At 34.5% G+C, this 144,179-nt stretch overlaps 6 protein-coding genes across 6 annotated transcripts; 4 read left to right on the plus strand and 2 right to left on the minus strand.

The window, feature by feature from the left end:
- Positions 1-16,128: 16,128 nt before the first annotated feature.
- LOC144343684 (zinc finger MYM-type protein 2-like) lies at positions 16,129-17,855 on the plus strand. The gene is made up of 2 exons (XM_085506284.1): positions 16,129-17,172; positions 17,513-17,855. Exons 1-2 carry the CDS (start codon positions 16,129-16,131, stop codon positions 17,807-17,809), a joined length of 1,341 nt encoding a protein of 446 aa, XP_085362410.1. The 3' UTR covers positions 17,810-17,855.
- A 1,510-nt stretch (positions 17,856-19,365) lies between these two features.
- LOC100372389 (galactose-3-O-sulfotransferase 2-like) lies at positions 19,366-20,346 on the plus strand. The gene has a single exon (XM_002738938.2). The coding sequence runs from the start codon at positions 19,366-19,368 to the stop codon at positions 20,344-20,346; it is 981 nt and encodes a 326-aa protein (XP_002738984.2).
- A 4,640-nt stretch (positions 20,347-24,986) lies between these two features.
- Positions 24,987-44,680, plus strand: LOC102809499 (putative methyltransferase-like protein 25). The gene is made up of 8 exons (XM_006821726.2): positions 24,987-25,076; positions 29,925-30,407; positions 31,427-31,885; positions 32,299-32,571; positions 34,038-34,141; positions 34,613-34,706; positions 35,237-35,383; positions 43,294-44,680. Exons 2-8 carry the CDS (start codon positions 29,946-29,948, stop codon positions 43,378-43,380), a joined length of 1,626 nt encoding a protein of 541 aa, XP_006821789.1. The 5' UTR covers positions 24,987-25,076; positions 29,925-29,945; the 3' UTR covers positions 43,381-44,680.
- LOC100372539 (exostosin-2-like) lies at positions 44,454-110,253 on the minus strand. The gene is made up of 10 exons (XM_085506339.1): positions 110,136-110,253; positions 104,682-105,282; positions 103,412-103,618; positions 101,936-102,131; positions 53,409-53,548; positions 52,490-52,715; positions 51,193-51,376; positions 49,973-50,139; positions 48,105-48,248; positions 44,454-45,989 (listed from the first exon to the last, which is right to left on the minus strand). Exons 2-10 carry the CDS (start codon positions 105,212-105,214, stop codon positions 45,639-45,641), a joined length of 2,148 nt encoding a protein of 715 aa, XP_085362465.1. The 5' UTR covers positions 105,215-105,282; positions 110,136-110,253; the 3' UTR covers positions 44,454-45,638.
- Positions 97,837-99,484, plus strand: LOC144359483 (E3 SUMO-protein ligase KIAA1586-like). The gene is made up of 2 exons (XM_078012677.1): positions 97,837-98,130; positions 98,561-99,484. Exons 1-2 carry the CDS (start codon positions 97,837-97,839, stop codon positions 99,482-99,484), a joined length of 1,218 nt encoding a protein of 405 aa, XP_077868803.1.
- An 18,583-nt stretch (positions 110,254-128,836) lies between the features above and the next one.
- LOC146735419 (uncharacterized) lies at positions 128,837-133,182 on the minus strand. The gene is made up of 3 exons (XM_085506285.1): positions 133,080-133,182; positions 130,813-132,357; positions 128,837-129,981 (listed from the first exon to the last, which is right to left on the minus strand). Exons 1-3 carry the CDS (start codon positions 133,180-133,182, stop codon positions 128,837-128,839), a joined length of 2,793 nt encoding a protein of 930 aa, XP_085362411.1.
- Positions 133,183-144,179: the final 10,997 nt, after the last annotated feature.

The following is a 144,179-nucleotide window of genomic DNA, read 5'->3' on the forward strand; positions in this document are numbered from 1 at the left end:
ATTTGTATCCATAGCATCTATTGTATAATGAAGGAAATAATATTACATTATAATTGCTCTTAACGATATATTGTGTGTAATCTTCTATTTTATGGTTATCATATTTTTTCCAAATATCAAAATAATTAAATACCGGGTACTGTTCTATGTCCATACAATCGCTTGTATACGCCTTTCTACTGTCTATTCCGGAATAAGTTTTTTGTACAAAATCTTTAAAATAGCCGCTTGTAGGTCCGATCGTATATTTTTTCTCTATTTCTTTGACTTGTTCATTGTAATATGACATATTTTCAGGACAAACCAAACCGTTATAAAATTCATCATCAGCTTTGTGAAATACACTATATTCATCTTCTGTCAGTTCAATATGACCCTCACATGGTGTTTTAATATCACTTTTAATTATTATACCTACTATATTTTTTATTTTGATTGTCAAAGATTGTATTTCCCCTGATTCAAAATGTATATCAGGGGTGTATGATGGTTTACCGTTTATCATCTGAAACACTAAATCTTTCAAGTTATCATTATATACAAATGTTATGAACTCTTTTTTTGGCTATCATCAATGTTTTTAATGCAGTTTACTATGTCGTCTATTGTATTAATATACACTGGTTTATTATTATGTATTGTTGAATCTCTTATTTTATATTTGTTTGACACGGAAAGTGTTTTTATTTCATAATCTAAATTTTCATCACCTTTGAAGTATGTTTGTGCGAACGATTTTGTATCAGTTATTCTGTATGCGTGATTGTTATGTACGTAGATATACAGGGATCTAGGGTTTGAATAACTTTATGATATTACCAAATGGTCCATATGCACAAAATCCAAGTTGGTATTTTTCAAAGAACCTCATTGCTTTATTGATTGACAAACCAATGTTATCTTTTTTATAATCTATATTGCAAATATCACACAACTTTTCATGTGTAAGGTCTATTTTATAATGTTTGCTTTTTTCGAATGCTGGTTGATATGTGTTTACAATGATATTTATAAAACAGCTATTTATATACTCTGTCACACTTTTTACATTGTCACGTAGTTTGAACATATTCTCAAATGTTTTTGCATTCTTATTCATGTCATAGTTTATATATCTGTTATATATATTAAAGTCTACTCGATCATTGAATAAATCATCGTCTAAATGATCTATTTTGTTCATATCTTCTGACAAAATCTTCATAACTGACCTTATACAATGTATATAATCTTCGTAATTATCAAATTCCTAGGCAAAATCAGGTGATTCATTGAGAATGTTTGTTAAATGTGTGAAGTTATTTTTCTGATAATCATATGTTCTTTTACCTACGAAATTGTTTATTTGATTGTCTGATATGATATATAAACGTTTTGTTTTTAATTTGTAGTAATCACCTTTCGTATCTTTTATTAGTTTGTTTTTCTTTTCTGGTAAGTCATCGTCAAGACGTTTAAAAATTAATGCGTCTACAGTAGCCTTCTTTTTATCTGCTTGTAATATTTTTTTTACACATTTTTTTATTAAATCATCTTCTTTGGTTTGTTCTTTGCCTTTTATATCAAGGTCTGCTATTGACTGCTTAAGAACCCCATCATTTAATTCATATCCCTGTATTATAAGTTTTGTATAAGTAGGTCCACTCATTTTTATTTGCCGATTAGTTAGTGGGTTTCTAACATATGTTAGTGCATGTTTGTCGGCTACCAGCTTTGTCAACTCATCAACTGTAAATAATGTTGATAATTTTTTCAATAATATTTTTTTCGTAATCATTCTTATAATAATTCTTTAAGCTGTTGATATTAAAAAAATAATAGAAGTCTAATATGATTATTAGAACTCTAATATAAGAATGAAAAACGCGAGCAAAGTCAGCCCAATGGTATTTAATTATCACGTAAAAAGAGGTTATTGGTATGTTTTTTTGTCTTAAGATGTCTTGATTTACATGCCATATGATAAGTAATATCACAAACCGAACAATGAAATGGATTACGTTCCATGCATTCTTTTACCTGTTTTTTATTAGCTGTCTCTCTATCCTCCTTATTAAAATATTTTCGAGGTCTACCAACTGAATTTTTAGACATTTTTATATATAATTAGTATTATACTTTATTTCCTTAAGTGACATTTAATTCATTCCATAATTTGTTAAACATTTTTTGATGTGCGATTCTAGTTTTTTTTTTCTTCAGATTAGGTATCTTATTTACTTCTTCATGTTCTTGGAATTCAATTAATATTTGCCTTATGATGACATTATAGCTGATAAAATTTTTACGATCTGTATTTTTCTTTTCAAATATTCGTTCCAGTTTAACAAAATAGTATTCTATTTGTCTCCAAAGCGACTGTTTTACCTTATATTTTAATAATAGGTTTTTCAAGTGTGTTCTCCTCTTGTATATGCTCTTTTGTTTTATGGTACATCGTTTATATATATTATATTCCGAGATAATATCATAATTATAAAAAATACCACATTTTTGACATATATTTGTACCATTATCATTTATAAGATATATTTTGCATTCATCACACATGTTTTCTTGTGTCTTATCATTGACAGGAGAAGATGAGAATTCATCCAACAATTTATAAAAAAGCTTCATAATCCATTTCTATATGTATTATAAGAGTGTTATTAATTTATATACTTTTTAATCAGATAAACACTCAAACCCATCCCTCCAATAATATACACGTATTGGTATTTCTTCATTTGGTTGGTAGTATTTAGAAAACACTGGTTCCTCAGTATCAATAGCTTCATCTGGATGATATTCTTTATACATTTCCAAATTTTCGTCTGTAATTTCAAAATCTGTTTGTGCTATATTTTGAGCTAGTTTTTGTTTTTGCATGAAATCATACATATTAGATCTATACTCGCTCCATGCATTATGGTCTCTATTGAATTTTTCAATAGCTAAATCATGTCCTTTTCTTCTTCTTCTAAATTAGCTGCAGTTGGGTCTAACATTTTAGCAAGTTGATTACCCCCAATGAATGCTGTGGCGTTAAGAATAGCACCAGCGATCATTATTCCAGCAGTTGCCATTATATATAATTACAACATATTTTACATTCCTTTATATGGATAATCAACTGGGATCATATTCTTCTGTTCCAATATATCTTTTTCAAATACTGCTCCGGATACAGCTAAAGCCATTGTACCAAACTTTTTTATTGATGTACTAGATTTGGGGCTATCTGGGGCCATTTTGAGAGCTTTATCTAAAACATAGCTATTTGCAATTGTTAATACACTTAAAACAGCTCCATCATAAAGAGCATTCATTAGTTTATTATAATCAGTCATATATTATTAGATTACATTTTATTCCATCATATTAATAATGTTTTCAGTTTTTTTTACTGTTGTTTGCGGCGATTCTTCAATCTTGGTGTCATGTATGTATGTTTTTCTCTGATAATACAATGCTGCTCCACCAACTAATAAGCCAACCACAGTAAGAGCTATTAAATAGTTATTAGATGATCTATCAATATATAAATCCTCCTCTGTGGTCTCTTTTATTGTTGTTAGTTTATTATTCATCTGTTTACCTTCTTTCTTTCTCTTTTTTGCCTCAGAAGATAATTTGGTTAATTTTCTCCCCCATTCAACCCTATTCGGATGTTTTTTCTTTTCTGTTGTGACTTTTTCGGGTTCACTCTTATCTGTAGTATCTGGTTCTACTTTTGGTTTAGTTTCTGATTCACTCATTATATAATATGAATATAAAATAATTTGAACACACTTGAACTGACTTGAAAAGTGTATTGAACCATTTGAATCAATACACTTGAAACGACTTGAAAACAAACTTGAACGACTTGAATCAATACACTTGAAATTGTATTGAATATATTTATAACTGTATTGAACTAATGAACCAATTTATGAATCCATTTATTATGATTTTTTAATGTTTTTTTGTTTTTAAACTTTCTTTTACAGTATCTACATTTAATTCGCACACATTGGAAATATAATGTTATCTCCTTTATTATAAGATCATAATCAGCAGAAACAAGTATTTTATAACCGCTACTTTCATAATCTTTTAATAACTCTTTTTGTGCATCATAATTCAATAATTATATCTGGTTGACCTTTTTGATAACCCATCATTTTGCTTTTTATTCTTAATTTTTTAGTTGTTTGATTCTCCCCAAGACCTGCTGTTATTATGCAATTAGGATAGAAGCGTTGAATATGTGCTACTACTCGTGTGTGGAGATCATATTCATCCTCTATTTTGAAACATAATGTTTTTTGGTTATTGAAGTTTCTATAGTACCCGTACTTTCGTATAGCTGGTAATACTTCACTCATAACCCATCTTTTAAACACCTTCGCAGTAGACAGTTTCGACCCAAAAATCAACGAGTATAGGCCAGATTCGTTGATAAATATGGTGCTTTTATTACATTTATCCAACCATCTAGTTTCTAGACCCTTAATATATTGTAATATTTCTTTATCATCATCATCAACATGTATTAAAACAGCTTGGTTAGTGTTTACATATCCTAACGCTTCCGCAACATCTTTAGCTTTAAAATATATCACTTGTTTATTATCAACAATCGTATCCACTCTAACATTTAACTCACTGTTTGAAAATAACATTCTTTATATAATATTATATATATATATATAATCTCTTTAAACTTTTTCAACAGTCTCTACTACTGTTTCCTTCTTTGTAGTGGGGAGTTTCAGCTCAATATGTTTAATAATAGTCAAACCACCACTTAGAAAGGCTAACATTGGACCGAAAATATAGGATAATGATCCAGTTAATTTCTTCAACTCTGTAGTTTGTAAAAAGTTAGCTTTCAAATCATCAGATAGATTATATACATTATCGATTGGTAACACAAAACTAAATATTTTACTAGATCCATTTAAAAACCCATCTACAATATTATCAGAAACAAGAGTTGAATAAGTGCTCTCATATAGTTTGTAATATTTATTAATATCAGTATCTGACATATTATTAATATCATGTAATGTAAATGTTTTTCCTAAGAAAGAATGTGATTGCCCAGACGCTATTATACAGCCTAATTTACTTCTATATTGTTCAAATTTTTCATCAACTATTGGCTCTTTTTTTTTTTTTTTTTTGGTCTACCTCTACTAATTTTTTTTGAACAGGTTTTTCATCAATAATACCTGCATCAATTAATATATCATTTATTTCTGTCATTATATAACTATATATATATTTTATTTTATAAATCCAATAAATGATAATTAAATTAATTAATATTGACAATAATACATTAATTATCAATAACAATTCCATTTACTATTATAATATAAACTTTATTTCATATGGATGCCTTAATCTAAATATTAATTTACTAAATGGTTTTGATTTTAACTGATTAATATATTCATTAATTTGATCTTTATTTAATTCCATACCGTAATCTTCTATAATTGTTTTCATATCATTTTTAGAAGGTGTATAAAATAAAATCAACATCTTTATATTTTCTCTAAACGTTTTTACTATACTTGTATATTGCTGACTTAATACCCAAACAGATACCTGATCATGTCTTGCAGAAAATGCTAATTTTGTTAGTTCGTCTGATCTTTTTTTCATATCTTTATGATGCACAATCATCTAATATAATTAACGTATTTGTATTTTTATATGTTTCATGTATATATATTAATAATTCATCTATATAATCAATATCTGAAATAATAATTATTATATCATTATCTTTATAAATAAATTCTTGATTATAAGTTTTGTTATTTTCATAGGTTGGACATATTATTATTATATATTCAAATTTATTCTTATAAATAGTTTTTAATAGATTTAATGTAAACTTTGTTTTACCTCCATCAGTTGGAGCACATACCAACATATTAAAAGGAGGTTCTAACCAAATCATTTATATATTATTAATACATAATACTTTTTAATTTAGACCCCTCAATAGTTAACATAGCATCCGATAGAACATAAATATGAGCATAAATGTTTTCATCTGTATCACCTACATGTGTATCTTTTCTTTTTATTTGAAGCTGAACTCCGTCTTTTGTATTAATCACTCTTAAACCGTTACCATGGTACCTTATATCCTGGAAACTTCTTAAATCGATAAATAAACAGAATTTATCTTTAAGAAATTTTATTTCGTTCATATCCATATCATGATCATTAATCATTTGAGCAAAATATCTTCGAACTTCCTTCCAATGGTGACGATTAGAATAACCTTGTGCATATATCTTATTTGATACCCCCTCGATGGTAATTTCTACTGATTCTATTTTGGGATTTATAAATTTTTCGCTATCAAATATCTCTTGCAACAACACTAATATAGCTTTGAACGACCTCCGAGGTACATTTCTATTTTCATTAATGATTGTGGATGATTCGTTCCAGCTTGATGTTCTGAAATGTAATACATGCTCGTATAGAAAACTTTTACCACAATTGTATAAACCAGTTATTTTCCTACTCAATTCATTATCCTGAATAGTTTCATATTCAAGTTGGATATTCGACAAACCATATGACATATCTCCGTCCGGGCTCTTTATAAGAAATTTTGGATCAGATAACGTCAACTCCCATTCAATATTGGATCCCAGAGCGGAGGGGTATATTGAACCATGCTGAGAGACAATAGGATGTAATAATTTATAAGCATACTGTTTACCATAAACGTTATATAACAATTGTTCATCACTACCCTCATCTGCTTCAATGATTGTATAGCTCTAAAATTATCATTTGATATGCCTTACAATGTACTATTATTTCTATCTTTACGATGTTTATAAAGATCTCGGTATGTCTCAATCAATTGACAATCTGAGAGGTCATAAAGTATTTCCCCTTGAAATTTTAAAACAATTCTGGAGAATAAATTTTTTGAGACATTCTGTACTAACACATTTCCATTATTCCCCGAAACTGTTAAATCAAATAATAGATCTAGACTATCAGATACTAAATTCATTCCAGATGATAATTTTGGACATCTTACATATAATACTTCGTTTGGTGATGCGATGTTGGGATTATGTGTAACTCTATGCACTGTTCTTTCTGATTTTGTAGCCAGAGGGATCTTATTTGTGAAACTAGGTTCTATTTGTATATTATACACCATTATATATTATAATTACATTTTATTTCTTCAAAATTTCAAAAACATAAATTGTTATCCCAACTAATGCAATAAAAAGATATTCAGCTACATATCCAACTACCTCTGATTTTAGAATAGAAGAAACAATAATACCGGGGATAGCAGCTGATGATTTTCGAGCAAGAGATTTTAGCCATTCAGATACACGTTTTATAGCGGATTTAACTATCTTATTTGGGATATTAGACTTTTTTCCACTAGCTGCTTTTGATGAACTACTAGACCCTCCTCCTAATGCAGTGCCAATTGATGTTAGTACTATACCTAAAGCTGTAGCTAATGATATTATAGTCACACCGTGTCTCTTGAACAATGTTTTCAACTTTGTTTTTAAATTTAATTGTGGATCCTTTAATACTTCCTTCAATAATTTTGTGTCAGCTAATTTACCATTTAATTCAATTATCTCGTTTTGATACTTATATATCTGGTTTTCAATTTTAGCTTTCTCTTTTATTATTTCATTTGGTAATTCTTCTATTTTTTCTCTAGTGTTAATTTCATCATGTTTTTTGTATAAATTTGTTAAGGATTTATTTGCAAATTCTAATTCTTCTTTTATTTTTCTATATTCCGGATTTAAATTGTTCCTTTGCTCAATTTTATCATCTATAACTTTTGATCCATCTATGTCATTTTCAGATCTGAGAGCATTTTGATAATCTTGTAATATACCAATATCAGGTGGTGATAAATCTGTTATAGGCTTTTCTAGGGCTTCAATTGTTTCTCTCGAGCATAACCCGACATTGTTACCCTTCTATATTTATTTTCAGCCTGTGTTCTCTCTAATACGTCTAATAAATCAGGATCTGTATTTATATTCTCAGACTGTATTGGTTTGAAGGTGGTTAGATCTAATTTTAATACTTCTTTGACATAAAATCTACCATCTAGTGTCCGTGATAATGTTTTCAGTGATGTTGGTTTTCCGTCGCTAGGATTTGTAATTTTCAAATGTCTACCATTATATGGTTGATGTTTTGGTAATTTATAATACATTTGTTTTTTACCTTTTTCATGTCTTACTATTAGATCTGTTTTAGCAAGACTCTTTATTATAGGATCAACATCATAATTCAAATTTTCAAAATATTTATTTATATATTGATTATTAATTTCTATCCTCGGTGTTTCAGCTGTAGTTGGTATCATTTCACTATCATCATCTTCTGCTGGTAATTCTGAAAATGATGTGTTTGCATAATCAACAACATTATCACCAACAACGTTATCATCTTCAAAAGCTTCATCTATTTTTTTATTTATAATTTCCATTTCAATACCATCTATTGGTTCCATTTTATATATTATATAATTAGAAAATCACATATGACAATAATACTGTTCCAACTAATAAACCAATCACTGTATAATCATGTATTGGATCAGTTTGTATATTAGAATTATCTACAATTGCTGGTTCCTTTGTTATTTTAGGTGGTTCAACAACATCTCTCTCTATAGGATCATCATGTCCTTCCATTGTTAGCATAGCTGACTGTTTAACATCATTGTTTATATTATTATATCCAAATTTCATATCATATGTGGCTTGTTGTAAAAAATTATTATACTAAGCTATGTTCATTTGTGTATTTATAATCATATTTGAGGGGAGTAACCATAAAGACGGTGATATAGCTAAATCTAATTTAACATTTGTTGCATCTATCACTTCTTGAAATCGTCGTATTCCGTCTATAATATCTCGATTGATAATCACACCTGAAGTTTTGTCTTCTAATAAATTCAAAAATTCTCTTCTCGTTTCCTGAACACCACCAGAACTCCCTAAAATTGAAACTCTAGTATTTGCTTGAGCTCCAAGGACACAATAAACATAAGCTTCAATGCTTTGATTCAATCTAGTCAATCCTGCTTGTGTTAACCCTTTAGAAATCTCAGGTATAAAATAATTATATTGTTTATAGTCATTATTCTGGAAATGATGCCAATGAGCTCTGGCTGTATCTGGTAAAGTATTTGCAACAGGTCCAAAAGTTGATAAAAATGTAAAGGTTGGGTCTGTGTTATAAAATTTACTACCTGTGTATTTACCGTTTTTAGGAGAAACCATTCTTAAACCTAGGTTAGTATAGTATTGATACATATTACCGATGCCATGATTTTTTGATAAGTCATATGTAAATCTAAAATCTGTATTATAATCTATATCAAATTCGTCACATATTGAATGGTATGCTGCTTCATCATATGGATTATCAAACTTGTTGAAAACACTATCTGAAGGTAAAGCGTGAATAGCTTGTATGCCTCCCATTTCATACAAAATTCTACGAGCTGTATAATATACATGGAATCTACAAAACGATCTTATTTGTGGTGGAATTTTATTATTAAATAAATGGTCTCGTATTGATACACCACATCGAGCTGTTGCTATATGAATAGCAAAATTTCATTTTTGGAGAACTTAACCAATCGTCCATGATATCTGTTTTTGTATATTTATAAATATAATCTACAAATATATCTCGTAATTTTATGTTGAAATGTTCTGTCCTACTTGTATATACATCCATATTCACTAATATATCTCTAATATCATAGTCTATTTTTTCATTAAAAGGTTTGTTGAGATCATATTTTACACGTTCATTTAATGTAAATGATAATGGAAAATTACTATCCTTTTCTTTTATAATTTTTGGTTCTTTTACAATTTCTTTTCTTCTTCTTTTTCTTTTACAATTTCTTTTTCTTTTGGTTTTATGTAAGGTTCTCTTTTTGGTTGATGTAAAGGTTCTCTGTAATTTGTTAAAAAAGTGTTGATATGCTTTTCACCAAACATTATATATATATATTATACCTATAAAAAACCAACAACTAAACTACCATATTTATCTTGAAAAATATTTCTGTTTCGTGTATCTTGTATTAGTTTTAAGACCCAAAATTCATTTAAATATCTAACCTCTTGGTTATCCTGTGCATCTGGAAATAAATTTAAAAATTCAACTCGCTTAAAAAAGTTCTGTTTCTCACATTCTTTTGTGAAACTTAAAATAATTTGATATAATGTTTCATCCTTTAATTAAGATCCAGGATTTGCTATCAAAATATGTCTGTTCTTTCTTCTTATAGAACACCATTCTAATTCAATATTGAAACCAAAAAGTTCTCTGTATTTGGTTAAAAACTTGTTGATATTATTTTCACCAAACATCTATATTATAGAGTATGAATATTTTCCATGGGTTCCCATGAATTAAATTTAGCATCGTAACCTTTCCATTTTACTAGACCATATTGTTTACCCTTTATTCTCTTCTTTCTTAATATTTTTTCTACTTTATACTCTTCAGATTTATCTGTGTAGGCTGATAATTCCTGCTCATATAATGTCCCTTCTATTATTTCTCCAGATAGATCCTCTAACTTGTAGACTATAACCGGTCCATATATAATTTGTTTTATTTTAAACAACTCTTGTGTATAATTTGGTAAATATCCTTTTGCAAAAATATTCTTATATTTACTTATTCTAACTGTATCAGAAACATTAAACTTTGAAGTTCCATATTCAGATGTTAAATATGCTCCATATAGATTATACCAAACAATACCTTCATTTTCTTCTTTCGATGCTTCTATTGGTGTCATATGAATGCTACTATGATATGTATTGTTATATGAATTTACAAGCTCATCAATCATATCAATCCATGTTCTTGTTTGTTTTTCTGTAAAATATTTGTACATTCTACCTTTCAATGTTCTATTGAATCTTTCCACAATACTAGCTTTCTTATCTGATATCAATACCATTCACAATAACCTTTCTGTATGGAAATTTCTTAAATACCGGTTTATGTAAAGAATATACCTCTTGTTCCTGTAACCATTCTTTTAATTCATCATATTTTATATTTTTCTTATCTTCTTTGATTTTATACCATAATGATTGTATCCCTGTATATGAAACATCACTATTATAGTACAATTCTCTCAGATATTGGTCTGTCATATATATATTATACTTACAATAATTCTAACTGATAGCTAATTGGAAACTTATTAAAATCAATTGGATTATTATACTGATCTGTAATCCGTATTCTGATGCTATTTATCGGTCTATGTGTTATCTGAACTTGAACTGGATTAGGAAACCTATATGTCACTTGTTTGTTTATTTCTGATGTATCCTGAAGTGTTAAAATTTGTAAATAATCACATCTTTGTCCATTAATATAATTTTGAGTATCAATAATATCACAATGAACTACATATTCTGAAACAGTTAAAAAGTTGGCTCGATTTGGGCTTACTGTAGATGAAGTATATATTTTTTCTTCAAAACCTAAAATTTTGCTAAAATTTTTTTGTCCTCTAAAATCAATTTTATACGTATCGTCTAATAATAAAAACGTTTTTCCAGTCGCATGTATTCTTTTAAAATTAATAAATTTGCTTCTACCTATAGCTTGAGATAAATTATCCACGTTGTAATTTCCAGGATCTAGAACTTTTATAATAGATGGTTTTCCAGGTGCACTAAATTTCAATCTATTGTTGTTTTCAGTAATATTATACCAACTATTATATAATTTACATTCTAGAAGTCTTATAGATGTATATCCTATCAATGTTTCATGAAATTGGATTGTCACATCATTAGTATTTTGATTAAGATATGCTGTATTTACATATAGTTTCATTATTATAATATATATATATTATATAATGGCAAGTAATTATGGTTTAGGGCAAATAGTAGTGCAAAATCTTGAATTATCTGATATGGCAGATGTTGTTGTTAGACAAATAAAAAAGAACTCAAACAATAATAAAATATTCGGCCTTCAATATAATCATCAATCAAAAACATTTAATCTAGTAAAAACTGATGTTACTGAACATAATCATCCGCATGAACACCATCCTATTGGTTTATCAGAGCTATTTGATATAGTTGAAACTGTAGCTGAGATAAAGGGTACAAATACACTAACACCTTTTGGATTTGAATTAAATCCACTAACTAAAGATTTCAAAGCGTATCCAATAATAAATAAAAAATTACTTGAAATATTACAAGAACGGGTTATAGTAGACGATGGTATCAAAAATATCCCTCCCTTGATATACATATCAAGGTGTCGCCCATTGAAACTATAACAAAGAGTAATAACATAGTTAAAAGATTAATTAATTCAGGAAACTTATATTTAAGTTATCAAGCAGATGAAAATTGCAGGTTCCAATATGATAATACCTTTGGATGTTTAGGTATTTATAATGAAAATGGGGTGTTATCACTATCTACCTTTAATCAGTATATGCATGATAATATAAAAACACCAAATCATGGTACTTTGATTATCGATTGTATTGTAAATAATACAAATGGTTTAGAAGTAAAATTGATTGATGATATAAAATTCACTTCTGAAAGAAGAATGCGTGTATATATAATTATTCATATCCAAAAACGTGATAATTATATAGATATGGAAACAAAGAGTCATGGAAGTGATAAAGTGGTTAAACCTATAACTCCATTGTTAGAAACGGTAGATGAAACAGATATTGATGGGTTTAATCTAGTTAAACAAAACATTAATACTACTAAACTAAATATCGAAAAAATATAGCTCAATAATGTTGCCTTAATTGATATGAAATTTCTACAGAGATCTTTAAATAGTATTGAAGTAGATTTGTTAACACCATAATATATATATGGAAGTAGGACAAAATATCTCTATAAATGATATTAAGGATATAAATAATATAGACAGAGCAAAAAAGGGTAAACATAAAACACCGTATTTGCTAGAATTGAATAAAAATGATCAGATATTCAATTTAAAACCAATAGTTCCATTAAAAAGGGGAAGGAAATTTGCTATTCTTGAAAGAAAACACACTTTTGATCGTGTCACAAGACGTCGTATACCAGGCCTACATGTACATCCAAGCAGTACTCTTAACGTGACAGTTAATAACTTGGAGTATGTTGTGAATGAGGTGGGAGAATTTCTTTTACAGTATAATTTTCATGCTATAGACGAGTATGGGGACACTAATTCTGACAGTAAACATTTCCTTATAGAGATAACTATGAAAGAACAAGTAACAACTAATTACTCTTTCATTATATATCCAACTCTAACTGTAAAAAACCATGTTAACGAGACATTAATCGTACCATCTTCGTATACAATTGTTATCACCAAAGACAAAAAATTACTATTGTAGATAAGGTTATAGACGATCATCGAGTAATATTCACAGAATTCAACACAACTATCATTCTTACTAAGTTATAAAAATATATGTTTATTATATAATGATCAGTGAAAAAATTGTTTCAATAGAAGCATTAATAACTTATTTAGAAAGAGTTTGTAGTGCATACAGAAAATCTTACAAATTACTTTCAAGAGTTAATAAAGCAATTTTAATTAGTTCAGGTATTCTAACAAGTACAACAGTTTTAGTATTAGTACCTGCTATACCTGTTTTCATTGCTGGAATAGGAGCAATACCAGTCATTCTAACAATAATAAACCAGAACTTAAAACTTTCTGAGAAAAAAGAGAAACTTAAACTACAGCATAAAAACTACAAACAGTTGTTGACATATGTAAGAAGAAAAATATTTGAAGAGAATCCAACTGAAGTGGTGAAAGATATATTCACCAAATCTCTTGAGTTTCAAAAAAATGATAATTTTGTAACTCCATTAGAAATTCATATAAAAAAGTTTCAATTAAATGGATATTATCAATCAAATGAATAAATTATATATATATATTAAATATGGATCAACATGTAAAACTCACTTCATATAAGAATGTGTCAAATACGTATAACATATCAATTGATAAAGATAAATTTATAGAAACATTGCAAAAAGAATATGAAGCCTATAGAAAGAGCTTTAAATTATCTAGAAAATTAAAAGGTGGTGTATATGTGATACAGGGAATAGTAGCTATAAGTGTTCTTGGGATCCTTATACCAATTGTGGCATTAACCCCTGTGATGTTTATGGTGCTTACAGCAACACCTTCGTGTGCATTATTATTATCACCTCTGAAATCATTACCAAGAAAAGATAAATTACGTATGTGTATGACTTATTTAATGTATTTAATCGACGAAGCTGAAAAAGCGGAATGTATCGACGCTAAATTCATAGCTCTTTATCATAAAAGTCGTGACATATTTGAAAAAAGTACTATGTATTGTAAACCTTATACAATTTATACGGTTAGATCAAAAAACATTAAAAAAAACATCAAAAACAAACATTAAACAAAAAAATATACATAAGAATCTCGAAATTTGATATTAAATCTCGAAATTTAATTTGAGAAAGCTAGCATAAAAACAGGACGGACAAATATAATAATCTCGAAATTTATTATTTAATCTCGAAATTTATTTTGAAAATATAATAACCCTTTTTTAAACGCACTTGGAAAATACGAGGGGTTTGTCTTGTGGTCCTTCTGAACTTTACAATAAGACGACGAAAAGACTGACCTATATCCGATTATTTAAATTTATGCCCTTATATGGTGTTGTCTATTGTTATGTAAATCTATATAACAAAAGAAACCATGGCAATTATCATGTATGATGTAAAACGGGATTACCTTGGGTATTTCCAACTCTCTCTAAGGGCACTGACCCTAAGAGATATGTGTGAAAACCAACCATGTATGACGCTATTCCCAACTTTGCCGTTATGTTTTTCTCCTATTTTTGAAAGTATAAGATAAAAGTAATAATGGAGGTTTCGAACGCACTACTAAAAAATATATATATAAGAATCTCGAAATTTGATATTAAATCTCGAAATTTAATTTGAGAAAGCTAGCATAAAAACAGGACGGAAAAATATAATAATACTTTTTGTTTTATATATAGATATAATAATGACCGTTACAATGTAAGTTCTGTACCCTGCTAGCTTCCAGAAGAATTGAAAAGTGATGACCAGATATTTAAATATATTATGAGTTCAAGAGAAGACGTACTAATAAGACAAGTTGGTAAATACTTATACAAAATATTTGAAATCAGAAATAACAATAACTGACATTTTACTTTTACTTTAGTTTCTTTAGTATTGTACTTTATTACTAACATTTTATTGCTGTCAACCAATGGAAATTATTTCTAAGGATGCAATAAATTCATTATTATTATTATTATTATTATTATTATTATTATTATTATTATTATTATTATTATTATTATATACTACTGTACATACAGTTATATAATTGTTCATTTCAACAGACTCACAAAGTTCCAAATGTCGTGTATAATAGCAGTTTGCTCAGAATCTCTTCAGAATTGAGATCATATTCACAATTCTAACAAAATAACACTTTATACACTGTCTAGGCATAATTGCACAATAAATTTCAGAGGTAACATATACACTCGCATTACTGATAGTTATACTACCCCTCCTCGTAGATTATGCGCGCCTCGGACTTTTACCAGACCGAGGCTCCAAAAGGAGCCGCTATTTCCCGTTAATCTACGAGGAGGGGTAGTATAACGAAGTTATACTGCGAATTTGACGAGTTTTGCACGGCGTATTTTAAATCCTGTGGTCATTGCGGATGTTTACAGCGCTATTGTGTAAATCGCAATTCTAAACCAGGTGTAGTCAACCGCAATTATCAGCCGTGCTCATTGGCTATAACAGATGTGTTGAAAAGCCAATCGGCATTTACTCAGCAGAGTTTGTTTTGTTTAACAATAGAATCTACCAACAGTGGACTTTATTGTATTACCATAACCAACACTGATTGGACCACGTAGAATTGCATAAAAAACATTCGATCACGTGAATTTGGTGCTCATTTGTGAGAACAGTGTAGCACGTTGTGGGTGAACTCCGGAGATCCGCCAGAATCATGTCCGCTCAAGAATTTGCTGCTCCGGAAATTGACTGGGATTTGGAAAACTGGTTGTTCCAAATTGATGTGGACGACGCCGAGGACTTTAAACTGAGCGATATTCAGAAAGAATTCCGTTTTTTGCCTCCAGATGACAGCAAACAAGTCGCCGAATACCAGCAGTCACGCATACCCAAGACAACTCGCAGCGCTACAAAATGGGGCGTCAAAACATGGAATGAGTGGAAAGAGCAACGTAATGTTAAAGTTGAGTATGATAAATCTGATGAAGAAGTGTATCATTTGATTCCGTCTCTGGATGAAAATTTAGTCCAGAAGGAATTTGATTTCTGGCTATGTAAATTTGCCATTGAATGTCGGAGACAAGATGGTCAACAGTATCCGCCAGACTCATTAAGACAAATGTTCTGTGCCATTTACCGCTATCTGCGCGATGATTGTAACCGCCCTGACCTAAATTTTATGGACCAGGGCAACCACGACTTCTTAGGTTTCAGAAATATGCTGGATGGTGTCATGAAGACACTCTCTCACTCTGGTATTGGTATCCGAAAAAAACAAGCCGAGCCATTTTCGCTAAATGATGAAGAAAAGCTATGGGCACACGCGTTTGGTACAAATACCGCATTAGGCATGAGTTATGCAACCTACTTTTACATGTGTAAAGTATTTGGACTGCGTGCCGCTGATGAACATTCAACACTAACGGTAGACCAACTCACCATGCACAGCGACGATATGGGGGAGTACATGGTATTCCAGGGAAAACCATCGAAAACTGACCAAGGAGGATTCTACCGCAAACCAGGGCAAAAACACTACGCGCAACCAGAAAACTCGCGCTGTGTTGTAAACTTGTTTCGGACATATCTGTCATATATCCCAAACAGCGGGCCATTCTATAGAAGACCACTGAAGTCAAAGAATGACGAAATAAAGTTCTCTGCACAAAAGCTTGGTGTTCATACATTGCAGGGATACAGTAAGCAGATGACTGATCTCGCTGGGATAAAAGGTTATCATACTGGGCATTCAGGAAAGGTACATATTAGAATTTGCACTTTAGTAATGCAATGTTCGATTTCCCCGCTGACGAGAAAGTCATAACTTTATGTCAAAAATAATCACTACTCGTTAACTCCATTTTTTCATGCAAACTGTTTGGTGGAAAACCATTTAAATATTGTATTCACTGGCACGATATGTCGGATTCATTTCACGCGATAAAGATTTAATGCAAACGGCTTTGGCGTGTTTTAAAAAAGCTGAACGATTGAACGTACTATAACAATATATTGATATTTTAAATTGCTATGAGGTGGACTGTTACAAGCTATTGTACTTTCATATTAATACATTGTATTTTATTTTAATTAAACAGGTTACACAGGCAACCACGCTGTTCCGGCAAAATTTCGACGAGCAGCTAATCGCAGAAAGAACGGGTCACTCCAGTCTAGCAATTAGAAGCTACAAGCGGACGAGCAACGAGCAGACGAAAGCGGTGTCAGACGCATTGCAGCCACCCAAACAGAAAACGGCGAAAGAAGCGCAAACGCATGACATATCCACCACCCCAACAGACGAGGACAAATCTAATACCACTGTCATAACCGATTCTTCCCAAGTGTCCGTGAATTTTGTAAAAGGAAATATGAAACTTGAAATACGTTTTTAAAATGTATCGTATAATCATCATTGCGTATTAAATAATTAAATGAAAATTCCACCTTGTTCTTTGTTTTCATTCAGTGGCCACCTGTTATGTTAATTAGCTTTCCACTCCTGTTGTGCTCATGAATATTTAAATTAACCCATTCATTATTAACAGTCCCGGCTTGTTAATCCATTGATAAAACAGTACCGTTAACAGGAATGCATAATTAATTAGGTTGAAACTGTCCGCTAACGAAAGTAAGAAACATAGTTAGAACAATGGGGACGAGACAAAAAGTAGTATAACTATTTTTAATAAAATACGGACACAGTTCTGATAACAAAGACACTGTTTTGCATCAGTGGAACATGCTCTGAACAATAATGAAAGTCTAGAGCTTATGGTAACAATGAAACAAAATACGTCCAGGTTGTCAGTGCATACGAGATCACCATGTGAATGAAAACGTGGTGATGTGACATTTTAGGGCAACCATTTTAAAGGGTCAAAGGTCGATACTGAAATGCGGCGATTTTATTAGATATAGTCAACTTCAATCGGATTCGCATCGCCTGTGGTTGACTGTTCGTTCATATCGTCTGCTGTCCTGTCATTCCGTCCGTGTCACCGCTGTATTCTGCTGTAGTTTCGGTTTTGTCATTATGCATCTGTCGTGTTTGATCGGTCACATCGCCTGCTATAGTTTCGGTTACCTTGAGTTATTGGTCTTGCCACTATTTTGTTTTTAAAGAATAAGTTATACTTTCACGCACGTTCATCATGAGAGAACAAGTTTGGTCTGAAACTGACCGAATAACCAGTAAACACTGAAAGAAACTGACAGATTATGTAGAAAAGTGTTGGTTAGCGGATAAAAAGGACACGGTTAGAACATTAGCAACGAGTTAAAAAGTGGTATACCGGATATAAACTTACAGTTTACACGACTGTAACTAAAACCGTGGGTTTTATGTCGATAGACTCAATGATCTATTTTGCTCGATGTTCAGTATTTGTTTGCAGTCCTTCGTGGCTCATTGCTTTGTGTTGTGCATATAATAATGTAAATTATATACCGAGAAACGATCGCGTTGTCCTCGTTTTCTCCATGTATGCATATATCTTTCCATGTATGCATATATTAAAACTAATAATCAATTATCAGACATTCCAGTCGTCTGTAGTGAATCAATGCTCCACCGATAAAATATGAAAAGTTCGAACCTTTGACGTATGGTACTATTAGTCTAATTGCATGCAATGTTGTTTATTCACAGATACATCGTTGTAGTTATTAACCACCGTGACGTCATCCACCATCGACAACCCCACGTGACGCCAGCTGCACAATGATGAAATGTACACGTATAGTAATAACAGTTCTACTAGTGCTGATTGTATGTGAAGTGATCTTCCTTACTCAATACTCGTCTATTATCAAAACATACGGCGAACAAAAGCATGTCACGGGTAACGATTCTCTGTTGGGTTATATCAGCCATCAAAAGAATAATGTAACGCATCAATTATTTGCTCCAAAACTATGCAAACCGAAAATGAATATTGCTTTCATCAAAATGCACAAATGTGGGAGCAGCACGATTTTGAATATATTACTCAGATATGCCGATAAGTACAATTTAACGGTTGCTATGCCACCTAAAGGAAACTATCTAGGGTGGCCACATCACTTTAAAAAGGAAATGGTAATTCAAGTACCTTGGAATGAGTATAATATTTTTACACACCATTCACGATTTGAGTACGAATCTATTAAAGCAATGATGCCTAATGACACAGTATTTGTGGCAGCACTCCGTGAACCGGTCACCATGTTTGAATCTGTCTTCACATACTATAATCTTGGTACACAATTTGGATTAAATGGTTCAGACAGTCTAGATAGATTCATTTCTAATCCACACACATACCATAAAACAACGAACGCTCGTGCGTGGAATCCTATGTTGTTTGATCTTGGTATATCGTCTATGCTGATGAAAAATACGACGTTTATTGAAAGCCAAATTGACTGGCTCACTAATGTATTTGATCTTGTCCTAATATCCGAATATATGGACGAGTCGTTAATTTTATTGAAAGATTTGATGTGTTGGGATATAGACGATATTGTTGCCTTATCTATGAACGCACGAGTTGAAGACTCGAAGCGGAACATATCTGAAGATATCGCTGAAAAGATACGTCAGTGGAATTCAGGGGACGTTTCTCTGTACAGAACTTTCAATCAAACATTCTGGAAGCGAATCGAAGACTTTGGTTCTGCTCGTCTACAAATTGAACTTGATAAATTAAAAGTTCGACGCCAGGAATTATTCGATGAATGCATCGATAACGTTGTAAGCAACGATTCCAGGGTCTGGCATCCCTCACATGTTAATGTGAAAAGCTTTAGATTGAAACCAGGTGCTACGATTAATACAATATGTCTTGGTTTAACGCGAACTGAATTGCCATTCACAATTTATATGAGAGATAACTTGTTGACACGAATACGTACATTTAATTCTGATAATTTAAATCTTATCAATGACTAAATACTTAAAGCAGGAGGGTCGTCACCTGCGCACGCGCGGGAATTAAGACCTAAGCGACGATAACAATACCCGCTAGAAACAGAAAGGCTCGTGGGTAGACGCTTGTTTGTAAACAATGACACGCTATAGCCATCTGACGCATGCGCAGGTGACGACTCCCCCGCTTTAATGTCTTGCCAGTGTTACCAGTCTTTAACGCAATGGTTAATTTCTACGTCACATTCTCACATCGAATATTTCTCCAATTAAAGAGAGGTGGTCGTCGCGCCACGCATGCGCGAGATGTGAGACTCGTATGAACAAAGATGGCAACTTTGACTGTTGCGCATACCAACCAAAGAGTACATACAAACTGTGACGTGTGTGACGTTCCTAAGTTTAAACTATGTAATTTCTTTGGTGATTGGAATGTATCTAAGGAGTCGTCGGCTGTAATTAATTGGACAAAACACATACTCGTGATTTCCATTAGAAAAGCGCATTGGATTGTGGGAAATCAATGTTTATCAAATGTCGCACATGCGCGGCGCGACGACCACCGAATTACCTATGCTTCTAATTTCATGGTAATACGTTTTATAGAATGTATTAAGATTTATCGAAGGGATGAATATAATATCAGAATTTTGAAATTCATTTCCAATTATATGGCATCACATAATCAAACAAATACTCGGAATCAGGCAAGATGTTCAAAATTCTGTGAATAAATATGGTCACAGGACTACGTTTTCCACGAATCAACCTCGATATAGATATTAAATAGTATTGCGATTAGTTTTTTGGCAGAAACATTTTATTATATATGGAAATTGTGCGACATATAGAGAATTTTGAATATTAGTATAAGTTATTCATGGAATATATATTTATGTTATCCTATGGAAAATCTCTCAAAACGGCTGCTTTTTAGAATATTTTGGATATTTTTTCTTGGAAACACATTCTTCTTTCTCCGTAAAGAAATTAAATATGCATGACGTGCATGTATGAGAATCACCACACACCAATTTCTGAATAATTTACTGTGATTATTGTCCATGTTCTAATGGTAGCGAACTATTATATTAAAATACAATCTAGCTCTAGTTGTCGTTTATTAAACCGAGTCAGTGAGTGAATATTATTATAGCATCATTAAACTATTTAACTGTGTTTTTTTTGTCTGGCAAATTTCTATCTGTACTGTCTCAATTTGACTAGCGGGTACAATGTTTACTGATCAAATTTGTCATGATCAAACGAGGTATACTGTCCCACTTTGCTGAGTAATAGGTCTATTATCCCATATTGTCTAGGAGGACAGGGTATACTGTTCCGACAAATACGATACTACATATATAACTTCTAATTTATTCTGACTAGGACTAGGTGACAGCCTGTGGATGTGCTTATGTATGTTTTGATGTATTTATTTGAAATCCAATACTAATTCGCAAAAATTAGTCTGACTATGTACATATGCACATAATATGTATATCGAACTCACTAAGTTTACCAGTTTGCGAAATGTGAAAGATCAGAACTAGGTGATAACCTGTCTAATATAATTTGTTTCCGTCTAAGACTATAGGGAAGACTTATACGGCAAAGTTTGATACATAGAATTAAACCAAAATAATAAGTACGATTATCACAATAATTTGGTTATTATAAATGATGTCCCAATCTGAACATGCTGCAAACAATAACTATGAAAAGTTAGCGAAAGGTTTGTAATAACTAATCTGGAAAAAGGTCAGTCTTTTTAGATTTGGTATGCCTAGTTTTTCAACCCAAGAAATATACACGGAACATTAATGGTCGGATGTTTGCACTGGTGAAACCAATAAAACAAGTGTCTGTTTAAAAATCGGATTAAAAAACCTATGTAGGTATAGGCTCAATTTGTTAATGTTGTATATAAAAACGTTAAAAAGGCAATATTCATAAATAAACAAAAATAACAATATCAAAATTATACCAATTTGTTGCACAATACGTTTTCTTCAAAAGATTGCTGTATAAGGATGGTAAATGCCTTTGTACGCATTGTCTATAGACACACTTTTAAAATCACAAAATCTAATTTGTCGATATTTCATATTTGCGCATTTTGTAGATTTTCATAAGTTTTATTTAGCATGTAACTGACAGGAAGAGAAAGTTCCGGAAACATACTCCAAAAAATACTCCAGAAAAAAACAAAAAAACGTAATTTCGTAGACATGGGCAAGGCGTAAAATGTAATCAGCTATTTTATTCGTTCGTAATTTGTGCAAAGATTTTATTTTTTTTGTAAGCGTATAAGGCTTTTTCCACATTAAATGTCGTAATTCGTACACAATTTCCAAATATATTATAAAAATGTAAAATCTAATTAGAATTTGCTTTATCTGTAAAGTGTAAAAACTTATTTTTTTTACTGTAAATGGAACTTTCATTTTATTTTCTGTTAAAACGTAACAAGGCTTTTTTTTATTTCCTGTAACCTATACCAGCTACCCCCCTACCCCAACATACGCTCGTACATTCAAGCTCAGACTAGTAATACTAGTCTGAGATTCAAGCAACGTAATAGTGCGTTGTGTACACAACGCCTTCCAAAAATAAAGCTGTGTATCTGACAGTGCCACAGAAAATAGGGTTGGATGGTTGCTTCTCATCTCGAGTGCCATGACGAACCAAATCACAATTGGTTGCTATAACTAGTAAGGGTTCCGGCCTTCTGAATGTTTTCACATTACGTCACAAAATTTACTAGTTACTAGAGTCAGCGAATATGGTTGGTAGCACAACTGGTAACCTGCTGCTTTGATTTGAACTTAACGAATGTAGTGAAATTCAAGACATTTATTCGAGTCAAATGTGTATGTAATGCTGACATACAATGCACGAGTTTCTCAATCACTGGTTGCTAGGTTACTATGTGCAGCCTTAAAGGGGTTTTCCAGGCTAACAGTATGATACTCCCAGATAAATAAGCCCCATAAATTCAGGAAAATGCAATTCATATTTTTTTCATATCATCTATCATTTTATGAATTTTCAGATATGCGGATGAGCCTATAGGAAGGTATATTTAGAAAAGTTGATTTCTGTCTTAATACTCAACATATGTGATTGATTGACATACTCCAGACTGCAACACTTGCATACCAGTTTCCGAGACGCTTTGAAACAATTTATTTGAAAGTGATTTAAAAAAATAAACTTTTTTCAGAGATAGCAAAATTGCCAAATTTATGGGTAATGATTTAAGATAATTTTGAAGAGAGTACTATGGTCCACCGCAATATGGATATTTATATACTTAGGTCTTTCTCGATGGGCATATAAGTTTTAAATTATGTAAACAGAATGTAATGTTTAGCTTATAAATATTACTGTTTTTTTTAGTAAACATCGTTATAAATTGGAGATGGCAAACAAGCTTGTGAAAACTCGTCAAAATTTTTAAAATGAGCAAAATTCTGGTAAACTTGCATCAGCGGATTGTGATTCGATCTGATAAACTTGGTGTTAACTTCTGAACATTTATTGGCCGCAAATTCATATTTAATTCAGCGGACTGCCTAAGTTGAAAAGTAAAGGTGCACCGGGCGTGTCTGGTACTTGCGTTGAGGAAACTAACTTTCGCAGTTGATTTTATTTTGAGTTTCGTCACACTCAATGAAATTAAACAAGTCTTGGGTCACGGGCTATTTTCGAATATTCGAAATTACAGGCACACATACGAACAAATAAACATAAAACTCAAATGTGCCTCGATGTTCTAAACCGACGCGCTTTCCATGACGCCACGTCGCACCCAACGGTATCAGATTATATGTGAGATATGTTCTCTTGTATAGTTAACAATGCTAGCGTTTTGGTAAATCTCTCCAACAAACAGATTTCAAAAAAGGAAATAATATTCTAATTTACTGATATCACATGTATGTAATAAAATTCTGTACAAAAATGCAAATGTTGCCCAGCTCCAACTCCTACAAAATGGATATTTTTAAAACACACACAGATTTGTCAGCTTTTCAACTACCTTTGGGTTTCTCATAAACAACATACAGTTTCTGTCTATTGATGTGACCCGTACTTGTCAATAAACAGATTTTACGCACCAGTTCAACAGGTGATGTAAATGAGGTGCACTCTCAAAAAAACCTATTGGCTAACAACAACTGTATGATTCGGGAACTGATTGCTGATTGGTCAATTGATTGTAAGTTACTTAGAATCACCCAGTATGACATTTGTACAAATTAGTATAACAATTCACCATCAGTGGCATGGAGTCCACACAAAAGATTTTAGACTTATCACAGTGTTTGCTGTTTACACCTTTTTTTTTCCTTAATACGAACATTTTACTTTATTTTTTATCTAATTTATGTTACATGTGATTTGTAATTTATGTAGCTCCTATTTATTTATTCAATTAGTAAGCCTCCGATTCAAACGGGCTGCAACAAATATAGAAAATAAGATAAATAATAGAGTTCAACTTTCAACTTCAAGTTCAACTTGTCTTCGAAAATACTTTTCGGATTATATTAACCTATACAAAGAGATGATCTATCCTTTGAAAATACATGTACACCTTTTTCTCATGCGCTTAATAGCACGCCCTCTTGCGCCAAATAATAATAATTGTATGAGGGCGCTAAATTGTAAAATCAGCTGGGATCACTTGGATGTAAACAGCATGTTTCAAAATTACTCGGTCTTCTGGCGTGTTTAGTTCACAATAGGTGAGTACTATTATACTAATATACTTTTTTTATAGATCTACTCAGAATGTCACAAATCACGCACCTGGTTGTCCATGATCTGTGACAGTGACGTCGACTCACTGAGAATGTTGTATGGAAAAGACATATTACGTACATACGTTGTTACAGTTGTATACAGGAACTGTAATCTAGTCAGACTACAAATATATCAGTCGGAAGTCCGTGACATGTGTGGATGAGAGAGTACAGTATCTGTTGCCCGGTACCTGTCAGGCTGTGTTATATCAATCTCTGTTAATGCTTCGCTGTTATGCTGTCTAGGTAAATTTCTACCCAAAATGTGGTAATTTCTACCCAAAATGTGGTAATTTCTACACAAAATGTGGTAATTGCTACTCAAAATGTGGTAATTTCTACCCAAAATGTGGTAATTTCTACCCAAAATGTGGTAATTTCTACCCAAAATGTGGTAATTTCTACTCAAAATGTGGTAATTCCTACTCAACATGTGGTAATTTCTACCCAAAACGTGGTAATTTCTACTCAAAATGTGGTAATTTCTACTCAAAATGTGGTAATTTCTACCCAAAATGTGGTAATTTCTACTCAAAATGTGGTAATTTCTACTCAAAATGTGGTAATTTCTACTCAAAATGTGGTAATTTCTACCCAAAATGTGGTAATTTCTACTCAAAATGTGGTAATTTCTACTCAAAATGTGGTAATTTCAACCAAAATGTGGTAATTTCTACTCAAAATGTGGTAATTTCTACCCAAAAAGTGGTAATTTCGACTCAAAATGTGGTAATTTCTAGTCAACATGTGGTAATTTCTACTCAACATGTGGTAATTTCTACTCAAAACTTGGTAATTTCTACTCAAAATGTGGTAATTTCTACTCAACATGTGGTAATTTCTACTCAAAATGTGGTAATTTCTACCCAAAACGTGGTAATTTCTACTCAAAATGGGGTAATTTCTACCCAAAATGTGGTAATTTCTACTCAAAATGTGGTAATTTCTACCCAAAACGTGGTAATTTCTACTCAAAATGTGGTAATTTCTACCCAAAACGTGGTAATTTCTACTAAAAATGTGGTAATTTCTACTCAAAATGTGGTAATTTCTACTCAACATGTGGTAATTTCTACTCAAAATGTGGTAATTTCTACCCAAAATGTGGTAATTTCTACTCAAAATGTGGTAATTTCTACTCAAAATGTGGTAATTTCAACCAAAATGTGGTAATTTCTACTCAACATGTGGTAATTTCTACCCAAAAAGTGGTAATTTCGACTCAAAATGTGGTAATTTCTAGTCAACATGTGGTAATTTCTACTCAACATGTGGTAATTTCTACTCAAAACTTGGTAATTTCTACTCAAAATGTGGTAATTTCTACTCAACATGTGGTAATTTCTACTCAAAATGTGGTAATTTCTACCCAAAACGTGGTAATTTCTACTCAAAATGGGGTAATTTCTACCCAAAATGTGGTAATTTCTACTCAAAATGTGGTAATTTCTACCCAAAACGTGGTAATTTCTACTCAAAATGTGGTAATTTCTACCCAAAACGTGGTAATTTCTACTAAAAATGTGGTAATTTCTACTCAAAATGTGGTAATTTCTACTCAAAATGTGGTAATTTCTACTCAAAATGTGGTAATTTCAACCAAAATGTGGTAATTTCTACTCAAAATGTGGTAATTTCTACCCAAAAAGTGGTAATTTCGACTCAAAATGTGGTAATTTCTAGTCAACATGTGGTAATTTCTACTCAACATGTGGTAATTTCTACTCAAAACTTGGTAATTTCTACTCAAAATGTGGTAATTTCTACTCAACATGTGGTAATTTCTACTCAAAATGTGGTAATTTCTACCCAAAACGTGGTAATTTCTACTCAAAATGGGGTAATTTCTACCCAAAATGTGGTAATTTCTACTCAAAATGTGGTAATTTCTACCCAAAACGTGGTAATTTCTACTCAAAATGTGGTAATTTCTACCCAAAACGTGGTAATTTCTACTAAAAATGTGGTAATTTCTACTCAAAATGTGGTAATTTCTACTCAACATGTGGTAATTTCTACTCAAAATGTGGTAATTTCTACCCAAAATGTGGTAATTTCTACTCAAAATGTGGTAATTTCTACTCAAAATGTGGTAATTTCAACCAAAATGTGGTAATTTCTACTCAACATGTGGTAATTTCTACCCAAAAAGTGGTAATTTCGACTCAAAATGTGGTAATTTCTAGTCAACATGTGGTAATTTCTACTCAACATGTGGTAATTTCTACTCAAAACTTGGTAATTTCTACTCAAAATGTGGTAATTTCTACTCAACATGTGGTAATTTCTACTCAAAATGTGGTAATTTCTACCCAAAACGTGGTAATTTCTACTCAAAATGGGGTAATTTCTACCCAAAATGTGGTAATTTCTACTCAAAATGTGGTAATTTCTACCCAAAACGTGGTAATTTCTACTCAAAATGTGGTAATTTCTACCCAAAACGTGGTAATTTCTACTAAAAATGTGGTAATTTCTACTCAAAATGTGGTAATTTCTACTCAACATGTGGTAATTTCTACTCAAAATGTGGTAATTTCTAGTCAACATGTGGTAATTTCTACTCAAAATGTGGTAATTTCTACCCAAAACGTGGTAATTTCTACTCAAAATGTGGTAATTTCTACCCAAAACGTGGTAATTTCTACTAAAAATGTGGTAATTTCTACTCAAAATGTGGTAATTTCTACTCAACATGTGGTAATTTCTACTCAAAATGTGGTAATTTCTACCCAAAATGTGGTAATTTCTACTCAAAATGTGGTAATTTCTACTCAAAATGTGGTAATTTCAACCAAAATGTGGTAATTTCTACTCAACATGTGGTAATTTCTACCCAAAAAGTGGTAATTTCGACTCAAAATGTGGTAATTTCTAGTCAACATGTGGTAATTTCTACTCAACATGTGGTAATTTCTACTCAAAACTTGGTAATTTCTACTCAAAATGTGGTAATTTCTACCCAAAACGTGGTAATTTCTACTCAAAATGGGGTAATTTCTACCCAAAATGTGGTAATTTCTACTCAAAATGTGGTAATTTCTACCCAAAACGTGGTAATTTCTACTCAAAATGTGGTAATTTCTACCCAAAACGTGGTAATTTCTACTAAAAATGTGGTAATTTCTACTCAAAATGTGGTAATTTCTACTCAACATGTGGTAATTTCTACTCAAAATGTGGTAATTTCTACCCAAAACGTGGTAATTTCTACTCAAAATGTGGTAATTTCTACTCAAAATGTGGTAATTTCAACCAAAATGTGGTAATTTCTACTCAACATGTGGTAATTTCTACCCAAAAAGTGGTAATTTCGACTCAAAATGTGGTAATTTCTAGTCAACATGTGGTAATTTCTACTCAACATGTGGTAATTTCTACTCAAAACTTGGTAATTTCTACTCAAAATGTGGTAATTTCTACCCAAAACGTGGTAATTTCTACTCAAAATGTGGTAATTTCTACTCAACATGTGGTAATTTCTACTCAAAATGTGGTAATTTCTACCCAAAATGTGGTAATTTCTACTCAAAATGTGGTAATTTCTACTCAAAATGTGGTAATTTCAACCAAAATGTGGTAATTTCTACTCAACATGTGGTAATTTCTACCCAAAAAGTGGTAATTTCGACTCAAAATGTGGTAATTTCTAGTCAACATGTGGTAATTTCTACTCAACATGTGGTAATTTCTACTCAAAACTTGGTAATTTCTACTCAAAATGTGGTAATTTCTACCCAAAACGTGGTAATTTCTACTCAAAATGGGGTAATTTCTACCCAAAATGTGGTAATTTCTACTCAAAATGTGGTAATTTCTACCCAAAACGTGGTAATTTCTACTCAAAATGTGGTAATTTCTACCCAAAACGTGGTAATTTCTACTAAAAATGTGGTAATTTCTACTCAAAATGTGGTAATTTCTACTCAACATGTGGTAATTTCTACTCAAAATGTGGTAATTTCTACCCAAAACGTGGTAATTTCTACTCAAAATGGGGTAATTTCTACTCAAAATGTGGTAATTTCTACTCAAAATGTGATAATTTCTACTCAAAATGTGGTAGTTTCTACTCAAAATGTGGTAATTTCTACTCAAAATGTGGTAATTTCTGAATTGATTTATATTCAGTTACGTCTAGTTTCCGAATTGCCTTAAAAATTTACATGGTCTTCGATATTCAAATAAATATATTATGCAATTTACAGACTTTCTAGGACTGTGCAGCACACACGAAAAAGGTAACCCGCCATGCAGTGTGCCTCTGCTAAGAATATTCACTGTTTTCTTCAGAATTAGAACAGCAAAGTGTCTGTGTTCTATGTATAATATAGTAGATAATATTCGGTAAGCGTTATGTTCTATGTATAATATAGTAGATAATATTCGGTAAGCGTTATGTTTTATGTAGATTCGCACTTTAAAAATAAACTATGTAGCTTCCAAAAACATCAAAAATCCGGATCAAATGCACAGGGTTCAGATTTCAATAAAAGTTGTATATATCTTATGATATCAATGTCAAAAATATGTATAAAAGAAGCCATGTTTTACAATAATGTCCATGTGATATATTGAATTGATTTTATTTTAAAAAACTTTTGTTCCTTTTTGCTGAATTTGCCACTTGGCATGCACGTCACTATACGGAATGACAAACACTGCAAATCTGCCTGCATTTGCATATGAATATAATGGAATTCCAGATTAACTACTGTAAAATACTGAATGAATGATTCAGTGAAAATAAAATCACGTGAATATACAGCATTCATTCTGTTTTTCTCCAAGGTTGCTAGGTAATCAACCACAATGTCTACATTAAATCATGCTGCATCCAGAGAGACGACTAACATCAAACCTGAAGTTGAAAAACAAATGGAAAATATTTACATGTTCCTGGAACCTCATCTTACTATAGCAAATGTGAATACAGTTGGATTCTTCACAGAACAGCAATGGTTGCTATTATCGGATGATATAAGACATGAATTGCTTTCAATGAACGATCAGCAACTAGCATTGCTGCCGACTGCTGGACATATTAAAGATGATACACTTTCCTGTCCTCAGTTACAAAAGTTAGTCGAATCAAGTCAGAATTTTCAAATTGAGCAATTAGGTTTTGTGGATAATATTGATGATATTGTGGGTGGTTGTGATACAGATGATGTGTTGAAACCTGGACAGTTTATGAGTCTTAAGAAATTACATGAAGTATCTCTGATGTCTAATGTTGTTAACAGACTAGCTACATCACATGGTGTAAAACAAGTAAGTTTTAAAAGGTCATACTTACTGTCTGTCTGTCTGTCTGTCTGTCTGTCTGTCTGTCTGTCTGTCTGTCTGTCTGTCTGTCTGTCTGTCTGTCAGGGTGCTGTTCATTTTTTGTATACTTCATTTAGAAAATTTTTGGATATAAATATATGGATATAAATACGGTATATGGACATATTACACATAGCATATTTTTTAGTCAAATTTCACATGTAAATGTAGTTTTTACATAAATTCTGTCAGATGTTCTAGCTCAATTTGGGCTACAAATCAATTTAAAGCTTGCAACTTAGTGTGGCTGCACATTTTGATATTTTTGCCACCATCAATTATCTCAATTCATGGGGCACAACAATTTACAGAATGATTTGAATACACATACTGTAAAATCTGTATTAGAAACCGCAGTTTCTATTAAAATGGTACAACAATGCAATAGAGGGGATGCGGTTCTATTGTCATATTTTTCATATTCACAGAGATTTAATTTACTTATCAATGAAGGTGTGGATATTGAAAACAGTGAATAATTAATGTGATCATGATATTTGATTTGGACATTAAACAGCAAATACAAATTATGTTGCTCATAACTCTATGTTTGGTTAACTGTTAATTGAACATTGAGTTATAATTTAGGCGTGATTTTGCAAATGTGGGCATTGTTTGTAAAATATTATCATGGTCATTTTTGTAATTTGATGTTTTCTTACCAGCATGTTACCAACTCAGTGTTCGTAACTCCAACAATTCAGCTTCCTAGGCCACCCATAATTCAGCTTCCTAGGCCACCCATAATTCAGCTTCCTAGGCCACCCATAATTCAGCTTCCTAGGCCACCCATAATTCAGCTTCCTAGGCCACCCATAATTCAGCTTCCTAGGCCACCCATAATTCAGCTTCCTAGGCCACCCATAATTCAGCTTCCTAGGCCACCCATAATTCAGCTTCCTAGGCCACCCATAATTCAGCTTCCTAGGCCACCCATAATTCAGTTACAAATTATTTAATTTCAGGTTATTGATATAGGCAGTGGTAAAGGATATCTCAGTCAGCATTTGTCACTGCAATATGGACTCAATGTGATAGGTATTGACTCAGCAAATATCAACACCACTGGAGCCTTGGAAAGAAACAGAAAAATTAAAAAGTTTTGGCCAGGATTACATCGAAAGGCTAATGTTCAGAAATCACCTCTGAAAACTGATGAGAGTATGGTTAATAAACTTGGCAATGATGTCATGCAGATAGGATTAATAGATTCCACTGTTAGTAAAATGGTGGATTGTCAGGTTGAAGCTGGTAACCTAGCAACCATAGGTGATGCTGATGGCAGGGGAAAAACAGTTGATTTGAAACATGCTGTAGTTTCTGCAGAAATTAAAGACAAGATGTGTTCTTTCAGACCAGTGACTGCTTATGTGGATACACAAACTCAGATCACCAGTATGTTTGAAGATGGTGACAACATTGAGGTATGTTGATTGACTTGTCATTGTTGTCATGCTTGCGGTAGAGGTGTGAATGACTATATACGTATAATGTGAGGTCTAATATGAATCTAAAAAAATCATCATCCTCCAAAACTTCTGGTCTCATGTAAAACTGAGAAACAAATCAAGCAAACCTGACATTCTGCACATTTACATTAAATCAAATATTGACAGTGGTTTATTATTCAAAACTATTCTAGTATTAATATTTTGGAACAAGGAACCATCGCCAAGTAACTTTTTTTGTTTTCTACCATTTTCAACCTGTTTGTGATATCTTGATATATTATAGGTATACTACAACAAAGGACAATCAAACTGAAATGTCACTAAATTTCCATTCAACAACGTCAGATTGTTTATAAATTGTACCTGAATTTTGTTATTTTTCTTAGGATCTCCTTGTAACAGGTCTGCATACATGTGGTGACTTGTCTGCTTGTATTCTTCGCATGTTTACTCATGATGACTCTGTTAAAATACTATGTAATGTTGGTTGCTGTTATCACCTTATATCAGAAAAGTTTGAAGATGAGTCAGAGAGACATGTTGCCATGCCAACATGTATTTCTTCTTCCAGTGACAGTGAATATGGTTTTCCTATGTCTGATGTTTTGAGACGGAAAGAAGCTACAATTGGTAGAAGTGCAAGAATGCTGTCATGTTTAGTAAGAAATAGTTTGTTTATTTGAAGTCAGTTACAGTTCTATTGTGACTCCAATGTGACTCCAGTGTGACTTCAGTGTCACTCTCAGACTGGTTTCACCCCAAATGTGACATCACTGCCATTCAATGTGACTCCAGTGTGACTGCTGTCTCATTCTATTGTGACTCAGGTGTCATTCAATGTGACTCCAGTGTGACTCTTGTGCCACTCCAGTGTCATTCAGTATGACTGCTGTCACTCTAGTTTCATTCGATGTGACTCCAGTATCACTTTGCTGCCACTTCTTTGTCATTTAGTGTTATTCCAGTGTGACTATTGTGTCATTCCATTGTGACTTGTGTGTCATTCAATGTGACTCCAGAGTCACTCGGTGCCACCCCTGTGTGACCACCCCAGTAAGATTTCAGTGTCATTCCAGTGTGACTCCAGTATCACTCTAGTGCCACTCCAGTGTCATTCAATGTGACTCATGTGTCACTCTGGTGTCACTCTCATGCCATTCCAGTGTCATTCAATGTGACTCATGTGTCACTCTGGTGACACTCTCATGCCATTCCAGTGTGACTCTAGTGTAATTTAGTGTTAATGCTGTATCACTCTAGTGTGACTCCAGTGACACTCTGGTGCCACTCCAATGTGCCTGTTGTGTCTTTCTATTGTCTATAGTTTCATGTGACTTCACTGTCATTCTAGTATCAGTCCAGTGTGATTCAAGTATCATTCAATGTGACTCCAGTGTGACTGTTGTATCACTCTAGTGTGACTCCAGTGTCAACCCAATGTGACTCCAGTGTCAATATGGTGCCATTCCAGCAGGCTATTAGCCAGGAATGTACAACTACCAGTCCAAAACAATTCAACTTCATGAAAATGTAGATGGTTTTCAATATTGGTAAATTTATTAAAGAACAATAGAAAAACAACAAAAAAATGGGAAAAAGTTGTTTGGTGGGTGGACTGGTGGCTGGCTAACACTCTGCACTCCAGTGTCAGCCCAGTGTGACTTCAGTGTCATTTCAGTATGGTTCCAGTGTCATTTAATGTGACTTCACCCTCACTCTTGTGTCACTCCAAGGTTCATTCAGTGTGACACAAGTGTCACTCAGGTGCCACCCCAGTGTGATTACAGTCTTCTGCATTCCTGTGCCACTACAGTGTTTCTCACGTGTGACTTGAGCTGGGATTTACTATTGGATGTCACTTTGGGGGGTAGGGGGGGCTTTGGTTGAGGTGTGCATTTACTGACTGGGACATCACAGTGCAACCATGGATATAAACATTAAACTAGTTAATGCTGCGACAGTTTCATATTGTTTGATGTAAATCAGTTGATTATAATCTTGTAGTGTCTTTGTGCATATTGTGTACTATATTCTTGTAGTGTCTTTGTGCATATTGTGTACTATATTCTTGCAATGTTTCCTCTCAATGTTGTGAAGTATAATATGCTATGTTCTTTGATTACAGTCTGTTGATAGAATTGAATCTGATGTGAAATTACCATCACAGTCGTTATTTTACAGAGCTGTGTTACAAGTTATTATACAACAACACTATACTCTACCAACTAGGTATAAATATTGTATATTTACATATGTCTTTACAACTCACTGACATTGTCCAAAAACATTTATTTATTTTTTTCATAAAGTTCTGCAATCACCTCATACTTCTGTTGATTTTAATGGGATATACATTACTTGTTGCAAAGAACTAATTTTGAGTCCATCGCTACCTTTGAAACTTACATGCTCTAGCTTGTATAAAATCGATTCAATTTTGTCTACATAAGAGGGGGGGGGGTGATTTCATCATCTGAATATTTGATATCTCATCAGAACACCAGAAACCAATGTATACATTTTCACAATCAGTCACAAAATGGTCAGATTCAGATTCTACTTTGTTAGTTTTACATTAGGATATAACATACAGGTCGTTTGGGTGTCTTGTGTCTAAAATGTTCAAAATTAAGTTCATGTACACTGATGGATATTTTTGTTAATGTGGCTTTATATGGCTATTTATTATGATATTTGCAGGCAGCAGAGAGTTGGTAAGATAGCAGCAAAGTGTAAAACATTTGTGGAATACGTCAGAAAATCATTAAAAAAGTTACACTATGATGAGAACAAGGTAAAGTTTAGGACATTCCATTTGAACATTGGGGTGAGCAGGAGAGTTATGAAAATAAAAATAAAAGATAAAAAAAAAATAACAGTTTTTATAATGACTAAACAAATAGGGAAATATGTGCAATAAACAATTGACATCATTAATATGAGAAACAAATATTTGGGAATATCAAATTCTTTCTGCTCCCTTGAATTAATATGTGTTTCTCTTTAACCTTTTCACCCATCAGAATTTCTCACCCAAATTTTTCTGCACTTTTATTCTTCCATATTTCTGGAAATGAGCCCAAATTTTGGAGCCAACAGACAATTTGACAATTTGAGTCAATTTTCACTCAATGGCTATTTTTATTCTAATCTTCTGAAAGAAAATGCAGACTATGAACAGGACTATTTTGTAAATTTGTGATGGAAAATGGGAACTGGTGGTGAAAAAGTTAACAGTAAAATTGTCAAATCCTTTATTGATATTTCCACTAGTGAGACAAAATGAAATGCGACTAAAACTACTGTGTCAATTTCTATTTTCAGCTTTCTGATGATGAAATCACGGAGTATTATAATAAATACAGTCAGCAAGAGAGATATATAGAATGCTTTACTCAGTACAAAGCTATCTTTGCACCAATAATTGAAAGTCTTATAATACTTGATAGATTTGCATATCTACTTCAACAGGTATGTAGTATTAGCTCTTGTTAATGTGTATTGATTAGTGTATGTGCATATTGATTGGTCCATACAATGTATGTGCATATTGATTGGTCCATACAATGTATGTGCATATTGATTGGTCCATACAATGTATGTGCATATTGATTGGTCCATACAATGTATGTGCATATTGATTGGTCCATACAATGTATGTGCATATTGATTGGTCCATGCAATGTATGTGCATATTGATTGGTCCTTACAATGTATGTGCATATTGATTGGCCCATACAATGTATGTGTATTGATTGGTCCATACAATGTATGTGCATATTGATTGGTCCATACAATGTATGTGCATATTGATTGGTCCTTACAATGTATGTGCGTATTGATTGGTCCTTACAATATATGTGCATATTGATTGGTCCATACAATGTATGTGCATATTGATTGGTTCATACAATGTATGTGCATATTGATTGGTCCATACAATGTATGTGCATATTGATTGGTCCATACAATGTATGTGCATATTGATTGGTCCTTACAATGTATGTGCGTATTGATTGGTCCTTACAATGTATGTGCATATTGATTGGTCCATACAATGTATGTGCATATTGATTGGTCCATACAATGTATGTGCATATTGATTGGTCCATACAATGTATGTGCATATTGATTGGTCCATACAATGTATGTGCATATTGATTGGTCCATACAATGTATGTGCATATTGATTGGTCCATACAATGTATGTGCATATTGATTGGTCCATACGATGTATGTGCATATTGATTGGTCCATACGATGTATGTGCATATTGATTGGTCCATACAATGTATGTGCATATTGATTGGTCCATACGATGTATGTGCATATTGATTGGTCCATACAATGTATGTGCATATTGATTGGTCCATACAATGTATGTGCATATTGATTGGTCCATACAATGTATGTGCATATTGATTGGTCCTTACAATGTATGTGCGTATTGATTGGTCCTTACAATGTATGTGCGTATTGATTGGTCCATACAATGTATGTGCATATTGATTGGTCCATACAATGTATGTGCATATTGATTGGTCCATACAATGTATGTGCATATTGATTGGTCCATACAATGTATGTGCATATTGATTGGTCCTTACAATGTATGTGCGTATTGATTGGTCCTTACAATGTATGTGCGTATTGATTGGTCCATACAATGTATGTGCATATTGATTGGTCCATACAATGTATGTGCATTGATTGGTCCATACAATGTATGTGCATATTGATTGGTCCATACAATGTATGTGCATATTGATTGGTCCATACAATGTATGTGCATATTGATTGGTCCATACAATGTATGTGCATATTGATTGGTCCATACGATGTATGTGCATATTGATTGGTCCATACGATGTATGTGCATATTGATTGGTCCATACAATGTATGTGCATATTGATTGGTCCATACAATGTATGTGCATATTGATTGGTCCATACAATGTATGTGCATATTGATTGGTCCATACAATGTATGTGCATATCGATTTGTCCATACAATGTATGTGCATATTGATTGGTCCATACAATGTATGTGCATTGATTGGTCCATACAATGTATGTGCATATTGATTGGACCATACAATGTATGTGCATATTGATTGGACCATACAATGTATGTGCATATTGATGGGACCATACAATGTATGTGCATATTGATTGGTCCATACAATGTATGTGCATATTGATTGGTCCATACAATGTATGTGCATATTGATTTGTCCATACAATGTATGTGCATTTTGATTGGTCCGTACAATGTATGTGCGTATTGATTGGTCCATACAATGTATGTGCGTATTGATTGGTCCATACAATGTATGTGCGTATTGATTGGTCCATACAATGTATGTGCATATTGATTGGTCCATACAATGTATGTGCATTTTGATTGGTCCATACAATGTATGTGCGTATTGATTGGTCCATACAATGTATGTGCGTATTGATTGGTCCATACAATGTATGTGCGTATTGATTGGTCCATACAATGTATGTGCGTATTGATTGGTCCATACAATGTATGTGCATATTGATTGGTCCATACAATGTATGTGCATATTGATTGGTCCATACAATGTATGTGCATATTGATTGGTCCATACAACGTATGTGTATTGATTGATGTATGTGTGTATTGATTAGTGCATACAATGTATGTGTATTGATTGATGTATGTGTGTGTGTATTGATTGGTCCATACAATGTATGTGCATATTGATTGGTCCATATAATGTATGTGCATATTGATTGGTCCATACAATGTATGTGTATTGATTGGTCCATACAATGTATGTGCATATTGATTGGTCCATACAATGTATGTGCATATTGATTGGTCCATACAATGTATGTGCATATTGATTGGTCCATAAAATGTATGTGCATATTGATTGGTCCATACAATGTATGTGCATATTGATTGGTCCATACAATGTATGTGCATATTGATTGGTCCATACAATGTATGTGCATATTGATTTGTCCATACAATGCATGTGCATATTGATTGGTCCATACAATGTATGTGCATTGATTGGTCCATACAATGTATGTGCATATTGATTGGTCCAAACAATGTATGTGCATATTGGTTGGTCCATACAATGAATGTATGTGCATATTGATTGGTCCATACAATGTATGTGCATATTGATTGGTCCATACAATGTATGTGCATATTGATTGGTCCATACAATATATCTGCAAATTGATTGGTCCATACAATGTATGTGCGTATTGATTGGTCCTTACAATGTATGTGCATATTGATTGGTCCATACAATGTATGTGCAAGTCCGATTGCTTTGATATTGCAAATATATGTACTAAATGTGGACCTCTCTCAGATTTGTTCATTTCGTGATGATATCTTTAATTCTCTAATTTTGGTGAATATTTTTGTCATTTTTGGTAAAAAGTGATATTTTCGACTTCTTGTTAAAAACCACAAGTCTGATTGCTTTGATATTACATATATAGGTACTACAGGTGAAACTCTCTCAGATTTGTTCATTTCTTGATGATATCTTCAATTCTGATGAATATTTTTGTCATTTCTGGTAAAATGTCATATTTTCGACTTCTTGTTAAAAAGTCTGATTGCTTTGATATTACATATACAGGTACTACCTGTAGGCCGCTCTCATTTTGTCATTTTTAGTAAACAATGATATTTTTGACTTCTTGTTGAAAACAGAAAGTCTGTTTCCTTTGATACTATACATATTGTTCATTTTCCAGTGATATCTTTAGTTCTTTAATTGAAATGTGCATTGATAACAGCTGAGCTATCTCAGCCGACAGGCTACTTTCTTTTTTTGTGCAATTGTTAATTTTGAAATGTATCTATCAACCTACCTTACTGTTGGTATTCAGTTAGTTCATCCAGTGATGCAACTTACCCAACGAATGGTGGGTATAAAATATTTTATGGTGGAAAACATGACGTACAGATTCTCTAATGGGTGCTAAAGCAAAGACAATAATTTTTTTATTGTAAATCCCAGTGATGATCAATGCTATATGCGTCCATGCTATACCTGTCATCAAACCATTCATGCGATGCAACAATCTTGTCTGGCCAACAAAGAACAAAACATTGACAATTGCACAGATTGTTGTCTATTGTTTATTTTTCAATCTGTCCTGAATATACCTAATTACCAACAAATATTTTGTAGTTAGTATATAGTTATAAATTAGTATGCTTTCACATACAACAGGGAATATTTCCTAAACACACTTGATGATTTTAGTCAAGAGTGTCACCCATGGGGAGTTTAGTTCACAACAGTACACAATAGCCTAGTGTGTTTGTGTGTCGGTGGGGGTCATGTGACCTCATTAAGCCTACAAATGCTTCAAAGCAAATCATCATTCATAAATACTGAAATTATTATCTACTACATTGATGAGATGTTGCTATTTCCCTAGCAACCAAGGCAATACTCATAGTCTTGTCAGAGCAAACATTTTACAGAAAGATCTGGATTTCATCTTTTAAAATGTGTGTGTTGAGTAGAACACTAGTGTCACATTGATGTCTTGATTGTTATCAGTGTATCAATGTGGTCTTGAGTAGAACACTAGTGTCACATTGATGTCTTGATTGTTATCAGTGTATCAATGTGGTCTTGAGTAGAACACTAGTGTCACATTGATGTCTTGATTTTTATCAGTGTGTCAATGTGGTCTTGAGTAGAACACTAGTGTCACATTGATGTCTTGATTGTTATCAGTGTGTCAATGTGGTCTTGAGTAGAACACTAGTGTCACATTGATGTCTTGATTTTTATCAGTGTGTCAATGTGGTCTTGAGTAGAACACTAGTGTCACATTGATGTCTTGATTTTTATCAGTGTGTCAATGTGGTCTTGAGTAGAACACTAGTGTCACATTGATGTCTTGATTGTTATCAGTGTGTCAATGTGGTCTTGAGTAGAACACTAGTGTCACATTGATGTCTGGATTGTTATCAGTGTGTCAATGTGGTCTTGAGTAGAACACTAGTGTCACATTGATGTCTTGATTGTTATCAGTGTGTCAATGTGGTCTTGAGTAGAACACCAGTGTCACATTGATGTCTGGATTGTTATCAGTGTGTCAATGTGGTCTTGAGTAGAACACTAGTGTCACATTGATGTCTGGATTGTTATCAGTGTGTCAATGTGGTCTTGAGTAGAACACTAGTGTCACATTGATGTCTTGATTGTTATCAGTGTGTCAATGTGGTCTTGAGTAGAACACTAGTGTCACATTGATGTCTTGATTTTTATCAGTGTGTCAATGTGGTCTTGAGCAGAACACTAGTGTCACATTGATGTCTTGATTTTTATCAGTGTGTCAATGTGGTCTTGAGTAGAACACTAGTGTCACATTGATGTCTTGATTGTTATCAGTGTATCAATGTGGTCTTCAGTGGAACACTAGTGTCACATTGATGTCTGGATTGTTATCAGTGTGTCAATGTAGTCTTGAGTAGAACACTAGTGTCACATTGATGTCTTGAGTGTTATCAGTGTGTCAATGTGGTCTTGAGTAGAACACTAGTGTCACATTGATGTCTTGATTTTTATCAGTGTGTCAATGTGGTCTTGAGTAGAACACTAGTGTCACATTGATGTCTTGATTTTTATCAGTGTGTCAATGTGGTCTTGAGTAGAACACTAGTGTCACATTGATGTCTTGATTGTTATCAGTATGTCAATGTGGTCTTGAGTAGAACACTAGTGTCACATTGATGTCTTGATTGTTATCAGTGTATCAATGTGGTCTTGAGTGGAACACTAGTGTCACATTGATGTCTGGATTGTTATCAGTGTGTCAATGTAGTCTTGAGTAGAACACTAGTGTCACATTAATGTCTTGATTGTTATCAGTGTGTCAATGTGGTCTTGAGTGGAACACTAGTGTCACATTGATGTCTGGATTGTTATCAGTGTATCAATGTGGTCTTGAGTGGAACACTAGTGTCACATTGATGTCTTGATTGTTATCAGTGTATCAATGTTATCTCGAGTAGAACACTAGTGTCACATTGATGTCTTGATTGTTATCAGTGTGTCAATGTGGTCTTGAGTAGAACACTAGTGTCACATTGATGTCTTGATTGTTATCAGTATGTCAATGTGGTCTTGAGTAGAACACTAGTGTCACATTGATGTCTTGATTTTTATCAGTGTGTCAATGTGGTCTTGAGCAGAACACTAGTGTCACATTGATGTCTTGATTTTTATCAGTGTGTCAATGTGGTCTTGAGTAGAACACTAGTGTCACATTGATGTCTTGATTGTTATCAGTGTATCAATGTGGTCTTCAGTGGAACACTAGTGTCACATTGATGTCTGGATTGTTATCAGTGTGTCAATGTAGTCTTGAGTAGAACACTAGTGTCACATTGATGTCTTGAGTGTTATCAGTGTGTCAATGTGGTCTTGAGTAGAACACTAGTGTCACATTGATGTCTTGATTTTTATCAGTGTGTCAATGTGGTCTTGAGTAGAACACTAGTGTCACATTGATGTCTTGATTTTTATCAGTGTGTCAATGTGGTCTTGAGTAGAACACTAGTGTCACATTGATGTCTTGATTGTTATCAGTATGTCAATGTGGTCTTGAGTAGAACACTAGTGTCACATTGATGTCTTGATTGTTATCAGTGTATCAATGTGGTCTTGAGTGGAACACTAGTGTCACATTGATGTCTGGATTGTTATCAGTGTGTCAATGTAGTCTTGAGTAGAACACTAGTGTCACATTAATGTCTTGATTGTTATCAGTGTGTCAATGTGGTCTTGAGTGGAACACTAGTGTCACATTGATGTCTGGATTGTTATCAGTGTATCAATGTGGTCTTGAGTGGAACACTAGTGTCACATTGATGTCTTGATTGTTATCAGTGTATCAATGTTATCTCGAGTAGAACACTAGTGTCACATTGATGTCTTGATTGTTATCAGTGTGTCAATGTGGTCTTGAGTAGAACACTAGTGTCACATTGATGTCTTGATTGTTATCAGTATGTCAATGTGGTCTTGAGTAGAACACTAGTGTCACATTGATGTCTGGATTGTTATCAGTGTGTCAATGTGGTCTTGAGTAGAACACTAGTGTCACATTGATGTCTTGATTGTTATCAGTGTGTCAATGTGGTCTTGAGTAGAACACTAGTGTCACATTGATCTCTGGATTGTTATCAGTGTGTCAATGTGGTCTTGAGTAGAACACTAGTGTCACATTGATGTCTTGATTGTTATCAGTGTGTCAATGTGGTCTTGAGTGGAACACTAGTGTCACATTGATGTCTTGATTGTTATCAGTGTGTCAATGTGGTCTTGAGTAGAACACTAGTGTCACATTGATGTCTTGATTGTTATCAGTGTGTCAATGTGGTCTTGAGTGGAACACTAGTGTCACATTGATGTCTTGATTGTTATCAGTGTATCAATGTGGTCTTGAGTAGAACACTAGTGTCACATTGATGTCTTGATTGTGTTATCAGTGTGTCAATGTGGTCTTGAGTAGAACACTAGTGTCACATTGATGTCTTGATTGTTATCAGTGTGTCAATGTGGTCTTGAGTAGAACACTAGTGTCACATTGATGTCTTGATTGTTATCAGTGTGTCAATGTGGTCTTGAGTGGAACACTAGTGTCACATTGATGTCTTGATTGTTATCAGTGTATCAATGTGGTCTTGAGTAGAACATTAGTGTCACATTGATGTCTTGATTGTGTTATCAGTGTGTCAATGTGGTCTTGAGTAGAACACTAGTGTCACATTGATGTCTTGATTTTTATCAGTGTGTCAATGTGGTCTTGAGTAGAACACTAGTGTCACATTGATGTCTTGATTGTTATCAGTGTGTCAATGTGGTCTTGAGTGGAACACTAGTGTCACATTGATGTCTTGATTGTTATCAGTGTATCAATGTGGTTTTGAGTAGAACACTAGTGTCACATTGATGTCTTGATTGTGTTATCAGTGTGTCAATGTGGTCTTGAGTAGAACACTAGTGTCACATTGATGTCTTGATTGTTATCAGTGTGTCAATGTAGTCTTGAGTAGAACACTAGTGTCACATTAATGTCTTGATTGTTATCAGTGTGTCAATGTGGTCTTGAGTGGAACACTAGTGTCACATTGATGTCTTGATTGTTATCAGTGTATCAATGTGGTCTTGAGTAGAACATTAGTGTCACATTGATGTCTTGATTGTGTTATCAGTGTGTCAATGTGGTCTTGAGTAGAACATTAGTGTCACATTGATGTCTTCATTGTTATCAGTGTGTCAATGTGGTCTTGAGTAGAACTCTACAGTGACCTGATGTTGTAGGAATGTTAATGCTTTTCTTTTTATTTCTAGGATGATATATGTGAAGCCCACATTGTAAAACTCTTTGACCCTGTCATATCACCAAGATGTTTTGCATTGATTGCTCTGAAGAAATGAGATTCTGATGTTAATGGATTATTGAATGGCTGCAGTTGTCTGCGACACAACTGTACAGTGGATTTGAATACACTAAACTGGCAATAGGAAAGTGAACATACTGTGACAATGGCCTGTCTACTATCAGACAAAAAAGTGCACACCAGTGACCTGCACACAGTACTGATACTCTCTAAATCGTGGAACAATTATGTTCCAAATATTTAAAGAACATTTCTCAGTACATTGAGTGGTGTTTGCAATACACCAAATAAACAAACTTAGTAAGGCTTGACTGATCAGCTTGTCTGGCACCCAGAATCACAAAAAAGAATCAGCTTGATATAATGTTCAGTGAACACTGTGGAAACCACAATGTTGTTATCACTTGCCTCTGTGAAACTGTTCATGATTAACTTATAGGTTCTTGTGATACACCTATCAATGTTTTCTACTAGGGGGAGGGGTATGGAGGCTGAATAGCAAATTTGACATTTCTGTTGGCATATTAAATTTCCCACCCAGGGGACATGTTATAAGCCAAAATGTGAGACATACTATGATGGTATTGTAACACTACTTGACGTTGAATTTGCCCAGGCACATAAACATTGTCTAAATCTTCATTTTCTTGTCAATTTTCCTTATTTCCTCGCACTGCCACTGTAGACATGTACAAGAATAAGATCCACCAGTATCCTCAAGGTGAGATGGAAAAGTGGGTTAAAGAAAAATTATTATACTGTAAAATACTTTATTTTAGTTGAAAGGTAATTTTCGCTGAAAAGGCATTTTGGGTGTTTTGTATGGATTTTATTTTCACTGATTTTTGTCAAGTTTGACAATATAGGGAAAAGGTAAATTTGCTGGACTTTATTCTCAATGAATCTTTCCTTCAGCGAATATTGCAAAAATTATTTCCCAGCAAAAATAAAGTATTTTACAGTATCATTTTAACATTTTGTTTTTATGTTGTTCTGGGAGTGACGTTTCAACTTGAATACATAGACAAAACTGAATTGTGGCTTGGAAAAGATAACAACGTTAAAGATTTATATTCACCGAGTGACAGGGAAACAACTTAGGCAAGTCAATTCAGTATAAATCTTTTTAATAGACAAATGTTACAGCCAGTAAAATGATTTCATTTGCTTTCAATTGTACAAAGATTTTAAACACCAGGTGTTTAATTGCATGAATATGTCAAACTATGTGTTGAAATTCAAGAGTGTAAAAAAAAAATATACATGTATATATAAAATATTTTGCAAAATTTAACAAAAACTGAATGCAATAAAATGGTTCTATATTACAAAAATAATGTTAATTCATTACTAGTATGGTTTTTACACTATGGATAAAACGGTTGATAAGCACTGAAGTGTTGAATCAAGTCTGCTGATTACATAGACTCACAGGCAAGGTTCTCAACTGTAAATTAGCTAATGAAAAGATGGTATTTATGTTCCACAATGTCTGTAACAGAACATCTGTTGTGCCAGACTAGTATAAAATAGTTAGATAAACACTAGTATACAATAGCATTGGGTAAAATATATTTTTACTGGCATTTAATTTTAATTATTTTGGGCATATTCAATTTTAAGTTTTCAAAATTGCAAGTGAAAACAAGGGGTTATATATGTTATATTTTCGTGTGGATTCAATTTAGCAAATTTTACTTATCAGTGTAAATAGCGAAATTAAAACCCAGTGGATAATTAATACATTGACACTAATCCGATGACAATACAGCTTCCAAAGCAAAGTGAATTCACTATGGGAAAGTATACACGTATGTTGTAAATAAAATATGGTCACAATCACTCAAAATAAGTGGCAGCTTATGTACAAATTATACTGCATTATGTAAACACAGTATTTTCTCTATTAGAAGCACACGTCTAATAATCAAGTATACTTATATGCAAATATTGGCTAACATGCGTACAGTGTAGTGATAAAAACAATGATTATTAGTTTGTCTCGAAAGACACGTCTCAATATAAGCCACTGTTTGTACAATAAAATGTCAGGTTAAAAAATTGCCTTCAGGACAGAGTAGTAGGAACCATAATCATTCAATGATAGGTTTCATCCATTGAGAATAGTCCATTTTAAATGGGGTAGATTGCTATACCATTAGGAATAGTCTATTCTGAATGGGGTAGATGGCTATACCATTAGAAATAGTCTATTCTGAATGGGGTAGACAGATATGAATAAATAAATTTACATTTTTTAGCACAGTTCTATAATCATAAAGAATCACAAGATATTTAAAGACTTCCAATATCTTTGAATCGCTTCAGCTCTTCTGGGAATGGATCCTTATACAGCACCGGATCAGCCCGGAATTCCACAGTTTTCAGCGGCATTGTCTGGTAGATTTCAGAAAACTTTGTGATGCACTCTGACCTTTCCACCATATGTGATTGATCAGCAGATATCACCTGATCACCGGTACATTCTGGACATTTGAATTTTTTTCTTGGTGTGACTTTAATTGGCGGTTTACCGGTATGGTTAGCGACTACAAAGTTCATAGCGATGTCTTCACAATTCATGTGATCGTCCACCCATGACTTGATATTACCAGGCATAGCATTGGTGTATAGATGATTAAAATACTAAGTAGAAAACAAAATAAATATTACATAGTACAACAGAACACTACATCAGCAGAAAACAGCTTTAAGTGAAATGAAATTACAGTGCAGTGAGCATTTAATTTTGGAAAGTGCTTGTACAGTCATCACTTGATAGAATGTTATGTCAACAGAACATAGTTTTTTACATGTGTACATTGCATAAAACCCATGCCAAATTTGATGTGGTGTCAGAGTGCAGAATATGAGAATATTACGAGGATACTGCAAAATATGCACTAAGTCAGTACAGCAGTATTGACCGACGTGAAGAAGAAGTCAATGCAACCGCGTACTGTCTGAGTGCATACTTTGCAGTATTATACATTTTTTCTCCAAGGAATATATCATGGTGATGCCGAAATCCAAAACGTTTAGAACAGATTCAGCAAACTTCTTTGTGTGGTGTCCAGTCAAACCCTAGGGGCAGTGTAATAGTTCCATATTTGGAATTCACATTTCCTAATATGGTAGGATGAGATTGCCAAGTGCAATAACGCAACATTACGGCATGCAGTAACTTAAGGCATTACGGTGAGAGATGTATAATAATATGTTGTATCACATGCAGCATGGTGACTTTCTCTAAATGTTTACAGAATTCACCAGTACATGTGAAAGACATGGACCATTTACAGAAATGTTTGTACTTTGATAACTTTATGGCTCCAATTTGATTAAGTCAAGAACACCACACAAATTTCCACCACTACATTATTTCACTAAAATTAGACCCTCATAAAATAAGTGGTTTAAAGGAGTTGTGGAATAAACAAATTTAAGAGAATCACAGACTGTGTCGTTAATGAGAATATGAAAACAATCTGACTTAAAAGATGTGTGATTTCGACATTTTACTATGCATGCTAGTATAACAACTTTGTGTATAATCTCTTGAATAGGTGTCACTCTAATTTAAGCGTCAGGGAAAAGTTAATTAATTTGGTTCTAAAATATGCGTCACGAAATGTTGAAAAATTACTGTCAATCAAAAAAACTGTTCACATGATATTTTTTTTTTTTTTTTGGTAGTGAAAAGTATCTTCTAAAAAGAAGTTTAAAAAAAAACCCACACAAATGCATTGCTTAGTAGCAAATAATCATGGTACCGTAGCGCAATCCGGTCATGCTGCGTTTCACAAGTAAATAACTTAATACATGTACAGGTACTTGTTTTTTTTCGAAGTGTTGCAATTGTTGATTAGCACTAAGTAGTGATTATAATAATGTACAAAAAATAAATTCTTTGAATTGTAATGAAATAAATATAAAATTCAACTTGGTTTCATCATGAGTGAATGATTTTGATGCGATACAATATCTGCCATATTTTTTCATAAACGACTTGACCTGAAACTGTGTTCTTTGACCTGATAGGTCAAGTCACTAATACACCAATCAAAATACTGGATGATGCCAACATGTTTGAATTACCATAGCCATTTAAATATGTTAATGACAGATCAGTGATTTCAGGGTGAACACAACATGGAAGAGATTTCCCGATGTTGTAGTGCGATCAGTTGGCTTTGATTTTGATCAGCATGATTTTTTTTAATCGAGAAATTAGTTGTTTTTAAAAGATAAACTGAGCATTGAAGAAGAAATTTAACACTTTTTATGGTGATAACAGCTCATAGTCGAAACAAAGTTTACCCATTTCTGCTCAGCCACAATAAACATCATAGAAATCAAACCTAAATTAGACTCCAATCTAGGCGTCAGGAAAGATTGAAATGTTTGAAAAATGACACCTAAATTACAGATTATATGGTATATATGATATGAAAGCTCAGATATAGGCAAATACAGTTGTATATAACTATACTAATGTTTGTTTAAGATATTACAATCTTACTATCATGCATTTTTTACTATTGAAAACTTGAAGACAACATTTTTTTACCTTATAGGTCATGTGAATAAACTGTGAACTTGCATCAGCATGTATTCACAATATCTAAGTTTTCATATGTACAAGTTATAGTAGCATACTTAGTTATTTTTAGAAAATGTCTAAATCACAGATCAATTTTAAACTTATTTTTTCTCTGTTGCTATTTTAATAATGACTGCATATGTGAACAATGCACTGACCTTATGATAAAATGATGCACCGGTTAAAACCATAGATATATCGTTGGTCCACTCGGATTCATATTTCCATTTACCAGTCTCATCATCCCATAGATGAACTCTTCCTGGATAACCAACCAATCTATCCGGGAATTCTCTCCAAACCTTGTTAACAGAAAACACGGTGAAACTTGTTTAAACCAAATCAAGTAGATCAAGTTTCATTCAAATGAAATGACATGTCACCTCCAATTCTACGACCACGTACACAATCTTGATGTTTCTTCTTATTGAGCCGAAATAAAAATAGATACAACTTCATTTTGTTTTTATTGTCACACTTTTTTTTTAATTACTGCCTTTGACATTTTAAAATCTGGTAGAGGTGTTTGGGACCCTCACAGTTGCCTGTGGTAGAGGTGTTTGGGACCCTCACAGTTGCTTGTGGTAGAGGTGTTTGGGACCCTCACAGTTCCCTGTGGTAGAGGTGTTTGGGACCCTCACAGTTCCCTGTGGTAGAGGTGTTTGGGACCCTCACAGTTCCCTGTGGTAGAGGTGTTTGGGACCCTCACAGTTCCTTGTGGTAGTGGTGTTTGGGACCAATACAGTTCCCTGTGGTAGAGGTGTTTGGGACCCTCACAGTTCCCTGTGGTAGAGGTGTTTAGGACCCTCACAGTTCCCTGTGGTAGAGGTATTTGGGACCCTCACAGTTCCCTGTGGTAGAGGTGTTTGGGACCCTCACAGTTCCCTGTGGTAGAGGTGTTTGGGACCCTCACAGTTCCCTGTGGTAGAGGTGTTTAGGACCCTCACAGTTCCCTGTGGTAGAGGTATTTGGGACCCTCACAGTTCCCAGTGGTAGAGGTGTTTGGGACCCTCACAGTTCCCTGTGGTAGAGGTGTTTGGGACCCTCACAGTTCCCTGTAGTAGAGGTGTTTGGGACCCTCACAGTTCCCTGTTGTAGAGGTCTGGGTCTCTCACAGTTCCCTGTGGTAGAGGTGTTTGGGACCAACACAGTTCCCTGTGGTAGAGGTGTTTGGGACCAACACAGTTCCTTGTGGTAGAGGTGTTTGGGACCATCACAGTTCCCTGTGGTAGAGGTGTTTGGGACCCTCACAGTTCCCTGTGGTAGAGGTGTTTGGGACCTTCACAGTTCCCTGTGGTAGAGGTGTTTGGGACCCTCACAGTTCCCTGTGGTAGAGGTGTTTGGGACCCTCACAGTTCCCTGTGGTAGAGGTGTTTGGGACCCTCACAGTTCCCTGTGGTAGAGGTGTTTGGGACCCTCACAGTTCCCTGTGGTAGAGGTGTTTGGGACCCTCACAGTTCCCTGTAGTAGAGGTGTTTGGGACCCTCACAGTTCCCTGTTGTAGAGGTCTGGGGCCCTCACAGTTCCTTGTGGTAGAGGTGTTTGGGACCAACACAGTTCCCTGTGGTAGAGGTGTTTGGGACCATCACAGTTCCCTGTGGTAGAGGTGTTTGGGACCCTCACAGTTCCCTGTGGTAGAGGTGTTTGGGACCCTCACAGTTCCCTGTGGTAGAGGTGTTTGGGACCCTCACAGTTCCTTGTGGTAGAGGTGTTTCAGGTGAATTCAGAAAGAGGCTCTTGGGGGAAAACTATGTGGAATGTACAGACACAGAGGCTGCTCTTTCAAAGGTAAGAAATAAAACTTTTCAATTTGACCAATCAATGAGATCACTATGATGTTTTCATCTAAAAGGCCTATCCCACAGGAAACTACTAGTGTCTAGGTTTATAGAACTGACACCAATAATACATCAACCACTCAAAAATATTATTTTAATTTTTCTTCTAACAATTCAGCTACATGTACCTCCAAAAATTATTATTGTTGATGGTTCAATTAACAGATTGAAGGTCCTTGGGAACTCACCTCAAATCCAAACTCAAGTTCATCTGCTGTCAACATAACGATATCATCATCGATTGCTAACACAGCTTCTGTTTCAATCTCATCATAGGGATAGAATCGATTACTTAGTTTGTTTTCTTTTGTCTGTACTACCTTCAGTGGTTTATTTATTTTTGGCCATTCTGGAGCTGTCAAATAATAAACATCACAGAATTATATCAAACTCATATATTGTATGAAGATTATTAATAATTTTATATTTGATATCTTTTATTTTTTAGTGTATTAATCTGTATGGCTATCCAGATTTCTTTCTGAAACCTATTTTTTTTTTAATATTGAGCAGTGAATATTGTAAACCACTTTAATTTGGCAAGAAGTTAGTGAAACAGTAAACAAGCAGCCTGTCGGCTGAGATAGCTCCGCTGTGAGCAATGCACATTTCAATTAAAGAACTGAAAATATTATTAGAAAACTAACAATATGTATACTGTAAAGGGGTTAATTATTCACTGGATTTCGATTTTGCCTATTTCGCTGACTGAAAAATGCGCTAAATTAAAACCCAGTGAATATGTAAAATTTAGCATAGAACACATTATCTAAATGATAAAACCGTGAATTTAAAACCCACTGAATATGCCTAAAATGGTAAATCAGCGAAATTTAAACCCAGTGAAAATTAGTCATTTTACAGTAGTATCAAAGCAATCGGACTTGCTGTTTTTAACAAGAATTCGAAAATATCAATTTTCACCAAAAATGACAAAAATATTCACCAAAATTGAAGAATTAAAGATATCATCATGAAATGAACAAATCTGAGAAAGGTCCACATGTAGTATCTACATATATAATATCAAAGCAATTGGACTTACGGTTTTTAACAAGAAGACGAAAATATCACTTTTTACCAAAAATTACAAAAGTTTTCACCAAAAATAGAGAATTTGAGATTTTGACATGAAATGAACAAATCAAAGAAGCAACCATCCAAGGAACTTGCATATCAGTTGAGAAAATAACTTGCATTCAAAATTTACAATATGTTTTTTCACTTACAACAAAAATTTAATTTACCACCCTGCCATATCATACACAAATCACTAGGTTTGCCACAGTGATATATTGGTCTTCTGGGAAAGTTTTTATACCATCTTGTAAACTTAATTTCAGTCACACTAAGATGATGGTATCAACTTAAGTTCACTCCATGGATGAAAAAAATCTATGATACTTACCTGATGGGGGAGGTTTAAGTTGGTTGTTCCATACAACAAGTACTTTAGAGAGACTAGGTGTTTTACTAATTTCCATGATGACTGTAAATAGACTTTCCACTCTATCATAGGTCAGTATAACAGCAGTAAAGCCTTGCGTTCTTGGTGGTATTAATGGTAAAAATAGTGGACTGGTAACACCAATCTAAATAAACAACATACTGTTAGTGATCATTACAATAAGGGAACAAATGTATGTCTCAATCAGATGACAATCACTCGATACAGAGACAGTGTTTGTAACCCTAATGTATGTCTCAATCAGATGACAATCACTCGATACAGAGACAGTGTTTGTAAACCTAATGTATGTCTCAATCAGATGACAATCACTCGATACAGAGACAGTGTTTGTAAACCTAATGCTGCACAATTTACGAGGTCAGTGTGCATTTAAACAGGTCAACAGCAAACACTATATGACAGGTCAACAGCAAACACTATACAACAGGTCAACAGCAAACACTATACGACAGGTCAACAGCAAACACTATATGACAGGTCAACAGCAAACACTATATGACAGGTCAACAGCAAACACTATATGACAGGTCAACAGCAAACACTATACGACAGGTCAACAGCAAACACTATATGACAGGTCAACAGCAAACACTATACGACAGGTCAACAGCAAACACTATATGACAAAACGGGCTCCTACATCATACTTTTTACATTGTCCTAGCATTTCTTTTGTATTCAAAAAACAAAAGCACACATTCACAGTAACAAATAATTTTAATTTTATTTCCTATCTTTTTCAGTTGCTTTACATCATGGAATATTTGATTCAAAATGCCAGCTTGTCAAATTTCACTATAATTTAATTGCTGTTTTGTTTATACATCTAGTATTTATGAAGTAGGTGGTTGATTTCCTAACTGGGATACGAACACACAGTGACATCCCAGATAGCCGTACAGTTCTTTGAATGTGGGCATCAGCAACCTAAACATGATCCAAGACAACTTGGATGCAACAATTGAACAAGTCTCAACACCAACATGAACCAGAACCTTATGACAAACCAACAATTATTATTTTCACATTTTACAACTTGAGTATACATGTACAAACAAATACAGGCTAAAAGCTGCACTCAAGAGTTAAAATCCCTTTCGAAGAATACCTATCCTGCTTTCCAGTTGCAATCTTTAATATGTAATCTAAGAATGTATAATTTGTTTTTAGAGAAATTAAAAGTTGACAGTGTATATGGCATTATAGCATTATGTGTAAAAGAAGTGTCACTTACTTTTGGTGGTGGGTCATTCCAATCTTCATAGGGGGTAGCAGCATATGGAAACACTCTATCATTAATAATTTTCAGGGTTGTCATGGCAATGTTTTTCATGGACTTGAAATAAGTGTTCCAGAAGAATGTGACTTGTTTACGTAGAGAGTTAATTCTGGTTGGAGATATACTTCTTAAGACACTAGCTACCTGGTCTAAATCTTCTTCATTTAATCGTATAGCTGCTCTGTAAGAAAAGAAGAAAAACATTAAATAAACATAACTCGTATAAAACAAGTAAAACACAGATTTTTTTTTATTTGCTAACTACCTAGTTAGAACCAATGTGATAACAGCAGATAAGAATACTATCCTTGAAATAAGATTAGGCAATCCAATCATATTGGAACACATCATTAAAAAAGACACACTCCTTTTGGTATTTCTTCAAAGTGATATTTTAAGAACATAAACACCAAACATCTCGAGTAATTTGTGAAAGGAAACATGCAAAATTTCATGCAAAAAAAAAGAAAGAACCTTTTTAAATGTGTCAACTGAAGCAGGTAAGATTAGAAAGATGTAAGATTACATCAGTATAGTGGTGTTACACTTTTCGTGTTATAACAGCTTATACAAGACATTTGTGTCTTTGTTATATATTATGACTGACACTCAGGATACAGACTGCAGTCAATTGTTATTGGTGCATTTTTTGTGCATTTATGTTGAATGTGATGAGTCATCATGTCAGAGATATTGCCCTGGGAATACACCCAGCTTAGAGGGCACACTGTATTGACCCCATGGTAATTTATATTTAACTCTTCCAATCTAACACTGGAGAGAATGGTGGTACATAGGTATCACTCAGTACAACAGGAATACACCCAGATTAGGGGGCACACTGTATTTGACCCTCTAGGTAGTTTATATTTACCTTTTCCAATCTAACACTTGTGAGAATGGCAGTACATAGGTATCACTCAGTACAACAGGAATACAGCCAGCCTTCAAAGCATCACTCAATGCAGTCTGACCCAGTCTAGCACCACGTAACACAATACAAAATGTAGCCTCCTGATAATAAACCCACAATAATTATGATAAACAGAATGTACAGGTAATCTGATGGAAACAGCAGCATACCACTCAACAACATTATGCCTTACAGCTTAGTCACACTGACTCCATGGGCGAGATGTCACTGACCTGTAATATCTGTGGATATGCAAATTGTCTCAATCCATGACATATTGACTCCATGGGTGAGATGTCACTGACCTGTAATATCTGTGGATATGCAAATTGTCTCAATCCATGACATATTGACTCCATGGGTGAGATGTCATTGATCTGTAATATGTGTGGATATGCAAATTGTCTCAATCCATGACACATTGACGTAATGGGTGAGATGTCATTGATCTGTAATATCTGTGGATATGCAAATTGTCTCAATCCATGACATATTGACTTCATGGGTGAGATGTCATTGACCTGTAATACCTGTGGATATGCAAATTGTCTCAATCCATGACATATTGACTCCATGGGTGAGATGTCATTGATCTGTAATATGTGTGGATATGCAAATTGTCTCAATCCATGACACATTGACGTCATGGGCGAGATGTCATTGATCTGTAATATCTGTGGATATGCAAATTGTCTCAATCCATGACATATTGACTCCATGGGTGAGATTTCACTGACCTGTAATATGTGTGGATATGCAAATTGTCTCAATCCATGACATATTGACTCCATGGGTGAGATTTCACTGACCTGTAATATGTGTGGATATGAAAATTGTCTCAATCCATGACATATTGACTCCATGGGTGAGATGTCATAGATCTGTAATATGTGTGGATATGCAAATTGTCTCAATCCATGACACATTGACGCCATGGGTGAGATGTCATTGACCTGTAATACCTGTGGATATGCAAATTGTCTCAATCCATGACACATTGACTCCATGGGTGAGATGTCACTGACCTGTAATATAATATCTGTGGATATGCAAATTGTCTCAATCCATGACACATTGACTCCATGGGTGAGATGTCACTGACCTGTAATATCTGTGGATATGCAAATTGTCTCAATCCATGACACATTGACTTCATGGGTGAGATGTCACTGACCTGTAATATCTGTGGATATGCAAATTGTCTCAATCCATGACACATTGACGTCATGGGTGAGATGTCACTGACCTGTAATATCTGTGGATATGCAAATTGTCTCAATCCATGACATATTGACTTCATGGGTGAGATTTCACTGACCTGTAATATGTGTGGATATGAAAATTGTCTCAATCCATGACATATTGACTCCATGGGTGAGATGTCATTGATCTGTAATATGTGTGGATATGCAAATTGTCTCAATCCATGACACATTGACGTCATGGGTGAGATGTCATTGATCTGTAATATGTGTGGATATGCAAATTGTCTCAATCCATGACACATTGACGCCATGGGTGAGATGTCATTGACCTGTAATACCTGTGGATATGCAAATTGTCTCAATCCATGACACATTGACTCCATGGGTGAGATGTCACTGACCTGTAATATCTGTGGATATGCAAATTGTCTCAATCCATGACACATTGACTCCATGGGTGAGATGTCACTGACCTGTAATATCTGTGGATATGCAAATTGTCTCAATCCATGACACATTGACTTCATGGGTGAGATGTCACTGACCTGTAATATCTGTGGATATGCAAATTGTCTCAATCCATGACACATTGACTCCATGGGTGAGATGTCACTGACCTGCAATATCTGTGGATATGCAAATTGTCTCAATCCATGACACATTGACGTCATGGGTGAGATGTCACTGACCTGTAATATCTGTGGATATGCAAATTGTCTCAATCCATGACATATTGACTTCATGGGTGAGATTTCACTGACCTGTAATATGTGTGGATATGAAAATTGTCTCAATCCATGACATATTGACTCCATGGGTGAGATGTCATTGATCTGTAATATGTGTGGATATGCAAATTGTCTCAATCCATGACACATTGACGTCATGGGTGAGATGTCATTGATCTGTAATATCTGTGGATATGCAAATTGTCTCAATCCATGACATATTGACTCCATGGGTGAGATGTCATTGATCTGTAATATGTGTGGATATGCAAATTGTCTCAATCCATGACACATTGACGTCATGGGCGAGATGTCATTGATCTGTAATATCTGTGGATATGCAAATTGTCTCAATCCATGACATATTGACTCCATGGGTGAGATTTCACTGACCTGTAATATGTGTGGATATGAAAATTGTCTCAATCCATGACATATTGACTCCATGGGTGAGATGTCATAGATCTGTAATATGTGTGGATATGCAAATTGTCTCAATCCATGACACATTGACGCCATGGGTGAGATGTCATTGACCTGTAATACCTGTGGATATGCAAATTGTCTCAATCCATGACACATTGACTCCATGGGTGAGATGTCACTGACCTGTAATATCTGTGGATATGCAAATTGACTCAATCCATGACACATTGACTCCATGGGTGAGATGTCACTGACCTGTAATATGTGTGGATATGCAAACTGTCTCAATCCATGACACATTGACGTCGTGGGTGAGATGTCACTGACCTGTAATATCTGTGGATATGCAAATTGTCTCAATCCATGACACATTGACGTCATGGGTGAGATGTCATTGACCTGTAATATCTGTGGATATGCAAATTGTCTCAATCCATGACACATTGACGTCATGGGTGAGATGTCATTGACCTGTAATATCTGTGGATATGCAAACTGTCTCAATCCATGACACATTGACGTCATGGGTGAGATGTCATTGACCTGCAATATCTGTGGATATGCAAACTGTCTCAATCCATGACACATTGACTCCATGGGTGAGATGTCATTGACCTGAAATATCTGTGGATATGCAAATTGTCTCAATCCATGACACATTGACTTCATGGGTGAGATGTCATTGACCTGTAATACCTGTGGATATGCAAATTGACTCAATCCATGACACATTGACGCCATGGGTGAGATGTCATTGACCTGTAATATCTGTGGATATACAAACTGTCTCAATCCATGACACATTGACGCCATGGGTGAGATGTCATTGACCTGTAATATGTGTGGATATGCAAATTGTCTCAATCCATGACACATTGACGTCATGGGTGAGATGTCATTGACCTGTAATATCTGTGGATATACAAACTGTCTCAATCCATGACACATTGACGCCATGGGTGAGATGTCATTGACCTGTAATATGTGTGGATATGCAAATTGTCTCAATCCATGACACATTGACTCCATGGGTGAGATGTCACTGACCTGTAATATCTGTGGATATGCAAATTGTCTCAATCCATGACACATTGACTCCATGGGTGAGATGTCATTGACCTGTAATACCTGTGGATATGCAAATTGTCTCAATCCATGACACATTGACGCCATGGGTGAGATGTCACTGACCTGTAATATCTGTGGATATGCAAATTGTCTCAATCCATGACACATTGACTTCATGGGTGAGATGTCACTGATCTGTAATATGTGTGGATATGCAAATTGTCTCAATCCATGACACATTGACGTCATGGGTGAGATGTCATTGACCTGTAATATCTGTGGATATGCAAATTGTCTCAATCCATGACACATTGACGTCATGGGTGAGATGTCATTGACCTGTAATATCTGTGGATATGCAAATTGACTCAATCCATGACACATTGACTCCATGGGTGAGATGTCACTGACCTGTAATATGTGTGGATATGCAAACTGTCTCAATCCATGACACATTGACGTCGTGGGTGAGATGTCACTGACCTGTAATATCTGTGGATATGCAAATTGTCTCAATCCATGACACATTGACTCCATGGGTGAGATGTCACTGACCTGTAATATGTGTGGATATGCAAACTGTCTCAATCCATGACACATTGACTCCATGGGTGAGATGTCACTGACTTGTAATATGTGTGGATATGCAAATTGTCTCAATCCATGACACATTGACGCCATGGGTGAGATGTCATTGACCTGTAATACCTGTGGATATGCAAATTGTCTCAATCCATGACATATTGACTCCATGGGTGAGATGTCATTGACCTGTAATATCTGTGGATATGCAAACTGTCTCAATCCATGACACATTGACGTCATGGGTGAGATGTCACTGACCTGTAATATCTGTGGATATGCAAATTGTCTCAATCCATGACATATTGACTCCATGGGTGAGATTTCACTGACCTGTAATATGTGTGGATATGCAAATTGTCTCAATCCATGACACATTGACTTCATGGGTGAGATGTCATTGACCTGTAATATGTGTGGATATGCAAATTGTCTCAATCCATGACACATTGACGTCATGGGTGAGATGTCATTGACCTGTAATATCTGTGGATATACAAACTGTCTCAATCCATGACACATTGACGCCATGGGTGAGATGTCATTGACCTGTAATATGTGTTGATATGCAAATTGTCTCAATCCATGACATATTGACTCCATGGGTGAGATGTCACTGACCTGTAATATCTGTGGATATGCAAATTGTCTCAATCCATGACACATTGATTCCATGGGTGAGATGTCACTGACCTGTAATATCTGTGGATATGCAAATTGTCTCAATCCATGACACATTGACTTCATGGGTGAGATGTCACTGACCTGTAATATCTGTGGATATGCAAATTGTCTCAATCCATGATATATTGACTTCATGGGTGAGATTTCACTGACCTGTAATATGTGTGGATATGAAAATTGTCTCAATCCATGACATATTGACTCCATGGGTGAGATGTCATTGATCTGTAATATGTGTGGATATGCAAATTGTCTCAATCCATGACACATTGACGTCATGGGCGAGATGTCATTGATCTGTAATATCTGTGGATATGCAAATTGTCTCAATCCATGACACATTGACTCCATGCGTGAGATGTCACTGACCTGTAATATGTGTGGATATGAAAATTGTCTCAATCCATGACACATTGACGTCATGGGTGAGATGTCACTGACCTGTAATATCTGTGGATATGCAAATTGTCTCAATCCATGACACATTGACGTCATGGGTGAGATGTCATTGACCTGTAATATCTGTGGATATGCAAATTGTCTCAATCCATGACACATTGACGTCATGGGTGAGATGTCATTGACCTGTAATATCTGTGGATATGCAAATTGACTCAATCCATGACACATTGACTCCATGGGTGAGATGTCACTGACCTGTAATATGTGTGGATATGCAAACTGTCTCAATCCATGACACATTGACGTCGTGGGTGAGATGTCACTGACCTGTAATATCTGTGGATATGCAAATTGTCTCAATCCATGACACATTGACTCCATGGGTGAGATGTCACTGACCTGTAATATGTGTGGATATGCAAACTGTCTCAATCCATGACACATTGACTCCATGGGTGAGATGTCACTGACTTGTAATATGTGTGGATATGCAAATTGTCTCAATCCATGACACATTGACGCCATGGGTGAGATGTCATTGACCTGTAATACCTGTGGATATGCAAATTGTCTCAATCCATGACATATTGACTCCATGGGTGAGATGTCATTGACCTGTAATATCTGTGGATATGCAAACTGTCTCAATCCATGACACATTGACGTCATGGGTGAGATGTCACTGACCTGTAATATCTGTGGATATGCAAATTGTCTCAATCCATGACATATTGACTCCATGGGTGAGATTTCACTGACCTGTAATATGTGTGGATATGCAAATTGTCTCAATCCATGACACATTGACTTCATGGGTGAGATGTCATTGACCTGTAATATGTGTGGATATGCAAATTGTCTCAATCCATGACACATTGACGTCATGGGTGAGATGTCATTGACCTGTAATATCTGTGGATATACAAACTGTCTCAATCCATGACACATTGACGCCATGGGTGAGATGTCATTGACCTGTAATATGTGTTGATATGCAAATTGTCTCAATCCATGACATATTGACTCCATGGGTGAGATGTCACTGACCTGTAATATCTGTGGATATGCAAATTGTCTCAATCCATGACACATTGATTCCATGGGTGAGATGTCACTGACCTGTAATATCTGTGGATATGCAAATTGTCTCAATCCATGACACATTGACTTCATGGGTGAGATGTCACTGACCTGTAATATCTGTGGATATGCAAATTGTCTCAATCCATGATATATTGACTTCATGGGTGAGATTTCACTGACCTGTAATATGTGTGGATATGAAAATTGTCTCAATCCATGACATATTGACTCCATGGGTGAGATGTCATTGATCTGTAATATGTGTGGATATGCAAATTGTCTCAATCCATGACACATTGACGTCATGGGCGAGATGTCATTGATCTGTAATATCTGTGGATATGCAAATTGTCTCAATCCATGACACATTGACTCCATGCGTGAGATGTCACTGACCTGTAATATGTGTGGATATGAAAATTGTCTCAATCCATGACACATTGACGTCATGGGTGAGATGTCACTGACCTGTAATATCTGTGGATATGCAAATTGTCTCAATCCATGACATATTGACTCCATGGGTGAGATGTCACTGACCTGTAATATCTGTGGATATGCAAATTGTCTCAATCCATGACATATTGACTCCATGGGTGAGATTTCACTGACCTGTAATATGTGTGGATATGCAAATTGTCTCAATCCATGACACATTGATGTCATGGGTGAGATGTCATTGATCTGTAATATCTGTGGATATGCAAATTGTCTCAATCCATGACATATTGACTCCATGGGTGAGATGTCATTGATCTGTAATATGTGTGGATATGCAAATTGTCTCAATCCATGACACATTGACGTCATGGGCGAGATGTCATTGATCTGTAATATCTGTGGATATGCAAATTGTCTCAATCCATGACACATTGACTCCATGGGTGAGATGTCACTGACCTGTAATATGTGTGGATATGAAAATTGTCTCAATCCATGACATATTGACTCCATGGGTGAGATGTCACTGACCTGTAATATCTGTGGATATGCAAATTGTCTCAATCCATGACACATTGACTTCATGGGTGAGATGTCATTGACCTGTAATATGTGTGGATATGCAAATTGTCTCAATCCATGACACATTGACGTCATGGGTGAGATGTCATTGACCTGTAATATCTGTGGATATACAAACTGTCTCAATCCATGACACATTGACGCCATGGGTGAGATGTCATTGATCTGTAATATGTGTGGATATGCAAATTGTCTCAATCCATGACACATTGACTCCATGGGTGAGATGTCACTGACCTGTAATATCTGTGGATATGCAAATTGTCTCAATCCATGACACATTGACTCCATGGGTGAGATGTCATTGACCTGTAATACCTGTGGATATGCAAATTGTCTCAATCCATGACACATTGACGCCATGGGTGAGACGTCACTGACCTGTAATATCTGTGGATATGCAAATTGTCTCAATCCATGACACATTGACTTCATGGGTGAGATGTCACTGATCTGTAATATGTGTGGATATGCAAATTGTCTCAATCCATGACACATTGACGTCATGGGTGAGATGTCATTGACCTGTAATATCTGTGGATATGCAAATTGTCTCAATCCATGACACATTGACGTCATGGGTGAGATGTCATTGACCTGTAATATCTGTGGATATGCAAACTGTCTCAATCCATGACACATTGACGTCATGGGTGAGATGTCATTGACCTGTAATATCTGTGGATATGCAAACTGTCTCAATCCATGACACATTGACGTCATGGGTGAGATGTCATTGACCTGTAATATCTGTGGATATACAAACTGTCTCAATCCATGACACATTGACGCCATGGGTGAGATGTCATTGACCTGTAATATGTGTTGATATGCAAATTGTCTCAATCCATGACACATTGACGTCATGGGTGAGATGTCATTGACCTGTAATATCTGTGGATATACAAACTGTCTCAATCCATGACACATTGACGCCATGGGTGAGATGTCATTGACCTGTAATATGTGTGGATATGCAAATTGTCTCAATCCATGACACATTGACTCCATGGGTGAGATGTCACTGACCTGTAATATCTGTGGATATGCAAATTGTCTCAATCCATGACATATTGACTCCATGGGTGAGATGTCATTGATCTGTAATATGTGTGGATATGCAAATTGTCTCAATCCATGACACATTGACGTCATGGGTGAGATGTCATTGATCTGTAATATCTGTGGATATGCAAATTGTCTCAATCCATGACATATTGACTCCATGGGTGAGATGTCATTGATCTGTAATATGTGTGGATATGCAAATTGTCTCAATCCATGACACATTGACGTCATGGGCGAGATGTCATTGATCTGTAATATCTGTGGATATGCAAATTGTCTCAATCCATGACACATTGACTCCATGGGTGAGATGTCACTGACCTGTAATATGTGTGGATATGAAAATTGTCTCAATCCATGACATATTGACTCCATGGGTGAGATGTCACTGACCTGTAATATCTGTGGATATACAAATTGTCTCAATCCATGACACATTGACGTCATGGGTGAGATGTCACTGACCTGTAATATCTGTGGATATGCAAATTGTCTCAATCCATGACATATTGACTCCATGGGTGAGATTTCACTGACCTGTAATATGTGTGGATATGCAAATTGTCTCAATCCATGACACATTGACTTCATGGGTGAGATGTCATTGACCTGTAATATGTGTGGATATGCAAATTGTCTCAATCCATGACACATTGACGTCATGGGTGAGATGTCATTGACCTGTAATATCTGTGGATATACAAACTGTCTCAATCCATGACACATTGACGCCATGGGTGAGATGTCATTGACCTGTAATATGTGTGGATATGCAAATTGTCTCAATCCGTGACACATTGACTCCATGGGTGAGATGTCACTGACCTGTAATATCTGTGGATATGCAAATTGTCTCAATCCATGACACATTGACTCCATGGGTGAGATGTCATTGACCTGTAATACCTGTGGATATGCAAATTGTCTCAATCCATGACACATTGACGCCATGGGTGAGATGTCACTGACCTGTAATATCTGTGGATATGCAAATTGTCTCAATCCATGACACATTGACTTCATGGGTGAGATGTCACTGATCTGTAATATGTGTGGATATGCAAATTGTCTCAATCCATGACACATTGACGTCATGGGTGAGATGTCATTGACCTGTAATATCTGTGGATATGCAAATTGTCTCAATCCATGACACATTGACGTCATGGGTGAGATGTCATTGACCTGTAATATCTGTGGATATGCAAACTGTCTCAATCCATGACACATTGACGTCATGGGTGAGATGTCATTGACCTGTAATATCTGTGGATATGCAAACTGTCTCAATCCATGACACATTGACGTCATGGGTGAGATGTCATTGACCTGTAATATCTGTGCATATGCAAACTGTCTCAATCCATGACACATTGACTTCATGGGTGAGATGTCATTGACCTGTAATACGTGTGGATATGCAAATTGTCTCAATCCATGACACATTGACGTCATGGGTGAGATGTCATTGACCTGTAATATCTGTGGATATGCAAATTGTCTCAATCCATGACACATTGACTTCATGGGTGAGATGTCACTGACCTGTAATATCTGTGGATATGCAAATTGTCTCAATCCATGACATATTGACTCCATGGGTGAGATGTCATTGATATGTAATATGTGTGGATATGCAAATTGTCTCAATCCATGACACATTGACGTCATGGGTGAGATGTCATTGATCTGTAATATCTGTGGATATGCAAATTGTCTCAATCCATGACATATTGACTCCATGGGTGAGATGTCATTGATCTGTAATATGTGTGGATATGCAAATTGTCTCAATCCATGACACATTGACGTCATGGGCGAGATGTCATTGATCTGTAATATCTGTGGATATGCAAATTGTCTCAATCCATGACACATTGACTCCATGGGTGAGATGTCACTGACCTGTAATATGTGTGGATATGCAAACTGTCTCAATCCATGACACATTGACGTCGTGGGTGAGATGTCACTGACCTGTAATATCTGTGGATATGCAAATTGTCTCAATCCATGACACATTGACTCCATGGGTGAGATGTCACTGACCTGTAATATGTGTGGATATGCAAACTGTCTCAATCCATGACACATTGACTCCATGGGTGAGATGTCACTGACTTGTAATATGTGTGGATATGCAAATTGTCTCAATGCATGACACATTGACGCCATGGGTGAGATGTCATTGACCTGTAATACCTGTGGATATGCAAATTGTCTCAATCCATGACATATTGACTCCATGGGTGAGATGTCATTGACCTGTAATATCTGTGGATATGCAAACTGTCTCAATCCATGACACATTGACGTCATGGGTGAGATGTCACTGACCTGTAATATCTGTGGATATGCAAATTGTCTCAATCCATGACATATTGACTCCATGGGTGAGATTTCACTGACCTGTAATATGTGTGGATATGCAAATTGTCTCAATCCATGACACATTGACTTCATGGGTGAGATGTCATTGACCTGTAATATGTGTGGATATGCAAATTGTCTCAATCCATGACACATTGACGTCATGGGTGAGATGTCATTGACCTGTAATATCTGTGGATATACAAACTGTCTCAATCCATGACACATTGACGCCATGGGTGAGATGTCATTGACCTGTAATATGTGTTGATATGCAAATTGTCTCAATCCATGACATATTGACTCCATGGGTGAGATGTCACTGACCTGTAATATCTGTGGATATGCAAATTGTCTCAATCCATGACACATTGATTCCATGGGTGAGATGTCACTGACCTGTAATATCTGTGGATATGCAAATTGTCTCAATCCATGACACATTGACTTCATGGGTGAGATGTCACTGACCTGTAATATCTGTGGATATGCAAATTGTCTCAATCCATGATATATTGACTTCATGGGTGAGATTTCACTGACCTGTAATATGTGTGGATATGAAAATTGTCTCAATCCATGACATATTGACTCCATGGGTGAGATGTCATTGATCTGTAATATGTGTGGATATGCAAATTGTCTCAATCCATGACACATTGACGTCATGGGCGAGATGTCATTGATCTGTAATATCTGTGGATATGCAAATTGTCTCAATCCATGACACATTGACTCCATGCGTGAGATGTCACTGACCTGTAATATGTGTGGATATGAAAATTGTCTCAATCCATGATACATTGACGTCATGGGTGAGATGTCACTGACCTGTAATATCTGTGGATATGCAAATTGTCTCAATCCATGACATATTGACTCCATGGGTGAGATGTCACTGACCTGTAATATCTGTGGATATGCAAATTGTCTCAATCCATGACATATTGACTCCATGGGTGAGATTTCACTGACCTGTAATATGTGTGGATATGCAAATTGTCTCAATCCATGACACATTGACTCCATGGGTGAGATGTCATTGACCTGTAATACCTGTGGATATGCAAATTGTCTCAATCCATGACACATTGACTTCATGGGTGAGATGTCATTGACCTGTAATACCTGTGGATATACAAATTGACTCAATCCATGACACATTGACGCCATGGGTGAGATGTCATTGACCTGTAATATCTGTGGATATACAAACTGTCTCAATCCATGACACATTGACGCCATGGGTGAGATGTCATTGACCTGTAATATGTGTTGATATGCAAATTGTCTCAATCCATGACACATTGACGTCATGGGTGAGATGTCATTGACCTGTAATATCTGTGGATATACAAACTGTCTCAATCCATGACACATTGACGCCATGGGTGAGATGTCATTGACCTGTAATATGTGTGGATATGCAAATTGTCTCAATCCATGACACATTGACTCCATGGGTGAGATGTCACTGACCTGTAATATCTGTGGATATGCAAATTGTCTCAATCCATGACATATTGACTCCATGGGTGAGATGTCATTGATCTGTAATATGTGTGGATATGCAAATTGTCTCAATCCATGACACATTGATGTCATGGGTGAGATGTCATTGATCTGTAATATCTGTGGATATGCAAATTGTCTCAATCCATGACATATTGACTCCATGGGTGAGATGTCATTGATCTGTAATATGTGTGGATATGCAAATTGTCTCAATCCATGACACATTGACGTCATGGGCGAGATGTCATTGATCTGTAATATCTGTGGATATGCAAATTGTCTCAATCCATGACACATTGACTCCATGGGTGAGATGTCACTGACCTGTAATATGTGTGGATATGAAAATTGTCTCAATCCATGACATATTGACTCCATGGGTGAGATGTCACTGACCTGTAATATCTGTGGATATGCAAATTGTCTCAATCCATGACACATTGACGTCATGGGTGAGATGTCACTGACCTGTAATATCTGTGGATATGCAAATTGTCTCAATCCATGACATATTGACTCCATGGGTGAGATTTCACTGACCTGTAATATGTGTGGATATGCAAATTGTCTCAATCCATGACACATTGACTTCATGGGTGAGATGTCATTGACCTGTAATATGTGTGGATATGCAAATTGTCTCAATCCATGACACATTGACGTCATGGGTGAGATGTCATTGACCTGTAATATCTGTGGATATACAAACTGTCTCAATCCATGACACATTGACGCCATGGGTGAGATGTCATTGATCTGTAATATGTGTGGATATGCAAATTGTCTCAATCCATGACACATTGACTCCATGGGTGAGATGTCACTGACCTGTAATATCTGTGGATATGCAAATTGTCTCAATCCATGACACATTGACTCCATGGGTGAGATGTCATTGACCTGTAATACCTGTGGATATGCAAATTGTCTCAATCCATGACACATTGACGCCATGGGTGAGACGTCACTGACCTGTAATATCTGTGGATATGCAAATTGTCTCAATCCATGACACATTGACTTCATGGGTGAGATGTCACTGATCTGTAATATGTGTGGATATGCAAATTGTCTCAATCCATGACACATTGACGTCATGGGTGAGATGTCATTGACCTGTAATATCTGTGGATATGCAAATTGTCTCAATCCATGACACATTGACGTCATGGGTGAGATGTCATTGACCTGTAATATCTGTGGATATGCAAACTGTCTCAATCCATGACACATTGACGTCATGGGTGAGATGTCATTGACCTGTAATATCTGTGGATATGCAAACTGTCTCAATCCATGACACATTGACGTCATGGGTGAGATGTCATTGACCTGTAATATCTGTGGATATAAAAACTGTCTCAATCCATGACACATTGACGCCATGGGTGAGATGTCATTGACCTGTAATATGTGTTGATATGCAAATTGTCTCAATCCATGACACATTGACGTCATGGGTGAGATGTCATTGACCTGTAATATCTGTGGATATACAAACTGTCTCAATCCATGACACATTGACGCCATGGGTGAGATGTCATTGACCTGTAATATGTGTGGATATGCAAATTGTCTCAATCCATGACACATTGACTCCATGGGTGAGATGTCACTGACCTGTAATATCTGTGGATATGCAAATTGTCTCAATCCATGACATATTGACTCCATGGGTGAGATGTCATTGATCTGTAATATGTGTGGATATGCAAATTGTCTCAATCCATGACACATTGACGTCATGGGTGAGATGTCATTGATCTGTAATATCTGTGGATATGCAAATTGTCTCAATCCATGACATATTGACTCCATGGGTGAGATGTCATTGATCTGTAATATGTGTGGATATGCAAATTGTCTCAATCCATGACACATTGACGTCATGGGCGAGATGTCATTGATCTGTAATATCTGTGGATATGCAAATTGTCTCAATCCATGACACATTGACTCCATGGGTGAGATGTCACTGACCTGTAATATGTGTGGATATGAAAATTGTCTCAATCCATGACATATTGACTCCATGGGTGAGATGTCACTGACCTGTAATATCTGTGGATATGCAAATTGTCTCAATCCATGACACATTGACGTCATGGGTGAGATGTCACTGACCTGTAATATCTGTGGATATGCAAATTGTCTCAATCCATGACATATTGACTCCATGGGTGAGATTTCACTGACCTGTAATATGTGTGGATATGCAAATTGTCTCAATCCATGACACATTGACTTCATGGGTGAGATGTCATTGACCTGTAATATGTGTGGATATGCAAATTGTCTCAATCCATGACACATTGACGTCATGGGTGAGATGTCATTGACCTGTAATATCTGTGGATATACAAACTGTCTCAATCCATGACACATTGACGCCATGGGTGAGATGTCATTGATCTGTAATATGTGTGGATATGCAAATTGTCTCAATCCATGACACATTGACTCCATGGGTGAGATGTCACTGACCTGTAATATCTGTGGATATGCAAATTGTCTCAATCCATGACACATTGACTCCATGGGTGAGATGTCATTGACCTGTAATACCTGTGGATATGCAAATTGTCTCAATCCATGACACATTGACGCCATGGGTGAGACGTCACTGACCTGTAATATCTGTGGATATGCAAATTGTCTCAATCCATGACACATTGACTTCATGGGTGAGATGTCACTGATCTGTAATATGTGTGGATATGCAAATTGTCTCAATCCATGACACATTGACGCCATGGGTGAGATGTCATTGACCTGTAATATCTGTGGATATGCAAATTGTCTCAATCCATGACACATTGACGTCATGGGTGAGATGTCATTGACCTGTAATATCTGTGGATATGCAAACTGTCTCAATCCATGACACATTGACGTCATGGGTGAGATGTCATTGACCTGTAATATCTGTGGATATGCAAACTGTCTCAATCCATGACACATTGACGTCATGGGTGAGATGTCATTGACCTGTAATATCTGTGGATATACAAACTGTCTCAATCCATGACACATTGATGCCATGGGTGAGATGTCATTGACCTGTAATATGTGTTGATATGCAAATTGTCTCAATCCATGACACATTGACGTCATGGGTGAGATGTCATTGACCTGTAATATCTGTGGATATACAAACTGTCTCAATCCATGACACATTGACGCCATGGGTGAGATGTCATTGACCTGTAATATGTGTGGATATGCAAATTGTCTCAATCCATGACACATTGACTCCATGGGTGAGATGTCACTGACCTGTAATATCTGTGGATATGCAAATTGTCTCAATCCATGACATATTGACTCCATGGGTGAGATGTCATTGATCTGTAATATGTGTGGATATGCAAATTGTCTCAATCCATGACACATTGACGTCATGGGTGAGATGTCATTGATCTGTAATATCTGTGGATATGCAAATTGTCTCAATCCATGACATATTGACTCCATGGGTGAGATGTCATTGATCTGTAATATGTGTGGATATGCAAATTGTCTCAATCCATGACACATTGACGTCATGGGCGAGATGTCATTGATCTGTAATATCTGTGGATATGCAAATTGTCTCAATCCATGACACATTGACTCCATGGGTGAGATGTCACTGACCTGTAATATGTGTGGATATGAAAATTGTCTCAATCCATGACATATTGACTCCATGGGTGAGATGTCACTGACCTGTAATATCTGTGGATATACAAATTGTCTCAATCCATGACACATTGACGTCATGGGTGAGATGTCACTGACCTGTAATATCTGTGGATATGCAAATTGTCTCAATCCATGACATATTGACTCCATGGGTGAGATTTCACTGACCTGTAATATGTGTGGATATGCAAATTGTCTCAATCCATGACACATTGACTTCATGGGTGAGATGTCATTGACCTGTAATATGTGTGGATATGCAAATTGTCTCAATCCATGACACATTGACGTCATGGGTGAGATGTCATTGACCTGTAATATCTGTGGATATACAAACTGTCTCAATCCATGACACATTGACGCCATGGGTGAGATGTCATTGATCTGTAATATGTGTGGATATGCAAATTGTCTCAATCCATGACACATTGACTCCATGGGTGAGATGTCACTGACCTGTAATATCTGTGGATATGCAAATTGTCTCAATCCATGACACATTGACTCCATGGGTGAGATGTCATTGACCTGTAATACCTGTGGATATGCAAATTGTCTCAATCCATGACACATTGACGCCATGGGTGAGACGTCACTGACCTGTAATATCTGTGGATATGCAAATTGTCTCAATCCATGACACATTGACTTCATGGGTGAGATGTCACTGATCTGTAATATGTGTGGATATGCAAATTGTCTCAATCCATGACACATTGACGTCATGGGTGAGATGTCATTGACCTGTAATATCTGTGGATATGCAAATTGTCTCAATCCATGACACATTGACGTCATGGGTGAGATGTCATTGACCTGTAATATCTGTGGATATGCAAACTGTCTCAATCCATGACACATTGACGTCATGGGTGAGATGTCATTGACCTGTAATATCTGTGGATATGCAAACTGTCTCAATCCATGACACATTGACGTCATGGGTGAGATGTCATTGACCTGTAATATCTGTGGATATACAAACTGTCTCAATCCATGACACATTGACGCCATGGGTGAGATGTCATTGACCTGTAATATGTGTTGATATGCAAATTGTCTCAATCCATGACACATTGACGTCATGGGTGAGATGTCATTGACCTGTAATATCTGTGGATATACAAACTGTCTCAATCCATGACACATTGACGCCATGGGTGAGATGTCATTGACCTGTAATATGTGTGGATATGCAAATTGTCTCAATCCATGACACATTGACTCCATGGGTGAGATGTCACTGACCTGTAATATCTGTGGATATGCAAATTGTCTCAATCCATGACATATTGACTCCATGGGTGAGATGTCATTGATCTGTAATATGTGTGGATATGCAAATTGTCTCAATCCATGACACATTGACGTCATGGGTGAGATGTCATTGATCTGTAATATCTGTGGATATGCAAATTGTCTCAATCCATGACATATTGACTCCATGGGTGAGATGTCATTGATCTGTAATATGTGTGGATATGCAAATTGTCTCAATCCATGACACATTGACGTCATGGGCGAGATGTCATTGATCTGTAATATCTGTGGATATGCAAATTGTCTCAATCCATGACACATTGACTCCATGGGTGAGATGTCACTGACCTGTAATATGTGTGGATATGAAAATTGTCTCAATCCATGACATATTGACTCCATGGGTGAGATGTCACTGACCTGTAATATCTGTGGATATACAAATTGTCTCAATCCATGACACATTGACGTCATGGGTGAGATGTCACTGACCTGTAATATCTGTGGATATGCAAATTGTCTCAATCCATGACATATTGACTCCATGGGTGAGATTTCACTGACCTGTAATATGTGTGGATATGCAAATTGTCTCAATCCATGACACATTGACTTCATGGGTGAGATGTCATTGACCTGTAATATGTGTGGATATGCAAATTGTCTCAATCCATGACACATTGACGTCATGGGTGAGATGTCATTGACCTGTAATATCTGTGGATATGCAAATTGTCTCAATCCATGACACATTGATTCCATGGGTGAGATGTCACTGACCTGTAATATCTGTGGATATGCAAATTGTCTCAATCCATGACACATTGACTTCATGGGTGAGATGTCACTGACCTGTAATATCTGTGGATATGCAAATTGTCTCAATCCATGATATATTGACTTCATGGGTGAGATTTCACTGACCTGTAATATGTGTGGATATGAAAATTGTCTCAATCCATGACATATTGACTCCATGGGTGAGATGTCATTGATCTGTAATATGTGTGGATATGCAAATTGTCTCAATCCATGACACATTGACGTCATGGGCGAGATGTCATTGATCTGTAATATCTGTGGATATGCAAATTGTCTCAATCCATGACACATTGACTCCATGCGTGAGATGTCACTGACCTGTAATATGTGTGGATATGAAAATTGTCTCAATCCATGACACATTGACGTCATGGGTGAGATGTCACTGACCTGTAATATCTGTGGATATGCAAATTGTCTCAATCCATGACATATTGACTCCATGGGTGAGATGTCACTGACCTGTAATATCTGTGGATATGCAAATTGTCTCAATCCATGACATATTGACTCCATGGGTGAGATTTCACTGACCTGTAATATGTGTGGATATGCAAATTGTCTCAATCCATGACACATTGACTCCATGGGTGAGATGTCATTGACCTGTAATACCTGTGGATATGCAAATTGTCTCAATCCATGACACATTGACTTCATGGGTGAGATGTCATTGACCTGTAATACCTGTGGATATACAAATTGACTCAATCCATGACACATTGACGCCATGGGTGAGATGTCATTGACCTGTAATATCTGTGGATATACAAACTGTCTCAATCCATGACACATTGACGCCATGGGTGAGATGTCATTGACCTGTAATATGTGTTGATATGCAAATTGTCTCAATCCATGACACATTGACGTCATGGGTGAGATGTCATTGACCTGTAATATCTGTGGATATACAAACTGTCTCAATCCATGACACATTGACGCCATGGGTGAGATGTCATTGACCTGTAATATGTGTGGATATGCAAATTGTCTCAATCCATGACACATTGACTCCATGGGTGAGATGTCACTGACCTGTAATATCTGTGGATATGCAAATTGTCTCAATCCATGACATATTGACTCCATGGGTGAGATGTCATTGATCTGTAATATGTGTGGATATGCAAATTGTCTCAATCCATGACACATTGATGTCATGGGTGAGATGTCATTGATCTGTAATATCTGTGGATATGCAAATTGTCTCAATCCATGACATATTGACTCCATGGGTGAGATGTCATTGATCTGTAATATGTGTGGATATGCAAATTGTCTCAATCCATGACACATTGACGTCATGGGCGAGATGTCATTGATCTGTAATATCTGTGGATATGCAAATTGTCTCAATCCATGACACATTGACTCCATGGGTGAGATGTCACTGACCTGTAATATGTGTGGATATGAAAATTGTCTCAATCCATGACATATTGACTCCATGGGTGAGATGTCACTGACCTGTAATATCTGTGGATATGCAAATTGTCTCAATCCATGACACATTGACGTCATGGGTGAGATGTCACTGACCTGTAATATCTGTGGATATGCAAATTGTCTCAATCCATGACATATTGACTCCATGGGTGAGATTTCACTGACCTGTAATATGTGTGGATATGCAAATTGTCTCAATCCATGACACATTGACTTCATGGGTGAGATGTCATTGACCTGTAATATGTGTGGATATGCAAATTGTCTCAATCCATGACACATTGACGTCATGGGTGAGATGTCATTGACCTGTAATATCTGTGGATATACAAACTGTCTCAATCCATGACACATTGACGCCATGGGTGAGATGTCATTGATCTGTAATATGTGTGGATATGCAAATTGTCTCAATCCATGACACATTGACTCCATGGGTGAGATGTCACTGACCTGTAATATCTGTGGATATGCAAATTGTCTCAATCCATGACACATTGACTCCATGGGTGAGATGTCATTGACCTGTAATACCTGTGGATATGCAAATTGTCTCAATCCATGACACATTGACGCCATGGGTGAGACGTCACTGACCTGTAATATCTGTGGATATGCAAATTGTCTCAATCCATGACACATTGACTTCATGGGTGAGATGTCACTGATCTGTAATATGTGTGGATATGCAAATTGTCTCAATCCATGACACATTGACGTCATGGGTGAGATGTCATTGACCTGTAATATCTGTGGATATGCAAATTGTCTCAATCCATGACACATTGACGTCATGGGTGAGATGTCATTGACCTGTAATATCTGTGGATATGCAAACTGTCTCAATCCATGACACATTGACGTCATGGGTGAGATGTCATTGACCTGTAATATCTGTGGATATGCAAACTGTCTCAATCCATGACACATTGACGTCATGGGTGAGATGTCATTGACCTGTAATATCTGTGGATATACAAACTGTCTCAATCCATGACACATTGACGCCATGGGTGAGATGTCATTGACCTGTAATATGTGTTGATATGCAAATTGTCTCAATCCATGACACATTGACGTCATGGGTGAGATGTCATTGACCTGTAATATCTGTGGATATACAAACTGTCTCAATCCATGACACATTGACGCCATGGGTGAGATGTCATTGACCTGTAATATGTGTGGATATGCAAATTGTCTCAATCCATGACACATTGACTCCATGGGTGAGATGTCACTGACCTGTAATATCTGTGGATATGCAAATTGTCTCAATCCATGACATATTGACTCCATGGGTGAGATGTCATTGATCTGTAATATGTGTGGATATGCAAATTGTCTCAATCCATGACACATTGACGTCATGGGTGAGATGTCATTGATCTGTAATATCTGTGGATATGCAAATTGTCTCAATCCATGACATATTGACTCCATGGGTGAGATGTCATTGATCTGTAATATGTGTGGATATGCAAATTGTCTCAATCCATGACACATTGACGTCATGGGCGAGATGTCATTGATCTGTAATATCTGTGGATATGCAAATTGTCTCAATCCATGACACATTGACTCCATGGGTGAGATGTCACTGACCTGTAATATGTGTGGATATGAAAATTGTCTCAATCCATGACATATTGACTCCATGGGTGAGATGTCACTGACCTGTAATATCTGTGGATATACAAATTGTCTCAATCCATGACACATTGACGTCATGGGTGAGATGTCACTGACCTGTAATATCTGTGGATATGCAAATTGTCTCAATCCATGACATATTGACTCCATGGGTGAGATTTCACTGACCTGTAATATGTGTGGATATGCAAATTGTCTCAATCCATGACACATTGACTTCATGGGTGAGATGTCATTGACCTGTAATATGTGTGGATATGCAAATTGTCTCAATCCATGACACATTGACGTCATGGGTGAGATGTCATTGACCTGTAATATCTGTGGATATACAAACTGTCTCAATCCATGACACATTGACGCCATGGGTGAGATGTCATTGACCTGTAATATGTGTGGATATGCAAATTGTCTCAATCCGTGACACATTGACTCCATGGGTGAGATGTCACTGACCTGTAATATCTGTGGATATGCAAATTGTCTCAATCCATGACACATTGACTCCATGGGTGAGATGTCATTGACCTGTAATACCTGTGGATATGCAAATTGTCTCAATCCATGACACATTGACGCCATGGGTGAGATGTCACTGACCTGTAATATCTGTGGATATGCAAATTGTCTCAATCCATGACACATTGACTTCATGGGTGAGATGTCACTGATCTGTAATATGTGTGGATATGCAAATTGTCTCAATCCATGACACATTGACGTCATGGGTGAGATGTCATTGACCTGTAATATCTGTGGATATGCAAATTGTCTCAATCCATGACACATTGACGTCATGGGTGAGATGTCATTGACCTGTAATATCTGTGGATATGCAAACTGTCTCAATCCATGACACATTGACGTCATGGGTGAGATGTCATTGACCTGTAATATCTGTGGATATGCAAACTGTCTCAATCCATGACACATTGACGTCATGGGTGAGATGTCATTGACCTGTAATATCTGTGCATATGCAAACTGTCTCAATCCATGACACATTGACTTCATGGGTGAGATGTCATTGACCTGTAATACGTGTGGATATGCAAATTGTCTCAATCCATGACACATTGACGTCATGGGTGAGATGTCATTGACCTGTAATATCTGTGGATATGCAAATTGTCTCAATCCATGACACATTGACTTCATGGGTGAGATGTCACTGACCTGTAATATCTGTGGATATGCAAATTGTCTCAATCCATGACATATTGACTCCATGGGTGAGATGTCATTGATATGTAATATGTGTGGATATGCAAATTGTCTCAATCCATGACACATTGACGTCATGGGTGAGATGTCATTGATCTGTAATATCTGTGGATATGCAAATTGTCTCAATCCATGACATATTGACTCCATGGGTGAGATGTCATTGATCTGTAATATGTGTGGATATGCAAATTGTCTCAATCCATGACACATTGACGTCATGGGCGAGATGTCATTGATCTGTAATATCTGTGGATATGCAAATTGTCTCAATCCATGACACATTGACTCCATGGGTGAGATGTCACTGACCTGTAATATGTGTGGATATGCAAACTGTCTCAATCCATAACACATTGACGTCGTGGGTGAGATGTCACTGACCTGTAATATCTGTGGATATGCAAATTGTCTCAATCCATGACACATTGACTCCATGGGTGAGATGTCACTGACCTGTAATATGTGTGGATATGCAAACTGTCTCAATCCATGACACATTGACTCCATGGGTGAGATGTCACTGACTTGTAATATGTGTGGATATGCAAATTGTCTCAATGCATGACACATTGACGCCATGGGTGAGATGTCATTGACCTGTAATACCTGTGGATATGCAAATTGTCTCAATCCATGACATATTGACTCCATGGGTGAGATGTCATTGACCTGTAATATCTGTGGATATGCAAACTGTCTCAATCCATGACACATTGACGTCATGGGTGAGATGTCACTGACCTGTAATATCTGTGGATATGCAAATTGTCTCAATCCATGACATATTGACTCCATGGGTGAGATTTCACTGACCTGTAATATGTGTGGATATGCAAATTGTCTCAATCCATGACACATTGACTTCATGGGTGAGATGTCATTGACCTGTAATATGTGTGGATATGCAAATTGTCTCAATCCATGACACATTGACGTCATGGGTGAGATGTCATTGACCTGTAATATCTGTGGATATACAAACTGTCTCAATCCATGACACATTGACGTCATGGGTGAGATGTCATTGACCTGTAATATCTGTGGATATGCAAACTGTCTCAATCCATGACACATTGACGTCATGGGTGAGATGTCATTGACCTGTAATATCTGTGGATATGCAAACTGTCTCAATCCATGACACATTGACGTCATGGGTGAGATGTCATTGACCTGTAATATCTGTGCATATGCAAACTGTCTCAATCCATGACACATTGACTTCATGGGTGAGATGTCATTGACCTGTAATACGTGTGGATATGCAAATTGTCTCAATCCATGACACATTGACGTCATGGGTGAGATGTCATTGACCTGTAATATCTGTGGATATGCAAATTGTCTCAATCCATGACACATTGACTTCATGGGTGAGATGTCACTGACCTGTAATATCTGTGGATATGCAAATTGTCTCAATCCATGACATATTGACTCCATGGGTGAGATGTCATTGATATGTAATATGTGTGGATATGCAAATTGTCTCAATCCATGACACATTGACGTCATAGGTGAGATGTCATTGATCTGTAATATCTGTGGATATGCAAATTGTCTCAATCCATGACATATTGACTCCATGGGTGAGATGTCATTGATCTGTAATATGTGTGGATATGCAAATTGTCTCAATCCATGACACATTGACGTCATGGGCGAGATGTCATTGATCTGTAATATCTGTGGATATGCAAATTGTCTCAATCCATGACACATTGACTCCATGGGTGAGATGTCACTGACCTGTAATATGTGTGGATATGCAAACTGTCTCAATCCATGACACATTGACGTCGTGGGTGAGATGTCACTGACCTGTAATATCTGTGGATATGCAAATTGTCTCAATCCATGACACATTGACTCCATGGGTGAGAGGTCACTGACCTGTAATATGTGTGGATATGCAAACTGTCTCAATCCATGACACATTGACTCCATGGGTGAGATGTCACTGACTTGTAATATGTGTGGATATGCAAATTGTCTCAATGCATGACACATTGACGCCATGGGTGAGATGTCATTGACCTGTAATACCTGTGGATATGCAAATTGTCTCAATCCATGACATATTGACTCCATGGGTGAGATGTCATTGACCTGTAATATCTGTGGATATGCAAACTGTCTCAATCCATGACACATTGACGTCATGGGTGAGATGTCACTGACCTGTAATATCTGTGGATATGCAAATTGTCTCAATCCATGACATATTGACTCCATGGGTGAGATTTCACTGACCTGTAATATGTGTGGATATGCAAATTGTCTCAATCCATGACACATTGACTTCATGGGTGAGATGTCATTGACCTGTAATATGTGTGGATATGCAAATTGTCTCAATCCATGACACATTGACGTCATGGGTGAGATGTCATTGACCTGTAATATCTGTGGATATACAAACTGTCTCAATCCATGACACATTGACGCCATGGGTGAGATGTCATTGACCTGTAATATGTGTTGATATGCAAATTGTCTCAATCCATGACATATTGACTCCATGGGTGAGATGTCACTGACCTGTAATATCTGTGGATATGCAAATTGTCTCAATCCATGACACATTGATTCCATGGGTGAGATGTCACTGACCTGTAATATCTGTGGATATGCAAATTGTCTCAATCCATGACACATTGACTTCATGGGTGAGATGTCACTGACCTGTAATATCTGTGGATATGCAAATTGTCTCAATCCATGATATATTGACTTCATGGGTGAGATTTCACTGACCTGTAATATGTGTGGATATGAAAATTGTCTCAATCCATGACATATTGACTCCATGGGTGAGATGTCATTGATCTGTAATATGTGTGGATATGCAAATTGTCTCAATCCATGACACATTGACGTCATGGGCGAGATGTCATTGATCTGTAATATCTGTGGATATGCAAATTGTCTCAATCCATGACACATTGACTCCATGCGTGAGATGTCACTGACCTGTAATATGTGTGGATATGAAAATTGTCTCAATCCATGATACATTGACGTCATGGGTGAGATGTCACTGACCTGTAATATCTGTGGATATGCAAATTGTCTCAATCCATGACATATTGACTCCATGGGTGAGATGTCACTGACCTGTAATATCTGTGGATATGCAAATTGTCTCAATCCATGACATATTGACTCCATGGGTGAGATTTCACTGACCTGTAATATGTGTGGATATGCAAATTGTCTCAATCCATGACACATTGACTCCATGGGTGAGATGTCATTGACCTGTAATACCTGTGGATATGCAAATTGTCTCAATCCATGACACATTGACTTCATGGGTGAGATGTCATTGACCTGTAATACCTGTGGATATACAAATTGACTCAATCCATGACACATTGACGCCATGGGTGAGATGTCATTGACCTGTAATATCTGTGGATATACAAACTGTCTCAATCCATGACACATTGACGCCATGGGTGAGATGTCATTGACCTGTAATATGTGTTGATATGCAAATTGTCTCAATCCATGACACATTGACGTCATGGGTGAGATGTCATTGACCTGTAATATCTGTGGATATACAAACTGTCTCAATCCATGACACATTGACGCCATGGGTGAGATGTCATTGACCTGTAATATGTGTGGATATGCAAATTGTCTCAATCCATGACACATTGACTCCATGGGTGAGATGTCACTGACCTGTAATATCTGTGGATATGCAAATTGTCTCAATCCATGACATATTGACTCCATGGGTGAGATGTCATTGATCTGTAATATGTGTGGATATGCAAATTGTCTCAATCCATGACACATTGATGTCATGGGTGAGATGTCATTGATCTGTAATATCTGTGGATATGCAAATTGTCTCAATCCATGACATATTGACTCCATGGGTGAGATGTCATTGATCTGTAATATGTGTGGATATGCAAATTGTCTCAATCCATGACACATTGACGTCATGGGCGAGATGTCATTGATCTGTAATATCTGTGGATATGCAAATTGTCTCAATCCATGACACATTGACTCCATGGGTGAGATGTCACTGACCTGTAATATGTGTGGATATGAAAATTGTCTCAATCCATGACATATTGACTCCATGGGTGAGATGTCACTGACCTGTAATATCTGTGGATATGCAAATTGTCTCAATCCATGACACATTGACGTCATGGGTGAGATGTCACTGACCTGTAATATCTGTGGATATGCAAATTGTCTCAATCCATGACATATTGACTCCATGGGTGAGATTTCACTGACCTGTAATATGTGTGGATATGCAAATTGTCTCAATCCATGACACATTGACTTCATGGGTGAGATGTCATTGACCTGTAATATGTGTGGATATGCAAATTGTCTCAATCCATGACACATTGACGTCATGGGTGAGATGTCATTGACCTGTAATATCTGTGGATATACAAACTGTCTCAATCCATGACACATTGACGCCATGGGTGAGATGTCATTGATCTGTAATATGTGTGGATATGCAAATTGTCTCAATCCATGACACATTGACTCCATGGGTGAGATGTCACTGACCTGTAATATCTGTGGATATGCAAATTGTCTCAATCCATGACACATTGACTCCATGGGTGAGATGTCATTGACCTGTAATACCTGTGGATATGCAAATTGTCTCAATCCATGACACATTGACGCCATGGGTGAGACGTCACTGACCTGTAATATCTGTGGATATGCAAATTGTCTCAATCCATGACACATTGACTTCATGGGTGAGATGTCACTGATCTGTAATATGTGTGGATATGCAAATTGTCTCAATCCATGACACATTGACGTCATGGGTGAGATGTCATTGACCTGTAATATCTGTGGATATGCAAATTGTCTCAATCCATGACACATTGACGTCATGGGTGAGATGTCATTGACCTGTAATATCTGTGGATATGCAAACTGTCTCAATCCATGACACATTGACGTCATGGGTGAGATGTCATTGACCTGTAATATCTGTGGATATGCAAACTGTCTCAATCCATGACACATTGACGTCATGGGTGAGATGTCATTGACCTGTAATATCTGTGGATATACAAACTGTCTCAATCCATGACACATTGACGCCATGGGTGAGATGTCATTGACCTGTAATATGTGTTGATATGCAAATTGTCTCAATCCATGACACATTGACGTCATGGGTGAGATGTCATTGACCTGTAATATCTGTGGATATACAAACTGTCTCAATCCATGACACATTGACGCCATGGGTGAGATGTCATTGACCTGTAATATGTGTGGATATGCAAATTGTCTCAATCCATGACACATTGACTCCATGGGTGAGATGTCACTGACCTGTAATATCTGTGGATATGCAAATTGTCTCAATCCATGACATATTGACTCCATGGGTGAGATGTCATTGATCTGTAATATGTGTGGATATGCAAATTGTCTCAATCCATGACATATTGACTCCATGGGTGAGATGTCATTGATCTGTAATATGTGTGGATATGCAAATTGTCTCAATCCATGACACATTGACGTCATGGGCGAGATGTCATTGATCTGTAATATCTGTGGATATGCAAATTGTCTCAATCCATGACACATTGACTCCATGGGTGAGATGTCACTGACCTGTAATATGTGTGGATATGCAAACTGTCTCAATCCATGACACATTGACGTCGTGGGTGAGATGTCACTGACCTGTAATATCTGTGGATATGCAAATTGTCTCAATCCATGACACATTGACTCCATGGGTGAGATGTCACTGACCTGTAATATGTGTGGATATGCAAACTGTCTCAATCCATGACACATTGACTCCATGGGTGAGATGTCACTGACTTGTAATATGTGTGGATATGCAAATTGTCTCAATGCATGACACATTGACGCCATGGGTGAGATGTCATTGACCTGTAATACCTGTGGATATGCAAATTGTCTCAATCCATGACATATTGACTCCATGGGTGAGATGTCATTGACCTGTAATATCTGTGGATATGCAAACTGTCTCAATCCATGACACATTGACGTCATGGGTGAGATGTCACTGACCTGTAATATCTGTGGATATGCAAATTGTCTCAATCCATGACATATTGACTCCATGGGTGAGATTTCACTGACCTGTAATATGTGTGGATATGCAAATTGTCTCAATCCATGACACATTGACTTCATGGGTGAGATGTCATTGACCTGTAATATGTGTGGATATGCAAATTGTCTCAATCCATGACACATTGACGTCATGGGTGAGATGTCATTGACCTGTAATATCTGTGGATATACAAACTGTCTCAATCCATGACACATTGACGCCATGGGTGAGATGTCATTGACCTGTAATATGTGTTGATATGCAAATTGTCTCAATCCATGACATATTGACTCCATGGGTGAGATGTCACTGACCTGTAATATCTGTGGATATGCAAATTGTCTCAATCCATGACACATTGATTCCATGGGTGAGATGTCACTGACCTGTAATATCTGTGGATATGCAAATTGTCTCAATCCATGACACATTGACTTCATGGGTGAGATGTCACTGACCTGTAATATCTGTGGATATGCAAATTGTCTCAATCCATGATATATTGACTTCATGGGTGAGATTTCACTGACCTGTAATATGTGTGGATATGAAAATTGTCTCAATCCATGACATATTGACTCCATGGGTGAGATGTCATTGATCTGTAATATGTGTGGATATGCAAATTGTCTCAATCCATGACACATTGACGTCATGGGCGAGATGTCATTGATCTGTAATATCTGTGGATATGCAAATTGTCTCAATCCATGACACATTGACTCCATGCGTGAGATGTCACTGACCTGTAATATGTGTGGATATGAAAATTGTCTCAATCCATGATACATTGACGTCATGGGTGAGATGTCACTGACCTGTAATATCTGTGGATATGCAAATTGTCTCAATCCATGACATATTGACTCCATGGGTGAGATGTCACTGACCTGTAATATCTGTGGATATGCAAATTGTCTCAATCCATGACATATTGACTCCATGGGTGAGATTTCACTGACCTGTAATATGTGTGGATATGCAAATTGTCTCAATCCATGACACATTGACTCCATGGGTGAGATGTCATTGACCTGTAATACCTGTGGATATGCAAATTGTCTCAATCCATGACACATTGACTTCATGGGTGAGATGTCATTGACCTGTAATACCTGTGGATATACAAATTGACTCAATCCATGACACATTGACGCCATGGGTGAGATGTCATTGACCTGTAATATCTGTGGATATACAAACTGTCTCAATCCATGACACATTGACGCCATGGGTGAGATGTCATTGACCTGTAATATGTGTTGATATGCAAATTGTCTCAATCCATGACACATTGACGTCATGGGTGAGATGTCATTGACCTGTAATATCTGTGGATATACAAACTGTCTCAATCCATGACACATTGACGCCATGGGTGAGATGTCATTGACCTGTAATATGTGTGGATATGCAAATTGTCTCAATCCATGACACATTGACTCCATGGGTGAGATGTCACTGACCTGTAATATCTGTGGATATGCAAATTGTCTCAATCCATGACATATTGACTCCATGGGTGAGATGTCATTGATCTGTAATATGTGTGGATATGCAAATTGTCTCAATCCATGACACATTGATGTCATGGGTGAGATGTCATTGATCTGTAATATCTGTGGATATGCAAATTGTCTCAATCCATGACATATTGACTCCATGGGTGAGATGTCATTGATCTGTAATATGTGTGGATATGCAAATTGTCTCAATCCATGACACATTGACGTCATGGGCGAGATGTCATTGATCTGTAATATCTGTGGATATGCAAATTGTCTCAATCCATGACACATTGACTCCATGGGTGAGATGTCACTGACCTGTAATATGTGTGGATATGAAAATTGTCTCAATCCATGACATATTGACTCCATGGGTGAGATGTCACTGACCTGTAATATCTGTGGATATGCAAATTGTCTCAATCCATGACACATTGACGTCATGGGTGAGATGTCACTGACCTGTAATATCTGTGGATATGCAAATTGTCTCAATCCATGACATATTGACTCCATGGGTGAGATTTCACTGACCTGTAATATGTGTGGATATGCAAATTGTCTCAATCCATGACACATTGACTTCATGGGTGAGATGTCATTGACCTGTAATATGTGTGGATATGCAAATTGTCTCAATCCATGACACATTGACGTCATGGGTGAGATGTCATTGACCTGTAATATCTGTGGATATACAAACTGTCTCAATCCATGACACATTGACGCCATGGGTGAGATGTCATTGATCTGTAATATGTGTGGATATGCAAATTGTCTCAATCCATGACACATTGACTCCATGGGTGAGATGTCACTGACCTGTAATATCTGTGGATATGCAAATTGTCTCAATCCATGACACATTGACTCCATGGGTGAGATGTCATTGACCTGTAATACCTGTGGATATGCAAATTGTCTCAATCCATGACACATTGACGCCATGGGTGAGACGTCACTGACCTGTAATATCTGTGGATATGCAAATTGTCTCAATCCATGACACATTGACTTCATGGGTGAGATGTCACTGATCTGTAATATGTGTGGATATGCAAATTGTCTCAATCCATGACACATTGACGTCATGGGTGAGATGTCATTGACCTGTAATATCTGTGGATATGCAAATTGTCTCAATCCATGACACATTGACGTCATGGGTGAGATGTCATTGACCTGTAATATCTGTGGATATGCAAACTGTCTCAATCCATGACACATTGACGTCATGGGTGAGATGTCATTGACCTGTAATATCTGTGGATATGCAAACTGTCTCAATCCATGACACATTGACGTCATGGGTGAGATGTCATTGACCTGTAATATCTGTGGATATACAAACTGTCTCAATCCATGACACATTGACGCCATGGGTGAGATGTCATTGACCTGTAATATGTGTTGATATGCAAATTGTCTCAATCCATGACACATTGACGTCATGGGTGAGATGTCATTGACCTGTAATATCTGTGGATATACAAACTGTCTCAATCCATGACACATTGACGCCATGGGTGAGATGTCATTGACCTGTAATATGTGTGGATATGCAAATTGTCTCAATCCATGACACATTGACTCCATGGGTGAGATGTCACTGACCTGTAATATCTGTGGATATGCAAATTGTCTCAATCCATGACATATTGACTCCATGGGTGAGATGTCATTGATCTGTAATATGTGTGGATATGCAAATTGTCTCAATCCATGACATATTGACTCCATGGGTGAGATGTCATTGATCTGTAATATGTGTGGATATGCAAATTGTCTCAATCCATGACACATTGACGTCATGGGCGAGATGTCATTGATCTGTAATATCTGTGGATATGCAAATTGTCTCAATCCATGACACATTGACTCCATGGGTGAGATGTCACTGACCTGTAATATGTGTGGATATGCAAACTGTCTCAATCCATGACACATTGACGTCGTGGGTGAGATGTCACTGACCTGTAATATCTGTGGATATGCAAATTGTCTCAATCCATGACACATTGACTCCATGGGTGAGATGTCACTGACCTGTAATATGTGTGGATATGCAAACTGTCTCAATCCATGACACATTGACTCCATGGGTGAGATGTCACTGACTTGTAATATGTGTGGATATGCAAATTGTCTCAATGCATGACACATTGACGCCATGGGTGAGATGTCATTGACCTGTAATACCTGTGGATATGCAAATTGTCTCAATCCATGACATATTGACTCCATGGGTGAGATGTCATTGACCTGTAATATCTGTGGATATGCAAACTGTCTCAATCCATGACACATTGACGTCATGGGTGAGATGTCACTGACCTGTAATATCTGTGGATATGCAAATTGTCTCAATCCATGACATATTGACTCCATGGGTGAGATTTCACTGACCTGTAATATGTGTGGATATGCAAATTGTCTCAATCCATGACACATTGACTTCATGGGTGAGATGTCATTGACCTGTAATATGTGTGGATATGCAAATTGTCTCAATCCATGACACATTGACGTCATGGGTGAGATGTCATTGACCTGTAATATCTGTGGATATACAAACTGTCTCAATCCATGACACATTGACGCCATGGGTGAGATGTCATTGACCTGTAATATGTGTTGATATGCAAATTGTCTCAATCCATGACATATTGACTCCATGGGTGAGATGTCACTGACCTGTAATATCTGTGGATATGCAAATTGTCTCAATCCATGACACATTGATTCCATGGGTGAGATGTCACTGACCTGTAATATCTGTGGATATGCAAATTGTCTCAATCCATGACACATTGACTTCATGGGTGAGATGTCACTGACCTGTAATATCTGTGGATATGCAAATTGTCTCAATCCATGATATATTGACTTCATGGGTGAGATTTCACTGACCTGTAATATGTGTGGATATGAAAATTGTCTCAATCCATGACATATTGACTCCATGGGTGAGATGTCATTGATCTGTAATATGTGTGGATATGCAAATTGTCTCAATCCATGACACATTGACGTCATGGGCGAGATGTCATTGATCTGTAATATCTGTGGATATGCAAATTGTCTCAATCCATGACACATTGACTCCATGCGTGAGATGTCACTGACCTGTAATATGTGTGGATATGAAAATTGTCTCAATCCATGATACATTGACGTCATGGGTGAGATGTCACTGACCTGTAATATCTGTGGATATGCAAATTGTCTCAATCCATGACATATTGACTCCATGGGTGAGATGTCACTGACCTGTAATATCTGTGGATATGCAAATTGTCTCAATCCATGACATATTGACTCCATGGGTGAGATTTCACTGACCTGTAATATGTGTGGATATGCAAATTGTCTCAATCCATGACACATTGACTCCATGGGTGAGATGTCATTGACCTGTAATACCTGTGGATATGCAAATTGTCTCAATCCATGACACATTGACTTCATGGGTGAGATGTCATTGACCTGTAATACCTGTGGATATACAAATTGACTCAATCCATGACACATTGACGCCATGGGTGAGATGTCATTGACCTGTAATATCTGTGGATATACAAACTGTCTCAATCCATGACACATTGACGCCATGGGTGAGATGTCATTGACCTGTAATATGTGTTGATATGCAAATTGTCTCAATCCATGACACATTGACGTCATGGGTGAGATGTCATTGACCTGTAATATCTGTGGATATACAAACTGTCTCAATCCATGACACATTGACGCCATGGGTGAGATGTCATTGACCTGTAATATGTGTGGATATGCAAATTGTCTCAATCCATGACACATTGACTCCATGGGTGAGATGTCACTGACCTGTAATATCTGTGGATATGCAAATTGTCTCAATCCATGACATATTGACTCCATGGGTGAGATGTCATTGATCTGTAATATGTGTGGATATGCAAATTGTCTCAATCCATGACACATTGATGTCATGGGTGAGATGTCATTGATCTGTAATATCTGTGGATATGCAAATTGTCTCAATCCATGACATATTGACTCCATGGGTGAGATGTCATTGATCTGTAATATGTGTGGATATGCAAATTGTCTCAATCCATGACACATTGACGTCATGGGCGAGATGTCATTGATCTGTAATATCTGTGGATATGCAAATTGTCTCAATCCATGACACATTGACTCCATGGGTGAGATGTCACTGACCTGTAATATGTGTGGATATGAAAATTGTCTCAATCCATGACATATTGACTCCATGGGTGAGATGTCACTGACCTGTAATATCTGTGGATATGCAAATTGTCTCAATCCATGACACATTGACGTCATGGGTGAGATGTCACTGACCTGTAATATCTGTGGATATGCAAATTGTCTCAATCCATGACACATTGACGCCATGGGTGAGATGTCACTGACCTGTAATATCTGTGGATATGCAAATTGTCTCAATCCATGACACATTGACTTCATGGGTGAGATGTCACTGATCTGTAATATGTGTGGATATGCAAATTGTCTCAATCCATGACACATTGACGCCATGGGTGAGATGTCATTGACCTGTAATACCTGTGGATATGCAAATTGTCTCAATCCATGACATATTGACTCCATGGGTGAGATGTCATTGACCTGTAATATCTGTGGATATGCAAACTGTCTCAATCCATGACACATTGACGTCATGGGTGAGATGTCACTGACCTGTAATATCTGTGGATATGCAAATTGTCTCAATCCATGACATATTGACTCCATGGGTGAGATTTCACTGACCTGTAATATGTGTGGATATGCAAATTGTCTCAATCCATGACACATTGACTTCATGGGTGAGATGTCATTGACCTGTAATATGTGTGGATATGCAAATTGTCTCAATCCATGACACATTGACGTCATGGGTGAGATGTCATTGACCTGTAATATCTGTGGATATACAAACTGTCTCAATCCATGACACATTGACGCCATGGGTGAGATGTCATTGATCTGTAATATGTGTGGATATGCAAATTGTCTCAATCCATGACACATTGACTCCATGGGTGAGATGTCACTGACCTGTAATATCTGTGGATATGCAAATTGTCTCAATCCATGACACATTGACTCCATGGGTGAGATGTCATTGACCTGTAATACCTGTGGATATGCAAATTGTCTCAATCCATGACACATTGACGCCATGGGTGAGACGTCACTGACCTGTAATATCTGTGGATATGCAAATTGTCTCAATCCATGACACATTGACTTCATGGGTGAGATGTCACTGATCTGTAATATGTGTGGATATGCAAATTGTCTCAATCCATGACACATTGACGTCATGGGTGAGATGTCATTGACCTGTAATATCTGTGGATATGCAAATTGTCTCAATCCATGACACATTGACGTCATGGGTGAGATGTCATTGACCTGTAATATCTGTGGATATGCAAACTGTCTCAATCCATGACACATTGACGTCATGGGTGAGATGTCATTGACCTGTAATATCTGTGGATATGCAAACTGTCTCAATCCATGACACATTGACGTCATGGGTGAGATGTCATTGACCTGTAATATCTGTGGATATACAAACTGTCTCAATCCATGACACATTGACGCCATGGGTGAGATGTCATTGACCTGTAATATGTGTTGATATGCAAATTGTCTCAATCCATGACACATTGACGTCATGGGTGAGATGTCATTGACCTGTAATATCTGTGGATATACAAACTGTCTCAATCCATGACACATTGACGCCATGGGTGAGATGTCATTGACCTGTAATATGTGTGGATATGCAAATTGTCTCAATCCATGACACATTGACTCCATGGGTGAGATGTCACTGACCTGTAATATCTGTGGATATGCAAATTGTCTCAATCCATGACATATTGACTCCATGGGTGAGATGTCATTGATCTGTAATATGTGTGGATATGCAAATTGTCTCAATCCATGACACATTGACGTCATGGGTGAGATGTCATTGATCTGTAATATCTGTGGATATGCAAATTGTCTCAATCCATGACATATTGACTCCATGGGTGAGATGTCATTGATCTGTAATATGTGTGGATATGCAAATTGTCTCAATCCATGACACATTGACGTCATGGGCGAGATGTCATTGATCTGTAATATCTGTGGATATGCAAATTGTCTCAATCCATGACACATTGACTCCATGGGTGAGATGTCACTGACCTGTAATATGTGTGGATATGAAAATTGTCTCAATCCATGACATATTGACTCCATGGGTGAGATGTCACTGACCTGTAATATCTGTGGATATGCAAATTGTCTCAATCCATGACACATTGACGTCATGGGTGAGATGTCACTGACCTGTAATATCTGTGGATATGCAAATTGTCTCAATCCATGACATATTGACTCCATGGGTGAGATTTCACTGACCTGTAATATGTGTGGATATGCAAATTGTCTCAATCCATGACACATTGACTTCATGGGTGAGATGTCATTGACCTGTAATATGTGTGGATATGCAAATTGTCTCAATCCATGACACATTGACGTCATGGGTGAGATGTCATTGACCTGTAATATCTGTGGATATACAAACTGTCTCAATCCATGACACATTGACGCCATGGGTGAGATGTCATTGATCTGTAATATGTGTGGATATGCAAATTGTCTCAATCCATGACACATTGACTCCATGGGTGAGATGTCACTGACCTGTAATATCTGTGGATATGCAAAGTGTCTCAATCCATGACACATTGACTCCATGGGTGAGATGTCATTGACCTGTAATACCTGTGGATATGCAAATTGTCTCAATCCATGACACATTGACGCCATGGGTGAGACGTCACTGACCTGTAATATCTGTGGATATGCAAATTGTCTCAATCCATGACACATTGACTTCATGGGTGAGATGTCACTGATCTGTAATATGTGTGGATATGCAAATTGTCTCAATCCATGACACATTGACGTCATGGGTGAGATGTCATTGACCTGTAATATCTGTGGATATGCAAATTGTCTCAATCCATGACACATTGACGTCATGGGTGAGATGTCATTGACCTGTAATATCTGTGGATATGCAAACTGTCTCAATCCATGACACATTGACGTCATGGGTGAGATGTCATTGACCTGTAATATCTGTGGATATGCAAACTGTCTCAATCCATGACACATTGACGTCATGGGTGAGATGTCATTGACCTGTAATATCTGTGGATATACAAACTGTCTCAATCCATGACACATTGACGCCATGGGTGAGATGTCATTGACCTGTAATATGTGTTGATATGCAAATTGTCTCAATCCATGACACATTGACGTCATGGGTGAGATGTCATTGACCTGTAATATCTGTGGATATACAAACTGTCTCAATCCATGACACATTGACGCCATGGGTGAGATGTCATTGACCTGTAATATGTGTGGATATGCAAATTGTCTCAATCCATGACACATTGACTCCATGGGTGAGATGTCACTGACCTGTAATATCTGTGGATATGCAAATTGTCTCAATCCATGACATATTGACTCCATGGGTGAGATGTCATTGATCTGTAATATGTGTGGATATGCAAATTGTCTCAATCCATGACACATTGACGTCATGGGTGAGATGTCATTGATCTGTAATATCTGTGGATATGCAAATTGTCTCAATCCATGACATATTGACTCCATGGGTGAGATGTCATTGATCTGTAATATGTGTGGATATGCAAATTGTCTCAATCCATGACACATTGACGTCATGGGCGAGATGTCATTGATCTGTAATATCTGTGGATATGCAAATTGTCTCAATCCATGACACATTGACTCCATGGGTGAGATGTCACTGACCTGTAATATGTGTGGATATGAAAATTGTCTCAATCCATGACATATTGACTCCATGGGTGAGATGTCACTGACCTGTAATATCTGTGGATATACAAATTGTCTCAATCCATGACACATTGACGTCATGGGTGAGATGTCACTGACCTGTAATATCTGTGGATATGCAAATTGTCTCAATCCATGACATATTGACTCCATGGGTGAGATTTCACTGACCTGTAATATGTGTGGATATGCAAATTGTCTCAATCCATGACACATTGACTTCATGGGTGAGATGTCATTGGCCTGTAATATGTGTGGATATGCAAATTGTCTCAATCCATGACACATTGACGTCATGGGTGAGATGTCATTGACCTGTAATATCTGTGGATATACAAACTGTCTCAATCCATGACACATTGACGCCATGGGTGAGATGTCATTGATCTGTAATATGTGTGGATATGCAAATTGTCTCAATCCATGACACATTGACTCCATGGGTGAGATGTCACTGACCTGTAATATCTGTGGATATGCAAATTGTCTCAATCCATGACACATTGACTCCATGGGTGAGATGTCATTGACCTGTAATACCTGTGGATATGCAAATTGTCTCAATCCATGACACATTGACGCCATGGGTGAGACGTCACTGACCTGTAATATCTGTGGATATGCAAATTGTCTCAATCCATGACACATTGACTTCATGGGTGAGATGTCACTGATCTGTAATATGTGTGGATATGCAAATTGTCTCAATCCATGACACATTGACGTCATGGGTGAGATGTCATTGACCTGTAATATCTGTGGATATGCAAATTGTCTCAATCCATGACACATTGACGTCATGGGTGAGATGTCATTGACCTGTAATATCTGTGGATATGCAAACTGTCTCAATCCATGACACATTGACGTCATGGGTGAGATGTCATTGACCTGTAATATCTGTGGATATGCAAACTGTCTCAATCCATGACACATTGACGTCATGGGTGAGATGTCATTGACCTGTAATATCTGTGGATATACAAACTGTCTCAATCCATGACACATTGACGCCATGGGTGAGATGTCATTGACCTGTAATATGTGTTGATATGCAAATTGTCTCAATCCATGACACATTGACGTCATGGGTGAGATGTCATTGACCTGTAATATCTGTGGATATACAAACTGTCTCAATCCATGACACATTGACGCCATGGGTGAGATGTCATTGACCTGTAATATGTGTGGATATGCAAATTGTCTCAATCCATGACACATTGACTCCATGGGTGAGATGTCACTGACCTGTAATATCTGTGGATATGCAAATTGTCTCAATCCATGACATATTGACTCCATGGGTGAGATGTCATTGATCTGTAATATGTGTGGATATGCAAATTGTCTCAATCCATGACACATTGACGTCATGGGTGAGATGTCATTGATCTGTAATATCTGTGGATATGCAAATTGTCTCAATCCATGACATATTGACTCCATGGGTGAGATGTCATTGATCTGTAATATGTGTGGATATGCAAATTGTCTCAATCCATGACACATTGACGTCATGGGCGAGATGTCATTGATCTGTAATATCTGTGGATATGCAAATTGTCTCAATCCATGACACATTGACTCCATGGGTGAGATGTCACTGACCTGTAATATGTGTGGATATGAAAATTGTCTCAATCCATGACATATTGACTCCATGGGTGAGATGTCACTGACCTGTAATATCTGTGGATATACAAATTGTCTCAATCCATGACACATTGACGTCATGGGTGAGATGTCACTGACCTGTAATATCTGTGGATATGCAAATTGTCTCAATCCATGACATATTGACTCCATGGGTGAGATTTCACTGACCTGTAATATGTGTGGATATGCAAATTGTCTCAATCCATGACACATTGACTTCATGGGTGAGATGTCATTGACCTGTAATATGTGTGGATATGCAAATTGTCTCAATCCATGACACATTGACGTCATGGGTGAGATGTCATTGACCTGTAATATCTGTGGATATACAAACTGTCTCAATCCATGACACATTGACGCCATGGGTGAGATGTCATTGACCTGTAATATGTGTGGATATGCAAATTGTCTCAATCCATGACACATTGACTCCATGGGTGAGATGTCACTGACCTGTAATATCTGTGGATATGCAAATTGTCTCAATCCATGACACATTGACTCCATGGGTGAGATGTCATTGACCTGTAATACCTGTGGATATGCAAATTGTCTCAATCCATGACACATTGACGCCATGGGTGAGATGTCACTGACCTGTAATATCTGTGGATATGCAAATTGTCTCAATCCATGACACATTGACTTCATGGGTGAGATGTCACTGATCTGTAATATGTGTGGATATGCAAATTGTCTCAATCCATGACACATTGACGTCATGGGTGAGATGTCATTGACCTGTAATATCTGTGGATATGCAAATTGTCTCAATCTATGACACATTGACGTCATGGGTGAGATGTCATTGACCTGTAATATCTGTGGATATGCAAACTGTCTCAATCCATGACACATTGACGTCATGGGTGAGATGTCATTGACCTGTAATATCTGTGGATATGCAAACTGTCTCAATCCATGACACATTGACGTCATGGGTGAGATGTCATTGACCTGTAATATCTGTGCATATGCAAACTGTCTCAATCCATGACACATTGACTTCATGGGTGAGATGTCATTGACCTGTAATACGTGTGGATATGCAAATTGTCTCAATCCATGACACATTGACGTCATGGGTGAGATGTCATTGACCTGTAATATCTGTGGATATGCAAATTGTCTCAATCCATGACACATTGACTTCATGGGTGAGATGTCACTGACCTGTAATATCTGTGGATATGCAAATTGTCTCAATCCATGACATATTGACTCCATGGGTGAGATGTCATTGATCTGTAATATGTGTGGATATGCAAATTGTCTCAATCCATGACACATTGACGTCATGGGTGAGATGTCATTGATCTGTAATATCTGTGGATATGCAAATTGTCTCAATCCATGACATATTGACTCCATGGGTGAGATGTCATTGATCTGTAATATGTGTGGATATGCAAATTGTCTCAATCCATGACACATTGACGTCATGGGCGAGATGTCATTGATCTGTAATATCTGTGGATATGCAAATTGTCTCAATCCATGACACATTGACTCCATGGGTGAGATGTCACTGACCTGTAATATGTGTGGATATGCAAATTGTCTCAATCCATGACACATTGACTCCATGGGTGAGATGTCACTGACCTGTAATATCTGTGGATATGCAAATTGTCTCAATCCATGACACATTGACTCCATGGGTGAGATGTCATTGACCTGTAATACCTGTGGATATGCAAATTGTCTCAATCCATGACACATTGACGCCATGGGTGAGATGTCACTGACCTGTAATATCTGTGGATATGCAAATTGTCTCAATCCATGACACATTGACTTCATGGGTGAGATGTCACTGATCTGTAATATGTGTGGATATGCAAATTGTCTCAATCCATGACACATTGACGTCATGGGTGAGATGTCATTGACCTGTAATATCTGTGGATATGCAAATTGTCTCAATCCATGACACATTGACGTCATGGGTGAGATGTCATTGACCTGTAATATCTGTGGATATGCAAACTGTCTCAATCCATGACACATTGACGTCATGGGTGAGATGTCATTGACCTGCAATATCTGTGGATATGCAAACTGTCTCAATCCATGACACATTGACTCCATGGGTGAGATGTCATTGACCTGAAATATCTGTGGATATGCAAATTGTCTCAATCCATGACACATTGACTTCATGGGTGAGATGTCATTGACCTGTAATACCTGTGGATATGCAAATTGACTCAATCCATGACACATTGACGCCATGGGTGAGATGTCATTGACCTGTAATATCTGTGGATATACAAACTGTCTCAATCCATGACACATTGACGCCATGGGTGAGATGTCATTGACCTGTAATATGTGTGGATATGCAAATTGTCTCAATCCATGACACATTGACGTCATGGGTGAGATGTCATTGACCTGTAATATCTGTGGATATACAAACTGTCTCAATCCATGACACATTGACGCCATGGGTGAGATGTCATTGACCTGTAATATGTGTGGATATGCAAATTGTCTCAATCCATGACACATTGACTCCATGGGTGAGATGTCACTGACCTGTAATATCTGTGGATATGCAAATTGTCTCAATCCATGACACATTGACTCCATGGGTGAGATGTCATTGACCTGTAATACCTGTGGATATGCAAATTGTCTCAATCCATGACACATTGACGCCATGGGTGAGATGTCACTGACCTGTAATATCTGTGGATATGCAAATTGTCTCAATCCATGACACATTGACTTCATGGGTGAGATGTCACTGATCTGTAATATGTGTGGATATGCAAATTGTCTCAATCCATGACACATTGACGTCATGGGTGAGATGTCATTGACCTGTAATATGTGTGGATATGAAAATTGTCTCAATCCATGACATATTGACTCCATGGGTGAGATGTCATAGATCTGTAATATGTGTGGATATGCAAATTGTCTCAATCCATGACACATTGACGCCATGGGTGAGATGTCATTGACCTGTAATACCTGTGGATATGCAAATTGTCTCAATCCATGACACATTGACTCCATGGGTGAGATGTCACTGACCTGTAATATCTGTGGATATGCAAATTGACTCAATCCATGACACATTGACGTCGTGGGTGAGATGTCACTGACCTGTAATATCTGTGGATATGCAAATTGTCTCAATCCATGACACATTGACGTCATGGGTGAGATGTCATTGACCTGTAATATCTGTGGATATGCAAATTGTCTCAATCCATGACACATTGACGTCATGGGTGAGATGTCATTGACCTGTAATATCTGTGGATATGCAAACTGTCTCAATCCATGACACATTGACGTCATGGGTGAGATGTCATTGACCTGCAATATCTGTGGATATGCAAACTGTCTCAATCCATGACACATTGACTCCATGGGTGAGATGTCATTGACCTGAAATATCTGTGGATATGCAAATTGTCTCAATCCATGACACATTGACTTCATGGGTGAGATGTCATTGACCTGTAATACCTGTGGATATGCAAATTGACTCAATCCATGACACATTGACGCCATGGGTGAGATGTCATTGACCTGTAATATCTGTGGATATACAAACTGTCTCAATCCATGACACATTGACGCCATGGGTGAGATGTCATTGACCTGTAATATGTGTGGATATGCAAATTGTCTCAATCCATGACACATTGACGTCATGGGTGAGATGTCATTGACCTGTAATATCTGTGGATATACAAACTGTCTCAATCCATGACACATTGACGCCATGGGTGAGATGTCATTGACCTGTAATATGTGTGGATATGCAAATTGTCTCAATCCATGACACATTGACTCCATGGGTGAGATGTCACTGACCTGTAATATCTGTGGATATGCAAATTGTCTCAATCCATGACACATTGACTCCATGGGTGAGATGTCATTGACCTGTAATACCTGTGGATATGCAAATTGTCTCAATCCATGACACATTGACGCCATGGGTGAGATGTCACTGACCTGTAATATCTGTGGATATGCAAATTGTCTCAATCCATGACACATTGACTTCATGGGTGAGATGTCACTGATCTGTAATATGTGTGGATATGCAAATTGTCTCAATCCATGACACATTGACGTCATGGGTGAGATGTCATTGACCTGTAATATCTGTGGATATGCAAACTGTCTCAATCCATGACACATTGACGTCATGGGTGAGATGTCATTGACCTGCAATATCTGTGGATATGCAAACTGTCTCAATCCATGACACATTGACTCCATGGGTGAGATGTCATTGACCTGTAATATCTGTGGATATGCAAATTGTCTCAATCCATGACACATTGACATCATGGGTGAGATGTCATTGACCTGTAATATCTGTGGATATGCAAACTGTCTCAATCCATGACACATTGACGTCATGGGTGAGATGTCATTGACCTGTAATATGTGTGGATATGCAAACTGTCTCAATCCATGACACATTGACTCCATGGGTGAGATGTCATTGACCTGCAATATCTGTGGATATGCAAACTGTCTCAATCCTGTGTTTCCGCTGTCGCTCGTTTTTTTCGTACTTTCAGAAAAAATAGAAGAAAATACGAAAATATTTAATATATTTATCGTGTATTTTACGAACATATTTGGCTGTCAAAATCGACGAAATTATTTATCAATACCTTCGTACTTATTATGATTTCACTGATTGAGACTTGTTTATAATTTTTTTCTTTTCAAAATCTGGGCAAATCTGTTTTTTATTGTAAAATGATCGCTGAATACGAGCCGCAGACACGAGTATAAGCAAATCAGTCAGTACGTATGCAGCACGTAATAAATGGGGTCAAATGTACTAAGGTCACTTCGTAGCAGGCGTGTCGTGTGCAACAAATTCACGTGAAATACCCAATGGTGGCAGCGTTGGGTATAGTGTGTTTGTCTCATTTGAATTCCGCGATGGCGAAACGAAAAGCTGAACAGGATGGAAAGTTTGGATACGACATCCGTAATTTCCTTTCACCAGGCAAAACTGGGGACAAAAAAGTAGTACCAAAAGATTTACATTCCGAAGGTAATTTACACGATCGTTTCGAAGTACTACAAGACACGGCGCCTGTGCTACAAGATGGTGCCAAGTCGTGCAGTGATGGTGAATTGGCCTCTAGTGAAATAGGCGCAACTCAAAACAATATTCCAAAAGGGAATGGTAGCAAGCGAAAACGAAAATTCAAATATCACCCAGAATGGGAGGTAAGTACCAAATTGTTTGTCCCCATACCGATTTAAAATTTAAATCTTGAAAGCGAGTTTACGTTAGCTTACGGTGTTAATTTATAAGCAAATTACGTATTTAACAAATCAATTTGCTTTTTGACTTGTGCAATATATTTGTTAATTTTTTTCTTTTTTTTATGTTAGTTGTTTTGCAGTTTTTAATTGTTAATCAACTATTTATGTTTCAGCGACAAGTACTAAGGAAAATGTGATTCATTGATGTGGTCTTGCTGTACTTTGCGCTGAAAGTGTCAGGTATAATATAATTATTGTATTAAATTTAGTGTTTGTATGTGTTAAAACTAATTATTAGTAGGGGTTTGTTGCTGTATAATTAATGTTTACTTTGGTAAAATAGTGTTTTTTATACTATCCATTGACTTTTGTTATTCCTTGTTCTTTTTAGATGACATACCAGTGGTTAACTTACGATGCTACAAAAAAAGTAATGGTTTGTGTTTGGTGCAAAGAAGCTGGAAAAGTAAATGCTTTTACTAATCCAGGGTGCCCATACATGGTAAAAGATGATTGCAGAAAACATTCTGATACCAAACAACACCAAGCAGTAAGAGATGCAAGGATGACTTCTGCTCCAAGGTTTCAGGCAACCATAACACATTTATATCGAAAAGAAGAAGAAACCATACAATCAGCGATGAAAAATGTTTATTATATGGCCAAAAAAAATCATGCTAACTCATCATTCAAGGACTTGAACTGGTTACTAATCATGCAAGGGTGTGATACTCTACAGGGACTTAAAGTAGATGCACACACTTCATATGAACATTCGGACTCCATTCATGACTTTCAGAATAGTATGAAATTAGTCATTGATGAGCAAATTATATCTGAATTAGATAGTGCTGGATATTTTGCCATATTGATAGATGAAATGTCTGATGTTTCTATGGATAAAACTATGATAATTTATCTGAGATATGTATTAGCTGGTAAAATAGTTGTCAGATTTTTTGAAGTTATTGGTCTTGCAGGGTGTAATGCTGATGACATATATCAGGCCCTGGTCAGTGTACTTGAATGCAAGGGTGTTCATGTGAAAAACATGTTTGCAGCAGGTACAGATGGGGCGTCAGTTATGGTAGGAAAACATGCAGGTGTTACTACAAAGTTAAAAACAAATATCAATCCTTATATGATCAGTGTACACTGTATAGCCCATAGATTAGCACTTGCATCAGCTCAGGCTGCTCACAAAGTGAAGCGTATTGATAAATTTGAAATTAGAATGAACCAAATATTCAATTATTTTCACTATTCTACTAAACACATGTCCAAAATAAAAACAAATCTATCAGGTAGGGGGTAATGCAATGCATCGCAATTTTGTGAGGCCATGTGATACAAGGTGGCTTTCAGTTAGAGGGGCTGTTGAAGCAGTACTTATCAATCTTAAAGCCATGTTCTACTGCCTGCAAAGTGATGCTGAAAGTGGAGATAGTACAGCTAGAGGAATGCTCAATGAAATGGCTACTTTTGATTTTTTGGCCATATTGCATCTTATGGCAGATGTATTGTATTATCTTGGGCAGTTAAGTTGTGTTTTTCAGAAAACTTACCTAGATTTATCATCTGTTGATGGGCATATCAAAGCTGTTGTCAATGTACTTAAAAATATGAAGGATGACCCAGGGCGCAGACTGAAATCATTTCTTAGTTCAGTCCCAGAAACTCCCAGTGAATTATACATGAAAGTAGCAGCTGCCAATCTTACAGGTGATATTGAGTTTGTTACAAGTAAATCTTCAAGTGATGAAGCCATGATTACCATCAAAGATAATTCCAACTTAAGAAAGTGGTTTGTTTCTTGCAAATCAGAATTTTTAGACAAGCTTGTTGATAATTTAGAAACAAGATTTCCTGAATCTAATTTTCTCAAGGCTTTTCATATATTTATCCCATCTCATTTACCTAAAGCAACATCTCCAGAATACAAGCAATATGGTTTTGATGAAATTGAAACTTTGTGTAGTTTTTATGGGACACCTAAAACCACAAATGGTGGTATGCAACATGCACCTGTTATTGATTCTGATAAGCTAAAAGATGAGTGGCCAGTGGTGAAGGAAATCTTGAGAAATAATTATATGCAATGTAATTTTCAAGATACTTGGGGATCTTTACTGGGACCACAAGCTTGCTTACCTACTCTTTATCCAAATATTGCTAAACTGGTCACAATTTCACTTATAATACCTGTTAATACTGCAGACTGTGAGCGTGGCTTTTCTAGATACAATTTAATCAAAACCAAGGGGAGAGCTAGATTAAAAGTTTCTTCAGTGAGTGCTTTGATGTCTATTGCCTTGGGCACACCACCTCTGAAAGAAATGCTGTCCTTCAATTTTAGGAGGGCATTTCAAATATGGTGTTCTATGAAACAAAGAAGAATAATAGACACTTCTAAGTCTATTCAGCCAGCAAGTACTGTGAAAAACATAAATGATTGCATGCTAAAACTGATTGACAGTGTTAAACAGCTGACAAAATTAGACCGAGAAATTGACTGTTTTGGTGATTCTGATGACTGTATAGATGAATAGAAGGTCAAACATGTTTGGTAAATAATACCAGATTATTGTATGTCAAAGATTTATTAATAAATCTGATTATCTGCAGGAATATATTGTCATTGTGAATGATTTGGTTGTGTGACAATTTCAGTAAGAAATTTGTTGGAACCCAATTCTGACTTTTCAGAATTTTTTTACACTTTTCAGAAACTTTTTTGTACCACATTCTGACTTTTCAGAATTTTTTTCATAGACCCAGAGGAAACACAGCAATCCATGACACATTGACTCCATGGGTGAGATGTCATTGACCTGTAATATCTGTGGATATGCAAATTGTCTCAATCCATGACACATTGACGTCATGGGTGAGATGTCATTGACCTGTAATATCTGTGGATATGCAAACTGTCTCAATCCATGACACATTGACGTCATGGGTGAGATGTCATTGACCTGTAATATCTGTGGATATGCAAACTGTCTCAATCCATGACACATTGACTCCATGGGTGAGATGTCATTGACCTGTAAAACGTGTGGATATGCAAATTGTCTCAATCCATGACACATTGACGTCATGGGTGAGATGTCATTGACCTGTAATATTTGTGGATTTGCAAACTGTCTCAATCCATGACACATTGACGCCATGGGTGAGATGTCATTGACCTGTAATACCTGTGGATATGCAAATTGTCTCAATCCATGACACATTGACTCCATGGGTGAGATGTCACTGACCTGTAATATCTGTGGATATGCAAATTGACTCAATCCATGACACATTGACTCCATGGGTGAGATGTCACTGACCTGTAATATGTGTGGATATGCAAACTGTCTCAATCCATGACACATTGACTCCATGGGTGAGATGTCACTGACCTGTAATATGTGTGGATATGCAAATTGTCTCAATCCATGACACATTGACTCCATGGGTGAAATGTCATTGACCTGTAATACCTGTGGATATGCAAATTGTCTCAATCCATGACACATTGACGCCATGGGTGAGATGTCATTGACCTGTAATATGTGTGGATATGCAAATTGTCTCAATCCATGACATATTGACTCCATGGGTGAGATGTCACTGACCTGTAATATGTGTGGATATGCAAATTGTCTCAATCCATGACACATTGACGTCATGGGTGAGATGTCATTGACCTGTAATACCTGTGGATATGCAAATTGTCTCAATCCATGACATATTGACTCCATGGTGAGATGTCACTGACCTGTAATATCTGTGGATATGCAAATTGTCTCAATCCATGACACATTGACTCCATGGGTGAAATGTCTTCATTATTAATATGACACTCATCTAAAACCAGGATATTATCACTGTCTAATGCCATCGCATTCAGCTGTTGTCGAAAATCAGAATGGATTCCAACCTGTGCAGAGATGGCCAAGAACCTACGAACATAACTAAAAGAAGCAAGAATTATGATAATAACAATGATAAAACCTAAATTATGACAACATTCACCCTACACTAAGTTTGCAAGAAATGCAATGTTATTACGATAAAACCACAAAGTATGGACATACCGGTAGGTAGTCTGGGTTCATACTGGCTAAGTGAAGGTCAAGACAGACACAGACACAGATTTTAGAGATGCATTTTGCAACCTTTTTAATACATGTACGTATTTAGAACCAAATCAATATAATTTCCAACTTGCTATAGGGCTTGATAAAAAAAATTGAAAAAATCTAAAACAAATTATGCTGTTCTACTCTGTGAAAGGTGACTTTAGCGCTCTTAGATATTACCGTACTGAACCGCGTAAGCGCCCAGGGTCATCAACTCAGAAAATCATGATTTTTTAGGCGTTGGCACTTACCCGAGCACCTCCCTCAGAAAAGAGTGCAAATGACAATTTTAATTCTCGCTCCATGTGACAGATTGAGGGGGATATTATGTGTTTGAGGGAAAATATAATTACAAAATTTGTTGCGTCGTCATTGACTTTTACAATGAACAAACAAAAATGGTCACAAAAAACATGCACATTTTATTGCAATGTTAATTACATACCACCCAATTTTACAAGGTTAAATACATTAGTGTACACAGTCAAAATCTTCATTATCTCCACTGAGGAATGTATTGAATTATACGCAAACTCTTGATGAAAAGCACTTTCCGCCATGATGTATTCATGATTCGACTTGGAACAACGTCGTTGACCTAATGGGTCAAGTCTGTTATTAACAAACCAGAATGCTGTGTTGTACCAATAAAGTTCATCGGAAATTGACGAAGACTTTCTGCAATGCTGAAGTGAATAATTGATGTCGAAATACAAATGGTTGGAATTGATTTCAGCATGTTTTTTTCAAAAAACTGGTAAATAGCAATTTTTGAGAGGTAAACTGAATATGGCATGAAATATTTACCACATTTTACTTTTATTACCAGGTCATTGTCAAAGCAAAGTTTACACACGTTAACCATGGTATATGCATTTATAACATATTCACGGTGGTTGATATCCATGCTGTATCTTATAAAAACGATCACCAGTATTTATTAAGCAATGATCAAATACCATGTTATCAATTAGTGGCACTTTGCCGAATGTGACGCAGGATATAAAAATTGCGCAAAAGTGGGTACTTGACCGGGCATGAGCGCTAACGCGGTCCAATAGATACATGAAACAGAGTATATTAAATGGAATTGAGTTGACATGTTTACTTACCTGTCAGGTCTATGTTGTAAATCCACATGTGTTACCATAGGATTGAATACCGGTATACTGACATCATAACCATCACGATACGTCCATGTGGAAAACCCGCCACCAGCTAAGATAGCCTTACCACGGTGTACGTCTAATGCCGTATTATAATCGGGCACGCTACCAGGTAGCATTGTAAATAACAAATGATTTGTACCCTCATTCCATCTAATAACAAAGAAAATAAACATTAAGTATTAAAACTTTGCTGGGGGTTCACGAACTGGTAATTTCTGATGAGCTTCCAAGCTGGCCATTCACCGGTATTGCTTTTTCATAAAAACTATCAGTAATTTTTTTTTTTTTTACAGCGAGTATTCATGTCATCAGAAATTTCAACTTATTCCTAGTAGTATTTGAAATACAGTATTTGCCTATGTCACTAATATGGGACATAAGTGACAGATATTCAGATACATGTACTTGCACACATATGTGACAGATTCCAAAGCTAGCTCCAAGCCAACTAAATATTAATTTACACTCAGACTGTACTGTGGGCAATATGACATTATAAATTCATCTTCTAAATTTATCCAAACCATGTGAGTACAGTAAAATAGTTCATACCTGTACAATGTACCAGTAATGCTTAATAACCTGATTTGTGATAAACAAAAAGCAGCAACCACACTAATTTCAGATTATTTTTTTATTTCTTAACAAAAATATAAATGTATGCATAATTTCATATTTCAATGAATATTGAATTGGTACTATTCGCAAGCTCGAGCAGATAAGGTGTACAACAGAGGACAGAAAAAGTAGTATCCAATCCATAAAGGTTTTATCATATAGCTTATAGGTTTAATTACAATTTTACTATGCTGTAACCTCAAACACATGCCGTACCGTAATTCAGAATGACACGTTTTTGTTTTGAATGATGAAAGCCGGGCACACTGGCCTGGCGTGATACAGGAAATTATTGCCCTGATGTGAGGGCGCACTTCCCATAGCATTAGGAGGCGATACCAGGTATATTTAATATACATACATGTATACAAGTATGAATGATATAATCAACAGATTTTTAAAATATTAAATGAATTTCAAAAATTATTAAAAAATATAGTGTATTCACTATTGAAGTAAAAATTACAAATGTGTCTCTATGGTCAAAATAAATAATGCTTAAACAATTCACTAAACAAGAATTGTGATTTTGAGTGTGTAATTTCACTGGAGATGAGTTCTAATAGAACATATTAGGTATTACAATGATGCTTACTTTGGAAGTTGTGCCAGTACTTGTGCAGTCTCATGCAACCTCAGTGAATTCTGGTTTAATACATCAATAGCTGGTATGAATATGCATGCTTTGTCTGGGTCGGTGGTATGATAAAAACTCTCAGAAATAGCTTCTAAAATCTCATGGAACTCCTTTGACAATGGCTTGCTGATGGCTTGTCCATTCTCATCCACATACTTCCGCAACGGGTAAATGTAAACACTGATACGTCCAATTTCATAGTTACAATTATAAACATCAAAACAGGTGGAAAAACGACAATTCAAATCACCCTTTTCCGGGATAGAGTTTTCTGTTGTTATGGTTACCTCTGACAGCTGTTGGATATTGCGAAGTTTAAATCCATGGGTATTGTGGTCTGATTCAATTGAATGCGGCCAGAATTGAAACAGACCGGTGGTAATCAATCCAAAGAGAATCATTGTAAACAACGCGATATAAAACGATTGATATTTCAGTTTCATTCGTGGACCACGTGGTAAAGTAGACTTCTTATTTGCCGTAGAATACATTGTGACAACTATAAATCTCTGATCTCTGTCATCAATTCACCAGTCTACTGTCTGCAAATTCTATGTACCTTTGGGAAAGGAATTAAAGGATATTAGTAAAAGTTATACATGTAGATGTAGCATGTTTTTTACTATCAGCATAACAAACACATTCTTTCAATTTTTTTTAAACATTTTAAATTTAAAAATGTAAATGAGAGATTTCTATTGATGGATGGAATAACACTTGAATATTTTCAAATGATGTCATTACCGGTATGTACTGTGCTCATTGATTGGATGGTTGAACTGCTACTGAAATTTATAAAAAATGAAGGGAATATGGGTTTGTAGTACATGTATCAAGACCCTTTGACCCTTTTCATTTGTTTCAACAGGAAACTTTTAGTAAGGTTCCAAAACTGTTGCCAATAGACAACAATTAGCATGGTTGGTTACAAACGATGTATATGTACCAATATCACAGATAAATGATAACCAAGTGGTAACAAGAGCTTATTGCAAACTTGTGTAAAACTTAAAAGGTTATGCCAGAATTCCGTGATGTACTAAAATGAAAATCATCCAAAATTACTCATTCAGAATATGATCTCCATATCACCAGATTGTAAACAGGAATAAAAAAAAAGTATTATTTGTCATCATATGGTCATATTGACATGGCATTGCACTATTATAAAATATTGCAAATATATCATACACAAATGGTACGATAAAAGAAAAGCTGAACAGAAAGTACACTCTGGGGGATACACCGTTGTCAAGGTTGAGAATTAAGAACATGGGAGCCATTCAAAAAAGGAATTGTTAAAGGGGAACCGCTCAATCCCATGGATTTGTTTATGTTGTTTACAATGTTAATCTATCTTTTGTTATCCATTGTTATTTTAATCCAGAAAGAAAATTTGTTGTGAGATTAGGCTTAACTGGAAAGTGCCCCTTTAACCATAGACCTTAGAAAGAGAGGGACAGGCAACTGGATTATAAAACAAAGGATTTCACGACATCTGGCATGCAACGTGGGTTACTACAGTTATAAACAAATGATCAAGCAAACTCACAATCAATCGGCCGCGCAGTTTGCAACACGTCTTTCAGTGCTTGTGCTCATTACATTGAATTTTTAATTTCAATACAAGATCCATTTTTTTTGTACTGGTTATTAGGTGACACTTATTATATGTAGAGTTACAATTTGTTTTGTTTTTCATGAGTATAAATTAACTACTCGGCTGATTTTATGTGCGGTGACAAATGGTTGACTAATACTTATCCTGCGACTGCCACATTTACGCCCGTTTTCGGGAAAATAAAAACACTTGTTGTTTGCATTATCGTATTTTCACTTAAATCATACTATTTTCAATGATACTCGCGTATTTTAGTTTTGCTAGTCTATATTTTAAAATCGTAATTCTGAAATTTCCGAACTGTCTGAAAGGCCGTCAGACAGAACTCGTCCAGATTGTTTTTAGATCGCTGTATTTTCGCCCCATTTCTCAAAAATAAAACATCTATTGTTCATGCCATTTTCGAAGTAATTAGGGTATTTTATTTTGATAACTTGCTATACAAAAGTCGAAATTACGAATTTTTGAAACTGTTTGAAACCGTGAAAGTCAGCAGCCCACACCGGAAATGGCTGACCCGGTTTGTTTTAGATCGCTGTATTTTCGCCCGACTTGTCAAAAATAAAACATCTGTTGTTCAAATCATTGCATTTTTTACTTGAATCGTACAATTTTCGAAGTAATTAGGGTGTTTTAATTTGATGACTTCCGTTACAAAAGTCGAAATTCTGAATTTTCCAAACTGCTTGTAAACGTGTGACAATCATCCGACAACGAAAATGGCTGACCCGATCTTTTTTGATTGCTTTATTTTCGCCCGATTTCTCAAAAATAAAACATCTATTGTCCAAATTGTTGTATTTTTTACTTGAGTCATGCCATTTTCGAAGTAATTAGGGTATTTTATTTTGATAACTTGCTATACAAAAGTCGAAATTACAAATTTTCTAAACTGTTTGAAACCGTGAAAGTCAGCAGCTTACACCGGAAATGGCTGACCCGGTCTGTTTTAGATCGCTGTATTTTCGCCCGATTTCTCAAAATAAAAACATCTGTTGTTCAAATTATTGCGTTTACTAAATATTAGGGTATTGCGTTTACTAAACAATTTGAGTATTTTAATTTGATTACTTGCTCTAAAAAAGTCGAAAATCTGAATTTTCTAAACTATTTGGAAACGTGTGATACTAAGTGGAAAACTCATTAACATACAATTAGCATATTCATGACCGTCGCTTCAGTAGTCACGCAGGGAAACTCGCGCGTTTTGCGTGATTTCACGAATGCTACCGACAGTATAAATAAACAGATGGTTGTTTATTCGTTAATAAGATTGTGAGATTATTTGGAGGATTATAACCCAGGTTAAAATAAAAGAAACACTGTAGTTGCCTGTCCCTCTCATTCTAAGGTCTATGCTTTAACCTATCACTACTTTCTTGCCCAAATTTGTTTTCACTATTTTCTTGTACCCTAATTTTGGAGCCAACAGACAAAATTTGAGTCAGTTTTTAGTTTTTACTCAAAAAATTTGGCTATTTTCGTCAAACCTTCTGAAAAATATTCTGGGACTATATTGTGAATTTGTGATGAAACGAGGAAACTGGTGGTGAAAAAGGTTAAAATATTCAGACTCACAATTTGTAAACTTTATTCAAACATAACATTTGCGTCCAAACTTCTTTTTTCATTTTTTTATAAGATCATAAATTCAGTCCAATAGTTAGAATCAAGCTGATAAGAAAAATCAGCAATGATAGATTAAAAGAGGGGGTGTGGAACTACTTTTTGTCTTTCATTGTTACTCAAGTTTTACTACATGTCTACTCGATTCTCTGTGATCTTCAGGTTATAAAATAACATCAGCAAGGCACGTTTTCCCTCAAACAGAATTCACCAGATTGAGAAACAAATGTAGTTTTGAATAGAAGACAAAAACCTTCTTGAGGCATACATTCTGATTTATTTACATCCATTTAATTTGTCCACACATTAGTCACAAATGCACTGTAATGGACACTAATTATATAAAATTCTGTAATATTTAGAAAAAATTGGGATACTTTGCTCTTGACAACTTTCAGAAAGCTTTCATTTTGTATACAATGAAGTATTGTTCGACAGTATGACGTGTATGTATGTGATTTGCATTTTCGATGTGTTTTACGCCACGTTATGCAATATGATCATAATTGGTACAACAGTCTCCTTGTTTGAAGAAAATCACAATCATTTCCACGATCAGTAAAGATATACAGTGATACACATAGCGAGGCGTGACTCGGTAAGGTTGCCAAATAAAAGAACGCTCGACAAAACTGGCACTACATACTCTTCTCTAGTACACTCCACAGAAGACATAATCAGTATGCCACTACCGGAAGTGTACATGTTTATTTATTTATTTATTTATTTATTAACACACAACATCCCTCGGAGGGGATGAAAAGGGTTACAAATCAGATATTAGTAAAAGAAAAATAACCACATAAAGAGTAAGGGAACAAAAAGGCATAAAAAAAAAAAAAAGATAATAAGTTGAATACAAGGAATGTATTACTGGCTTAGTTTATGTAGGTGCTGCTGTCTTGTATTAAAACAGTTTTTTAAATATTGCGCTAAAGGAATTGACATTTTCTCGTCACTTAGTAATGATATGAATTTATTTTCATTACTAAATTTGTCAAAATTTGGTATACGTTTATTAGCTACAATGTAAAGTTTTGATCTTATTTCATTGTAATGAGGACAATTTGTGACAAAATGTTGTTCATCTTCAACATGGTCATTGTCGCACATATTGCAGACTCTGTCTTTAAAATCCAATCCTGTATGCCGGCCTGTTTCAATTTTCAGACAGTGGTTGCCAAGTCTAAATTTTGTTAAGGATTTGCGAAGTTCACTGTTTTTCATAATTGTTAAGTAGTTTTCTTGTTCTATTTTGGTTTTAAAAAGTTTGTAGGTTCTTAGTTTATTTTTAGAATTTGATTTTTTCCTATTGTCATTATTTATTTCATTTTTCCACTCAGTTGTAAACTCTTCTTTTAATTTCTCATCAATTGTTTTTAATTTTGATAATGAGATAATATTTGTTTCATTTAAAAGATAAGAATGGTTAATATTATTTAATATCAGATCAAGTTTTTTAAACCATTTACTTTTAATAATTTTATTGACATAGTATGCTTCTTGAAGTAGAGTATTTGTGGAATTTGCAATACGATTGGCATATTTTATCATTTGTTTCTTAATAAAAGAGTCAAGAGGTAATTTTCCCAATTCACTATATATTGCCATGATTGGTGTATTTTTTGAGATACCAAGAATGTACCGATAGTATGTAAGCTGAACATCCTCTACAATTGATTTTGTAGAGCTTTCTTCTCCCCAAATGTCACTCCCATACACAATAACTGGTCTGATAAGTTTATCAAATAGTGACAGTAGTATGGACATGTCCAGATTACCAGATCCAATTTTGGTCTTTAATGAGAATAAGGCTTTTATTCCTTTTCTTTTTAGGTTTTTCATTGCATCTTTAAATTTACCATTTGGACTCATAGTTAAGCCAAGATAATTGAAATCTTTAACTATATTGATTTCTTTTCCTTCATAAAAGAATATTTCCTTGTTAAGGAGTCTGTTACACTTATTGAATATCATTATTTTTGTTTTATCTGTGTTGACAGACAACTGCCATTTTGATGTGTAGGCTGATAGTTTATCCAAACAGTTTTGTAATCCCCTTACATGTATAAGCACCAACTAGCAAAGGCTGTCGTGACAAATATTGTAACAATACACCTCAACGGGTAAGCCAAGAAGTATGATGGGACACACAGTTAACTTACGTGTCTGGCAAACGCTAAATCATGTTGTTTTCAAAAGAACTGCGCCTCCCACAGTAAACGATCGATAAAAACTATTTTCCAAAACGCTGGAAAACTTCTTCCTGACAGCAAAGATGGCGATTGTAATCTACGCATGTGCAGGGTTCAATGGGGATTAGCATAAAGGGAGTTGTCTAACTATATACGCGGGAGGGATCGGGTTAGTTACCTAGAGGTATTAACAATTCAATGAAAGGTCGCTGGAGGGTGTGGGGAGACCGCATTGACTCTCATTTTAAGTTCATTAACGTATTTTTTTTTACTTTTGTGTTTATATTTAGGGTGATTCCGATAAAATACAAATGGTACTCAAAATAACGTAAAAATTGTGTTCACGTCCAAGATAATGTCGCTGTCACATGGCCGTTTGACAACATGACGCAAAGTATTTTGTTTTATTTGAAATAAACCAACACTTACTCCAATATTAAAACATATGCACATATGTCAACATACTTCGCTGAATTGAGGAATCCGTATAACGCCAAAGAAATTCAACTATCGTTTTCACCAGATTCAATATATATCGAAATCGATATTATTATTATGTATATAGCGCACTACACTCATAATAGTTTAGAAAAGGATATTTAGATGACCCTAAAAAATATTTTAACATTGGTTAAAAGGGAATGTTTTCAAGTGACTGGGCGAAAGCTCACTTTGTGTTATTATTTTGTAGCGTTGTCAATACCAGTGGATTTGCTGCCTCTAAAAAGCGGAAAATTTGGAGAAAAAAGTGAACGGAATAGTTACGCTTTAGCTTAAGCGTACAGAACATACGCCGATGCCCTCACAAAATTGTCTGATTTCGATATTGAAATCCGCTGTTATTGGTAATGGACCGTTTTATTTGATGCCGATTTTAGTATTAAATACTTGTTATCTAACAATTTCTCTTCTTTTTCAATAGTTTCTTCTTTATTCGTTTTCGAAAACAACATTCTATTCATATCCATGGCACAGGGCCTTGATGCTCAATAATGGGATACATTATCGCGAATAATCTGCTGCAGTGACGTCATAAAATCCACTGGTATTAATAATGCTATAATATAATATAATATAATATAATCGGGTGAACGCGGTGCTTTTCAGCGCTCCCCGATTTTCTGCCTGTTTTGCGTTTTTGCGTTCGTTGTGCGCCCGTGTTTTTACACAGTTGTATATATAGTTTGTCTACCTTTTACGTGAGTAATTTATATTTGTTGTTTTTGTTATTATTGTGGTTTTTGGAGTGTTTTTGTCTTTGCCTTGGCAAGGTGGTCGGCAACCAAGATGGCTGCCGCTCACACAAGGCCACCGTCAACACCAACAGGTCACCTTACTAGAAACCATGCGGTACGGTGTGAAAACATTGATGGCATTCCAGTAGAAACTTATGTGGAGTCGGTTGCAGATTTAGTCGGGGCCAGTAATATTGTGGCTGCATCCCGTATGAACCAGTTATTGTCTTTTTAAATAAGGTTACATGGGTCGAGTCGACATGGTTTCTGCCGCTGGCCTTGACATTCGAGACCTCCATGTTTCTGTTGAACCTCTTGCCCGCCCCTCAACAAAAATTGTTCTATCAAATGTTCCCCCTTTTTTACCTGACAATTTTATTACAGATGCCTTAGCTAAATACGGGCGTGTAATGAGCGCGGTGCGAGCGATCCCACTCGGGTGCAAAAGACCAGCACTGAAACACGTAAAGTCTTTTCGCCGCCAAGTTTATGTATATTTAAAGGATCTCAATATCAACGGTTTATTACCTATTACTTTTCAAGGTCAGACATATAATATTTACGTTTCGTCTGACGAATTAACTTGCTTTTCATGTAACATGAAGGGACATACACGTAAAACTTGTCCAAACTCTCAAACAATGAATATGCAAATGATGAAAACAATCGTGCTCAAAATAGCTTTCCAACAGACTCTCAACAGGTGAATGTAGTTACTAATTTAAATTCTCATGACACATTGCAGGACAAAGACGATGACATAACTGATATAATTAACACCCAAACACCAGATACTGAGATAAATAATCTTGAGACAGATGGTGCAACAGAAAACATTGAACTTGAAACTGAAATGGATACAGATTCATCCAAAAATATGAGCAAAAAGCGCACGCGCTCTAAATCACCAGTTAATAGAGAAGAACAAAACAATGACCAGTTAAATGACGAAAATAAATGTGAACCAAGTTCTAAAAAGCGTAACGATGAAAATGTAATCGAAATTGTTGAACAAAATTGTCCGATTGATGAAGAGAGGGTACGAATCCCTCCTTCCCCTTCCATTGCACTGCCATCGCCTCCCCTACCCCCTCCACCCCACAAACCCTTACCCCACGTCTATGCCAATGTAACAGTGTGTACTCCAAAGCCACAGCCCGAGCTTACGGAGTCGACCCCATTTCCATCATCTCCCTCACTTGAGTTCACAGTTGAATCCCCGCGCTATTCGCCTCTATCTGAAATCCCCATTGATTTAAGTGGTTTAACTGATCAATCACAAGACCTTTTCAGCACACCTACGTCACAAAATAAAACCGCTGATGATATGGAGGAAACTGCCAGCGAATGTAGTGAGAATGAGGGGTCTATCATTTCAGATGTTTCAACATGTACTGATAACAGCGAATCAACAATATCAAACGCTAATATCAAAACCTTTTTGGTGTCTACACTTCACTCACGTAGATTTATAGACAAGTGTTTTGAATTTTGTCCCAATCTTAAAATATTGGTCCGACATCTGATAAACTACCGCAATACCACGCAGTTGAACACATCTGATAAATCTCGCATACACAGACTCATTAAAAAATTAAACAACAAATCAAAACGGGTAACTTTATCGCTGATTTTTAATTTCCCCTTTTATGATGGCAAACACAATTACACGTACATGCGCAACTTACAATGTCAATAGTTGCCGGGACGCCCTCAAACGGTACAGTGTTTTCAATTATCTCAAGCGTGACCATCCCTGTAATATTTATATGCTACAAGAAACACACTCTCTTGTCTCCGATGGAAATATTTGGAAACTTGTGTGGCGTGGCCTTGGTATTTTTTCTCATGGCACCGTTAATCGTGCGGGTGTGGCTATTTTGTTTTCTCCAGCAGCAACTGTGAATATTTTATCACAATGTGAAATCATGCCTGGATACGTGTTGCACGCTCATGTTCAAATTAATGAAAATCTTGTGAGCTAGCAGAGGGCAGCACTTACCCGCCATACATATAATAAATAAGGTCAGATTATATAAAAAATTATTACTATATGTTTTTTTATTATATATATGGACCAACAGTACTGCCCTATGCTATTTTTCTATATGTTTTTATTTTTTAGTAGTGCGTTCGAAACCTCCATTATTACTTTTATCTTATACTTTCAAAAATAGGAGAAAAACCGAATGGCAAAAAGAACAGTGGGGAATAGTGTTGATGTAGCGAGAGCTAGTGAAACTTTTGTTTAGGAACACACGTGTGTGTGACGTTTCCGGTACTATTCCCATATATGCTTTTTGGCAATATTCTGTTTATATATATATGGACCAAAGTGCTGCTCTATGCTATTTTTCTATATGTTTTTATTTTTCAATATACAAGTGAGTTTTAAACAACCATAGAAATTTCTCTTATACTTTTAAAAATAATAGAGAGTCGAAATGTTTTATTATAAATAAAAATACAATTTTTTAAGTATAAGAATAATATTTTTCATTTATTCTTATATATATAAAATAAATATGGTGCGTTTGAAGTGCGTTTTTGTAATGTTCTTTTTTCATAACGTTGATGGCGTCCTAATGTTTCACTCTATTACAATTCAAACACATAAGTATATAACATTTTTTTCTAATTTTATATATAACAGTTTTTTTATGGTAATTTTTTACATCTTAAATTTTTTGATGTTTTTTGTTTAATGTTTGTTTTTGATGTTTTTTTTTAATGTTTTTTGATCTAACCGTATAAATTGTATAAGGTTTACAATACATAGGACTTTTTTCAAATATGTCACGACTTTTATGATAAAGAGCTATGAATTTTATGGTTTTTATATTGTTTATGGTTTTTATATTGTAGTTTTTATATTGTAGTTTAAGTTTCTCTTTTTTCTCAGAAAGTTTTAAGTTCTGATTTATTATTGTTAAAACGACTGGAATAGCTGCAATACCACTAATAGCAATAGGTATAGCAGGTATCATGACTAGAACTACTGAACTTGTTAAAATACCTGAACTAATTAAAATTGCTTTATTAACTCTTGAAAGTAATTTGTAGGATTTTCTGTATGCACTGCAAACTCTTTCCAAGTAAACTATTAATGCTTCAATTGTTTCAATTTTTTCACTAATCATTATTATATATTAAGTACATTTTTTTATAGCTTAGTAAGAATGAGAGTTGTGTTGAATTCTGTGAATATTACTCGATGATCATCTATAACCTTCTCTACAATAGTAATTTTTTTGTCTTTGGTGATGACAATTGTATACGAAGATGGTACGATTAATGTCTCGTTAACATGGTTTTTTACAGTTAGAGTTGGATATATAATGAAAGAGTAATTAGTTGTTACTTGTTCTTTCATAGTTATCTCTATAAGGAAATGTTTACTGTCAGAATTAGTATCACCATACTCGTCTATAGCATGAAAATTATACTGTAAAAGAAAGTCTCCTGACTCATTCACGAAATACTCCAAGTCATTAACTGTCACGTTAAGAGTACTGCTTGGATGCACATGTAGACCTGGTATACGACGTCTTGTGACACGATCAAAAGTGTGTTTCCTTTCAAGGATAGCAAATTTTGTCCTTGATTTTAATGGAACTATTGGTTTTAAATTGAATATCTGATAATTTTTATTCAATTCTAGCATATACGGTGTTTTATGTTTACCCTTTTTTGCTCTGTCTATATTATTTATATCCTTAATATCATTTATAGCGATATTTTGTCCTACTTCCATATATATATTATGGTGTTAAAAAATCTACTTCGATACTATTTAGAGATCTATGTAGAAATTTCATATCAATTAAGGCAATATTATTGAGATGTATTTTTTCGATATTTAGTTTAGTAGTATTAGTGTTTTGTTTAACTAGATTAAACCCATCAATATCCGTTTCATCTACTACCGTTTCTAAAAATGGGGTTAAAGGTTTAACCACTTTATCACTTCTATAACTCTTTGTTTCAATATCTATATAATTATCACGTTTTTGGATATGAATAATTATATATACACGCATTCTTCTTTCAGAAGTGAATTTTATATCATCAATCAATTTTACTTCCAAATCACTCGTATTATTTACAATACAATCGATAATCACAGTACCATGATTTGGTGTTTTTATATTATCATGCATATACTGATTAAAGGTGGATAGTGATAACACCCCATTTACATTAAAAATACCTAAACATCCAAAGGTATTATCATATTGTAACCTGCAATTATAATCTGCTTGATAACTTAAATATAAGTTTCCTGAATTAATTAATCTTTTAACTATGTTATTACTCTTTGTTATCGTTTCAAGAGGTGATACCTTGAGATGTATATCATATTCTTTATATAGATATGCTGGTTTTATAAAACTTCTAACATTATGTAGTTTAAATTGGTTAGTGATTTTATCATAATAGACTATTAGAGGGATATTTTTGATACCATCGTCTACTATAACCCGTTCTTGTAATATTTCAAGAAAATTTCTTTTTACTATAGGATAAACGGTGAAATCTTTAGTTACTTGATTCAATACAAATCCAAAAGGTGTTAGTGTTTCTGTATCCTTTAATTCAACTACAGTTTCATCAATATCAAATAGCTCTGATAAACCAATAGGATGATGTTCATGCGGATGATTATGTACAGCAACATCAGTTTTTACTAAATTAAATGTTTTTGATTGATGATTATATTGAAGACCAAATATTTTGTTATTATTTGAGTTTTTTTTATTTGTTTAACAACAACATCTGCCATATCAGATAGTTCTAGATTTTGATTTTGAACTACTATTTGTCCCAGACCATAATTACTTGCCATTTATATAATATATATATATAATATAATAATGAAGTTATATGTAAATACTGCATATCTTAATAATCAAATAACTAATGATGTAACAGTCCAGTTTCATGAAACATTGTCAGAATTTAAATACATCAGACTTTTAGAATGTAAATTGTACAACAGTTGGTATAATATTACTGAAAACAACAATAGATTGAAATTTTCTATGACTGAAAAATCAGCACATGTAAAAGTTATTGATCCAGGAAATTACAACGTAGATACATTATCACGTGCCGTAGATTTAAACAAATTTATTAATTTTAAAAGAATACATGCTACTGGAAAAACCTTATTAGTAATGGATGATACATATAAACTGGATTTTAGAGTACAAAAGAATTTTGCTGAAATATTAGGTTTTGAAGAAAAAATATATACTTCATCTACAGTAAGTCCCAATAGAGCCAACTTTTTAACTGTTTCAGAATATGTAGTTCATTGTGATATTATTGATACTCAAAATTATATTAATGGACAGAGATGTGATTATTTACAAATTTTAACACTTCAGGATACATCAGAAATAAACAAACAAGTGACATATAGGTTTCCTAATCCAGTTCAAGTTCCGATAACACATAGACCAATAAATAGCATCAGAATATGGATTACAGATCAGGATAATAATCCAATTGATTTTAATAAGTTTCCAATTAGCTATCAGTTAGAATTATTGTAAGTATAATATATATATGACAGACCAATATCTGTAAGAATTGTACTATAATAGTGATGTTTCATATACAGGAATACAATCATTATGGCATAACATCAAAGAAGATAAGAAAAATATAAAATATGATGAATTAAAAGAATGGCTACAGGAACAAGAGGTATATTCTTTACATAAACCAGCAGTTAAGAAATTTCCATACAGAAAGGTTATTGTGAATGGAATTGATTCACAGTGGCAGGCTGATATAATAGAGATGCAGACATTTAGTAGAGACAATAAAGGTTTTAGATATATGTTGACAGTTATCGATATATTTTCAAAATATGCTTGGGCTATTCCACTTAAAAGTAAACGTGGAGATGAAATGGCAGATACGTTTGAAAATATATTTAAGAAGAAAAGGAAACCTGATAAGATACAATTTGATGAAGGTAAAGAATTCTATAACAGACATGTCAAAGAACTATTTGAGAAAGAAAATATTGAATGGTTTTCTACAAAATCAGATAAGAAAGCTAGTATTGTGGAAAGATTCAATAGAACATTGAAAGGTAGAATGTACAAGTATTTTACAGAAAAACAAACAAGAACATGGATTGATATGATTGATGAGCTTGTAAATTCATATAACAATACATATCATAGTAGCATTCATATGACACCAATAGAAGCATCTAAAGAAGAAAATGAAGGTATTGTTTGGTATAATCTATATGGAGCATATTTAACATCTGAATATGGAACTTCAAAGTTTAATGTTTCTGATACAGTTAGAATAAGTAAATATAAGAATGTTTTTGCAAAAGGATATTTACCAAATTATACGCAAGAGTTGTTTAAAATAAAACAAATTATATATGGACCAGTTATTGTTTACAAACTTCAGGATCTATCGGGAGAAGTAATTGAAGGAACATTTTATGAACAAGAGTTGTCTGCATATACAGATAAATCAGAGGAGGAGGTGTATAAAGTAGAAAAAATATTAAGAAAGAAGTGAATAAAGGGTAAACAATATGGTCTAGTAAAATGGAAAGGTTACGATGCTAAATTTAATTCATGGGAACCCATGGAAAATATTCATACTCTATAATATAGATGTTTGGTGAAAAGAATATCAACAAGTTTTTAACCAAATATAGAGAACTTTTTGGTTTTAATATTGAATTAGAATGGCGTTCTATAAGAAGAAAGAACAGACATATTTTGATAGCAAATCCTGGATCTAAATTAAAGGATGAAACATTATATCAAATTATTTTAAGTTTTACAAAAGAATGTGAGAAACAGAACTTTTTTAAACGAGTTGAATTTCTAAATTTATTTCCAGATGCACAGAATAACCAAGAGGTTAAATATTTAAATGAATATTGGGTTCTTAAACTGATACAGGATACTAGAAATAGAAATATTTTCCAAGATAAATATGGTAGTTTGATTGTTGGTTTTTTGTAGGTATAATATATATATATATATAATGTTTGGTGAAAAGCATATCAACACTTTTTTAACAAATTACAGAGAACCTTTACATAAACCAAAAAGAGAACCTTACATAAAACCAAAAGAAAAAGAAATTGTAAAAGAACCAAAAATTATAAAAGAAAAGGATAGTAATTTTCCATTATCATTTACATTAAATGAACGTGTAAAATATGATCTCAACAGACCTTTTAATGAAAAAATAGACTATGATATTAGAGATATATTAGTGAATATGGATGTATATACAAGTAGGACAGAACATTTCAACATAAAATTACGAGATATATTTGTAGATTATATTTATAAATATACAAAAACAGATATCATGGACGATTGGTTAAGTTCTCCAAAAATGAAATTTTGGGATCAACAATTAAATTTTGCTATTCATATAGCAACAGCTCAATGTGGTGTATCAATACGAGACCATTTATTTAATAATAAAATTCCACCACAAATAAGATCGTTTTGTAGATTCCATGTATATTATACAGCTCGTAGAATTTTGTATGAAATGGGAGGCATACAAGCTATTCACGCTTTACCTTCAAATAGTGTTTTCAACAAGTTTGATAATCCATATGATGAAGCAGCATACCATTCAATATGTGACGAATTTGATATAGATTATAATACAGATTTCAGGTTTACATATGACTTATCAGGAAACCATGGTGTCGGTAATATGTATCAGTACTATACTAACAGAGGTCTAAGAATGATGAATCCTAAGAACGGTAAATACACAGGTAGTAAATATTATAATACAGATCCCAATTTTACATTTCAATCAACATTTGGTCCTACGGAACATACATTATCAGACAGTGCCCGGGCTCATTGGAACCATTTCAAAAATAATGATTATAAACAATATAATTACTTTATACCTAAGAATGGTAAGGGGTTAACACAAGCAGGATTGACTAGATTTAATCAAAGCATTGAAGCTTATGTTTATTGTGTCCTTGGAGCTCAAGCAAATACTAGAGTTTCAATTTTAGGGAGTTCGGGTGGTGCTCAGGAAACGAGAAGAGAATTTTTGAATTTATTGGAAGACAAAACTTCAGGTGTGATTATCAATAGAGATATTATAGACGGAATACGACGATTTCAAGAAGTGATCGATGCAACAAATGTTAAATTAGATTTAGCTATATCACCGTCTTTATGGTTACTCCCCTCAAATATGATTATAAATACACAAATGAACATAGCTTATTATAATAATTGTTTACAACAAGCCACAGATGATATGAAATTTGGATACAATGATATAAATAATGATATTAAACAAACAGAGCTGTTACATATGGAAGGACATGATGATCCTGTACAGAGAGAAGTTAAACCACCAAAAATAACTGAAGAAATAGATACTGTACTTCCTACTACTGTAAATAATGATATAATACACGACTATACAGCGCTAGGATTATTAACGGGATCATTGATATTGTCATACATGATTTTCTAATTATATAATATGTAAATGACAGATTTTGATCCTACGGAAAATATTGAAATGAATGAATTGAATAAGTTTTCTGGCGATGATGTTGTTGATTATGCAGAAACATCATTTTCAGAATTACCAGCAGAAGATAATAGTAATGGTGAAATGATACCAACTACAGCTGAAACACGAGGATAGAAATTAATAATCAATATATAAATAAATATTTTGAAAATTTGAATTATGATGTTGATCCTATAATAAAGAGTCTTACTAAAACAGATCTAATAGTAAGACATGAAAAAGGTAACCAACAAATATATTATAAATTACCAAGGTATCAACCATATAATGGTAGACATTTGAAAATTACAAATCCTAGCGATGGCAAACCCACATCACTGAAAACACTATCACGGACAGTAGATGGTAGATTTTATGTCAAAGAAGTATTAAAATTAGATCTAACCACTTTCAAACCAATACAGTCCGAGAATATAAATACAGATCCTGATTTATTAGACGTATTAGAAAGAACACAGGCTGAAAATGAATATAGAAGGGTAACAATGTCGGGTTATGCTCGGGAGAAACAATCGAATGCCCTAGAAAACCTGTCAGAGATTTATCACCAACAGATATTGGTATTTTACGAGATTATCAAAATACTCTCAGATCTGAAAATGACATAGATGGATCAAAAGTTATAGATGATACAATTGAGCAATGGAACATTTTAAATCCGGAATATAGAAAAATAAATGAAGAATTAGAATTTGCAAACAAATCCTTAATAGATTTATACAAAAGACTTGATGAAATTAACACTAGAGAAAAAATAGAAGAATTACCAAATGAAATAATAGAAGAGAAAGCTAAAATAGAAAACCAGATATATAAGTATCAAAACGATATAATTGAATTAAATGGTAAATTAGCTGACACAAGACCATTGAAGGAAGTATTAAAGGATCCACAATTAAATTTGAAAACAAAATTGAAAACATTGTTTAAGAGACATGGTGTAACAATAATATCATTGGCTACCGCTTTAGGTACAGTATTAACATCAATTGGCATCGCATTAAAAGGAGGATCTAGTAGTTCATCAACAGCAGCTAGTGGTGGGAAAAAGCCCAACAATATCCCAAGTAAGGCTTATAATACAGCTAAATCTGTTATAAAACGTGTATCAGAATGGTTAAAAGCTCTTGCTCAAAAATCATCGGCTGTTATCCCCGGTATCATAGGTTCTATTGTTGCATTCATTTTAAAATTAGCTGGGGAGATAGTTGGGTATGTAGCTGAATATCTCTGGATCGCATTAGTTGGAATAACAATATATGTTTTTGAGTATTTGAAGAAATAAAATGTAATTATAATATATATAATGGTTTATAACAAAGAAATTGAGCCTAGTTTTAAGAAGAAAAAGAAACCTGATAAGATAAATTGGTACAAAATCATTTCAGAACATCAACTTGGAAACAATCAGAAACAATTTTAAATGAAAACATAAATGTTCCTAGAAGGTCTTTGAAAGCTATATTACTGTTATTTACAATGAACCAACCACAAGAAACATATGACAGTGAACAATTTGTTAATCCAGAAATACTCTCTACCGAAATAACGATTGAAGGTGTTAGTAATAAAGTTTATGCTCAAGGAATAAAAAAGAGACATCATTGGAAAGAAGCAAGAAGATATTTTGCTCAAATGTTGTCTGATCATGATATGGATATGAATGAAGTTAAGTTTTTAAAAGATAAATTTGCAATGTTTATAGACTTGAGAAGTTTTCAGAATACAAAGTACCATGGTAACGGTTTAAGAGTGATTAATACAAAAGATGGTGTTCAGCTTCAAATAAAAAGGAAAGATACACACGTAGGTGATACAGATGAAAACATTTATGCTCATATTTATGTTTTATCAGATGCCATGTTGACTATTGAGGGGTCTAAATTAAAAAGTATTATGTATTAATAATATATACATGAATTGGTTAGAATTTCCTTTTAACATGTTAATTACTGCTCCAACTTGTGCAGGCAAAACACAATATATATTAGATCTGATAAGCACTGTTTATAGGAAAAATTTGAATATATTATAATAATTTGCCCTACATTTCACAATAATCAAACTTACAATAGAGAATTTATTTATAAAGACAATGATGTCATAATTATTATTCCAGACATTGATTATATAGATGAAACATTAAAATATATACATGAAACATATAAAAACACAAATAGTTTGATTTTATTGGACGACTGTGCTAGTAGTAAAGATATGAAAAGTAGAACTGATGAATTGACTAAATTAGGATTTTCTGCAAGACATGATAAATTAAGTATATGGGTGTTAACACAACAATATACTTCTATTGGAAAACCGTTTAGAGAAAATATAGGAATGTTAATTCTATTTTATACACCTTCTAAACATGATATGAAAACAATTATAGAAGATTACGGTATGGAATTAAATAAAGATCAAATTAATGAATATATTAATAAATTAAAATCACAACCATTTAGTAAATTAATATTTAGATTAATACATCCATATGAAATTAAATTTATAGTGTAATATTAATGGAATTATTATTATTAATACTCAATTTAATAAATACAATAATTTGGATAAATATTGGTTTATTTATTATTTATAAAATAAAATGTATTTATATTATATATATGGAAACTAAAAATGAAATAAATGATGTATTAATTGATGCGGGTATTATTGAACAAGTCAAAAAATCTAATAGAGGTAAACCAAAAAAAATAAATAAACAAGTAGAAGTTCCATTAGTAGTAGTTGATGAAAAAGTAGAACAATATAGAAATAAATGATGTTGTATTATTGCTGCCGGTGATTCAAAATTATTTTTAGCAAAAACATTTACATTACATGATATTAATAATATGTCTATAGATGATGTAAATAAATATTATAAATTATACGAATCAACTTATAGTACTTTAGTCAGTAATAATATTGTAGATGGATTTATAAATGGGAGTAGTAAATTACTTACATATATAATGCCAATTGATGATACAAATAAACTATCAGATGATTTAAAATCTAATTTTCTTGTTACAACTGAATTAAAAAAAACTAACAGGTAGTTTAGCATATACTTTTGGCCCAATTCTAGCTGTAGCGTCTTGTAGTTTAACTGTTATGCAACATGTTGATATGAGAAAGGATAAATGTCCACCCAAAGAATCAAAAACAGATGACACTTAAAAAGAATATTATATATATATAATAATAATAATGGAAATCATTAAAAATCAATTCACTTATGAAAATAATAAAGTATTAATTATTAAAGATAAAAACAATAACGTATGGTTTGATAAAAACAATAGTGTATGGTTTGATAAAAATAATAACGTATGGTTTAAAGGATATGATATTGCTAAATGCTTAGGATATAAAAACCCTTATAATGCATTAATAAAACATTGAATACATATATGTTAAAATGTTTATAGTCAATTCAATTGGTTTTCAAGTGTATTGATTCAAATGGTTCAAGTGTATTGATTCAAGTCATGTTATAGTCAGTTCAAGTGTATTGATTCAAATGGTTCAATACACTTTTCAAGTCAGTTCAAGTGTGTTCAAATTATTTTATAGTCATATTATATAATGAGTGAATCAGAAACTAAACCAAAAATAGAACCAGATACTACAGATAAGAGTGAACCTGAAAAAGTCACAACAGAAAGGAAAAAAAATCCTAATAGGGTTGAATGGGGGAGAAAATTAACCAAATTATCTTCTGAGGCAAAAAGAGAAAGAAAGAAGGTAAACAGATGAATAATAAACCAACAACAATAAAAGAGACCACAGAGGAGGATTTAAATATTGATAGATCATCTAATAACTATTTAATAGCTCTTACTGTGGTTGGCTTATTAGTTGGCGGAGCAGCATTGTATTATCAGAGAAAAACATACATACATGACACCAAGATTGAAGAATCGCCACAAATAACAGTAAACAAACTGAAAACATTATTAATATGATGGAATAAAATGTAATCTAATAATATATGACTGATTATAATAAATTAATTGTGAATGCTCTTTATGATGGAGCTGTTTTAAGTGTATTAACAATTGCAAATAGCTATGTTTTAGATAAAGCTCTCAAAATGGCCCCAGATAGCCCCAAATCTAGTACATCAATAAAAAAAGTTTGGTACAATGGCTTTAGCTGTATCCGGAGCAGTATTTGAAAAAGATATATTGGAACAGAAGAATATGATCCCAGTTGATTATCCACAGCATTCATTGGGGGTAATCAACTTGCTAAAATGTTAGACCCAACTGCAGCTAATTTAGAAGAAGAAAGAAAAAGACATGATTTAGCTATTGAAAAATTCAATAGAGACCATAATGCATGGAGCGAGTATAGATCTAATATGTATGATTTCATGCAAAAACAAAAACTAGCTCAAAATGTAGCACAAACAGATTTTGAAATTACAGACGAAAATTTGGAAATGTATAAAGAATATCATCCAGATGAAGCTATTGTTTTCTAAATACTACCAACCATCTGATGAAATGAATAAATACCAATACGTGTATATTATTGGAGGGATGGGTTTGAGTGTTTATCTGATTAAAAAGTATAAAAATTAATAACACTCTTATAATATATATGGATTATGATGCACAATATGAATTATTTGATGAACTCTTTTATGTCGATAACAACAATACACAAGTAAACAGCAATATGTGTGAATTTTGTAATATAGATCTTATAAATGATAATGGTATGCATGTATGCCAGGAATGTGGAGCAATGTATGGTTATGACATTGTTCCGGAATATGAAATATATGAACGATGTACTATAAAGCATATATAAGAGGAGAACACATTTGAAAAACATATTATTAAAATATAAGGTAAAACAATCGCTTTGGAGACGAATAAAATACTATTTTGTCAAACTGGAACGAATATTTGAAAAGCAAAATATAGGTCGTAAAATTTTTATCAGCTATAATGTCATCATAAGGCAAATATTAATTGAATTCCAAGAACATGAAGAAGTAAAGAAGATACCTAATTTGAAGATCAAAAAGACTAGAATTGCACATCAAAAAATGTTTAACAAATTATGGAATGAATTAAATATCACTTAAGGAAATAAAGTATAATACTAATTATATATAAAAATGTCTAAGAATTCAGTTGGTAGACCTAGAAAATATTTTAATAAGGAGGATAGAGAGAGAGCTAATAAAAAACAGGTAAAAGAATGCATGGAACGTAATCCTTTTCATTGTTCGGTTTGTGATATTACTTATCATATGGCATGTAAATCAAGACATCTTAAGAAAAAAAAACATACCAAGAACCTCCTTTTACGTGATAATTAAATACCATTGGGCCGACTTTGCTCGCGTTTTTGACGATTTTTCATTCTTATATTAGAGTTCTAATAATCATATTTGACTTCTATTATTGTTTTTAATATCAACAGCTTAAAGAATTATTATATATAATATATATATAAGAATGATTACGAAAAAATTATTATTGAAAAAACTATCAACATTATTTACAGTTGATGAGTTGACAAAGCTGGTAGCCGACAAACAGGCACTAACATATGTTAGAAACCCACTAACTAATCGGCAAATAAATATGAATGGACCTACTTATAAAAAACTTATAACACAGGGATATGAATTAAATGATGGGGTTCTTAAGCAGTCAATAGCAGACCTTGAAAAATCGTTAAAGCAGCTAATAGCAAAACACAAAGACCTTGATATAAAAGGCAAAGAACAAACCAAAGAAGATGATTTAATAAAAAAAATGGGTAAAATATTACAAGCAGATAAAAAGAAGGCTACTGTAGACGCATTAATTTTTAAACGTCTTGACAAAGATGACTTACCAGAAAAGAAAAACAAACTAATAAAAGATACGAAAGGTGATTACTACAAATTAAAAACAAAACGTTTATATATCATATCAGACAATCAAATAAACAATTTCGTAGGTAAAAGAACATATGATTATCAGAAAAATAACTTCACACATTTAACAAACATTCTCAATGAATTACCTGATTTTGCCTACGAATTTGATAATTATGAAGATTATATACATTGTATAATAATAAGGTCAGTTATGAAGATTTTGCCAGAAGATATGAAAAAAATAGATCATTTAGACGATGATTTATTCAATGATCGAGTAGACTTTAATATATATAACAGATATATATATATACTATGACATGAATAAGAATGCAAAAACATTTAACAATATGTTCAAACTGCGCAACAAAGTAAAGAATGTGACAGAATATATTAATAGCTGTTTTATAAATATCATTGTAAACACATATCAACCAGCATTCGAAAAAAGCAAACATTATAAAATAGACCTTACACATGAAAAGTTGTGTGATATTTGCAATATAGATTATAAAAAAGATAACATTGGTTTGTCAATCAATAAAGCAATGAGGTTCTTTGAAAAATACCAACTTGGATTTTGTGCATATGGATTGATGATAGCCAAAAAAAAAGTGTTCATAACATTTGTATATAATGATAACTTGAAAGATTTAGTGTTTCAGATGATAAACGGTAAAACATCATACACCCCTGATATACATTTTGAATCAGGGGGAATACAATCTTTGACAATCAAAATAAAAAATATAGTAGGTATAATAATTAAAAGTGATATTAAAACACCATGTGAGGGTCATATTGAACTGACAGAAGATGAATATAGTGTATTTCACAAAGCTGATGATGAATTTTATAACGGTTTGGTTTGTCCTGAAAATATGTCATATTATAATGAACAAGTCAAAGAAATAGAGAAAAAATATACGATCGGACCTACAAGCGGCTATTTTAAAGATTTTGTACAAAAAACTTATTCCGGAATAGACAGTAGAAAGGCGTATACAAGCGATTTTATGGACATAGAACATATTTTGATATTTGGAAAAAATATGATAACCATAAAATAGAAGATTACACACAATATATCGTTAAGAGCAATTATAATGTAATATTATTTTCTTCATTATACAGTAGATGCTATGGATACAAATTAAACAGGATCCCCAACAAATATGAAGTGATATCATATAGACGTCTATCATCATTACATAAATCTAACTCAAAAGAGCTTGTAGACAGGTTATGGTGTAAACAAATACCAGTATCAAAGGAATTTGATACAATGTACAAGAAATTTATATGTAATCGTAATATGGGAATCATTGAGAAGAAAAAGAACAAGAAAACTATCTCAAAGGTATTCAGGTCATATAACGAGGCGTTTACATATCAAATGCATTATAATAAGGGAGAAATCTATACGGTAGGAAAGGAAGAATGGATTGAAGAGGATAAAATAGACGATGAGAACGGTTCAACGTATATATCTCGCAGACAAATAGTAACAGACAGATTATCTATCCTCTGTATTTCTGTCGAAGAGGAGCTTGTAAATGGCTTTTATCCAATAAAAGACCTTGTATATGATATCAGAAGTTTGAAGAATTATAATACATATATGAAACTACTTAATAATAATATAACACCAGTTGGTATCAAAACAGATTCAATATTGATAAATAACAGAGATGTTAAGAAAGCATCGAAACTATTCGACTTTTCAAACAAAATAGGTTGTTTTAAGGTCGAGAGAGAAAAATGGTTGACAGACAAACATGTTATACAGCATAAAAACGACTATGTAAATGTTTCAGAGATCAGAGTTCATATGCATAGAATCGCAGACGAATGGAACACCGAAGAGATAAACAATATATTGTCACAAAACAATTGTATGATACTTGGATCACTTCCAGGAGTTGGAAAAACATATGCAGCATCAAAATCCCCTTATAAGAAGCTATTTGTTTCACCGTACAATAAATTATGTCAACAATTACGAAAATCAGGAAACGACGCTATTACCCTTAACATGTTGCTTGGTTTGAAAATAGATGACAATATACATACTAAAATAAATCAATATGACGTATCTGCATATGAATGCATTATATTTGATGAAATGTTATTATATAATCCATATCAATTATTCCTAATACAAATTTCATTAATAGACATCAGTAGTAGAGGATATGGGGGTGCCAGGCCATAATACCAAAATGAAATACCAAAATACCAAAATGTCAAAATACCAATGCCAGGCCATAATACCAAAATGAAATACCAAAATACCAAAATGTCAAAATACCAAAATATATTTCTCGAATCCGTATGAGATTTAGAGATTTATTCTTATATGTTTTCAAAAATATTTTTATATAGGGTACCAAGCCAAAAATACTAAAATGCCATTATTTATAAAAGTTCAGAAGGACCACAAGACAAATCCCATCAAATTTTGAAATTACTATATGTTTTTATTTTTTTATTCCATTGCGTAAAAAATAATATTTTTTATTATTTCATTATTTTCGAAATGTAAAATTTAATATTTTTGTAAAATGAGTGTTGCGCTTTTTTATTCAATAGCAATATTTCGATATATTGATATAACATAATGAGTTGTATAATACCATTAATTTATAAAGTTCAGAAGGACGACAAGACAAACCCCATCATATTTTTAGATTACTATATAGTTTTATTTTATGGTAGTGCGTTTAGATAGTGACGTCATAATATGGACACGTTCTGGAATTACCAGGTGAATGTTCTGTAGTCGATGAGTCATTGAATGGCCTTTTGTGGTGGGTATCAATGAACGGCTAAGAGGTTGTTGTTATGTTGATTTATAATAACCATTTAATTGATACTTTTTTAAATACCAAATTACAATCACACAATATTCCGGATCTATCACGTGATCATATGAGGTTAAATAATGGTATGTAGGTCAGCTATAATTATATTTTATAATGCCCATATGCATAACTACTTATTCCATCATCATGTAGATATCTTTTATCATCGAAACAACTAAGCGATATTTTATTAATCTCATAACTTCCTATTTGATGCCCAAAACTTCTTATGGTTTTCATTATATGAATCATCTGTTTATTATTGAATAATGTGTTAATATAATCTTCATGGCGAATATGGTGATTTATAACATTTTTCTTAATACCTTTTGCTGTTTTTCCTCCCATATTATAATCTTTAATATATGAATACATCTTCGATCGTAATCCTACAAACTCTGTGATTGGTATTCCTGCAGCTTCATCTTTAAATTTACCAATAACTTTTTTATTATTATTAAAATAAAATGGTGAATTTTCTTGATAGTTTGAATTGTCAAATAAATCTCTATCATTATTAAAATCTTTATATATATCATTTGTTTGAATTTCATACATTAAACTATCTGTATCTGTAAACAAAAGTTTCGCGTTATTATTATATTTTCTTATAATGTAATTGTAATGAAAATTATACATTAACGTTTTACTTAGATCTAATATAGCTTGTCCTACATAAATTGGGCGATTTAATACTAATGTTTCTTTAATTTTATGTACAGCAACTAAATCTTTATTAAGTATTTTACTACTAATAAATGTTGGTTTAGATACCCATTTTAATAGCTTCTTTTCACTAGTTACAAGCCGTATATCAACTCGTTTCCTTAGGTTTTCCATCGTCTTGCCAAAAACAGAATTATTCATTAATTTAAAAAAGTCTTTTTCGAATTCATTATTAGCAATCTTACGCTTATCAGTGGTGAATTCAATATATTTTTTCAACCAGGGGGACTGGTTAAATTCCAACACTCTATGGACCTTAGTAACCTTCATCCCTAGGCTGGTATATAACTGTAAATTTCTGTAATGTACTACATATTTTTCTTTATTCATCAAATTCGGGGTTAGTTTAATACCTCCAGAATGTATTTTATATTGGTCTTTAATCTTATTAGCATAAGGGGATAACAGATCATCATTAATACAAAGTTGTTCAGGGGCTAACGGATAAGCATTATGTTTCTCATGTAATTCTTTAGGATATTCTAAATCAACCTCCAATATAATACCTTTCTTACTGTCATCTTTATATTTAGATATATCAACGTCCTCAGGATTTTTTTACCATTTATGACCTCCAGTAGGTAAATATTGTGACATAGCCCACCCATATAAATTGTTTGCATCTAAATAAGATAAAAACTTTGTTGGTTTATTTTTATCATAGTTTTTCATATATTTATTATTTGCTTTCCCATATCTGTGAGTAATACATGATATTCCTCCTCTCATTCCTTTTCCACTAAACTGAAAAATATCTATATCAGTAATCAACCCCAATACCACTTTTGTCATTTTTAACATAGCGTCCCACGATAAGCCTGGAGATGTGAAATAATGGCATGGATCGAGCTTATAATATTGCTTACATACTTTCCTAAAACTTTCAAATACATCAGCCAGAAGAAGTACATCAGTTTTTAAATATAAATCATGGTAATATCCCATAGACCTCAGTTTAAACGTATTCCATACATTTATAACATGTTGATAATCTTTGTCTGTTATATGTTTATCATATAGGATACTATAAAAATCATTCTTAGATGGCAGTTTATTGTCATTAAACTTATCAAATGAGTCCATATAATCGTAGGGGTATATGCCTTTTTGTGTAATAAGCTTCATTTTTTCTTTAAATTTAGAAATATTTTTCTTTTTCATTTTTAATCTATCAAATGAATTCATATTATCATTTAAACCTATTTTTTTCAAATTTATCTTTAATTTATTTTTATTTTTATTTTTAAACCCTTCAGATGTATATTTAAATGATTTTTTATCTAAATTTGAAGATAATTTATCAAGAGAAGAACTCATAAATTGGAATGAATCTATAAATATTAAGTTCTTACCCAACATAAAAGCCATATATTTTTCCATATTGTTAGGTATGACATTGATATTCATATTAAATTTCCCAATCTCCTGCATGATAAAATGGCTATCATATCCCCTTAGATTATGGAAGATCACTGGAAATTTATCAGTCAATCTAAACGATAAATTACAACTCTCATGAGCTGATCCTCTATATTTACCAGTTACATGACAACGATCTCTAACTCTAATATCACCATCTTTATATAATTCATCACATATATGACACTTTTTAGCTAGCTTGAAACTTGCTATATCCAGTTTTGTCATAATCATGTCTTTATTAAAATGTTCCTTTCTAATCTTCTTAATTGATTTGACCTCCTCTAGCATCTTTTTCATAAAATTATGAGCAGCATTTGGTCCTCTATATGTCTCTACAGGCTTACTATACTTATCATCGTAACAACATACTATTTTATATGCATATCCACAGTCTGTATGCTTCTGATATTTTGTAGTATGTGATTTATTAGGAGTATTTTTTACATTTAAAACTTTTTCAGTGATGGCTTCGAAATCAGCATATATTACGAAAGGTACATCCAACTGTTTATCAAAATTATTATATTTAAGTTTGCTCTTACCAATCTCAAGCATTTTCACAGCTTGAACACCATTTACAGCTATACAATTAGGTGTATGGCTCTTTAATATTACATCAGTTGAGAAGCATTGAAGACAATATCTACAGAAATGTTTTCTCTCTCTATGATTCGTTTGATTATACATAAATCGGTTGAAGTCTTTTATTAGGCAATAATGTTGTTTTTCATCTTCTGATATTAATAATAAGTCCATATGATTATCATTTTTCTCTTTTGATATATATATTGGATATGGTTGTTTATCTACATAACCAAATACATTAATAGATATACTATTTTGTTTTTCAATCTTATGATAATGTTTTAGTGATACTGGAAATTCAACACCAGCATAATTTACATCCTTTATTTTTAGCTTCTTACTAATCCTCTCTGGATGTGAAGTAGTAGGATGTAAATATCTCAGATGACACCATCTAAAGCACTCATTATCCTCATTCTTCATATTAATTATCCCCTTTCTTGAATTTTGTAACTCAATAGGTAGTTTTATATATGAAGACCCATTTAATGGTTTATACATATTTATGTTAACAAAGTGCTTATTCACACTATCTACCATCCATCCAGACCCCTCACGCATCCAATTACCTATAACACTCATAATTTGATTATATGCCACCTTATTGTTCTCATCCTGCATATTTATAATCGCCTGTGCCTTGCTATTGAAGTAAGCTGTTTTAAATAGAAACTTGTCACCATCTTGCGGCTTCATAAATGTGACCTTTAACGTTTCATAGTATTTTATACCCTTCATCTCTTCCAAATCATGTGATAATTGCTTATTTATTATGTTTCTAGTGCTGTTTAATTTGATCATTGGGTCTTTATCATCAACAATAGACACAACATACGATCTTATACTCCACTTAAAAGCCTTGTTTAATAGAGTAATTTTACTTATCGGCTCTATAGGTAGAAATTTTTTATTTATCATATCATATCCTTGTGTGGTTTGTTCTATAATTCTTTCTTGTTTTTCAGCTGTAGCATGTATTTGTTTAAACTCTTCATGTAGTAGTTTTATTGATTTTGTAAGAACATTATTAACCTTTTCATAACCTTGTTTTATCAGTTTCTTATACGTTGGTCCATTAATTTTGATTGATCTTTTAGTTAGTGGATTTTTTAGAAATGTTGTAGTTTCTTTTATTATAGCTTTTTTATCAGTAATTAATTTTTTTTAATTCTTCATTAGTGAATAGTAATTTTAATTGTTGAATTATTTTAGATTGATTCATTCTCTCTCTATATATATATATAATAAGTTCTTAAGCCTTATTTATTATTATATAATTATTCATTCTTATATAATTATTTATTCTTATATAATTATGTTGTCTTATATAAATAAGTCTAATATAGTTATTAGAATTCTAAAGTATTTGTTTAAAATTGAGGTTTATTTAAGTCGTTTATTAGCTTGTTTTGATTCATTCTCTTTATATCGGTTATAATCATATTTAGTCTAATAATGATTTACATCACATTCATAAGTTATATCACATATGGTATTTTATTATAACACAATTGTTTATTATGATGTTTATTCGTCCTAAGATGTCTTGCTTTATAACTCATATGATAGATTTGTTCACAAACATCACAATAAAATGGGTTTCGTAACATACTTTCTTTACTCTGTTTATTCTTAGCAGCTTTTCTTTCTTCCTCTGTAAAATATTTTTGGGGGTGACCAATAGGATTCTTAGTATTATAATTTACTAATGCCATTATAATATAGTAATATATAATATTCTCTTAAGTATTTATATATTCCATTTTTATCCATAACTCATTAAATATTTTAGAATGAATCTTTCTAATTTTTTTTTGTTTTTAAAAGAGGAATTTTTGTTGCTTCTTTCTTTTTATGTAACTTTCTTAATATTCCTCTGATTACCGTGTTATAACTTATCATATTTTTACGCCCCATATCCTCTGTTTCAAATATTCGTTCCATTTTGCAAAATAAGAAGTTTATTTCATTCCAAAGTGACCTTTTTATGTCATATCTTTTTAGTGTGACCTTTAAATAAGCTTTCCTTTTGTAAATACTCTTTTGTTTTATGTGGCATCTGTCATATATATTATACTCGTTAACGTAATCATATTCGTAAACAATCCCGCAATTTGGACATACACGCATATCACCATGATATATAAGGTAAATATTACATTTATCACACTTATTATAATCAACCTGTTGTATAGGTTCATCAGCATAGTATTTCTCAAATAAGCCATATAGCTCTTCGTAATTCATTATTATTATTATTATATATAGTGATATTATTTTATATACTTTTTAATTAAATAAACACTTAATCCCAATAATATATATATTGATATTTTTTGATCTCAGATGATGGTTGGTAGTAAGAATTAAATACTGGTTCATCTATATCTATATCTGGGTGATATTCTTTATATAATTGTAAATTTTCATCTGTGATATTGAAATCTGTTTGTGCTACATTTTGAATAATCTTTTGTTTCTGTAAATAGTCATACATATTACTTCTTTTTTCACTCCATTCATTACGATCTTTAGTAAATTTTTCAAGAGCTAAATCGTGTCTTTTTCTTTCTTCTTCTAAATTTTTAGCAGTTGGATCAAGCATTTTACCAATATAAGATCCTCCTATAAAAGCCGTAGAATTCAATACAGCTCCTGCCACCATAATTCCAATACTTGCCATATATATAATAATACAATATATTTTACATTCCCTTATATGGGTCAACAGGAATTACACTCCTTTTTTCTAACATATCTTTTTCTAAAACAGCAGCATTGATAGCAATAGTAAGATTTCCGAACTTCTTCAATGTAGTGCTTGTTTTAGGGCTATCAGGTGCCATTTTAAGAGCACTATCGAGAACGAAGCTGTTTGCAATAGTTAGTACAGATAGTACAGCTCCATCGTACAATCCGTTTATAATCAATTTAGTATAGTCTGTCATATTATATAATATTAGATTATATTTTATTCCATCATCATATCTTTGGTTGTAGGTGGTATTATTATTTCATGTTTATCTACCACAATCTCTTTTTTGTTGAATGTTTTTTTCTGATAATACAATCCTAATCCTCCTATCAATAAACCTACTATACTAATAGCTATTAAATAATTATTAGATGACTTGTCAACTGTTAGATGATGATGATGTTTGATTCAATACACTTGAAAACAACTTGAACTGACTTGAATCAATACACTTGAAATGACTTGAAAACAAACTTGAACGACTTGAATCAATACACTTGAAATTGTATTGAATATATTTATAACTGTATTGAACTAATAAACCAATTTATGAATCCATTTATTATGATTTTTTAATGTATTTTTATTTTTAAACTTTCTTTTACAGTATCTACATTTAATTCGCACACATTGGAAATATAATGTTATCTCCTTTATTATAAGATCATAATCAGCAGAAACAAGTATTTTATAACCGCTACTTTCATAATCTTTTAATAACTCTTTTTGTGCATCATATAATATACCATTATTCATAGGTGTTTTGAACTCTATACAGAACCCGGAATAGTATTTGTGAAGGTTTTGAATAATTATATCTGGCTGATACCCCATCATTTTGCTTTTTATTCTTAATTTTTTAGTTGTTTGATTCTCCCCAAGACCTGCTGTTATTATGCAATTAGGATAGAAGCGTTGAATATGTGCTACTACTCGTGTGTGGAGATCATATTCATCCTCTATTTTGAAACATAATGTTTTTTGGTTATTGAAGTTTCTATAGTACCCATACTTTCTTATAGCTGGTAATACTTCACTCATAACCCATCTTTTGAACACCTTCGCAGTAGGCAGTTTCGACCTAAAAATCAACGAGTATAGGCCAGATTCGTTGATAAATATGGTGCTTTTATTACATTTATCCAACCATCTAGTTTCTAGACCCTTAACATTTTGTAATATTTCTTTATCATCATCATCATCAACATGTATTAAAACAGCTTGGTTAGTGTTTACATATCCTAACGCTTCCACAACATATTTAGCTTTAAAATATATCACTTGTTTATTATCAACAATCGTATCCACTCTAATATTTAACTCACTGTTTGAAAATAACATTCTTTATATAATATTATATATATATATATAATCTCTTTAAACTTTTTCAACAGTCTCTACTACTGTTTCCTTCTTTGTAGTGGGGAGTTTCAGCTCAATATGTTTACTAATAGTCAAACCACCACTTAGAAAGGCTAACATTGGACCAAAACTATAGGCTAATGATCCAGTTAATTTCTTAAACTCTGTAGTTACTAAAAAGTTAGCTTTCAAATCATCAGAGAGCTTATCTACATTATCGATTGGTACCACGAAACTAAATAATTTACTAGATCCATTTAAAAACCCATCTACAATATTATCAGAAACAAGAGTCGAATAAGTGCTCTCATATAGTTTGTAATATTTTTTAATATCAGTATCTGACATATTATTAATATCATGTAATGTAAATGTTTTTCCTAAGAAAGAATGTGATTGCCCAGACGCTATTATACAGCCTAATTTACTTCTATATTGTTCAAATTTTTCATCAACTATTTTGTCATCAACTATTGGGTCTTTTTTTTTGTTTTTTTGGTCTACTTCTACTAGTTTTTTTAACAGGTTTTTCATCAATAATACCTGCATCAATTAATATATCATTTATTTCTGTCATTATATAACTATATATATATATATTTTATTTTATAAATCCAATAAATGATAATTAATTTAATTAATATTGACAATAATACATTAATTATCAATAACAATTCCATTTAATATTATAATATACACTTTATTTCATATGGATGTCTTAATCTAAATATTAATTTACTAAATGGTTGTGATTTTAACTGATTAATATATTCATGAACTTCGTCTTTATTTAATTCCATTCCATAATCTTTTATAATTATTTTCATGTCATTTTTAGAAGGTGTATAAAATAAAAGCAACATCTTTATATTTTCTCTAAACGTTTTTGCTATACTTGTATATTGCTGACTTAATACCCAAACAGATACTTTATCATGTCTTGCAGAAAATGCTAATTTAGTTAGTTCGTTTGATCGTTTTTTCATATCTTTACTAGATGCGCAATCATCTAATATAATTAATGTATTTGTATTTTTATATGTTTCATGTATATATATTAATAATTAATCTGTATAATCAATATCTGGAATAATAATTATTATATCATTATCTTTATAAATAAATTCTTGATTATAAGTTTTATTATTTTCATAGGTTGGACATATTATTATTATATATTCAAATTTATTCTTATAAATAGTTTTTAATAGATTTAATGTAAACTCTGTTTTACCTCCCTCAGTTGGAGCACATATTAACATATTGAATGGGGGGTTTAACCAACTCATTATATTATTAATACATAATATTTTTTAATCTAGAGCCTTCAATAGTTAACATGGCATCACTTAACACATAAATATGAGCATAAATGTTTTCATCTTTATCAGCTATAGATGTATCTTTCTTTTTTATTTGTAATTGAACGACATCTTTTGTATTAATCACTCTAAGACCATTTCCATGATATTTGACATCATGAAAACTTCTCAAGTCGATAAACAGTGCAAATTTATCTTTAAGAAATTTCACTTCATCCATATCAATATCATGATTATTAATCATTTGACCAAAATATCTTCTAGCTTCTTTCCATTGATGTCTTTTTGTATAACCCTGAGCATATATTTTATTACTAACACCTTCAATTGTTACTTCAGTAGATGTTATTTCTGGATTAATAAATTGTTCACTATCATATGTCTCCTGTGGTTGTTGTTTTGTAAATAAAAGTAATAAAGCTTTTAAACTTCGTCTCGGCACATTTATATTTTCATTTAAAATCGTATAAAAAGCTTTTACCACTGTTATACAAACCAACAATCCTCTTACTCAATTCTGGATCTTGAATAGTTTCGTATTCTAATTGGATATTTGTAAGTTTATAATTCATATCACCATCCGGGCTTTTTAGGAGATTTTTTGGGATTAGAAAGAGTTAATTCCCATTCTATATGACTTCCAAGCCCAGATGGAAATATACTTCCATGATTAGATATCATTGCATGAGATAATTTATAAGCAAACTTTTTTCCATAAACATTAAACAGAAGCTCTTCATCACTATTAGCAACTGCAACACCATTTCCTGATTGAACTTTTCTGAAATCTTTAGATGATATTCCATAAAATGTGTTATTCTGTCTATCTTTTGTATGCATATATAAATCTCTGTATGTTTCAATTAAATGATAATTTGTTAAATCAAATAATATTTCTCCTTCAAATTTAAGTACAACTCTGGAGAATAAATTCTTTGACACATTTTGAACAAGTGTATTATTAGCATGACCATTTACAGGTATATCAAAAACTAAATCAAGACTGTTTGGTACCATATTCATACCAGATGACAATTTTGGACATCTGACATATAACACTTCACCAGGCGAAGCAATGTTAGGATTATGTGTCACTCTATGCACCGTTCTCTCAGATTTTGTAGCAAGAGATATTTTATCAGTAAAACTGGGCTCTAATTCTTTGTTATAAACCATTATATATTATAATTACATTTTATTTCTTCAAATAATCAAAAACATATATAGTCATACCAACTAATGCGATCCATAAATATTCAGATATATATCCCACCACAGATCCAGCTGTTTTCAAAATAAATGCAACAATAGATCCTATAATACCAGGGATAGCAGAGGCTGATTTTTGAGCTAATGTTTTCAACCATTCTGATACACGTTTAATAACAGACTTGGCTACATTATATGCCTTACTAGGTATTGAAGGATTATTATTTGGTTTACCACTTGTTTTAATTGTTTGTGGTTTAATCCCTAAAGCTACACCTATACTTGTTATAACCTGACCAATACTTGTTGCTAAACTAATAATAGTTACCCCATTTCTTTTAAATAATATTTTCAATTTGGTTTTTAAATTTAAATTTTTATCTCCCAATATTTCCAGTATTGGTCTTGTTTCAGCCAATCTACCATTTAATTCAATAATCTCGTTCTGATACTTACATATCTGATTTTCAATTTTAGCTTTCTCTTCTATTATTTCATTTGGTAATTCTTCTATTTTTTCTCTCACATTAATTTCATCAAGTCTCTTGTACAAATCATTAACAGATTTATTTGCAAATTCTAGTTCTTTTGATATAGTTGTATATTCAGGGTTTAACTTATTCCATTTTTCAATTTTACTATCTATAACTTTTGATCCATCAATATCATTTTCACCTCGTAGTATATTTTGGTAATCTCTTAAAATCCCTATGTCTGATGGTGATAAATCTTTTATTGGTCTTTCTAAAGCATTTAATTGATTCTCTCTAGTATATCCTGATAATACTATCTTATTATAATTATATTCAGCTTGTGTTCTCTCTAATACATCTAAAATATCCGGGTCTGCATTTATATCAGATTGTATTGGTTTAAAAGTGGTTAGATCTAATTTCAATACTTCTTTTACATAATATCTACCATCCATTGTTCTTGAAAGTGTTTTCAATGATGTGGGTTTCCCATTGCTAAGGTTAGTTATTCTCAAATGTCTATCTTGGTAATTTATAATAAAGTATTTGTTTTCCTTTCTCTCTTCTTACTATTATATCTGTTTTAGTAAGGTCTCTATTGTGAGGTCTATATCATAATTTAAATTATTAAAATACTTATTTACATATTGATTTGTAATTTCTGCCCTCTGTGTATCAATATTAGTTGGTATCATTCCACCATTATCTGGTAATTCATTAAATGATGTTTCTCCAATATCATCTTCTGCTGGTAATTCATTAAATGATGTTTTTCCAATATCATCCATTTCAATATCTTCTGTTGGTCCTGTATCAAATACATCCGTTCCTGACATTAAATATTATATAGCTAGAAAATCATGTACGATAATAATAATGTCCCCACTAATAAACCAAGCACTGTATATTCATGTATTGAATCATTTTCTATATTAGGTTGTACATTATTATCTGTAATTGTTGGTTCCTTTATCATTATTTTAGGTTGAACATCTCTCACTATAGGATCATCATGTCCTTCCATATGTAACAAAGCTGACTGTTTCACATCATTGTTTATATTATTATAGCCAAATTTCATATCATCTGATGCTTGCTGTAGAAAATTATTGTATCCAGCAATGTTCATTTGGGTGTTAATAATCATCCTAGAAGGTAATAACCATAGGGATGGTGATATTGCTAGATCTAATTTAACATTTGTAGCTTCAATGACTTCTTGAAATCTTGTAATGCTATCTACAATATCTCTGTTAATAATAACCCCACTGCTTTTATCTTCTAATAGATTCAAAAACTCTCTTCTTGTTTCCTGTGCACCACCTGAACTTCCTACTATTGAAGTCCTAGTGTTAGCTTGACTTCCTAAAACACAATAAATATAAGCCTCTATGCTTTGATTCAATCTAGTCAATCCAGATTGTGTTAACCCTCTACCATTCTCTGGAATAAAGTAATTGTATGGTTTATAATCATAATTTTGGAATTTAAACCAATGAGCACGTGATTTTACATTATGTATTTTATCTTTTATAATAGGCAGCTTAACAACAAACGTTTTAGGGTCATTTTTATTTTGAAACATTGTTCCATTATAATGCCCAGCTACATTTAATTGTATATGTGATTTACCACCATACCATATATAACCATCTCCTATACCATTGTTACCAGATCGGTCATATGTAAATCTAAAATCTGTATTATATTCTATATCAAATTCATCGCATAAAGTATGATAAGAGGCTTCATCATATGGGTTATCCAATTTATTAAAAACACTATCAGATGGTAATGCATGAACTGCTTGTACCCCCCTAATTCATAAAGAATTCTTCGTATTGTATAATATACATGAAATCTACAATAAGACCTTACTTGTAATGGTATTTTATTACTATATAGATGATCTTTTATAGATATACCACATTCAGTTGTAGCTATATAAACAGCAAAACTTAACTGTTGATCCCAAAGTTTCATATTAGGTGAATGTAACCACTGGTTAGCTATATTACTATTTTTCCAAATATATATATAATCTACAAATATATCTCGTACTGTTATGTTGAAATGTTCTGTCTCGCTTACATATATATCTAAATTCACCAATATATCTCTAATATCATAGTTTATTATCTTATTAAATGATTTATGTATATCATATTTTACATTTTTTACTAATGTGAATGACAGTGGAAAATTTGGGTTTATTATAGGGTTAACTTCATCTTTAACATCTTTAATTTCCTCTGTAGGATTAACGATTTCCACATTTTTCTGAGGCTTATTTTTTACCACAGTTTGGTGAACTGGTTTCACGTTTTCATTTTTTGTAAATTGTGCTGGATAATAATATGTTAACCCAGTATTATGATCATACTCTGAAACCATTTTTTCATTTGAATCTCCGAAAATACTCATATATATATATTATACTCATAAAAAACCAACAACAAGGTTTCCATATTTATCTTGCAAAATATTACGGTTTCGTGTATCTTGTATGATTTTTAACACCCAATATTCATTCAAATATTTAACTTCTTGGTTGTCTTGTGGATCTGGAAATAAACCTGTGAATTCCACTCTTTTGAAAAAGTTTTGTTTGTCACAATCTTTTGTAAAACTTAAGATAATTTGGTATAGTGATTCATTCTTTTCACCGAACATCTATATATTATATACTGTGAATATTTTCGATCGGTTCCCATGAATTAAATTTACCATCGTAACCTTTCCATTTTACTAAACCAAACCGTTTACCTTTAATAGTTTTCTTTCTTAGAATTTTCTCTACTTTATATACTTCACTTTTATCTGTATAAGAGGACAGTTCTTCAGTATAAAATGTACCTTCTATTACTTCTCCAGATAAGTCCTCTAATTTGTAAACAATAACTGGCCCATATATGATTTGTTTTATTTTGAATAACTCTTGAGTATAATTAGCTAAATAGCCTTTTGCAAAGATATTTTTATATTTGCTAATCCTAACTGTATCACCAATGTTATATTTAGGTGCTCCATATTCTGATGTTAAATAAGCTCCATATAAATTATACCAAACAATACCTTCATTTTCTTCTTTAGATGCTTCTATTGGTGTCATATGAATGTTACTATGATATGTATTGTTATATGAATTTACAAGCTCATCAATCATATCAATCCATGTTCTTGTTTGTTTTTCTGTAAAATATTTGTACATTCTACCTTTCAATGTTCTATTGAATCCTTCCACAATACTAGCTTTCTTATCTGATTTTGTAGAAAACCATTCAATATTTTCTTTCTCAAATAATTCTTTGACATGTCTGTTATAGAATTCTTTACCTTCATCAAATTGTATCTTATCAGGTTTCCTTTTCTTCTTAAATATATTTTCAAACGTATCTGCCATTTCATCTCCACGTTTACTTTTAAGTGGAATAGCCCAAGCATATTTTGAAAATATATCGATAACTGTCAACATATATCTAAAACCTTTATTGTCTCTACTAAATGTCTGCATCTCTATTATATCAGCCTGCCACTGTGAATCAATTCCATTCACTATAACTTTTCTGTATAGAAATTTCTTAACTGCTGGTTTATGTAAAGAATATACCTCTTGTTCCTGTAGCCATTCTTTTAATTCATCATATTTTATATTTTTCTTATCTTCTTTGATTTTATGCCATAATGATTGTATTCCTGTATATGAAACATCACTATTATAGTACAATTCTTACAGATATTGGTCTGTCATATATATATTATACTTACAATAATTCTAACTGATAGCTAATTGGAAACTTATTAAAATCAATTGGATTATTATCCTGATCTGTAATCCATATTCTGATGCTATTTATTGGTCTATGTGTTATCGGAACTTGAACTGGATTAGGAAACCTATATGTCACTTGTTTGTTTATTTCTGATGTATCCTGAAGTGTTAAAATTTGTAAATAATCACATCTCTGTCCATTAATATAATTTTGAGTATCAATAATATCACAATGAACTACATATTCTGAAACAGTTAAAAAATTGGCTCTATTGGGACTTACTGTAGATGAAGTATATATTTTTTCTTCAAAACCTAATATTTCAGCAAAATTCTTTTGTACTCTAAAATCCAGTTTATATGTATCATCCATTACTAATAAGGTTTTTCCGGTAGCATGTATTCTTTTAAAATTAATAAATTTGTTTAAATCTACGGCACGTGATAATGTATCTACGTTGTAATTTCCTGGATCAATAACTTTTACATGTGCTGATTTTCCAGTCATAGAAAATTTCAATCTATTGTTGTTTTCAGTAATATTATACCAACTGTTGTACAATTTACATTCTAAAAGTCTGATGTATTTAAATTCTGACAATGTTTCATGAAACTGGACTGTTACATCATTAGTTATTTGATTATTAAGATATGCAGTATTTACATATAACTTCATTATTATATTATATATATATATTATGTAAATGGTAAGTAATTATGGTCTGGGACAAATAGTAGTTCAAAATCTTGAATTATCTGATATGGCAGATGTTGTTGTTAGACAAATAAAAAAGAACTCAAACAATAACAAAATATTTGGTCTTCAATATAATCATCAATCAAAAACATTTAATCTAGTAAAAACTGATGTTGCTGTACATAATCATCCGCATGAACATCATCCTATTGGTTTATCAGAGCTATTTGATATAGATGAAACTGTAGCTGAGATAAAGGGTACAAATACACTAACACCTTTTGGATTTGAATTAAATCCACTAACTAAAGATTTCAAAGCGTATCCAATAATAAATAAAAATTTACTTGAAATATTACAAGAACGGGTTATAGTAGACGATGGTATCAAAAATATCCCTCTAATAGTCTATTATGATGAAACCACTAACAATTTTAAACTACATAGTGTTAGAAGTTTTATAAAACCAGCATATCTATATAAAGAATATGATATACATCTCAAGGTATCACCTCTTGAAACGATAACAAAGAGTAATAACATAGTTAAAAGATTAATTAATTCAGGAAACTTATATTTAAGTTATCAAGCAGATGACAATTGCAGGTTCCAATATGATAATACCTTTGGATGTTTAGGTGTTTATAATGAAAATGGGGTTTTATCACTATCTACCTTTAATCAGTATATGCATGATAATATAAAAACACCAAATCATGGTACTGTGATTATCGATTGTATTGTAAATAATACAAATGGTTTAGAAGTAAAATTGATTGATGATATAAAATTCACTTCTGAAAGAAGAATGCGTGTATATATAATTATTCATATCCAAAAACGTGATAATTATATAGATATTGAAACAAAGAGTCATGGAAGTGATAAAGTGGTTAAACCTATAACTCCATTGTTAGAAACGGTATTAGATGAAACAGATATTGATGGGTTTAATCTAGTTAAACAAAACACTAATACTACTAAACTAAATATCGAAAAAATATATCTCAATAATATAGCCTTAAATTGATATGAAATTTCTACAGAGATCTTTAAATAGTATCGAAGTAGATTTTTTAACACCATAATATATATATGGAAGTAGGACAACATATCGCTATA

This window comes from Saccoglossus kowalevskii, chromosome 12 (genome assembly GCF_978046115.1).
Source record: "Saccoglossus kowalevskii chromosome 12, keSacKowa6.1, whole genome shotgun sequence".
NCBI lineage: Eukaryota > Metazoa > Hemichordata > Enteropneusta > Harrimaniidae > Saccoglossus > Saccoglossus kowalevskii.

Excerpts from the sequence above, each read along its gene's own strand:
- LOC102809499 (XM_006821726.2), top strand. The coding sequence starts at position 29,946 with ATGTCTACATTAAATCATGCTGCATCCAGAGAGACGACTAACATCAAA. Across the intron at positions 31,886-32,298 it reads AAGATGGTGACAACATTGAG|GATCTCCTTGTAACAGGTCT; the intron begins GTATGTTGATTG and ends TATTTTTCTTAG. Across the intron at positions 34,142-34,612 it reads CACTATACTCTACCAACTAG|GCAGCAGAGAGTTGGTAAGA; the intron begins GTATAAATATTG and ends TGATATTTGCAG.
- LOC146735419 (XM_085506285.1), bottom strand. The coding sequence starts at position 133,182 with ATGGCATTAGTAAATTATAATACTAAGAATCCTATTGGTCACCCCCAA. Across the intron at positions 132,358-133,079 it reads GAATAAACAGAGTAAAGAAA|AGCCGATAAGTAAAATTACT; the intron begins GTATGTTACGAA and ends TTCTACCTATAG. Across the intron at positions 129,982-130,812 it reads ATATATGGCTTTTATGTTGG|ATGACAGTAAGAAAGGTATT; the intron begins GTAAGAACTTAA and ends CTAAATATAAAG.
- LOC144359483 (XM_078012677.1), top strand. The coding sequence starts at position 97,837 with ATGGCGAAACGAAAAGCTGAACAGGATGGAAAGTTTGGATACGACATC. Across the intron at positions 98,131-98,560 it reads AATATCACCCAGAATGGGAG|ATGACATACCAGTGGTTAAC; the intron begins GTAAGTACCAAA and ends TGTTCTTTTTAG.
- LOC100372539 (XM_085506339.1), bottom strand. The coding sequence starts at position 105,214 with ATGTATTCTACGGCAAATAAGAAGTCTACTTTACCACGTGGTCCACGA. Across the intron at positions 52,716-53,408 it reads CAAGTGTTAGATTGGAAAAG|AGCAGCTATACGATTAAATG; the intron begins GTAAATATAAAC and ends CTTTTCTTACAG. Across the intron at positions 50,140-51,192 it reads ACTTAAACCTCCCCCATCAG|CTCCAGAATGGCCAAAAATA; the intron begins GTAAGTATCATA and ends ATTATTTGACAG.
- LOC144343684 (XM_085506284.1), top strand. The coding sequence starts at position 16,129 with ATGTCCGCTCAAGAATTTGCTGCTCCGGAAATTGACTGGGATTTGGAA. Across the intron at positions 17,173-17,512 it reads ATACTGGGCATTCAGGAAAG|GTTACACAGGCAACCACGCT; the intron begins GTACATATTAGA and ends TTAATTAAACAG.
- LOC100372389 (XM_002738938.2), top strand. The coding sequence starts at position 19,366 with ATGCACAAATGTGGGAGCAGCACGATTTTGAATATATTACTCAGATAT.